This window comes from Bufo gargarizans, chromosome 4 (genome assembly GCF_014858855.1).
Source record: "Bufo gargarizans isolate SCDJY-AF-19 chromosome 4, ASM1485885v1, whole genome shotgun sequence".
Classification (NCBI taxonomy): domain Eukaryota; kingdom Metazoa; phylum Chordata; class Amphibia; order Anura; family Bufonidae; genus Bufo; species Bufo gargarizans.
This window is the reverse complement of record NC_058083.1, coordinates 462,429,326-462,573,504: the sequence shown is the minus strand read 5'-3', so window position 1 is coordinate 462,573,504 and position 144,179 is coordinate 462,429,326. Positions and strand designations below refer to the sequence as shown.

Genomic DNA, 144,179 nt, shown 5'->3' with positions numbered 1-144,179 from the left:
CTAGTTCGCGCGGTACCACAGGCGCCAATCCGTTCTAGAAACAAATGCCTAAATTTTGTGGAGCCGGTCAAAAGCAGGGTGGCCCCTGGGACGGGAGGCGGTGTTGTCACTAAAGTGCAGGAACCGCAGGATGGCCTCAAAACGTGCCCTGGACATGGCAGCAGAGAACATGGGCATGTGATGAATCGGGTTCGTGGACCAATATGACCGCAATTCATGCTTTTTTGTCAGGCCCATGTTGAGGAGGAGGCCCAGAAAAGTTTTAAGTTCGGAAACTTGGACTGGTTTCCACCGGAAAGGCTGGGCATAAAAGCTTCCCGGGTTAGCGGTGATAAATTGTGTGGCATACCTGTTTGTTTCGGCCACAACTATGTCTAAAAGCTCCGCAGTCAAGAACGGCTCAAAAAATCCCAGGGCCGAACCGATCTGAGCTGTCTCAACCCGAACTCCAGACTGGGCGGTGAAAGGGAAAACTACAGGTGCGGCGGAAGTTGGGGACTGCCAATCAGGGTTTGCCAGCACCTCTGGGATTCTAGGGGCTCTACGGGCACGTCTTTGCGGTGGCTGCGACGGGGTCACTACTGCACGTACCAGCTTCAACTGCCCTTCTGGTGCTCGCTACTTCACCAGGTTGTACGGCAGTGCTGGTACTAGGTCCAGGGAGGGCTGGGCTGCTGGTGTATGCCTCACCACGTAATCCGACAGCACCAGCCCCACTCTGCTGCTCTTGAAGCGGATCCTGCGCAACCTGCGGTCTAGCGACACGGGGCCGGGTACGCTTGGTGGTATCAGGGACCTCAGCCTCCTCGTCCGAACTTTGGGTCAGAGAGCCACTGCTTTCTACAGGTTCGTATTCTGACCCGCTGGATTCATCAGATGAGGGTTCCCACTCCTCATCCGACTGGGTCTCTTCAGAAGAATACCCCCTGTTAGACATGTGGGCAACTAAATTTAGGGGTATTCCCTGAGACTACCCAAGAAAAAAAAAGCAAGCCTGTCTTACAAAGGGGAGCCTAGCGAAGTACCAGAGGCCGCTGCGGTTGATAAAAAATATCAAAACTGATTTTTTTATCGCCGCAGTGCGTGTAAAGTGAATGTGCAGTGATCAAAAAAAAATTTTTTTTTTGTCACTGCGGTGGGGCGGGTGTGGGCGAACGCACGTGTGGGCGACCGATCAGGCCTGATCGGGCAAACACTGCGTTTTGGGTGGAGGGCGAACTAAAGTGACACTAGTACTATTATAGATCTGACCGTGATCAGTTTTGATCACTTCCAGATACTATAAAAGTACAAATGCTGATTAGCGATACGCTAATCAGCGAATAACGGACTGCGGTGCGGTGCGGTGGGCTGGGCGCTAACTGATCGCTAACTACCTAACCAAGGGACCTAAACTATACCTAAAACCTAACGGTCAATAACAGTGAAAAAAAAAAGTGACAGTTTGCACTGATCACTTTTTTCTTTTCACTTGTGATTGACAGGGGTGATCAAAGGGTTAATTGGGGTTCAGGGGGGTGATCAGGGGCTAAAGTGTAGTGTTTGGTGTACTCACTGTGAAGCCTGCTCCTCTGCTGGATCCAACCGACGAAAAGAACCAGCAGAGGAGCAGGCAGCCATATATCAGATCATATTTACTAATATGATCTGATATCTGGCACTTTGATTGGCTTTTTTAAAAATCAGCAACCTGCCAGCCACGATCATTGGCTGGCAGGTTGCTGACGAAATACTTCTCGACAAAATGCCGGCGCGAACTGCGCACGCGCGGGCGCATACTCGCGTCATCTCGCGTCTCGCGAGATGACGCGTATATGCGTGACTGTGCGCAGCGCTACCACCTCCGGACCGCACATCTGCGTTAGGCGGTCCGGAGGTGGTTAAAGGGAGTCTGTCACCAAAATATGACATTGAACACCACTTACATGGGTCTCTAGCACACCTATTTATGATTCAAATGGTACCTTTATAATTTTCTTCTGAGTTTCACCAGTAGGAAAAACATACTTTAATTCATATGCAAATGAGCACTCGCAAGTGCCCAGGGGCGGCGTTCAGTGTGTAGGTGCCCAGGCTGCTCTGCCTTCTTTTTACGTTACTCCTCCCCAGCCTCTTCCATGGCGCGCCCTGCAAGTCCCTTACGTCATCCACAGGACCGGCTGATATCCCGCACGTGCACAGTGCACCGCCGGCGCATGTGCCGGCCTCCAGTCCTCCTGTTTGCTTCTGGTCCACCCTCTAGTCACTGGTTTCATGCCTGTGCTGGCGCATGCGCACTACATGTAGCGATGCCGTGCCCACAATTGGCATCACAGTGCGCATGCCTGTGACGGCGGTGCACTGCGCATGCATGGTATATCGGCCGGTCCTGTGGATGACGTAAGGGACTTGCAGGGCACGCCAAGGAAGAGGCGGGGGAGGAGTAATGTAAAAAAAGGCAGAGCAGCCTGGGCACCTACACACCGAACGCCGCCCCTGGGCACTTGAGAGCCCTTTGCGTTTTTCCTGCTGGTGAAACTCAGAAGAAAATTACAAAGGTACCATTTGATAGGTGTGCTAGAGACCCATGTAAGTGGTGTACAATGTCATATTTTGGTGACAGACTCCCTTTAAGGTTTCATAGCAAAGGGGGTGAATACAGAGGGCATTCACAACTATTCATTTTCTATTTATTTATTTATTTATTTATTTTTAAACAGGATATTTTGTTTCACTGTAACAGTTTGGACTACCTTATTGTCCCCTTCAGTTTAGGACTACCCCCATACAACTGCTAGCTTGGACTGTGTGAAGCAGCACTAAGTGTCCCACTGGTCTGTCCATACACCTGGCCATAGCTAATCAAGCCTCACACAGAAGTTCATATTTAGGGCTCATGCACACAGCCGTTGTTGTTTTGCGGTCCGTTTTTCACGGATCCGTTGCTCAGTATCTGAGGTTTTTTTAAGTCCTCTTCCGTTCCATTATTGCACAAAACATATCCGTATGGTTTCCGTATTTGATCCGTTTTTTGCGGATCGTATACAGAAACAGTAACTTATTAATCACCAAACACATGAGCAATATGGGCTGGGCATAGCATTTCTACAGTATGGATCTGCAAAATACAGATAAAATACTGATGACATACGGATGTGTTCCGCGTGCCTTCCGTATTTTTTGCGGACCTGTTCACTTGAATGGGGCCTCGGACCATGATTTGCTGACAATAATAGGGCATGCACTACTTTTTTGCAGAACGGCCATGCGGACAAACGAAAACAGAATGCACACGGAGTAACTTCTGTATTTTCTACAGCCCCATTGAAGTGAATGGTTCTGCATACGGTCCGCAAAAAAAACTGAACGGAAGCGGAAACAAAATAAGTTTGTGTGCATGAGCCCTTACTTGGAGGACTACCCTCATTGACTGATGAAATAAATGGGTATTTAGTTTGCTGGAAAAATAAGTACTTACAGTAGTGTCGTCAGTCACAGCAGCAGATTGGGGGGGGGGGGGTCCACCTAAAGCAGAAGCCTTTCAGGGGTGGACACAGACCACGGATGGCTCCTGTGTAATACCATAGTCTTTAAACTTCTCTTCAGCTGACAGCCGCACAGGCAATATTTCCACCGTTCCTACTTTTTGATAAATTTGTTTCCAGAGGAGATACCATTTGTAATGCAGCTGACCATCACTTCTGTATAGCCAATGTAGGAGAGGTTTCCTTCTAGTTAGTAAAGATATGTGCTGCACCCAGTATAATGGAAGACCGGAGGGTGCGCAGTGCACACTCAGATTACCGTAGAGCACATCACGCTGGGATTCACTTGGAGCAGGCTATAGGTAAAGGAACATTAATACTATGGTTCTCCTGGGAACCAATCTTACAATCAGAGATTGATAACCCTTTCATATCAGTATTGCATTTAATTAATCAATGGCTGCACACTCTCCCCAGTCAACAAAGCCTGCTGCCTTGGAGTGACCTTAGATTCTGCCTGTAACGGACCGTTTCAGCAGACAAGGGGTTAAAAACCGTTTAGGCGATATGCCCCTTTCTGAGAGACAGGCACAGCTACTGCAGAACACCAACCTCCCGAACTGGATACAAAATAGCACTCCAAACTGGAACCTCGCAAATAGCTGCCGGCAGACGAACAGGAAAAGCATACAATCGGCTTACACTCCTGGCAATCAGTCTCCAACAGCATACATGGAATCCCCCCAATAACGAGACAAAGCTCCGTGTTGAGGGTCAAGCAGTGCTCTGATGTGCTGGCACACCCAGCCTGGTTTTTATTACAGTTTTGCAAATACAGAACAGATACAACACATCCCCACAATGCATCATGGTTTCCTCCTCTCTGTCCCAGAGACAACCGAAGGCAATCCAATTATCTCTCAGGACAAAGGGAGATCACCAATACACATGTGGAGACAACAGGACAGACATCACCAAACACACAATGGCACACCCCCACAGCAAACACAGACATTTAACATATCCCCAGATAGCTCAAGTCTGAGTGCATATCATTAGGTGAATGGCACTCAGAATACACGAATACAATAATATTAGCTGTCTGGGTGCCCTCCCATAACATACAATTTAACCGAACGCATAATAACATAAAATACAATTCTACAGACAGATTTAAGCTGTGCGGCCGGTCTGTCTTCTCCTTTAAAGTTACTATGGGCCATAATCCTGAGGCAAGAGGCCTTCAAACAGCCCCCTCCAAAACTCAGTGGCAAGGTTGGTTTCGCCACACATCCAAGCCCTTTCCACCACTTGCCGCCTCCAACTCAAAAACATCTCCCGCATCCGTGCTTTCCTTAACTTTGAATCTGCGAAAATGCTTGTACATGCCCTCATTATCTCCCGCCTAGACTACTGTAACATTCTCCTCTGTGGCCTTCCATCTAACACTCTCGCACCCCTCCAATCTATCCTCAACTCTGCTGCCCGACTAATCCACCTCTCACCCTATTATTCCTCTGCCTCTCCCCTCTGCCAATCCCTTCACTGGCTCCCCATTGCCCAACAAATTCACTTCAAAGTACTTACAAATACATACAAGGCCGTCCATAACCTGTCCCCTCCCTACATCTCTGAGCTACTTTCCTGATACATCCCCACACACACTCTCCGATCCTCACAAGACCTCCTTCTCTCCTCTTATCACCTCTTTCCACAATCGCCTCCAAGATTTCTCCTGTGCATCCCCCACACTCTGGAACTCGCTACCCCAACATATCAGACTCTAACCTACAATGGAATCCTTCAAAAGAAACCTGAAAACCCACCTCTTCAGACAAGCCTACAACCAGTGACCCTGCTGCCTCTATACCGCCATGACCAGCTTCACCCGCACCTTCTCCCATACCATGTAGATTGTAAGCCCTCACGGGCAGGGCCCTCTCTCCTTCTGTACCAGTTTGTAACTCATCTTGTTTATGATTAGTGCAATTGTCTGTATTATGTATGTGCACCCCTTATCATATGTACAGCGCTATGGAATGAATGGCGATTTAATAATAAATAATAATAATTAAACAGCTCTCAGCCATGTTATTGATTTCAGTGGCAGACCATATAAAAGACTGAATATTCCTCTAATGGCTATTTTCTTGACATTTCATTTCACCCTTTGTTTTCTTTATAAAATTAAAGGGGATGTCCAGGACTAGCAAAACAGGACTACTGTCTTCCACAAACGGCACCGCAGCTGTCCATTAGTGTTGATTTTTTAGTTTTTATCGCGAATATTGGCACTTCGAGAATTTCGCAAATATCTAGAATATAGTGCTATATCTTTGTAATCGCAAATATTCTAGATTTTCTTTCATCAGTACCCATGATCCCTCACTGCTTCTTGCTTGTGGGCCAATGAGAAGGCTGCAATATCTTTGACTTTAGGAGTAGTGTTGATCGCCAATTTTCGTATTGCGATTTTCGCAATCAAGAAAATAATGACTGGAGATCACGAATTCGCAAACATATGACGAATATTCAACCAAATATTTGCGAAATATTGCAAATTTGAATACTGCCCCTGCCGCTCATCACTGCTGTCCATGGGATGTGTATGATACTACAAGGGGATTCCATTGAAGAGAATGAGGCTGAGCTGCAGTACCACACACAATCTGTGGACTGGTATAGCGCTGTTTCTGGAAGAAAGCAACCATATTTTTCATTTAAAAGAGTTTTCTAAGTGTTTTTTACTGATGACCTTACCTCATGATAGGTCATCATTATTTGCTCAGTGGGGACGCACGCCAACCAGCTATTTGAGGAGTCTGCGGCCCCCTAGCAGCTTGCCAAGCACACCACCACCCATGTATAGTGGCTGTGCTCGGTATTACAACTCAGCCCCATTTACTTGAATGGGTATGAGCTGTGCCTAGGTCACATGACCGATAAACGTGTCGTCAGTGGCCTAGGTTAAACTGTGAGGGAGCCGCTGCCTCCTCAATCGACTGTTCGTGGGGGTGTCAGGAGTCAGAACCCCACCAATCAGATTCTGATGACCTATCCTTACCCATCCATATAATGGCACAAGTAATAAGATCGAGCAGATAAATATGTGTCGGTCTGATCATGTAATATACATAATACAATGCCCATGCCGTTTGATATACATGCAGGAGACAACAATGGAGATTAAGGAAAGGATTAATAAACTCAAAAGTATGATCAGGAAAGGGGTTATGGATTTACTGGTCCCGAATTTTAAGGAAATTGAAGAGTATTATTCTATAGATGAGGGCCGCGAATAGAGGCGAATAAGCTAATTAGCATTGTGGTAACTAGCCATGTCATGTCCTATGGAAACCGATGTGTCAGAGAACACGGAGGAGGGACTGCGAGATGATGGCACTTCTGACATTGTGCCGGCCTGTGGGAGGTAAGTTGTCATGTGGTAACATGATGCTCCCCTTCCTATCTGCTATCAGGAGGAGCTATGGGGTCAGGAGAAGGCCACGAGATGTAAAGTTGCAGTCTGATGACCACTTAGAATAAAACTGAATAAAGCTGACATGTTGGAGCACGCGTGTTGAGAAGTAAAGAATGCCGCTAGAACGCGGGTGTGGCCATCATACAGCCCGCTCATCCATCTGTTGATCTCACATTAAAGGGGTTCTACACCTTTTTGTTACTGGTGATCTATCCTCGGTATAGATGATCGTCATCAGATCGGCGGGGTCCGACACCCTTGAGAAGGCAGCAGCACCCGCAGTAGCACCGTGGCCTTCTCGCTGTATCCTGCAGACCTAGTTACGTCACAACTATGATCAGTGGCCTGGACGTGGCTCAGCCCCATTCACTTCAATAGCGCTGAACCGCCCCCAGGCCAGTGATAATAGTCGTGACGTCACTGGGCCTGCGGCAAAAAGCGAGAAGACTGCAGCGCTACTGCGAACGCTGCTGCCTTCACTCAAACAGCTGATAACAAACACCGGGGACCCTCTCTGATCAGACACTGATGTTCTATCCAAATGATAGATCATCAGTAATGAAATGTATAGAATGGGAATGTGTCATCTGAAAATGAAAAAAATATATATCCTAAAATCCTGCAGTTTTCGCACTGGCCACTAAGCCTAATAATAGGCAGCACGTCTTGGTCTGTACAGATCACTTTACTGCAGTTACCGGCTTATCTGTCCTTCTAATCCTGCCTGTAATGATAGCACCTCTGTGTATAGATAAGACAGGATCCACCATTCACAATAGGTGATTGTCACAGCTTATCTATGCTTTCCTTGTATAATGACAGAGCATGCCCAGAAAACTCTCCTATAGAAGTCAGTGACGTCTCCTCCAAACCATTGTAACAGACAGAAACAGATTGGTGGGTGTGGACCAATGGACAGTCAGCTGCGGTGCCCTTAATAGGACAGGTTCAAAGTCCTTAATACAAAATAGAAGAAGGTTTAACGGGTACCGCGCTAATTTGTAAAGCAGTATACAGGATCAAGAACCAGAAAGCAACGTGCCAAATTCGTATGATGCACAAACGAAAAATTCCAAATCCATAAACAATAATATACAGGCGGATCTCACACTTCCATATAAACCATGCGATGATTTTCAGCAACCTGATACTCAGCTGCGCATATATGAAGACGACTGTCTTACGTCTCCCAGTTCACATGTGAAAGAATGGATGTCCGCCTGCAATATACGGTGAAATCTCCCCTTGTGATAACAGTCACACGAAAAGCCTGATCCGAAAACAGTCCGGAATACCCTAATGAAGGACAGAAAAAGATTGCGCAATACCCTCGGGGTTTAAAAGTAGGAATACTTTAATCTACTTACAAAAGGCAAGTTTTCACAAGCATATAAAATACCCGACCCGGGTTTCGCACTTAGCTTCGTCAGGGGCTGCAATCCAAATGCCGCCAAAGGTCAACACATATATAGCAGTCATTGACCCCGGAACAAGTACGGACTTCCGTTTGTCCGGCAAAATATTTAAACTGATCTTTTTTAAAAATAAATACTAAAATTGCCAACATAAGTTCTAATGACACATACATTTAGCAAGATACAATAAAATACAATAAGTTACACAAAACTAAAATAGTATTAAACATAGTAGAAAAACTTGCGTTATATAATAAAACATCTAAAAAAATTTTTTGATTAAACCATACAGACAGATTTTATATCCCACTCAATATTATGTCCGTTAGGCTGCAATGTGTTCATATCATAAATCCATTGCGCCTCCCTTTTATTAATCTGTGTGGCAGGATTACCTCCACGCCAGTGACGTTTCACCAATTCTACACCACAAAACTTTAGACCCGTAGGGTCTTTCTGATGGAACCTCTTATAATGTGCAGAGACACTATGAGTCTCGAGTCCTTTTTTAATATTTTTAATATGTTCGCCAACTCGAACTTTTAACTTTCTCAGTGTTCTTCCAATATACTGGAGACCACACGGGCACTCCAGTACATAAATAACTCCCATTGATTCACATGAGATACTACCACTGATTTTTTTTAGAGATAGATTTGGAGGTAGACACAATATCATCTTTTCTGATTATTTTTTTATCTTCTCTTGTGCGATTTCTGCAGCATAAACAGAAGCCGCACCAAGTGAAGCCGTTGCGCAATTTCGGTGCACCAGAAGACTCTCTCACATAACTGTGCACGATACGGTTTCTGACAGTGGGGGCTCTTTTAAAAATAAAGGGCGGTTTTTGGGGAATAAATTCACCTATAACTGGATCATTTCGCAAAACCTTCCAGTTATTTTGAATTATTCTTTTAATATGGGGGCAATTAATAGAATAGGTGGTTGAAAAAGCAAACTTATATTTTTCTTGAATCTGTATTTTATCTTCCGCAGACACTTTCTTTTTAATAGTACCCAAATTTTCCAACTTAATTTCTTCCTTTTGATTCAACAGAACTTCCTTTTTATATCCCTTTTCTACAAATCTATTTACTATGATGTCACTTTGTGTCTCATAATCTTCTATACTGGTACAATTTCTTTTGATACGTTTCAATTGTCCCTTCGGCACATTACAGATCCATGGTTCATGATGGCAACTATTTCTTTCAATATAACCATTGCGGTCAGTAGGTTTAAAATAAGTGACAGTTTTTATCTTTTTTTCATCTACCCTGATCTCCAGATCTAAAAAATGTATAGTGTTTTTACTAACATCATGGGTGAAATGAATGTTCCACTTATTTGCATTAATTTGAGAAATAAACCTCATTAACCCTATCTCCGTTCCATACCAAATGCCGATGCAGTCATCTATATATCTCCTCCAGAGTTGGAGGCTACCACCCTCCATCTCAACTTTAATAATCGGGTCTATATTAGACTGTTCCCAGTAAGACATGAACAGATTGGCGAAGCTGGGTGCGAATTTCGCACCCATCGCCACTCCCGACACCTGGAGAAAATAACCAGCATACCAGAAATAATTATGTCCGAGGCAGTACTGTATACAATCCATAATAAAGATTTTTTGCTCATTAGACATTTGAACATCTCTATTCAAATAAAATCTTATCGCCTCCATGCCTATCTCATTTAGTATGATTGTGTAAAGTGAAGTGACATCTAATGTCATCAAAATAGCATTTTCGGGTAAATCATTTATTTCTCTCAAAGCCTCAAGGATATGTCCAGTATCCCGTAGGTATGATGGTGTGATAGTCACATATTTTTGTAAGAAAATGTCTATATACTCGGATACACGGCTGGTTATTGAATCAATCCCTGAGACAATGGGTCGCCCTGGGGGGCGTTCTGCATTCTTATGAATCTTAGGTAAATAATATATAGTCGGAGTTTTTGGGTACAAGTTATTTAAATACTGGTGTTCTTTCTCATTCAGCACTTTTTGCATTAGACCCCTATCTAACAAAACTTTAAGTGTTTTTTTATATTCGAATATGGGATCCCTTTTCAATTTTCTGTATGTAGTAGTGTCGCTAAGAATTCTCTGCATTTCCGTGTTGTAGTCCTCATGATTTAAAACAACTACACCTCCACCTTTATCTGCTGGTTTTATAATTATTTTATCATTTTTTTCCAGAGTTTTTAACGCCTCCTTTTCATTTTTAGTTAAATTATTATTTTTTGAACCTCCTATATCTAATTGATCTAGCCCTTTAAGAACCCCACGTTTAAAAGCTTCTATACATTCATTTTCCTTATTATCTGGGAAAAAAGTAGATTTATTTCGCAGATGCGTGTATATTTTAGTATCTTGCGCATTGGAAGTTTTTATTGGATTCTTTTTCAAATATTTACATATATATTTAATTTCCTTATGAATCTATGCACATCCAAATATGTTTCAAATTTATTTCCTCTATATATTGGGGCAAATTTAAGACCCTTATTAAGCACAGAAAGTTCATCTGGAGTCAAACTATGTGTGCTTAAGTTATATATGCCTATGGAATCCCTCTGCCTTTCTTCGCTTCTGGGCTTATTGTGTCTTTTTCCTCCCCTTCTTCCCCTTCCTCTCTTTTTTTCTTTCTTGGTGTCCCTTCCATCTTTTGTGGTGATTGTGGTGTTTTCCCTTTTATCATCTTGTGGGGAAAATTTTCCTCATGAGTATTAATTCCCCTCATTTCTTTAACATATACTATATCTTCAATGTCATTTGTTTTTTTAAAAGGGCTATGGTTATAAGCCTGTCTATATTCTGAAGGGAGATTTCTACCCCCTTCTCTATTATCTGTTCCTCTAGTACGGTTATAATCATTATACTCTTGTATATAAGGTTCTCCCCCTCTATTATTATAATAGGGGCGGTATTGTTGTCTGTTTCTGTCTGAATTATGGTAATCCCGGGAACCATATTGATATTGATTATAATGCCCACGATGGTTTTGCGCATTATAATAATGGTTCTCGTTATGTCTATAATAGCCTTGATTTCTACGATGGCCATTCCACCTAGGTCTATAATCACGAGGTTGCTCCCGGCCCCATCTGGGGTTGGAATTTACCTGGTGATTATAGGTGGTGGTTCTCCCTATATCAGGTGCGGTGCGCTCATTGTTTTTAGGCTCACTCACATATACTGCTGTATCTTCCTTTTTCTGTTTCCATTTGTACACTGTATTATTTTTATATTCCTCTATAACCTTTAAATACTTTTTTTGTTTTTTCTTTTTTACTTCTTGTTCAGCTTTCATGACTTCTTTTTGGCATTTTTGTGATAATTCAGAATATTCAGATAATTCTTTAAAAGGCGCTAGTTTGACCTTTATCTCCTCTATTTTATTACATATGGAGGAAAGTTTCTTTTTCCTTCTCTCTATAATAAATCTCATAGCACCAAAACCGCATGAATTAACAAAACTCTCCCATTCATATAATTCTGTTTCAATGTCTGAATTCAATGGGAGTTGCCACCTGAGGCCCTCTGGGATCTTTTCTTCCACAAGGAACCGCTCCAGTGAAATAACATCCCAAACCATTGTGTCTATGGACCATGGGGCTCCCGTAAAGCAATTTTCTTAATGTTGTTAAAAACAGATCAGGCAAGATGTCGCCTGCATAATCATGTTCAGGAAATAGAATTAAAAAAAATCTGAAATAAAAATATTAAATCAGATGAAAAAAAAAAAAAAGATTTGGAGAAGAAGCTGTCTCTACATTTTTTATTTACTACCCTGAGGATAGGTCATCAGCAGTTATGGCCAGTTCGTCGTGTTCGCCTGCGAACAAATGCGGGCTGTCATCTTAACTCCCAAGTCCGGCGATGCACAGGTAAGCCCTTACCTGTGCCTGTGCCTGGATCCGGTCTGAAACAAATGCAGTCACCGGGAGCAGGCAGTTCCGGGAACAGCCCGATGAAGGCCCCCGGCGGCTGTTCTCGGAACTGCCTGCTCCCGCTGACCGCATTTGTTTCAGACCAGCTCGTGGCAAAGGCACAGGTAAGAACTTACCTGTGCATCGCCGGACTTGGGAGTTAAGATGGCAGCCCGCATGTGTTCGCGGGTGAACATGGCGAACTGGCCATCACTGGTCATCAGAATAAAACACTCGGAAAACCCCTTTAATCAAAAGTTCATCAGCTTTGCAGATCCTTATATGAAAGTGCGACGTGTTAGCAGGCTGGCCCAGCAAATCACTTGCCCAGCATGTTCTGGTACACATGGATGTAGTTATTTCTCTTATATATAATATTATTACTTATTCCTTTTATGTTTTGTTATCTGTACCCATTACCGAGTAAAGTAGCACTTAGTCATAAAGCATGTTAATTAAAAAGGAAATGTTTCGGTAGTTGCAGACTGTAAAGCCTCTAAATCTGAGGCTAGAAATAGGAACTGATCTGTACTGCAATGAAACTGTAACCTACAGAGCAGAGGATTTAACGAATCACTGCCGTGTGGCAGAATCGATTCATTGCAGCATTCACTTGGCACAGTAAGTGGCATTTTTTTCCTCTGCTGCAGTGTTCAGCCTGAAGAGCTTGACTCACCGTTTTACATCATTTCTGTTTATCGGCGTGAGGTCAGAAAGCTGCGATCACGGTTAATGTCACATTTTGTCAAAATCCTCAAAATCATTTTGACAAAATCACATTTTGTCAAAATGTCACATTTTGAGCAAAATCCTCATGTTCTTTAGTGAATAAAGTTGTTTGAAAAAAATGGTGGGATCTAAGGGAAACAAAGGAAACGGATAGCGAAAAAGAAAAATGGAAAGAATGGAAATGTGATTTCAGAGCCGATGAAATAAAATGTGATTTTCGTTATAATGGCTTTTATCTCCTATAGTACAAGTGGTGGAAGGAATACATTAGCCAGGAAAGGTTCTGATGGGTTGCCAGGAGCCTGCTCTCCCTCGCATTTACGACCCTGAAGATTATTCAGCATTGTCCAATCCTTTGTGCTGTGCTGTTCACATAATGTGATGCTCAGTCATGTAAGCAGAGAAGAGTAGGGCTGCTTTGAAATAAATCAGTATGAAAAAGATGATAATAGAGCCTGAATACATTACAGTGTTACTGCAGTGACCCAGTGGATCACCAAAGGGTTAAATGTTGTGATTTCTTTTTAAAGCACTTACTTCCTTTTGTACTGTGTATCCCAAATGGTTATGTACTGGCAACACATAGTTAACACTGACGGCTTTGGCCCAGTTTTCCAGGGTGATGGGCTTGTCCCGGCCTCTGGTTAGTGAGCCTTAGGTGAGCAGAGCTAGAGGTAACACGTGCATGTGCGAGCTCCTGAGGAGTAGGCCCGAAGATGAGTTTTAGCCAGAAGAACACTATTCCTGAGATTGAAAGCTGCCTGAAAGCAAATAAACTGAGAACTACCCCTGAGGGAAAGAGATCAGGCATCTATGGAAGGTTTGAACCATCAAGGTCAGGCAGCTATTTTCCTATACTTAAGTTATTTTTTCAAGATTTTTTTCCCCTCTGGATAAGCCATCAGTACCTGATCGGTGGGGGTCTGACACCCGGGACCCTTGCCGCTCATCTGTTTAAGATGGCAGTGAAGCTCCTGTGAGCACCATGGTCTTCTCTCAGCTTTTCCTAGGCCAGTGACTACACATTTATGTGTCACGTGGCCTAGGAGCAGCTCAGCCCTATCCAAGTGAATGGGGGTGAGTGCAGTACCAAGCACAGTCATTATACTATGTACGGCACTGTGCTCGGTAAGCTGCAAGGGTGCCGCTGTCTTCTCAAAAGAGCTGATCGGCAGGGGTTCCGGATGTCGGACCCCCACTGATCAGATATTGATGACCTAGGTCATCAGTATAAAAAAATCTTGGTAAACCCTTTTAAACATGTACTGTACTGTACTGTGCTGCTACCTACCTATGCTACATATACTATTTGGCTTCCCACTTGTACTACATGCGCTGTACTGCTTCCTACCTGCATACCATGTACTATACTGCTGCCTACCTGTAATTTTAATGTACTACTTCCTACCTGTACTTCATGTACTGTACTGCTTCCTACCTGTACTTCATGTACTGTACTGCTTCCTACCTGTACTACATGTACTGTACTGCTTCCTACCTATACTACATGTACTATACTGCTTCCTACCTATATTATCTGTACTGTACTACTTCCTTCCTGTACTACATGTGCTGTACTGCTTCCTACCTGTACTACATGTACTATACTGCTTCCTACCTATATTATCTGTACTGTACTACTTCCTTCCTGTACTACACTGCTTCCTACCTATATTATCTGTACTGTACTACTTCCTTCCTGTACTACATGTGCTGTACTGCTTCCTTCCTGTACTATATGTACTATACTGCTTCCTACCTATATTATCTGTACTGTACTGCTTCCTATCTGTACTACATGTACTGTACTGCTTCCTATCTGTACTACATGTACTGTACTGCTTCCTTCCTGTACTACATGTACTGTACTGCTTCCTACCTGTACTACATGTACTATACTGCTTCCTACCTGTACTACATGTACTGTACTGCTTCCTTCCTGCACTACATGTGCTGTACTGCTTCCTTCCTGTACTACATGTGCTGTACTGCTTCCTACCTGTACTACATGTACTATACTGCTTCCTACCTGTACTTCATGTACTATACTGCTTCCTACCTGTACTACATGTACTATACTGCTTCCTACCTGTACTTCATGTACTATACTGCTTCCTACCTGTACTACATGTACTATACTGCTTCCTACCTGTACTACATGTACTATACTGCTTCCTACCTGTACTTCATGTACTATACTGCTTCCTACCTGTACTACATGTACTATACTGCTTCCTACCTGTACTTCATGTACTATACTGCTTCCTACCTGTACTACATGTACTATACTGCTTCCTACCTGTACTACATGTACTATACTGCTTCCTACCTGTACTTCATGTACTATACTGCTTCCTACCTGTACTACATGTACTATACTGCTTCCTACCTGTACTACATGTACTATACTGCTTCCTACCTGTACTACATGTACTATACTGCTTCCTACCTGTACTACATGTACTATACTGCTTCCTACCTGTACTACATGTAGGGTTCTCACCTTTTTTTCAAGCCAAACCCGAACACTTTAGCATCTCACGGCAATTTTTGGGCAAAGTAAACACTATGCACATAAAAAAATACAATATTTGTGCTTTGACGGACTCTTTATATAGGAAATGTTATTACCTATATAAAAGGCATGTTTTATGTGCAATACTAACAAGTGCCGTCCCCGCCCCCCTTCAAATTAATATTTTTATTAAACACTTCAAATGATTTAAATATCTTTTTTTAGAAGTTCAGAGGTCCAGGTGTGTGGAGAAGGACGGCAGTCACGGCGTTGGTTGCAGAGGTCGACTCCCAGACGAAAAGAAGAAGAAAATGCTCTACGCGCAGGCTGCCGGAGAATGATTTCTCCCACGCTCCCTCTCTCTCTCTGATGTCACTTCCTCTCACTAGCAGAGAGAAGGAGGTAGGGAGTGTCTGAAGACAGCGTCACCCTGCACTAGCATCACTCACAGCTGATTGCCGCACCGGCAGTGACAGCTGATCGTCCGCTGCTGACACCTCAGCACCCGCCGCCGACACCTCATCGCCGACCGCTGCTGACTGACACCTCATTGCTGTCCGCTCATGGTCACCACTCACCACCGCTCACCGCCAGCTGTCAGGTGAGCAAGTCTGCAGTTTGAAATTAATCCTGTGCCCAGGTCTGAGAAAGGCTAGTACCTGGGCACAGGATTACAAACCCGGACTGTCCGGGTCATTCCCGTACGGGTGGCAACCCTAACTACATGTACTGCACTTCTTGCTAACTATACTACATGTACTGTACTGCTTCCTACCTGTACTACATGTACTTTACTGCTTCCAACCTATACTAACTGTACTGTACTGCTTCCTTCCTGTACTACATGTACTGTACTGCTTCCAACCTATACTAACTGTACTGTACTGCTTCCTCCCTGTACTACATGTACTGTACTGCTTCCAACCTATACTAACTGTACTGTACTGCTTCCTTCCTGTACTACATGTACTGTACTGCTTCAACCGATATTAACTGTATTGTACTGCTTCCTACCTGTACTAAATGTACTGTCAGGCTCGGACTGTCCCACAGGGGTGCAGGGGAATCCCCCAGTGGGCCCCTGAGCAAGGTGGGCCCCTAGTCTCCCACCCCTCTGCACAAGTGGCACATGACACAGTTGACTTACTCCACTTTATACATATATTTAATGTACAGCACCTCCACCAGCCTATGTTCATATAAAAAACCTGATAGATTATTAAAAAAAACTCCCCAGTTTATTATTATAGACACGATCAGAGCTGAGATGACTTCTAGGTATAGAGGAAAGCCACCAGTGTCCTCATCTCCCCAGGACCTACCTTCTCAAGGTTGCTGCAGGGACCCCCATATTTAATCATCTGGTAGCATCTTACTTCTGTGTGAGCAGGTAATATTTGAATGTATCTGTACGGTGGGCCCTCAAAATAAATTTTACTGGTGGGCCCTAGGCACCCCAGTCCGACACTGTGTACTGTACTGCTTCCTTCCTGTGCTACGTGTGCTGTACTGATTTCTACCTGCACTTTATGTACCATACTATAGTATATACATGTACTGTACTGCTTCCTACCTGTACTACATGTACTGTACTGCTTCCTTCCTGTACTACATGTACTGTACTGCTTCCTACCTGTACTACATGCACTGTACTGCTTCCTACCTATATTATCTGTACTGTATTACTTCCTTCCTGTACTACGTGTGCTGTACTGCTTCCTACCTGTACTACATGTACTGTACTGCTTCCTACCTATATTATCTGTACTGTATTACTTCCTTCCTGTACTACGTGTGCTGTACTGCTTCCTACCTGTACTACATGTACTGTACTGCTTCCTACCTGTACTACATGTACTGTGCTGCTTCCTACCTGTACTACATGTACTATACTGCTTCCTACCTGTACTACATGTACTATACTGCTTCCTACCTGCAATTATAATGTACTGCACACTATCTGTACTACATATACTGTACTAGTTCCTACCTATACTACATGTACTATACTGCTTCCTACCTGTACTACATGCGCTGTACTATTTCCTACCTGTACTACATGTACTATACTGCTTCCTACCTGTACTACATGCGCTGTACTATTTCCTACCTGTACTGCTTCCTACCTGTACTGTAAATATTGTACTGCTTCCTACCTGTTCTCAATGCAGAAAGTGATTCCAGAAGCTTTTCTTTTATGCATAAGGAGTCACTGAATCTAGTTTTCAGCTTATTTTTCATTAATCAGCTTTTTTAGATGATAATTTGAAGGCTTTGAAACCACATACGTGTTACTTATTACCTCAGTTATTTCTCAAGTTTCAATAATTTTAAGCCAAAGTGGTTATTCTGATACTAAGTAATATTGTAAAATGAAAAAATGATGAAAAGGTCCAGCTTCTCTAAAAAGTGACAATCTTTATTAAATATCACATGGTGCAGATAAATCCATAATCCAAAAAACAACGTCTAAGCGTTTTGGACCTCTCTGGTTAGGTCCTTATCCATGACTAGGTTATATTGTAGCCTAGTGGACAATGCTTGCTCCCTGGAGTCCAATGGTTTTTTCTCTGTTCCACATTCCCATACCCTGAGAAAACTGCTGGGCTCTGTTTACACTGGCATGGTGCCTTCAGTTTTTGCAGTATTCATGCTGGATATAGTAAATATCTTATGATCCATTATTATCCATTTGATGGATCCATTAAGTTATATAAAATACTACAGCATGCTGCGCTATTCTGACTGTCAAAGGCTACAGAAGAAATAACACAAGTGTGAACAGTTATGTGCCTAGTGGTTCATGATTTTGGTGATAATTTGTATCTGGATGACTGCAAAACAAACACGAAAAGATGAAGCAGATCTTTATAGATGTTCTGTCCTGCTCCTTTCCAAACAAATCAGCTCGCAGATCAGCACTGGCAGCCATCCAAGACTGCGTGTAACATACAACTCCCATCACTCCTCTCTGCTAGATATAATGAATCAAATAAGTCTTTGGAGCTTTCATTCTTTTTAGGAATTCATATTGTATCTTGATAGCCTCATTCTGGCGCTTAATTAAAATTTGTTATATTTTAATAATCTTCTCCAAGGATTAGAGAAAGAAAATGTAGCAGATACCGTATGCTTTTTGCAAGGCTTTAGCCCAAATATTTCAATGATCTTCTACATGCCTTACAAGACATCTTGAGTAACATCCTGAAGTATGTTACCAAACTCTGTCACCCCGCTACAACATGTTAGGTGTAGGTAAATTGTCATATTGTGTAATTATATTGTCATTAATGTCATTTTATGTATTGCTAGGCCTGTTTTATATATTTTGCTGTAATTTCCATGTACACCAGCAGGTGGCAGCAATGTGTTCAGCAGGAACTTAGCCAGTTTAGTATTGCTAGACTGGAATAGTTCATTCCAGTTTTAGCCCCACCCCTCTGTGAGCAGAAGTGGGCTGGTCCCGTGTCCTGTCTCATGGGGAGGAGAAGGAAGTTCTAGTTTTAGTGTACCAGCCACCCTGGCTAGGGGAAGGCTTTGTGTTAGTAGGAGCTCCCAGAAACAGGGATCCCAACCCAGGATCAAGCCTCGGCTGAGGCCAAAGATCACTCTTCCCAGTCCGAGCCCTACAGCCTCGACTGTGGACAAGCAAGCAGCACCTCCAAAACTATAGAACTCCAGGAAGAACCATTCCCTGCGAGCAGTACTGTGAGTACATATCCAGAGTCCAGGAGAAGCCAAATACCTCCTCAGCTAGTCAGGCCCGTATCAAGCAGAAGATAGATAGAGCAGAAGATAAATAACTGCCACATATTGCCAATACCTGCTGGGACCCAAGACTACTGCTGTAACTCGTATGGATTTATGCTGCCATTAAGTAAAGACAAGTTGGATTATATCACCAGTCTGGATCTCATTTACTATTACCAAAATTCCTCAATTACTCCTACTAACAGCACTCATTTTATTGCAAGTGAGCCAGGATCCAGGAGTCCAGCCGTACCTAGGTAGGAGACACCGTTGACACTACCATATCTGCTATACAGAGACATTATCCCCCTCTGGCATTCCTCACCTGGTATGTGAGTTATTACATCTTAAAGGGCCCTGTAACAGTACCCTGCGCACATTGCAATTGGCGTCACAAACAACTCATAGACTTATACACATCTATCCTGACCCACTGCATATTTGGCCACCGTACTAGTGTCCTTGCTCTATTGCACTTGCACAACAGGGGTACATTCCCATGTTGCAGAATTGTGGAACTGCATGCTGAAAATCTGCTGTTTTTTACAATACCAGCAAAGTGAATCAGTTTTTAGCAATTCTCATCCACATGCTGCGGAAAAAAATCCATATTGTAAACGAATCTATAGGGCAGATTTTACACCGTACTGGAGTTTTCAAAAAAAAGTTAGCAAAATGGCTGTGGTTCTTTGTACAATTATAATTGTGAAGGAACAATTATGTTTGGGCTTCCCTCATGTTTTTTTAGCCATATTATTCCCTGTTTCAGACGCATAGTTAGATGCATTTCACTCAGAAACAGGGGTCGTCTCCCTTCTGCTGCACTGCTGTGACATCCTATACCTTACTTCCTACTATGTTTGTTTTCAGCTCCAGAACTCACAGGACAGATAAGGAGGCATAAATCACACTAACAGACACACAGGAGGCTCCATAAGCTATGTACAAGCAGTTCAGCTAGATGTGACACGACCCCACTTCCTCACAGCTGTCTTGTGAATCTCTGTTACCAGGGATAGATCTTGCCTGACAACAGGCAGTGGACTGCAACTTAGGTGGCAGTGAGACCCCTAGTAGCCATAACTTTACAGCTATTTTCAGGTGGATGCAGTCAGACTTTTAAAATGAAGTTATTTTGAAATTTGCTACTTACACCATTATTAAATTAAATTGTGTGAAAGTATTGTGACTCTTTAAATTTGTAGCATGTCAGTTTTGCTGCAGATTTTCATTGCAGATTTTACCCTTTGGGATACAGAGAAAAATTTGGATTAAGTCAGCATTTCTGCAATAAAATCCAGGCCAAAAACTGGAGTTCCAGTCCTGACTCACCCTCATATAACCCTAAACATCCCAATGCGTTTCCCCTAGTAAAGGTTCATCAGGGGAGAGATAATGGGTAAAAAACAAAAATAACACAAAATTACTATAAATCCTAGATGTACAAGATGATAGCCAATATATACTACAAAAACAATGATTCTCTGAATGCACCGAATAAGCCCGATGATAGGTACAGATAATTTAACAAGCCAGGAGCCACATCATTCAAGAGTGGCCTTAATTCTGCAACCAACTCGTTCACCAGTGACCTAGTCTGTGTATAGGTTGGACATAATTTATACGGTGTGTCCAGTTATCGCTGACATATAATAATGCGCTTAGATAATATAGGATGCTCAACTTAGTACGTTTCCACTAAATTCACACATATAGGATTACCAATGCCACCAAAACTATTATCTCAAAGGTGTTATATCTAGATATTACTGATATATTCGGATCATGTAAGATACTCAATACACCGGATCGCCAAGACTATTGGCTCAAAGGCGGTCCATCAATAATGTGCCAAGATCCCCTTATATAGAGATATCAGAATAGCATTTCACACAAAGAACTTGATTGTGATCAAAAGACCTCTTACATATCCTATGGTTGCATCGGTGGCAGGAAGGGCTGATGCCTAAATGGATGGTTACATCAATGACCGAAGGGGCTGGTGCATGCGTGGATGTCCTGTCAAAAATCATTTATCTTTATCTCTCCATTCATTAAAGGGGTATTCCAGTTGTGACAAGTTATCCTTTATCCACAAAATAGGGGACAGCCATTAGATCGGTGGGGGTCCTAGGCTGATCACAAGAACAGAGACTCCGTACCCCTTGGCGCTCCATTCATCACTAGGGGAGTTTAGAACAACACTTGGATGTTTCTTGAACTCCCACAGGGAAGAATGGCGATGCAGTGTGTATGCCTGAACCTGTCACTCCATTAATTTAGGGGGCCTGAGGGGTACAGGATGTCCATTATCATGATCGATGGGGGTCCCAGCTGTAGGACCCCGACTGATATAATAGATATAGAGGATACCTTGTAATAATCAGGATCCCCTTTAATCCCTACTAATGCTCCCCAACCACTAGCTAGGGGACCTTATGTGGCTTTGAGGATACTTGCACCTGGTTGCAAGTCGAGGCATTACTGGCAATGGGTTAGAAGCATGTCACTCTTCAGGATGTTGGGAATATACAAACCGGATTCCAAAAAAGTTGGGACACTATACAAATCGTGAATAAAAACTGAATGCAATGATGTGGAGGTGCCAACTTCTAATATTTTATTCAGAATAGAACATAAATCACGGAACTAAAGTTTAAACTGAGAGAATGTACCATTTTAAGGGAAAAATATGTTGAATCAGAATTTCATGGTGTCAACAAATCCCCAAAAAGTTAGGACAAGGCCATTTTCACCACTGTGTGGCATCTCCCCTTCTTCTTACAACACTCAACAGACGTCTGGGGACCGAGGAGACCAGTTTCTCAAGTTTAGAAATAGGAATGCTCTTGTCATGGTCTTACCTTCTTGCTGTTCTCCTTCGTTTGACATGTGCTGGCGGCCATCTTGGTTTCTGGGTTTCTTGTAGCCTCCCACCCTGCGGCTTCTCCTTCCCACTGGGAGGAGCTGGATGCCTAGCTCATATATATAGGAGGTCTGTGGCTTCAGTTCCTTGCTTGGTCCTCCTGTGTTCACATGCTTCTAAGACTGCTGCTGCTTCTGGTTCCTGATCCTGGCCTCGTCTGACTACCCCGCTGGTTCCTGATCCTGGCTTCGTCTGACTACCCTGCTGGTTCCTGATCCAGGCTTCGTCTGACTACCCTTCTGGTTCCTGACCCCTTAGCCATCCGTTTGGACTTTTGCTTACAGCTGATTTTCAATAAAGCCTTCTTATTTCCACTTATCTCTTGTTGTACGTCTGGTTCATGGTTCCATGACAGCTCTCCCATTCTTGTCTAATACAGGCCTCTAACTGTTCAATCGTCTTGGGCCTTCTTTGTTGCAGCTTCCTCTTTATGATGCGCCAAATGTTCTCTATAGGTGAAAGATCTGGACTGCAGACTGGCCATTTCAGTACCCGGATCCTTCTCCTACGCAGCCATGATGTTGTGATTGATGCAGAATGTGTTCTGGCATTATCTTGTTGAAAAATGCAGGGTCTTCCCTGAAAGAGATGACGTCTGGATAGGAGCATATGTTGTTCTAGAACCTGAATATATTTTTCTGCATTGATGGTGCCTTTCCAGACATGCAAGCTGCCCATGCCACACGCACTCATGCCACCCCATACCATCAGAGATACAGGCTTCTGAACTGAGCGTTGATAACAACTTGGGTTGTCCTTGTCCTCTTTGGTCCGGATGACATGGTGTCCCAGATTTCCAAAAAGAACTTCGAATCATGACTCGTCTGACCACAGAACAGTCTTCCATTTTGCCACACTCCATTTTAAATGATCCCTGGCCCAGTGAAAATGCCTGAGCTTGTGGATCTTGCTTAGAAATGGCTTCTTCTTTGCACTGTAGAGTTTCAGCTGGCAACAGCAGATGGCACGGTGGATTGTGTTCACTGACAATGGTTTCTGGAAGTATTCCTGAGCCCATTCTGTGATTTCCTTTACAGTAGCATTCCTGTTTGTGGTGCAGTGTCGTTTAAGGGCCCGGAGATCACGGGCATCCAGTATGGTTTTACAGCCTTGACCCTTAGGCACAGAGATTGTTCCAGATTCTCTGAATCTTCGGATGATGTTATGCACAGTTGATGATGATAGATGCAAAGTCTTTGCAATTTTTCGCTGGGTAACACCTTTCTGATATTGCTCCACTATCTTTCTGCGCAACATTGTGGGAATTGGTGATCCTCTACCCATCTTGGCTTCTGAGAGACACTGCCACTCTGAGAAGCTCTTTTTATACCCAATCATGTTACCAATTTACCTAATTAGTGTTAATTGGTCTTCCAGCTCTTCGTTATGCTCAAATTTACTTTTTCCAGCCTCTTATTGCCACTTGTCCAAACTTTTTTGGTATTTGTTGACACTGTGAAAATTTGAATCAACGTATTTTTCCTTTAAAATGATACATTTACTCGGATTAAACATTTGATCTGTCATCTACGTTCTATTACAAATAAAATATTGACATTTGCCATCTCCACATCATTGCATTCAGTTTTTATTCACAATTTGTTTAGTGTCTCAACTTTTTGGGAATCCGGTTTGTAATATCTCTGTCACTTTGGGTTTCCACTCTGAAATGTTCTGTTTGGCTCTTTTTTGGTCAGAATCTTGTTCCTGGTTGTAAATGAGAAAATAAATATACAGGTATTTATATTTGATTACAAGTTTCATAAAGTAGCAAGACTTTTCCCTGCTTGAGCTAAAAAATAAAGTTTGAGGCTTCTCATATACGGTATCTTCTTCTGTCATGCTCTAACTTTTACAGAGTACAGGCCAATCCATTTGTACTGTATGTTATCTGCAAATAGGTGGGTCGATAAAACATGGTGCAATGTTCCCAATGCTTTATGTCAATGCTGGAGGTGACGTTCAGTACATGCTTTCTTAAAATTTTTCAATGTAGTTAAACCAGTTACTACGCAATATGCAGATCCTTCTTCTTTGTCTGCATCAGCCCTGTATGTGAGGTCTATTGAATCTATTCCATAGGACGGATTATAGTCTTCTGTTATTGCTGCTAACTCTTACTGTACCTTCCTGCCTTCTCTCCATTTTGCCTTGAAGCGTGAGGACACTGCATTGAATATTAAGGCATACTAATTATTATAGCGTGGGATGAGAACCATAAAATGATGGACACAGAAAAAAATGTCTAAAATTCATAAGTGAATCATATATAATGTCTTTAGTTTTAACTACGTGAAAGTCTAATCTCTCTCACTGTAATTTAGATGCACTGGCCATTTATAAATATTGTATCTGTATGGTATAATAGGATGCATCACTGGGTTAGTAGCAGATTTGACATTTTTCCTAATAGACCTCTTATACGTTGTAGCTCAATATACTGCACACTATAAATAACGTAAAGCATAATAACGGTCAGCACTCAGGTGATGCACAAGGTAAGGCCAATGTCAGTACAGTAAAGCTGCCTCTTCTGCTTTCCAAAGAAACATTAAAGGGGTTGTCTCACCTCATCAACTCATATTTATTATGTGTATAAAGTTAATACAAGTTACTAATGTACAATACTGATTAGATACCTTAAAACGTAACTTTTATTAAAATATCCATTAAAATCCCTAAATGTATAGGATACCAGGAGCTAGGGATGTGGGGAGACTAATACTGGGTCTCTCACAACCAGTCTCTCCCTACGTTATAAGCTAACTTACTAATGTACTTTCATTGGCAATAATGGCTCTGGTCCCCGCTATCTTCTATTTTCTTTTTATAGAATGCTCATCTCTAGGGGTTTCGGTCACCGCTATCATGGGAGCGAGCGCACATAGGACCTCGCGCAGGTACATTATCTCCTGGCCACCTCTGACATTCTCTCCTGTCCCCAGCATCTTGTTTCTCATATTTTGGTATAGAACAGCTCCAGGGCAAGTACCGCAACATTGGCTCTGTTCTTTACATCTATGGCAGCTGCTGGGAAGACAGAAAAGTAGCAAACAGACTGCGGTAACCACTTACTACTGGTTGTCACGATCTGTACAGTGTCTGCTCCGCCGAGGCTGCTAGTTATTCTTATTCACTGGAAGCCTTGGGGGCGCGCAGGTACCCACAGCAAGAGGCACCATCCACACTACAACTCAGCAAGTGCACCGGGAGCCATGGTTTGAGGACTAAAATTAGGAGGTGAAAGGCCCACATGCACATTAAACTATTTTTGGCCAAACCGAACGTTTTCAGTGGCACCGGCTGACAATCTAATAATGTGTATTAGACTCTCCCCCAGCAGAAGATGTTGGGGTGATAAGGATCAGGTGTGTTGAATTTCAATGCCTGATCCTTTAGTTCTCCAGTGATATCTGACAACGGCTTTCTTCTCTCTCCCCATTGGAAACACAAACATGCCTGGCTGGACCGAGAGTGTATGTGTCTGGGGGAGCCAAGAGAGAGATTTCGTCTGGACGAGTGTTTGGCCCACAGCTATTGAAGATGTATGGGCAGATGTAAATCCTATGCTGCGAAATGATTTAGATAAACTACATGACAAGTGACAAGCCCATTAGATATTTTTACCGCTTATAGTTGTCCATAAATCCAATGGCATTCTAATGACCACAGAGCTGCAAGGTGGTCCTCTGCTGTTTGGATTAGGCAGAATCGTAGCCATTTCTCTGGAAATAGATAGTACCAGAGATGTTTGCTTGGACAGGTTGTGCATGATTATGCATGGTTTTACATGGTCAGGGTTCACCAATGTCATACCTCGTAAGTTCACATGGTCAAGGCTTTGTTCTCCAACACTTTTAGGCTAAATTATTTTTGATGTGCTCATTCTTCAATCTTTTTAATTGCTTGTATTGCCTGTATAGCTCTTAAACATCCATTATCCATTGTGACAAGTCTTGATTCTGGGATTAGGTGCCCTTCCTTGTCCCACCAAGTTACAATGGTTACCATATGTGGAGGACTGCAAGACAGTAATCTCTCATTTGTCTTACAGGATACAGTAAAAATGCTGAAAAAGCTATCAGTGTATATTTTTTGATGCTCCAAGCCTTAAAGGGGTTGTATCACTTCAGCAATTAGCATTTATCATCTAGAGAAAGTTAATACAAGGATCTTACTAATGCATTGTAATTGTCCATATTGCCTACTTTGCTGCCTGGATTCATTTTTCCATCACATTATACACTGCCTATTTCCATGGTTACAACCACCCTGCAGTCCAGCTGTGGTGGCCATGCTTGCATGGAAACGAGCAGTGTATAATGTGATGGAAAATGAATCCAGCCAGCAAAGGAGGCAATATGGACAATCACAATACATTAGTAAGTGCCTGGTATTAACTTTTATAACATGATAAATGCCATTTGCTGAAGTGAGACAACCCCTTTAAGTGTGATCCAGTGACAAATATGACAAAATGATATCGAATACAGCAATTCTTATATTGGGGTTGCTTCAAGCTCAAGCTTAGTACTCTTTGCCCAGTGATTTCCATGTGTCTCAAACCAAAGTTGAAGTCAAGACAATCCTGCTTCTTAGAAGGGCAGCTTGAAAATATGCCTCTCAAAGTGCCTCTCTAACGAAACCCCCAGTTATCAGTTGGGGATACCTGCAGCTCCATTTGAGGGGACTTAAAGTATTACACAATGGCCATTCAAATTAATTAAGTGTCTGTGTAAAGCAAGGCAGGACAGATCTACATAAGAAAAGATGGTCTTTGCACTAAACATGGGACCTCCCTGTGTTAATTCCCTAGTGAGGTATATGAATATGGAATGTCTAAACCAGACAACAAATGTTATGGCAGTGGTCCATAACCGCCACCTCTCCTCTCCTCTGGTGGTGCTCCACTCACTTGCTCTCCTCGCTCGGACCTACCATGTCTCTCTCCTTTGTTCTGGTGAGCCTGGTGGCTGGAATAGCTCTGCTAGTTCCCTGCAAGCAGGCTCCGGCCTGCTACTTGACAGGCCATAGGGCCTGCGTGCACTCACTCCGTTTCTTAAAGAGCCAGAGTTTGTGCCCCCTTATGTTCTGCAGCCAAAGTTTTGGCTACTCTGGAGTACTATGGCAGTGCCTGAGCTTTAGGTTCCTGCAAAGGTGTGCTGATCACATCTGCCTGTGTATCAACTTCCATCTGTTTCCTGAAATTGACTCTACACCTCCCAACATGACCTCTGCCTGATCTCCGTTTTGACCCTGAGCTGCCAGCCGTAACCTTTGACTGCTTATCAGATCACAAAAACTCTGCCTGCCCTGACCTTGGCTTGCCTCTTATTTGCCTGATCCATTGGTCCATATCCCTGTACAGGGGTTAAAATGTAAAGATCAGGGGGGCCACTTAGATAACGCCCTTAGGAGTAGCCTTAAGTCAAATCTGTGTAAGTGACACTGCAGATCCATATCCTCTTCATAACAATAAATAAGTTTAAGTACCAAAGCATTTTCATATTAGAGAACAATGATGGCATCACAGCATTTACCAGAACTTCCCAACACACATTGTTTCTGTTACTGTGATTCCTCTTTAAATACATCATGGATAACTCTGTTTCCTTGGTAGGCATAATAGGTGCAATATTCCAATGATTTAATAACAGGTGGTCATGGCGGTATAGAGGCAGCAGGGTCACTGGTTGTAGGCTTGTCTTAAGAGGTGGGATTTTAGGTTTCTTTTGAAGGATTCCACTGTAGGTGAGAGTCTGATATGTTGGGGTAGCGAGTTCCAGAGAATGGGGGATGCACAGGAGAAATCTTGGAGGCGATTGTGGGAAGAGGGGATAAAAGGAGAGGAGAGAAGGAGGTCTTGTGAGGATCGAAGATTGCATGTGGGGGTGTATCGGGAAAGTAGCTCAGAGATATAGGGAGGGGAAAGGTTGTGGACAGCCTTGTATGTATTTGTTAGTATTTTGAACTGAATTCGTTGGGCAATGGGGAGCCAGTGAAGGGATTGGCAGAGGGGAGAGGCAGAGGAGTAACAGGGTGAGAGGTGGATCAGTCGTGCAGCAGAGTTGAGGATAGATTGGAGGGGTGCGAGAGTGTTAGATGGAAGGCCACAGAGGAGAATGTTGCAGTAGTCTAGGTGGGAGATGATGAGGGCATGTACAATTAGTTTTGTAGACTCAAAGTTGAAGAAAGCTTGGAGGCGGGAGATGTTTTTGAGTTGGAGGCGGCAGGTGGTGGAAAGGGCTTGGATGTGTGGTCGGAAGGAGAGGGCAGTTTGAAGTATGTGGCAAAGTCCTCAGCTTAGATGAGAGGAGAGGTTTGGGGCGCTCGGGGACGGAGAAGGGAGTTAAAAGTGTTAAAAAGTTGTTTAGGGCTGTGGGACAGGGAAGATGAGAGATGAGAAGTAGGCCTGTTTTGCATCAGCAAATGTGAATTTTAAAATGAGGAGGGATTGCTTGTATGCGGTGAAGTGATCCTTAGAATGGGATCCATTCGCCGTTCTGCAGCCCTGGAAGCTTGTCTGAGTTTTTTGGTCAGGTTGGTGTGCCAGGGTTGTCTGTTGATTTTTCGGGTTTTATTGTGTGTGAGGGGGGCAACAATGTCCAGAGCTGTACTTATTGTGGTGTTATACAGGGTGGTGGCAGTACCTGGGTCTTGGAGGGAACAAATGGCAGAGAGTGGGAGAAGAGAGTCAGAAAGCAAGCAAAAGTCGAGATGTTTAAGGTGGGGGTGGGTTAGTGTTTCTTGCAAGCACTTTCCATGCAGGCCCCGTGAGGGACCAAATACGTAATTGTGTACAGAGCATATGTTAGTGGAATATAACGTAATAAAAGATATATAAAAATAATGGGTCTCTCTCTCCCCCCCATGCCATGTAAGTCTTCCTATCATTGCTACTGCTTGTAATTCAAATACTGTATCTATCATCCTCCGTTTTTAAGCAGTGAAAGTCTAGTAAAAGAAAAATCACTTTTCTTACAAATGCTCTACCTCAATGTCTCAGCAGAATCCAGACATTTATGTTGCTTTTATTCTTTGAATGGAGAGTGGAGTTTGTGGGCTATCGTGTGTAATGCTATAAAGTGATGTTGTAGGCCACAGTAGTAGTATAGTCTTGTGTATTCATTAAATTGAATACTTAGGGAAAATACAGAAACAAAGGAGAGGGATTTAGATATAACAGTGCGCAAGATTTATCATCCCATGTTCCAGTTTTCTGCCATAAAAAGTTACAATCCCCCCTGATTTTTTAAATTGTTGCACAAGTTCCCTTTCTACAGTACCCGCGCCACTTTCTGAAAAGGTGAGTGGATGCTGCAGAGTATCTTAGTTCCGTCATATTGCTGTTCTGATGGCTGGATGCATAGCCCTTATCTCTGGACTCCTGAAAGCCTATAAACACTCATTATAGCTAAATTCTTCTCAAACTGATACCCATATGGCTTAAAGGGGTTATTCAATGATTAATGTAAAAAATACCACATATCGTACATGACAATCTCTTTCTAACAAAGCTAGAACCAGCCCTGTATCTCACATGGATCCAGAGATCTCCCCGTTCATTCCTCTGCTAGATTTATATCAAGCTGACAGCTCAAGGGGTGTCTCCTTTCTGCTGCAGCTAAGGGGGCGTGTCTATGCTCTCCCTATCACAACTCAGGAGGCAATTGAAGGATGAAACTAAGCATGTGCGGCCTTCTCAGTGAGCAGGTCAAAGAAATAAGAAAAAGAACAAACAGCAGGTGGCGCTATACAGATGCATTTTATTGAATAACTCAGTGGCTATACAACATTTTTAATTACATGCATTACAAAAGAATTCAAATCCCGGTGCTGGTTTGAAACTGTAGAATATGTTTCATGGGACAACCCTTTTAAATGAGTGTTTATGAGCTCTCAGGAATTCAGAGATACAGGGTTACACATCCAGGCGTCAGAGCAGCAATATGACGGAACTCAATTTAAGTGCCTCCGGACCGCCTAATGCAGGATCGCGTTCCGGAGGCAGCTGTCTCAGGCAGAGTCACGCATCTATGTGTCATCTCGTGAGACGCGAGATTTACTGTGAACACGCGCACACAGGCACGCGCGTTCACAGGATCGGAAGGTAAGCAAGTGGATCTACAGCCTGCCAGCGGTGATCGTTCGCTGGCAGGCTGTAGATGCGATTTTTTTAACCCCTAACAGGTATATTAGACGCTGTTTTGATAAAAGCGTCTAATATACCTGTTACCTGGTCCTCTGGTGGTCCCTTTTGCTTGGATCGACCACCAGAGAACACAGGCAGCTCTGTAATAAGTAGCACCAAGCACCACACTACACTACACCCCCCTGTCACTTATTAACCCCTTATGAACCCCTGATCACCCCATATAGACTCCGTGATCACCCCCCTGTCATTGATAACCCCCCTGTCATTGATCACCCCCCTGTAAGGCTCCATTCAGACGTCCGTATGTGTTTTACGGATCCACGGATCCATGGATCGGATCCGCAAAACACATACGGACATCTGAATGGAGCCTTACAGGAGGGTGATCAATGACAGGGGGGAGATCAGGGAGTCTATATGGGGTGATAACCCCCCTGTCATTGATCACCCCCCTGTAAGGCTCTATTCAGACGTCCGTATGTGTTTTGCAGATCCGTGGATCCGCAAAACACGGACACCGCGGATCCGCAAAACACATACGGGCGTCTGAATGGAGCCTTACAGGGGGGTGATCAATGACAGAGTGGTGATCACCCCATATAGACTCCCTGATCACCCCCCTGTCATTGATCACCCCCCTGTAAGGCTCCATTCAGACTTTTTTTGGCACTAGTTAGCGGAAATTGATATTTTTTTATTTTTTTCTTACAAAGTCTCATATTCCACTAACTTGTGTAAAAAAATAAAATCTCACATGAACTCACCATACCCCTCACGGAATCCAAATGCGTAATTTTTTTTAGACATTTATATTCCAGACTTCTCACGCTTTAGGGCCCCTAAAATACCCCACATGTGACCCCATTTCGGAAAGAAGACACCCCAAGGTATTCCGTGAGGGGCATATTGAGTCCATGAAAGATTGAGATTTTTGTCCCAAATTAGCGGAAAGGGAGACTTTGTGAGAAAAAAACAAAAAAAAATCAATTTCCGCTAACTTGTGCCAAAAAAAAAAATTCAAGGAACTCGCCATGCCCCTCATTGAATACCTTGGGGTGTCTTCTTTCCAAAATGGGGTCACATGTGGGATATTTATACTGCCCTGGCATTTTAGGGGCCCTAAAGCGTGAGAAGAAGTCTGGGATCCAAATGTCTAAAAATGCCTTCCTAAAAGGAATTTGGGCCCCTTTGCGCATCTAGGCTGCAAATGAGTGTCACACATGTGGTATCGCCGTACTCAGGAGAAGTTGGGCAATGTGTTCTTGGGTGTCATTTTACATATACCCATGGTTGTTGAGATAAATATCTTGGTCAAATGCCAACTTTGTATAAAAAAATGGGAAAAGCTGTCTTTTGCCGAGATATTTCTCTCACCCAGCATGGGTATATTTAAAATGACACCCCAAAACACATTGCCCAACTTCTCCTGAGTACGGCGATACCACACGTGTGACACTTTTTTTGCAGCCTAGGTGGGCAAAAGGGGCCCACATTCCAAAGAGCACCTTTAGGATTTCACAGGGCATTTTTTACACATTTTGATTTCAAACTACTTCTCACGCAATAGGGCCCCTAAAATGCCAGGGCAGTATAACTACCCCACAAGTGACCCCATTTTGGAAAGAAGACATCCCAAGGTATTCCGTGAGGGGCATGGCGAGTTCCTAGAATTTTTTTTTTGTCACAAGTTAGCGGAAAATTATGATTTTTTTTTTTTTCTTACAAAGTCTCATATTCCACTAACTTGTGACAAAAAAAAAAAAAAAACTTCCATGAACTCACTATGCCCATCACAAAATACCTTGGGGTGTCTTCTTTCCAAAATGGGGTCACTTGTGGGGTAGTTATACTGCCCTGGCATTTTAGGGGCCCAAATGCGTGCGAAGTAGTTTGAAATCAAAATCTGTAAAGAAAATGGCCTGTGAAATCCGAAAGGTGCTCTTTGGAATGTGGGCCCCTTTGCCCACCTAGGCTGCAAAAAAGTGTCACACATGTGGTATCGCCACACTCAGAAGAAGTTGGGGAATGTGTTTTGGGGTGTCATTTTACATATACCCATGCTGGGAGAGATAAATATCTCGGCAAAAGACAACTTTTCCCATTTTTTTTATACAAAGTTGGCATTTGATCAAGATATTTATCTCACCCAGCATGGGTATATGTAAAATGACACCAACTTCTCCCGAGTACGGCGTTACCACATGCGTGACACTTTTTAGCAGCCTAGGTGGGCAAAGGGGCCCACATTCCAAAGAGCACCTTTCGGATTTCACAGGCCATTTTTTACAGATTTTGATTTCAAACTACTTTGCACGCATTTGGGCCCCTAAAATGCCAGGGCAGTATAGCTACCCCACAAGTGACCCCATTTTGGAAAGAAGACACCCCAAGGTATTTTGTGATGGGCATAGTGAGTTCATGGAAGTTTTTATTTTTTGTCACAAGTTAGTGGAATATGAGACTTTGTAAGGAAAAAATAAATAAAAAAATTCATCATTTTCCGCTAACTTGTGACAAAAAATAAAAAGTTCTAGGAACTCACTATGCCCATCAGCGAATACCTTAGGGTGTCTACTTTCCGAAATGAGGTTATTTGTGGGGGTTTTCTACTGTCTGGGCATTGTAGAACCTCAGGAAACATGACAGGTGCTCAGAAAGTCAGAGCTGCTTCAAAAAGCGGAAATTCAAATTTTTGTACCATAGTTTGTAAACGCTATAACTTTTACCCAAACCATTTTTTTCTTACCCAAACATTTTTTTTTATCAAAGACATGTAGAACAATAAAATTTAGAGAAAAATTTATATATATATGTCGTTTTTTTAGAAAAATTTACAACTAAAAGTGAAAAATGTTTTTTTTTTTCAAAGATTTCGTTAAATTTAGATTAATAACAAAAAAAGTAAAAATGTCAGCAGCAATGAAATACCACCAAATGAAAGCTCTATTAGTGAGAAGAAAAGGAGGTAAAATTCATTTGGGTGGTAAGTTGCATGACCGAGCAATACACGGTGAAGGTAGTGTATTGCAGAATTGTAAAAAGTGGTCTGGTCATTAAGGGTGTTTAAGCTAGGGGAGCTGAGGTGGTTAAAGGGAACCTGTCACCCGGATTTTGTGCATAGAGCTGAGGACATGGGTTGCTAGATGGCCGCTAGGACATCCGCAATTCCCAGTCCCCATAGCTGTGTGTGCTTTTATTGTGTAAAAAAAATAACGATTTGATACATATGCAAATTAATCTGAGATGAGTCCTGTATGTGAGATAAGTCAGGGACAGGACTCATCTCAGGTTAATTTGCATATGTATCAGATCGGATTTTTTACACAATAAAAGCACACAGAGCTATGGGGACTGGGTATTGAGGATGTGCTAGCGGCCATCTAGCAACCCATGTCCTCAGCTCTATACACAAAATCCCGGTGACAGTTTCCCTTTAAATCAGAAAGTGACAGTCTGCAGATAGGCTGAAAATTAGTTCTGTAGGACAAAAACCGCTGAAAATTTTTAATAAAGACCAAGTGAAAAAATATATATAAGATTTTTAGCCCAAAAAGTGCAACCATTAAAACATTTTCCCCCAGGAGGTAGTTCATAACCTTTATACTTTGGAGTCTCCCAGAGGTTCAAATGGCAAAACTAAAGTAGGATTTAAAAAACTCAAACTGTATCTTATAACATTGGTTTTATGAGCTATAACTAATAGGGGATAGCATGGAGATCATTTTTATCTTGTGAAATGATGATGACCTCTTGTCTGCAGTGGTGTCTGAATCAGTGTGTATATATACTCAAAAGCACTTCCTACTTTGCTCTTGCTATAGACACTCACCTAAAGAATTATTAGGAACACCTGTTCTATTTCTCATTAATGCGATTATCTAGTCAACCAATCACATGGCAGTTGCTTCAATGTATGTAGGGTTGTGGTCCTGGTCAAGACAATCTCCTGAACTCCAAACTGAATATCAGAATGGGAAAGAAAGGTGGGCTACAACAGCAGAAGACCCCACCGGGTACCACTCATCTCCACTACAAATAGGAAGAAGAGGCTACAATTTGCACAAGCTCACCAAAATTGGACTGTTGAAGACTGGAAAAATGTTTCCTGGTCTGATGAGTCTCGATTTCTGTTGAGACATTCAAATGGTAGAGTCCGAATTTGGCGTAAACAGAATGAGAACATGTATCCATCATGCCTTGTTACCACTGTGCAGGCTGGTGGTGGTGGTGTAATGGTGTGGGGGATGTTTTCTGGGCACACTTTAGGCCCCTTAGTGCCAATTGGCCATCGTTTAAATGCCAGGGGCTACCTGAGCATTGTTTCTGACCATGTCCATCCCTTCATGACCATCATGTACCCATCCTCTGATGGCTACTTCCAGCAGGTTAATGCACCATGTCACAAAGCTCGAATCATTTCAAATTGGTTTCTTGAACATGACAATGAGTTCACTGTACTAAAATGGCCCCCACAGTCACCAGATCTCAACCCAATAGAGCATCTTTGGGATGTGGTGGAACGGGAGCTTCGTGCCCTGGATGTGCATCCCTCAAATCTCCATCAACTGCAAGATGCTATCCTATCAATATGGGCCAACATCTCTAAAGAATGCTATCAGCACCTTGTTGAATCAATGTCACGTAGAAGTAAGTCAGTTCTGAAGGCAAAAGGGGGTCCAACACCGTATTAGTATGGTGTTTCTAATAATTATTTAGGTGAGTGTATATGCTGTGAACTGTGAATAGTAATGCCTTCTAGTGCAATGTTTTGTTTTATTCTAGTGTAATGCTTTAGTTTAAATGTCAGTTCTTGTTCCCCTGTCCATGGCATCTAGGATTGCTCCAAACAACATTTCATTGTATTGTACATTGTATTACGTTGTATTGTACAGTGACAATAAAGGCATCTTATATTATCTTATCTTAAATTGTCCCAAAGCCCTAGCATAGTCATGATGTATTCATGTCAGCTTTTGCGGCTGCTGCTTGGCATTGAGTGTTGCTGCTTAGCATGAGTCAAAACTGGCCTTGTGAGTCAGAAGAGGGAAAGGGGAACATTGGTGAAACCTACTTGAAGTTGAGCTATGGCAATTGGGGAGTTAAACAGCGGTTGTGAGTCTCTTCTGCTTTTGTTTTTGAAGAATACTAGGTGATAATTGGAGTGAGACAACTCTGTGTGGGAAGTACAATGATCAAAGCGACAGCGCAATTTATATTCTTTTGTCATCAGCGACAAAGCTCCAGCTTAGATAATTTTCGTTTTTACTTAAAAAAGCTTCCCTTGAACCGCTCCGCCGCCTCTGAATGCACAAGTGACAAATAACAGGGCTCATGTGCCGTCCTCATGGTCACAGCGTTGCTGTTTTCCTTCCTTAGGTGAAAGGCATTCAGCCGTTTTCTGACACCTGTGCTAAACGCAAGAGAAAGATGGAAGCGTTTTTAATATCGGGGAAAATAATGAGACCTGAGATAAGCAGGTGAGTCAATACAGCCAAGAACGGAGAAGGGAACGACCGCGGCGCTTGTGTGACAACTGTCTTTTGTTCCACCTTTGACAAATAGAAATTAGTTCTATTTTTTTACTCGGATGCAGTAATCTTTAAATACGGGGCATGGATTTAAGTTAAAGCATCTGTACATAAATGTGTATTAGTACCTAAAGGGGTTATCCCATGATTAATGTAATAAATGAATATCAGACCTCATATAGGACTTGACAATCTCTATCTAACAAAGCCAGAACCAGCCCTGTACCTCACAAGGATCCAGAGATCTCCTCATTCATTGCTCTGCTAGATTTATATCAAGCTGGCAGATCAGGGGGCATGTGCTTTTTTCAAGGGGTGTGTCCTTTCTGCTGCATCTGGTGGCAGTTGAAGGACTGAACTGAGCATGTGCTTCCATCTCAGTGAGCTGGACAAAGGATTTTGAAAAGGTGCAAACAGCAGGTGGCGCTATACAGATAGATTTCACAGAATAACTAAATGCCACAGCTCCTAACAGAACATATGGCTGGTGACAGTTGAACGTGTAACTGAGCGCGTTCGACCAGCTCAGTGAGATGGACAAAAATAAGGAAACGAACAAACAGCAGGTGGCGCTATACAGATCCATTTTATTGAATAACTCAGTGGCTAAACAACATTTTTAATTATATGCAATTACAAATGTATTCAGATCCAAGTGCTGGTTTAAAAAATGTAGATTTTTTTTTGTGATACAACCCCTTTAGGAGACATGCCAGTAATTGCATATAACCCTGTGTATACATGCAGAATAAAACTGTAAAGTAAACAGATGGAGGAGAGATCAACTTCTTCCCTATGCTACAAGACTATTAAGAAGTTGCATCACGAAACATTTTGCATTTTTTAAACCAGCATCTGGATCTGAATACTTTTGTAATTGCTTGTAATTAAACATTTTGTATAGCCACTGAGTTATTCAATAAAATGTATCTGTATAGCGCCACCTGCTGTTTGTTCTTTTCCATTTTTTTTTGTCCATCTCACTGAGCTGGTTGAACGTGCCAGCCATCACCGGCCATACGTTATGTTAGAAGCAGTGTCAGTTACAGGGAGAGAGCTGCAGCAGAGGGGACATGCCCACTGAGCTGCCAGGCTGAAGAGAATGTAGCAGAGCAATTGTAGCAGTGAATGTGGAGATCTCTGGATCCGTGTCAGGTACAGGGCTGGTTCTAGCTTTGCTAGAAAGCGATTGTCATGTACTATATGATTCACTTTTTACATCAGTCATGGCATAAGCCATTTAACCGTAGTCAGCATTTCCGGGAGCAGATGCAGCTCTCATTTTTTATTTGAATCAGTTTTTTTTCTGAAAGCTATTGCGAGAAGAGAAGTGGAAGAGGGATTTACTCCTTGCTGGATGGGTACATATAAGGGTCCATTAACATGTCCGCAATTTCGTTCCGCATTTTGCAGAACGGAATTGCGGACCCATTCATTTCTATGGGGCCGCACTTACGGGTCAGCAATTCCGTTCCCGGAAAAAATAGGAATGTCCTATTCTTAGGCATATTCTATTAGTGCTTTAGGCCGTATCCTTAGGTCGAATGCACACGGCCGTGTTCCGCGGCCGAGAGCGGTCCGTGGTATGCCGGGCTGGATTCCTGTTCAGAGCAGGAGCGCACGGCGTCATAGCAACCAATGAGTAAGAAGCATTCCTGGTTACAAATCAAACATCAAGTGGGATTAGACTGAGACAGAGCCTTAACCACTTCATTACCGGGTGATTTTTCATTTTCGTTTTTTATTTTTCCCTTTACATACCGTCGTGGCAAAAAGTTTTGAGAATGACACAAATATTAGTTTTCACAAAGTTTGCTGCTAAACTGCTTTTAGAACTTTGTTTCAGTTGTTTCTGTGATGTAGTGAAATATAATTACACGCACTTTATACCAGGGTCTGACTGGCAACACAGGAAAACAAAATAAACTAGGGATGCTCCGATATATCGTCCACCGAAACACATCAGCCGAAAATTGAATTTTTGGTATAATGCCGAAAGTGTCATTTTCTGGCTGCTACAGTGTTGCATCAGTGTATTCTCTACTCCCCACTGGGCGCTGCTCTGTGTCCCCCCCCATGACACTTGATGACTTTTGCAGAAGAAACTGTATATTGTGGGGCACAGTATATGCTATATGTGTATAACATAAACATATTTCATATGAAAACTTACAATTACTTGGCTTGGCCCTTGGGGATCTCGGATGCCACTTCCACACTTTGGCCGGGGGCTCGGTGGAGCTGATGTTGTGTTTTATCCTAATGAGAAAGATTTCATTATAAGGATTTGGAGAAGGGGCAGAGGGATAGCAGAGCAGGGAGAGGCTGGTGCTGCTACTAGGGGGCTCAGACCATGGGGTAGTAATAAAGCCCACCATAATGTCCTCTTCCCAGTATTAATAATTCTCCTTATAATAGACAGTGCAAAGAATACCCCCTTGTAATGTCCCCAGTTGAGCTAATGTCCCCATAGTGCCCCCTATAATGTGCCAGTAGCCAATAAGCCCCCTATAATGTGCCAGTAGCCATAGGCCCCCCTATAATGTGCCAGTAACCATAACCCCCCCTATAATGTGCCAGTAGCCATAGGCCCCCCTATAATGTGCCAGTAGCCATAGGCCCCCCTATAATGTGCCAGTAGCCATAGGCTCCCCTATAATGTGCCAGTAGCCATAGGCCCCCCTATAATGTGCAAGTATCCATAGCCCCCCTATAATGTGCCAGTAGCCATTGGCCCCCCTATAATGTGCCAGTAGCCATAGGCCACCCTATAATGTGCCAGTAGCCATAGGCCCCCCTATAATGTGCCAGTAGCCAGATAGGCCCCCCTATAATGTGCCAGTAGCCAGATAGGGCACCCCTATAATGTGCCAGTAGCCAGATAGGGCCCCCCTATAATGTGCAAATAGCCAGATAGGGCCCCCCTATAATGTGCCAGTAGCCAGATAGGGCCCCCCTATAATGTGCCAGTAGCCAGATAGGGCCCCCCTATAATGTGCCAGTAGCCAGATAGGGCCCCCCTATAATGTGCCAGTAGCCAGATAGGGCCCCCCTATAATGTGCCAGTAGCCAGAAAGGGCCCCCCTATAATGTGCCAGTAGCCAGGGAGGGCCCCTCTATAATGTGCTAGTAGCCATAGGCCCCCCTATAATGTGCAAGTAGCCATAGCCCCCCCTATATTATGCCAGTAGCCATACCCCCCCTATAATGTGCCAGTAGCCAGATAGGGTCCCCCTATAATATGCCAATAGCCATAGGCCCCCCTATAATGTGCCAGTAGCCATAGGCCCCCTTATAATGTTCCAGTAGCCAGATAGGGCCCCCTATAATGTGCCAGTAGCCAGATTGGGCCCCCCCTATAATGTGCCAGTAGCCAGATAGGGCCCCCCCATAAAGTGCCAGTAGCCAGACAGGGCCCCCTATCAGTGACAGAAATGAAAAAAAAAAATAGTTAGTCAGACTTATACTTACCTCCGACCTCCAGCACCTTCACTGAAATACCCCCGTCCCGCCTCCAGCGCTGCTGTCGATGTCCTTACTTTATGGCCGCACAGCGGCTCAGTCAGGCGGCGCGCCTCCCCAGCTCCCCGTCTCCCTCCGCAGGCCGCAGTGCTGAGCCTGACAGACTCAGTCACAGATCATTCCGGCCCGGCCAGCCGGGACAGTAAACTAACAGAGAGGCCTGGGGGGCAATTGCCCCCCTGCCCCCCGGCCCAGTCCGCCCCTGCTTCATACGTTTCAAAGGCTTTTATCGACAATTACATGACATTTATGCAAAGAGTCAGTATTTGCAGTGTTGGCCCTTCTTTTTCAGGACCTCTGCAATTCGACTGGGCATGCTCTCAATCAACTTCTGGGCCAATTCCTGACTGATAGCAACCCATTCTTTCATAATCACTTCTTGGAGTTTGTCAGAATTAGTGGGTTTTTGTTCACCCGCCTCTTGAGGATTGACCTCAAGTTCTCAATGGGATTAAGATCTGGGGAGTTTCCAGGCCATGGACTTAAAATTTCAACGTTTTGGTCCCCGAGCCACTTAGTTATCACTTTTGCCTTATGGCACGGTTCTACAATGGCGTAGGAATATTCGCATCCTGTTCGTGACGCCAAAATATGCAGTGCGCAGCCCTGCAGGGTGAGGCAAATGGTGAGGTCACAGGGGTAGTTACTAACAGAGGGTGGTTATAGTACTTACAGTCTTTTATATACCCTGGGCAGATGTACAGCAGTGATGGAGAGACTGGCACAGGGGTCCTCTCGGGCACTCTCTGTGTATAGGGACCAGGCCAGGTGGTAGGTGAGGTGCCCTGGATGTCGCAGGTTTTAATGTGCCGGTGGCAAGATCCCTTTAAGTTTGTAACGCCAGTACACCGATTTATTGTAGGAATAATTGAGGAACACAATGTTGTAGTGAACCAGAACTTTTTTTTACTGAAAACAGTTAACTATATACAGTCTTTGGTCAAAGTTCCATATGTAAGAGGTAGTAACATGCAGGCTTTACATCAATTAGCAGGCACAATGTTATTTGCAAGATACTCAGAGGGTTAAACACTTACAGATCAGGTTGCACTTTCCTCAGAATCCTGTCTGTCTTTATCCCAAGGCCCATATGCCCTATTGCTGGCTTTATCCTTGGTTAAGGAAAACTTCCTCAGGTATATGTCTCCTTGCTGTAGAATATCCTTCTGCCCTTCAGCTCTCTGTTTAGCTAAGAATACACTTTGGCTCTGCACTGTACTTTGTAAGAACTTGGTTTTCTCAGGAGGTAAACCCTTCTCCTGGTTGGCAGCTTCTGAGCTTCTTTACTCAGGACCCTCAGGCAGGCTAGACTGCACTGACTAGCCTCCTGGACTATACTCAGGGGCTGACTGGCAACTTTTGGCCCAGGGGGCAAGTAACACCCAGAGGCCCACTGAGCCCCCCTCCTGCTTTCCCATTTCCCCTGCCTCCTCCTGACCCCCCCCCCCCCCTTGCCACTTTCGTCAGCCATGTAAATTACAACACAGTAAAACAAAATAAACTAGGCATGCTCCGATATATCGGCCGCCGAAACATATCAGCCGAAAATTGCATTTTTGGTATAATGCCGAAAGTGTCATTTTCTGGCTGATACAGTGTTGCATCCGTGTATTCTCTCCTCCCCGCTGGGCGCTGCTCTGTGTCCCCCCCATGACACTTGATGACTTTTGCAGGGGAAACTGTATATTGTGTGGCACAGTGTAGGCTATATGTGTATAACATAAACATATTTCATTTGAAAACTTACAGTTACTTGGCTTGGCCCTTGGGGATCTCGGACGCCACTTCCACACTTTGGCCGGGGGCTCGGCGGAGCTAATGTTGTGTTTTATCCTAATGAGAAAGATTTCATAATAAGGATTTGGAGAAGGGGCAGAGGGACAGCAGAGCAGGGAGAGGCTGGTGCTGCTACTAGGGGGTCATACCATGGGGGATTAATAAAGCCCACCATAATGCCCCCCCCCCCCAGTAGAAATAATTTTCCTTATAATAGACAGTGCACAAAATACTCCCTTGTAATATCCCCAGTTGAGCTAATGTCCCCATAGTGCCCCCTATAATGTGCTAGTAGCCAGATAGGGCCCCCTCTAATGTGCCAGTAGCCAGATAGGGCCCCCCTATAATGTGCCAGTAGCCATAGGCCCCCTCCACTGTAATGTGCCAGTACCCAGAGAGGGCCCCCCTATAATGTGCCAGTAGCCATAGGCCCCCCTATAATGTGCCAGTAGCCATAGCCCCCCACTAATGTGCCAGTAGCCATAGCCCCCCCCACTAATGTGCCAGTAGCCATAGCCCCCCCACTAATGTGCCAGTAGCCATAGCCCCCCACTAATGTGCCAGTAGCCATAGCCCCCCTATAATGTGCCAGTAGCCACATAGGGCCCCCCTATAATGTGCCAGTAGCCACATAGGGCCCCCCTATAATGTGCCAGTGGCCACATAGGGCCCCCCTATAATGTGCCAGTAGCCACATAGGGCCCCCCTATAATGTGCCAGTAGCCACATAGGGCCCCCCTATAATGTGCCAGTAGCCACATAGGGCCCCCCTATAATGTGCCAGTAGCCATAGGCCCCCCATAATGTGCCATCAGCCCATAGTCCCCCTATAATCTGCCATCAGCCCATAGTCCCCCTATAATCTGCCAGTAGCCATAGGCCCCCCTATTATCTGCGAGTAGCCATAGGCCCCCCTATAATCTGCCAGTAGCCATAGGCCCCCCTATAATCTGCCAGTAGCCATAGGCCCCCCCCCATAATCTGCCAGTAGCCATAGGCCTCCCATAATGTGCCAGTAGCCATAGGTCCCTCATAATGTGCCAGTAGCCATAGCCCCCCCATATAATGTGCAAGTAGCCATAGCCCCCCCATATAATGTGCAAGTAGCCATAGCCCCCCCATATAACGTGCCAGTAGCCATAGGCCCCCCTATAATCTGCCAGTAGCCATAGCCCCCCCTATAATCTGCCAGTAGCCATAGGCCCCCCATAATGTGCCAGTACCCATAGCCCCCCCATAATGTGCCAGTACCCATAGCCCCCCCATAATGTGCCAGTACCCATAGGCCCCCTATAATCTGCCAGTAGCCATAGGCCCCCCACTAATGTGCCAGTAGCCAGATAGGGCCCCCCCACTAATGTGCCAGGAGTAGCCAGATAGGGGCCCCCTATAATGTGCCAGGAGTAGCCAGATTGTGCCCCCCTGCCCCCCACCCCCCTCATAAAGTGCCAGCCCAGTAGCCAGATAGGGGGGGCCCCCTATAATGTGCCAGGAGTAGCCACTAGCCAGATTGTGCCCCCCTGCCCCCCCACCCCCCTCATAAAGTGCCAGCCCAGGGCCAGTAGCCAGATAGGGACAGAAATAAAGAAGAAAAAAAAAAAAATGTCAGTCAGACTTATACTTACCTCCCTGCTTCTCTGGAATACTCCGGTCCCGCCTCCAGCCAGCACAGATGTAATCACTTTACGGCAGCGCAGCCAGGCCGCAGGACCGCCCCTGACTATACTGCACTCACCCTTTCCTGTCTGGGCCTAACTATATATACAAGGGGTTCCCTAGCTCCCTCTACTGTCTAGGAGGAGGAACTACCCCTAACAGGCCTGATACAGGAGCTAACAGGGAAAACACATACAAACATCATATAAAATACAATGACCAATAAGATGGCCATATTGACCCTTGTGTAGTGCCCACATTTACCTAGTGGGACACTACAATATTATCTGCTCATATTCAGCCAAATGCTTCAGAACTCATTGGAAGACGCTTCACAGTGCAGATGGACAATGACCCAAGCATACTGCAAAAGCAACTAAAGAGTTTTTTAAGTGAAAGAAGTGGAATGTTATACAATGGCCAAGTCAATCACCTGGCCTGAATCCGATTGAGCATGCATTTCACTTGCTGAAGACAAAACTGAAGGGAAAATGCCCCAAGATCAAGCAGGAACTGAAGACAGTTGCAGTAGAGGCCTGGCAGAGCATCACCAGGGATGAAACCCAGCGTCTGGTGATGTCTATGCGTTCCAGACTTCAGGCTGTAATTGACTGCAAAGGATTTGCAACCAAGTATTAAAAAGTAAAAGTTTGATTTATGATTATTATTCTGTCCCATTACTTTTGGTCTCGTATCGCACATATGCAAACTGTTGCAATTCCTACACCGTTCACCTGATTTGGATGTAAATACCCCCAAATTAAAGCTGACAGTCTGCAGTTAAAGCACATCTTGTTCGTTTAATTTCAAATCCATTGTGGTGGTGTATAGAGCCAAAAATGTTAGAATTGTGTCAATGTCCTAATATTTATGGACCTGACTAGCACTGTATATGACTAGCACCAAGGGTGCTCATAGTTTCTGAAGGTATCTTGCGGCATCATGAGCTCTGGTGGAGGAAGGGTGGGATGATACAATTGATCGTAGTGATTGTTGATGTCAAGAGACCCGGACTGCTAGAAGGCACATAGCTGTACTGGTGCCTGGAGGGACTCAAAGACGTCTCTACAATGTTAAAGGACACCAATATTATAAATGGTCAATAGTAAGTGAAGGGGGAACATTACTGATTTTCCAGTGGGGCCAAGGAACTTTGAAATATACCTCTGGGTTCCAACCCAGGTAATATGCCCTTGTCACCAGGCACTAGCAGTACCATGTAACCACTTGTTTGAATCTGTACAAGTCCTATATTCAAGGTTCAATAACTTGGGATGACCAGAGGTATGTATGTCCATAAGAGTCAGAGGAAGGTACTTCTGTTCAGTATTATATCATGTGTAGAAGAAAAATGCCAGCGCTGATGCCAAGGAAACAAGCCATTCCAGCTGTAAAAAAAACATAGGCTCATACTGACCTACCAGAGTGTTGTCCAGCGGGCCCCAGCTCTGACATAATAATATAATACATAATAATGGGTTCTTTATAAAATAGGGCCCCTTATAAAGCAGGCGTCATCCCGATGCCACATAAAGTTAAGTTCATGGAGGGCTGATAACTGGCAGAAAGCAACCCTCTGAGTGGTGCCCAGGTCTCTCCTTTTCTATTGGAAGTTGGCAAGTACGATAAAGTTAGCATTATATCATATGGAGACCTGGTTCTTACCCTGAACGCCCTGAATCAGGGATCAGCAACTTATGGTCCGTGGAAGTGGAATCCATAACGGAATTCTTAATTAACCTGAACCCGAACCTCGTACGCCAATCTTAAAAACAGGAGTTCACTCATCCCTAGTACAGACCCCTCTTGGAGCTAGAGCACACAGTCCACCGGTCCACCGGAAAGAGAACCCCTAGTTTTAAACATTCAACACAACCATGTATTGCACAGGTGCATTGGTGCCATGTGGCATTACATTTCCATGCAATCACCATTTTCAGCTGCTAGACCCAATGAACCTGATGACCACAGGGTCTGCAGGTAGAAAAATGGATTTCCCTGAGAGGATAACCTCCATATTCTGTATGTGTTGTATAAGGTTAGAAAAAAAGGATCCTCTGATAGCGCCATTTGAATAGTTGCAATACTAGACATGGCCTATGGACAAGGGGGGGCGCTATATCTTAGAGAAAACTTTTTTTCTAATATCATATTACCCCTTTAAGTGCTCTCCTAACCACTACAGCCTCGAGCACACTTCACGACAACTACACAGCCTGTCTTGCTACCTAAGGGCTCATTCACACGACCGTTATTTTTGTCCATATCTGATCTGCATTCTTTGTGGCTCAAATTCGGACCCATTCACATCAATGGAGCGGCAAAAGATGCTGACAGCACTCCATGTACTCCATTTTGTGGCCCCACAAAAAAAAATATAGAACGTGTCTTATTCTTGTCCTTTTTACAGACAAGAATAGGCATTTCTACACACGGAGCAGTCGTATGAATGAGCCCTTAAGGGGGATTTTTCAGACGGCCCTGTTTTTTCTTCATGTACTATATACTGTATGTGTGCAAAGGACAGCACATGGACCCACTGAAGTCAACTGTGAAATTCATGCATTGACACTGGTCTCACAGACCACTGATCTAGAGACCAATGGAGATCACTCTGCATTGGACTGTTCCTCTGTTATTCCTCCTACAAATGTACAAATAAATTGACAGCTGGGTGTTATCATTCCCACTATCAAGGAGTTTGTCCTTAGATAATATAATACTGTCAATATTGAAAAAGACAAGCCTGCATTGAAACACATACCCACAACTGGAAACACCCTGTTGTAAATTTATTCATACATTTCTACAAGGAATAACATTGGAACGGCATCTGAAAAGATGCTCCAGAATTGAAATGTCAGGAGAGAAGACGGACCCTAAGGTGCAGATTGCACATGGTATAACTTTACAACATAGTAAAGTTACCAGCAGCAAAGTGTATGAGATTAACCCTTTCAGGACCAAAAATTTGGAAAAATTTGCAAATTTCCACATTTCAATTTCTCTACTCTTATAATAGATAGTAATAACTCCAAAAATAGTTATTACTTTACATTCCCCACATGTCTACTTCATGTTTGGATCATTTTGTGAATGCCATTTTATTTTTTGGGGACATTAGAAGGCTAGAACTTTAGAAGCAAATCTTGAAATTTTTCATAAAATTTCCAAAAGCAACTTTTTAAATACCAGTTCAGGTCTGAAGTCACTTTGTGAGGCTTACATAATAGAAACCACCCAAAAACATTTTCTTCGCCAAACAATGCAGCCTCTCTTCCCATTAATACAATTTTCTATTACAATTAGATGATAAGGGTGTCTCCAGACTTTTGCATCACCCTATATACAGTATATAACAATATTGTATGCTAAAAGGGTTCATAACTGTAACAAATAAGATACATTTTATAATTTCTCCTAATCTGGCCTCTTTTTGTAAAATTTACTTATGCACGTCATGTACTCTATTGTTTTTGCGTATTATACTTAAGGATATGATTACTCAAGGGTTAATGATGATGTCACAATTCTGCAGAAGTTCTATTACTCAGGAGTGATGATGTCACAATGCCGTGCCGGCTGTATACCGGATGATCGATCAATAGAGTCTTTGATATAGAGTAAAGGAGAAGAAGCAACATGGATGCTGGTAAGTCCTGGAATTCACAGCTTTATCTCTCCACATCTGTTCTTCAGAGATTGTGAGTTGCGGTGTCTTCTGCTCATTAGTCCACACCATGGAATTGTCCTTCCTTTTTGGGTGCAGAGACTCATTGGGTGCATCATACATATAACTGAAGGTTCCACATCCAGAAGAAATTTTGCACAAGAACAGTCTCATTTCTGGCCAAAAAATGTTTGTAGTTAGTTCCCATGATGCACTATTTTCCATTACCATAATAGATCTATCTCCTCCTGAGAGGATGTCAGCTGCCTCCATGTTGTCAACCAATGTAGAGATCTGTAACTTACCTAGACATGATGGACGATGTTGACTTTCTGCTATAATATAGTTATATAGAGAATACTTCTCATTTATACAGATTATGTCTTCTTCTGTAGATTTGATACTTGCTGTGGTGCTGACAATCCTGGACTTTGTTTGCTTTTGCATCTTCGTTGGTGCCATCTCTTTTTTCCTGAGGTAAGTGAATTATGTCCTCTACACAATATACAATGTTGTACTAGAAATCCTTTCCTCTCTCCATCTCTTTCACTGTCATACATTATGTAGAAAATGGAATTGTGTATCCCCTTCGATGACACCGGGTTGTCTACCTTGTCCAGGAGAGTAGAAGCAGCTGAGGGTCTATATGAGAGCTCTCCACTGTCTCACCTCCCCCACATTGCCGCATTGTCTTCTATATTGATTTATTACTGATCTTTTATTATTTTCTTATTTTTAGAAGGAAAAAGGAAAAATACGAGGATGATGATGAGCTGAATGAAGTTCTGATCCATCAGCCAGGTAACAGTTTCACAACACCCATAGTACATAGTGACCACAGAGTCTGGTATAGAGGAGATGTAAGAAAATCCCACCCCATAGCAGTGGAGGATCTGATGATACACAGGGTATGGGGGGGATACACTATCTATTACCTGACATGTATTTATTACTAATAGAAATCTTCTAATTTACAGAGGAGGCTGATGACAAGAAGTGGAAGATCTGGAGTGAAAGTGAAGATGAGGAGGATGACGGAGCGGAGGAAAGCTAGAAAGGAAGAGGATGGAGGAGGAGAAGGAATAGGAATACACCTTGTTAGAAGATAGCTAATAAATTCAACTTTCCCATTTTCCCCACAACCCATAATTTGGCTTTATAACATCAAATTTCCCTATAATTATGTTTTCTTTCACCGTAAAATAATTTTCTTCATTCCCTAATAATTCCATTAAATAAAACTATTAAAAAATCAAATCAATTTTTATTATTGTTGTTAGAGTTTTGCCACATGTCCATATTAAAGGGAGCAATTTATTAAAATCTTTTTTTCAAGAATGACAATGTGACATATCTGCATTGTGTGACCCCTCACCTCTAGCTACTCTTCATACTGTTACCCTATCCTTTGTGTTGATAGTTGGTTTTAGGACTTAGCTGGGTGTGGACTTTGCATTGGTGGCATTCCCCTAGTGGTTTGTAATAGTAAATGCTGATGGGCCCCACCCCCAGGGCCCTATTTTCAATGCATTGGTGGTGGGGTACCCAGGTGTAAGAATGGCCATGTGGTATAGGGTGGCCTACAATGTCACTTTAAGTAATGTTGTGTCACGTTGCTCCTATCTGGATATGCTGGACCCCAGGCGTTAGCTCCAAAGCAGAAAAACAGAAAAAGTTAACTTGGGGATAAGGAATAAATTGAGTCCAGACCTTGTGATGAAGTTGAAAAGCAGCTTTACTTTGCATAAACGTTTCTCCAAACGGTTTACAGACTTTATCTTGGTTCCACAGGCTTTGGCATTAAAACTCTGGCAGGCAAACTCGTCTCTGCTACATCGGTTGCTCTCTGACTCTACCATACTGACAGGCTTAAATACAAACCGGATTCCAAAAAAGTTGGGACACTATACAAATCGTGAATAAAAACTGAATGCAATGATGTGGAGGTGCCAACTTCTAATATTTTATTCAGAATAGAACATAAATCACGGAACAAAAGTTTAAACTGAGAAAATGTACCATTTTAAGGGAAAAATATGTTGAATCAGAATTTCATGGTGTCAACAAATCCCCCAAAAGTTGGGACAAGGCCATTTTCACCACTGTGTGGCATCTCCCCTTCTTCTTACAACACTCAACAGACGTCTGGGGACCGAGGAGACCAGTTTCTCAAGTTTAGAAATAGGAATGCTCTCCCATTCTTGTCTAATACAGGCCTCTAACTGTTCAATCGTCTTGGGCCTTCTTTGTTGCACCTTCCTCTTTATGATGCACCAAATGTTCTCTATAGGTGAAAGATCTGGACTGCAGACTGGCCATTTCAGTACCCGGATCCTTCTCCTACGCAGCCATGATGTTGTGATTGATGCAGAATGTGGTCTGGCATTATCTTGTTGAAAAATGCAGGGTCTTCCCTGAAAGAGATGACGTCTGGATGGGAGCATATGTTGTTCTAGAACCTGAATATATTTTTCTGCATTGATGGTGTCTTTCCAGACATGCAAGCTGCCCAATGCCACACGCACTCATGCAACCCCATACCATCAGAGATGCAGGCTTCTGAACTGAGCGTTGATAACAACTTGGGTTGTCCTTGTCCTCTTTGGTCCGGATGACATGGCGTCCCAGATTTCCAAAACTAACTTTGAATCGTGACTCGTCTGACCACAGAACAGTCTTCCATTTTGCCACACTCCATTTTAAATGATCCCTGGCCCAGTGAAAACGCCTGAGCTTGTGGATCTTGCTTAGAAATGGCTTCTTCTTTGCACTGTAGAGTTTCAGCTGGCAACGGCGGATGGCACGGTGGATTGTGTTCACTGGCAATGGTTTCTGGAAGTATTCCTGAGCCCATTCTGTGATTTCCTTTACAGTAGCATTCCTGTTTGTGGTGCAGTGTCGTTTAAGGGCCCGGAGATCACGGGCATCCAGTATGGTTTTACAGCCTTGACCCTTACGCACAGAGATTGTTCCAGATTCTCTGAATCTTCGGATGATGTTATGCACAGTTGATGATGATAGATGCAAAGTCTTTGCAATTTTTCGCTGGGTAACACCTTTCTGATATTGCTCCACTATCTTTCTGCGCAACATTGTGGGAATTGGTGATCCTCTACCCATCTTGGCTTCTGAGAGACACTGCCACTCTGAGAAGCGCTTTTTATACCCAATCATGTTGCCAATTGACCTAATTAGTGTTAATTGGTCTTCCAGCTCTTCGTTATGCTCAAATTTACTTTTTCCAGCCTCTTATTGCTACTTGTCCCAACTTTTTGGGGATTTGTTGACACCGTGAAAATTTGAATCAACGTATTTTTCCTTTAAAATGATACATTTACTTGGATTAAACGTTTGATCTGTCATCTACGTTCTATTACAAATAAAATATTGACATTTGCCATCTCCACATCATTGCATTCAGTTTTTATTCACAATTTGTTTAGTGTCCCAACTTTTTTGGAATCCGGTTTGTACAATCTTTGCTTCTTCTCTATGCTGGAACTTCTCTCTGTAGTTTGACACTAGATTATACCAGGGAACATTTCCTCCTGGCTCCTGAGGCTCCAAGCTGTGGCCTCCATATCCAGCAGAGCTGAAGGTGCTCTAGCTGGCTTGGCTTGGGCATGGACACGTCTAACAGCGACTTGCCCAGCACTTGCTTCCTTCCCCTAGCAGGGGGTAAGCTAGACTGCTCACTAAACTTGGAATGGAATGGAAAGCTCCATTCTCTGTAACTGTAGCTCTGCCATTTACGCTGCCACCTCACCTGCTAGTGAACCAGGCAAATTACATTTTAACAGTTGAGGTTAACCAATAAAGACAGTAGCAGGGTGCAAAGGTGGTAATGCCACTCTGGGGCGTTACAGTAGTACATAGCTGAGGTCAGGGATGACGGAGTTCATGTAATATGATTAAAGACAGTATCAGAAAACATAAATAACCTACAAAAACCTCTCTCTATGCATTAATACTAACCCATAGACAAGATAATAAAACTAAACCTAACCCAAAAAAGGCACTATGGTATACCAATATATATAAGTATATAAAAGTAGTCTTTATTAAATGAATTACAAGTATACATGATAAGACAATTTGGCAGAGAGATACATGATGTGAAAATTGATACAGACAAAGACATGGCTAAGACTAGCAAGGTAAGTCACCTCAAGAGGAAATGGAGGAATATACCGTATCCTGCCACAACCTCCCCAAATATGCTACTGTCATCTATAGTGAAACACCAATAAGAGAACAACAACGCAGTGCTGCATAAATCTGAAATATATATAAAATCTTTATTTATTCACACAAATATATAAAATCTGTAGGTGGTGATGACAAACATACACAAATACATAAAATACACCGTCAGTAGTAATAATATGAAATCTCTGGTAGCTCAGTTTAACAACAATAAGATCCCACATCTCTAAACTGCTCTATCATACGGGAACATTACATAATAAAGTGCGTAGTGCAACACATATATAAGCGGTAGGGAGTCACATTGGTAAAGTCTAAACTTACAAGCAGCAAAGATAAATAAGTAAACATTTTACCGACCAGTGATCAAACACCCCGACGCATGTTTCGCATCACACTTCTTCAAGAGGAAGATATAACAAAGGTTTTTTATGTTTTTCATTTTTTTTATTTTATATAATGAGCAGTATAGGTATTCATAAATTGGTGTATTCACATTATATAAATATGGGTCTATATTATTAGTGAGTATGGTCCATATATAATCAGTCCATGCTTTTTGTGAATATAGTAGTTTTATTAATGAGTATATGAGCAGTATATCTCTTCGAGCCTTATATACTGCATCGCGGGCTAATATCTATAAGCTAACGGCACCTGTTGCCCTTATGTCCATATTGCATCCTTTCCCTTTTAAGATCCCCGGGATGTGCCTCTTTACACGTCATTGCACTGCGTATCCTTGCGTGCAGTGGAGACGCCAAACGAGGAGGCCGCACATCATGGCAGATTTGCGGCAATATCAGCACACACCAGGTGATTTAACTTGCTCTCTCTCTCTATATATATATATATATATATATATATATATATATACTTCCATTTTATTACTGACATTACCTCCTGACGAAGTTTTGAGGAGCGAAACGCGCGTCGAGGTGTCAGACGATTGAGGCGTCGTCCTAGCAGTGACTTATCATGTCCTTAGGTATGTTAGAGACCATTTATGTGATTACGGCTGAGTAGATACTCTTAACCCTATGCTGCTGTGTCTATGTGGGGTTAATTGTTTGTGGAATTGCACGTTTGGCATCATTGTTTAGTTACAATTGTGCACTAGAGATTGTGATGGATTAATTAAGTTGCAAAACAGTATTTTGGTGTCATCTGGATTCTGTACACTGGATTAGGGTTTGTGACCTCCTACAGATGACTCATCACTAATTATCAAGGCAGTTTATTTGATTCATACTAGTTGTGCAATTTTGCCACTACAGATAACAGTAGCATATATGGGGAGGTTGTGGCAGGATATACTCCTAGATTTCCTCTTAAGGTGACTTACCTTGCTAGGGGCATCTTAGCCATGTCTTTGTCTGTATCAATTTTTACATCATGTCTATTTCTGCCAAATTGTCTTATCATGCATACTTGTAATTCATTTAATAAAGTCTACAGTCGTGGCCAAAAGTTTTGAGAATGACACAAATATTAGTTTTCACAAAGTTTGCTGCTAAACTGCTTTTAGATCTTTGTTTCAGTTGTTTCTGTGATGTAGTGAAATATAATTACACGCACTTCATACGTTTCAAAGGCTTTTATCGACAATTACATGACATTTATGCAAAGAGTCAGTATTTGCAGTGTTGGCCCTTCTTTTTCAGGACCTCTGCTATTCGACTGGGCATGCTCTCAATCAACTTCTGGGCCAATTCCTGACTGATAGCAACCCATTCTTTCATAATCACTTCTTGGAGTTTGTCAGAATTAGTGGGTTTTTGTTTGTCCACCCGCCTCTTGAGGATTGACCACAAGTTCTCAATGGGATTAAGATCTGGGGAGTTTCCAGGCCATGGACCCAAAATGTCAACGTTTTGGTCCCCAAGCCAATTAGTTATCACTTTTGCCTTATGGCACGGTGCTCCATCGTGCTGGAAAATGCATTGTTCTTCACCAAACTGTTGTTGGATTGTTGGAAGAAGTTGCTGTTGGAGGGTGTTTTGGTACCATTCTTTATTCATGGCTGTGTTTTGGGGCAAAATTGTGAGTGAGCCCACTCCCTTGGATGAGAAGCAACCCCACACATGAATGGTCTCAGGATGCTTTACTGTTGGCATGACACAGGACTGATGGTAGCGCTCACCTTTTCTTCTCCAGACAAGCCTTTTTCCTGATGCCCCAAACAATAGGAAAGAGGCTTCATCGGAGAATATGACTTTGCCCCAGTCCTCAGCAGTCCATTCACCATATTTTCTGCAGAAGATCAATCTGTCCCTGATGTTTTTTTTGGAGAGAAGTGGCTTCTTTGCTGCCCTCCTTGACACCAGGCCATCTTCCAAAAGTCTTCGCCTCACTGTGCGTGCAGATGCGCTCACACCTGGCTGCTGCCATTCCTGAGCAAGCTCTACACTGGTGGCACTCCGATCCCGCAGCTGAATCCTCTTTTGGAGACGATCCTGGCGCTTGCTGGACTTTTTTTGGACGCCCTGAAGCCTTCTTAACAAGAATTGAACCCCTTTCCTTGAAGTTCTTGATGATCCTATAAATTGTTGATTGAGGTGCAATCTTAGTAGCCACAATATCCTTGCCTGTGAAGCCATTTTTATGCAACGCAATGATGGCTGCACACGTTTCTTTGCAGGTCACCATGGTTAACAATGGAAGAACAATGATTTCAAGCATCACCCTTTTTTAACAGGTCAAGTCTGCCATTTTAACCCAATCAGCCTGACATAATGATCTCCAGCCTTGTGCTCGTCAACATTCTCACCTGAGTTAACAAGACGATTACTGAAATGATCTCAGCAGGTCCTTTAAAGAGGACCTTTCACTCGTATACAAACTAAAAACTAACTCTATCAGTGGGCAGAGCGGCGCCCAGGGGTCCCCCTGCACTTACTAGTATGCCTGGGCGCCGCTCCGTTCGCCCCCGGTATAGGCTCCGGTGTCTCAGCTCCGTCTGTTGTATTGGACTGATTTTTTGTAGGAGGCGTGTTCCTTGCTGCAGCACTGGCCAATCGCAGCACACAGCTCATAGCCAGGCTGATGAGTGACTTTTTGATTACTTTTTATGAAATTTTATTAGGGAGGTGAAGCAACAAAAAAAAGGGTGAATCTGCCATTGTGATTTTATATTTTAATAGTACCAGCGTTTTCAGATGCAACAATGCTTATGATGTTAAAAAAATGTTATTGTTTATTTTCAATTTGGAGAAAAGGTGGTGATTTGAATTTTGATATTCTTTTCCTTCCTTTTTTTTAACCTTTTTATTGCCTTTATTGCCGAGCACACACATAAACCCTGACCATCGTCGTACAGCAGTAGAGAAATAGTTAAACCAACCTCTGAGGAAACAAATGAGAATTATTCTGATATGTTTAGCAGCTATTAAGGAAAAGGTGTGGGATACTGTCTGTCTAAGGCCCCTTTCACATGAGCGAGTTTTCCGCGCGGGTGCAATGCGTGACGTGAACGCATAGCACCTGCACTGAATCCTGACCCATTCATTTCAATGGGTCTGTGTACATCAGTTCTGCGTTGCGTTAAAAAGGCAGCATGTTCTATATTCTGCGTTTTTCACGCAGCCCTGGCCCCATAGAAGTGAATGGGTCTTCAGTGAAAAACGCAAGGCATCCGGAAGCAAGTGTGGATGCAGTGCGCCTTTCACTGATGGTTGCTAGGAGATGTTGTTTGTAAACCTTCAGTTTTTTATCACGCGCGTGAAAAACACATCAAAACGCATTGCAAATGCGCGGAAAAAACTGAACGCAATCGCAGACAAAACTGACTGAACTTGCTTGCAAAATGGTGCGAGTTTCACTGAACGCACCCTGAACGCATCCGGACCTAATCTGTATCGTTCATGTTAAAGAGGCCTTGGACTTTGGACTTCACAGCACATTTGTCTGGGAGTAGGAGAGCTTCAGGAACCCAGGCATGCATTGGGGCAGATTGGCTATCTACACCACCACAATACCACACTTCATTATTCAAACAACATCTTTATTTTAATTACATATATATTATTAAAAATCACGATACATAATACAATTAATGGATAAAAATGGATACCGATGTAACAGTAGGCGGGACAAATACACTCCGGTCATGTACTCAAGTACAGGGGAAATAATTCCTTATATAATTCTTAAGTGTGCAAATACGCAATAATTGCAAAATCCACTTAAAGACACCTCACGCCCCCATATAGATAGACTGCATACAACAATGGCAATAATAGCGGGATAATGAGATTACATGGAGAGGAAAAAATCAACACATAAATGCATGTATACAGGCGCAAAAATCCAAAATTCCCTACTTGTGTTGTCTTCCGTATCATTCGCCTACCCCACTGTGTGAGCAATCGAAAGACACAAAGCGAATCCAGTAAGAGGTGTTAAGAAATAAAAATAATCCCTCTCATTTGTGCCTGATGAATAGAAAAAGGGATCAAGGTCCCAACCATGCAGAGCTCCACAGTAAGGTAGGTGAATGGTAAGTATAAACACATCACATGCTAGTCATGTTCGAGGAGCTGCAGAAGTCCAACAAAAGAAAAATGCACAACACAGACCGCAGTAGTGATGTCACCGCCGCTTCCCCAACACGCGTTTCGCTACTCAGCTTCTTCCAGGGGGTGTGTGGCTATCTGTTACAGGAACTACACCCCTCTGCTGGGCATTGTAGTGCTACGTTGTGAAGAGAGACTGAGACAGATAGCGCAAGGGTGCACCACTGTGGCTAAATAGAGAGAAAAAGTACAGATACTGGAAGACTGAGAGAGAACATCTGGCCTGTGAACTCCGTCTTTGCAGCCTCTAGAACTGTGGAAATTGTAAATGTAAGATCTGCCAGTCCAAGTGCAATATCGCACTGTGAGGGGTTAATGCCACTGTACTTTGTGCACTGTCAGTCGCACAGGCTGTGTGAAAAGGAAGAGAATTCCCAAGTAACAGTCACTAGGTGAGGGCGGGCACTGCCCTTTTTTCTCTAATGGGAAGTAAGACAGGCATGTGTAGACTGTGAGAAAGCAAGGAGCTGAGTTGTGAGTTCTGAGCCAGCAAATAACAGCATATGTGCCTGCCTCTTAGGGAAAGAACTACTGGAGACAACAGAAAGGTTAGTGGCCATACAAGAAGGGGTGCTGAGCATCGGAGAAGGCAAACGCCTACACCTTGACTGTTGACTTTGCTGCATCTTGGTTGGGACAATATACCTCAGGGACCCTACCATAATAAAATCCCATCACTTCACGGACCTAGGGAGTGCCAGAGTGAGGACCACCACTGTGAGTAACTACTAACACCATTATTTCTACAATCATATTGTTCTTCTCTCCTCTTCCTTCCTGGGCCTGTTGCACAAGCATAATTTGAACTGGGACAACTGCTGTGACTACATGTATGCATGCATTGCATGCACCAACACTTGCATTGCCATGGTATTGCCCTGCCTTGCACTCTCAAACACCAAGGGCAACCAGAACAAAACACCAGGCAGGAGACTCTCCCTTCACTGCGCATTACCGGGGAGGACCACAGCCATCACCTCTACCACATCGGCCTCTACTTAGGCTACTTTCACACTTGCGGCAGTGTGATCCGGCAAGCAGTTCCGTCGTTGGAGACGCATCTGGATGCGGATCCGTCTCACAAATGCATTGCAAGAACGGATCCGTCTCTCCGCTTGTATTTTAAATGCCGGATCCGGCACTAAAACATTCCTATGGGGAAAAATGCGGGATCCGGCATTCAGGCATGTCTTCAGTTTTTTTCGCCGGAGATAAAACCGTAGCATGCTACGGTTTTCTCTTTTGCCTGATCAGTCAAAATGACTGAATGGAAGACATCCTGATGCATCCTGAACGGATTTCTCTCTATTCAGAATGCATGGGGATATGCCTGATCAGTTCTTTTTCGGTATAGAGCCCCTGTGACGTAACTCTATGCCGGAAAAGAAAAACGATCCCCTATTGACAGGATAGGAGACAACTATCACAAGAATCACAAGAATGGGGGCCCTGCACCCCCTGCAGTTCCCCTGAAATGAACGGAGTGGCCGGTCAGGCATGTGTGTGGCAGCTCCATTAATTTCTATGGGAGTTCCGGAGATAGCCGAGTACAGCGCTTGGCTATCTCCAGAACTCCCATAGAAATGAACTGCCCAACCAGCCGCTCCATTCATTTTAGGGGGTACAGTGCTCCCATTCTAGTGATCAGTGGGGGTCCCAGAAGTAGGACCCCCACAGATCTAATAGTTGTCTCCTATCCTGAGCATAGGGAATAACTTAATGTAACCGGAATAGTCCTTTACAGGGATTTTCTTGCACCTACAAAAACCAAACTACAGGGTATGTCAAGTATCTATAGAACAGATGAAAGGAAGCAATGACACTTCTCAATAGAACTTATTAGGTACTTTTTCTTTATTAGGAAAGTATCTGTATAAATACATTTTCTGTATCAGTCATTGAGGTTTGTCGAGTTAGGCCTCATGCACACAACAGTATTTTTTCACGGTCCGCAAAACGGGGTTCCGTTGTTCCGTGATCCGTGTCCGTTTTTTCTTCCGTGTTTCTTCCTTGATTTTTGGAGGATCACCAGACCACAAAAGTGAAAAAAAAATCTAAGTCAAGTTTGCCTTGAAAATGATAGGAAAAAAACGGACACGGATCACGGACGCGGATGACAATCTTGTGTGCCGCTGTGTTTTTTTTTACGGACCCATTGACTTGAATGGGTCCGCGAACCGTTGTACGTCAAAAAAATAGGACAGGTCTTATTTTTTTGACGGACAGGAAACACAGATCACGGACGCGGATGACAAACGGTGCATTTTCCGAGTTTTCAACGGACCCATTGAAAGTCAATAGGTCCGCAGAAAATCACGGAAAATGGAACAACGGACATGGATGCACAGAACGGTCGTGTGCATGAGGCCTTAGTCTGATCGAGACAATTATTACCAGCCATGTGCTTATTAGTTGTAGCTGAGGATATCGTGTGTAGGGAATGATCACAAATAAAGATAAAATGTATACATCATTTACTGTATATCATTATAATAAATTGTAGAAAATTATAAAACGCTAATACATTATATTAAACACGATGCAAGTTACAAACGATAACAGATGATCTACATCCTTTTCAAATAAAAGATGTCCAAGGGCCTCCTGACTAGTCACCACAGCTAGACAGTGTCCAAAGGTTGAGAAAGCCATATCCATCCATCGGCTTTGCAGCTCACATTAAAGGGCATCTGTCAGCAGATTTGTACCTATGACACTGGCTGACCTGTTCGCTTGGCAGCTGAAGGCATCTGTGTTGGTCCCATGTTCAAATGTGCCCGCACTGCTGAGAAAAATGAAGTTTTGATATATGCAAATGAGCCTCTAGGAGCAACAGGGGCGTTACCATTACACCTATAGGCTCAGCTCACTCTGCAACTGCTGCACCCTCCGAACTTTGATTGACAGGGCCAGGCATGATGAGATTTTCACTGCCTGGCCCTATGAATCAAAATGGAAAGGGTGCAGCAGTTGCAGAGAGAGCAGAGCCTCTAGGTGTAATGGTAACGCCCCTGTTGCTCCTAGATTAATTTGCATATTTTTAAACATCATTATTCTCAGCAGTGCAGGCACATATGAACATGGGACCAACACAGATGTCTTCAGCTGTCAAGCGCACATGGAACAAGTCAGCCAGTGTCATAGGTACAGATCTGCTGACAGATGCCCTTTATGCAGGACCTGTCACCACAAAATGCAGTGCAATCTATAGAGCAGTAGGAGCTGAGCAGATTGAGATATAGTTTTATGGGAAAGGATTCAGTAGAATTTATACAATTAAAGGGGCTGGCCCATCTTGCACTTTGGTGGCGTATTACTACTACGTATTATTATGCCACCAACATCCTACAGAAGCAGGTCCCAGAGGTAGGACTCGCACCTATCTCTAGAACACGGCTTCCAAAGTGAAGGAGAGCACTCTACGCAAGCGCTGCCACCTCTCCATTCACCTCTATGTTCCGGAAATAGCCGAGCCGTGGCTTGGGTTTTTTCTGCACTCTCATAGAAGTGAATGAAGGGTGGGCGTGGTGAACTCTTGTTCACTTTGGGGGCCCCGTTCTACAGATAGATGCGGGTCCACAGCGGACATTGTTGGCATATCCTAGCGAGTGTGAGATGGGCCAACCCCTTTAAATCTCAGCTTTTTCTGATTTCGGTTGTACAAGGGGGAGGTGTAATCAGTGATGGATAGCGCTCTCTATATAGGTGTGTATACAGAGAAAGCTGTAACCTTGTAATTTATACATTTAAACCTCTGCACTTTTTGAACTTTAGATCCCCATGCACAACTGTGACATCTCACAGCTATCTCATACACAGAATGCTATCCTTCACTGAGAACACCTCCCCTTGTACAACTGAAGTGAGAAAAAGCAGAGATTTAATCTATAAATGATACTGAATCTTTTCCCATAAAACCATACATCAATCTGCTCAGCTCCTCCTGCTCTATAACATGCGGATTAGGCCTCATGCACACGACCGTTGTGTGCATCCGTGGCCGTTGTGCCGTTTTCCGTTTTTTTTCACGGACCCATTGACTTTCAATGGGTCCGTGGAAAAATCGGAAAATGCACCGTTTGGCAGCCGCATCCGTGAGCCGTGTTTCCTGGCCGTGAAAAAAATATGACCTGTCCTATTTTTTTCACGGCCAACGGTTCACGGGCCCATTCAAGTCAATGGGTCCGTGAAAGAACACGGATGCACACAAGATTGGCATCCGTGTCCGTGATCCGTGGCCGTAGGTTTTAGTTTCATACAGACGGATCCGAAGATCCGTCTGCATAAAAGCTTTTTCAGAGCTGAGTTTTCACTTCGTGAAAACTCAGATCCGACAGTATATTCTAACACAGAGGCGTTCCCATGGTGATGGGACGCTTCTAGTTAGAATACACTACAAACTGTGTACAAGACTGCCCCCTGCTGCCTGGCAGCACCCGATCTCTTACAGGGGGATATGATAGTACAATTAACCCCATCAGGTGCGGCACCTGAAGGGGTTAATTGTACTATCATATCCCCCTGTAAGAGATCAGGGCTGCCAGGCAGCAGGGGGCAGACCCCCCCCCTCCCCAGTTTGAATATCATTGTGCGGACCCCCCCTCCCCTGTTGTTAACTCGTTGGTGGCCAGTGTGCGCACCCCCCTCCCTCCCTCCCTCTATTGTTTTAATACATTGGGGCCAGTGTGCGCGCGCCCCCCCAACCCCCCCTCCCTCTATTGTTTTAATACATTGGGGCCAGTGTGCGCAGTCTTGTACACAGTTTGTAGTGTATTCTAACTAGAAGCGTCCCATCACCATGGGAACGCCTCTGTGTTAGAATATACTGTCGGATCTGAGTTTTCACGAAGTGAAAACTCAGCTCTGAAAAAGCTTTTATGCAGACGGATCTTCGGATCCGTCTGTATGAAACTAAAACCTACGGCCACGGATCACGGACACGGATGCCAATCTTGTGTGCATCCGTGTTCTTTCACGGACCCATTGACTTGAATGGGCCCGTGAACCGTTGGCCGTGAAAAAAATAGGACAGGTCATATTTTTTTCACGGCCAGGAAACACGGCTCACGGATGCGGCTGCCAAACGGTGCATTTTCCGATTTTTCCACGGACCCATTGAAAGTCAATGGGTCCGTGAAAAAAAACGGAAAACGGCACAACGGCCACGGATGCACACAACGGTCGTGTGCATGAGGCCTTACACTGCGTTCATTAAAGAGGACCCGTCACTTTTCCTGACATGACTGTTTTAGAAAATCTTTGTATTTCCATGAAATAACAGTTTTGGGGCATCTTTTCTTAAGTGTCGGGACGTTTCTCGTTATTCCTACTAGAAATGTATGAATACTGGGTGTTACCATGGGGGGGGGGGGGGTCACTGCACTCTCACGCTGACCAATCAATGTTAGCAGAATCATACTGTGCAGGGACACAGCTCTTTGACAACTGAAATGGTAACACCCAGTTGTCAATTTCTTCATAAGTTTCTAAGAGGAATCACAGACTTAGGCTACATGCACACGACCGCATGTATTTTGCGGTCCGCAACCGCAAAAAAAACGTATGACATCCGTATGCCATCCGTTTTTTTTTTTGCGGATCCATTGTAACAATGCCTAAAACGGACAAGAATAGGACATGTTCTATTTTTTTTGCGGGGCTACGGAATGGACATACTGATGCGGACAGCACACTGTCCGCATTTTTTGCAGACCCATTGAAATGAATGGGTCCGCATCCTATCCGCCAAAGAAATGGAACGGACACGGAAACAAACAACGTTCGTGTGCATGTAGCCTTATGAGAAAAGACTTGTCATAAAGTCAGGGTCGGCATCAGAACTTGACAAACCTGGTTAGATGCCAGAGCCCACTGCATACGGGGTCATGTCTATTTGGGTACATATACCCTACACTTGCGTAGCCTACAGTGAGATAGTCCAGGAGGCCAAGGGCCTATATAAGCCCTGGAGTTGGCCCTGAATATGGTCCCTCTTAGTCACGTAAACTTGTTAAGTTTCATAAAAATAATAAAACTTGCAGAATTTTTATTTGATAGCACTAACAGTTCAGAGACATGTCATCGGCAAAAATGTGCGATAAAATGGTATCTGCACATGATAGGATTATGTTATTATGTCTCTTAATTATTTGAAATATAAAGTCTCCGGATATTTGAAATTTTGTATTTTTCAATTAAAGGGGTATCCCGATTGTGTAAAGTTACCCTCTAACCCTTGTCGGGTGTGCGCACAGCAGCTCCATTCATTTCTATGGGAGTTCCAAAGATAGGCAAGTACTTGGTTATCTCCAGAACTCCCCCAGAAATAACTGGTGCAGCTGTTCCCATGCCCGGCCAGTCGCTCATGTTCATTTGGTGGGGCTCCATGGGGTACAGGGTCCTCATTCTCATGATCGGTTGGTAGGACCCAAACAGATCTAATAGTTACTTATTAGCTTTACACAACTGGAATACCCCTTTAAGGAAACACTTAGCTCACAGTAGGGTTAGGTCTTCCGTTCACACTAGTGCCATCACTGGTGTCTTCCCACCCAATATACTGGTATCACTGGGTGAAAACCTGAAAATGCTAATGTGAACAAAGCCTTGAATGAATTATTATGACATATGGAGTTAATAACTTTAATATTTTATATTACTTCTATGTGACACACATGGGGGGGTCATTCATGACCAGATATATGCAACTTTAGTGGCGTAAATCTGGCGCAGATTCTGTCGCACGCCATGGTGCGGCAGAATCTGCGACTTCTTTGCCGGTCGTGCCAGGTTTGTGGGTGCGGTTGGGCGGAGATGGGTCGGCAGGCCCATCTCGTTTACCATTTTCTACGCCTGGTTTAGTCATAGAAATCGGTCTAAGGCCTCCTGCACACGAACGTGTGCACCCCGTGGGCGTATTGCGGACCGCATTTGCGGATCCGCAATACAAGGGCACTGTTCCCTGTGCATTCCGCATCACAGATGCGGACCCATTCACTTCAATGGGTCCGCAAATCCGGAGATGCGGAATGGTGTGGGATGCAAGCACGGAACGGAACCCTACGGGAGCACTACAGAGTGCTTCCGTGGGGTTTTGCCCCGTACTTCAGTTCCGTAAAGAGATAGAACATGTCCTATCTTTTTGCGGAACGGCCGAATCACGGACCTATTACAGTGAATGGGTCCGCAATCCGCTGCGGCTGCCCCACAGCATAACCACGGGACGCACACGTTTGTGTGCAGGAGGCCTAAATGTAAGACAGCTAGGGAGCTGTCTTACATTTAGAATCCAGTGCCGAAGTTATGTAATGGAATAGTACTAGAACAGGGGTGGCCAACCTGTGGCTCTTTGCTTCTTCAAGTGAGGCTCTAGCTGTGAAGCCAGGCAAGCTCACTCTCCACCCCATGCTCAGATCTCTTTTCCTCATAGGGCACTGTTACTACTTTGCAGCTCCAGCTTACTCTTCACTATGTCCTAAAGCACACAGTGTGAGAACGTAGTATGTGGAGACATGCACTATGACCTGACATTGTGCTCATCAGGTCACAGTGGAGAGCGTGTCAGACCTGCAGAGTAGCAGGAGCCTAGTGCCTGATCAGGAGAGGGAAGACATTTTTTTTAATTTATAGAACTGAGCATGGGGGTCTGATCTGAGCATGGGGGGGGGGGGGGGGGGGCCTGATCTGGACAATTGTGGTCTGATCTGAGCATGAGTGGGAAGATCGGAGCATGAAGGTTCAGATTTGAGCATGGGCAGATCTGATCATGGGGGTCTTGTTTGAGCATGGGTTGGTCAGGTCTGATCATGGGGGGGTCAGATCTGAGAAGGGGGAGATCTGAGCATGGGGGGGGGGGGTCTGACACCGAGAGTCTGATTTCTGTTGCCTGATCCGAGCATTGAGGGTCTTATTCTGGAGGTCTGATTTGGAGGTCTGATGAGGTTTGGGGATCTTATTGTAGGTCAGATTAGGATTGGGGATCTGATTTTATATTTTTTTTCTCTGCTAATGAAAAATAAGAAAAAAAATATTTTTAGCAGACCTCAGATCGGATGAAAAACATTTATTTTATCTTATTTTTCTTTGTTAAAACCTAGGTGCCTCTTGTAGCGCGAAAAATACAGTGACTCGTGTGTAATTGTATAGCTTGTGGCTCCTGGTAGTCATATGTTGTTTTTTTTGGGCTCTTTGTGTATGTAAGGTTGGCCACCCCTGTACTAGAAATACTATTAACATGGTTAGGCCTCATGCACACGACCGTTGTGTGCATCCGTGGCCGTTGTGCCGTTTTCCGTTTTTTTTCGCGGACCCATTGACTTTCAATGGGTCCGTGGAAAAATCAGAAAATGCACCGTGTATCCTGTCCGTCAAAAAAATATGACCTGTCCTATTTTTTTGACGGACAACGGTTCACGGACCCATTCAAGTCAATGGGTCCGTGAAAGAACACGGATGCACACAAGATTGGCATCCGTGTCCGTGATCCGTGGCCGTAGGTTGCTTTCATACAGACGGATCCGAAGATCCGTCTGCATAAAAGCTTTTTCTGATCTAAGTTTTCACTTCGTGAAAACTCATTTCCGACAGTATATTCTAACACAGAAGCGTTCCCATGGTGATGGGGACGCTTCTAGTTAGAATACACTGCAAACTTTGTACAAGACTGCCCCCTGCTGCCTGGCAGCACCCGATCTCTTACAGGGGGATATGATAGCACAATTAACCCCTTCAGGTGCGGCACCTAAAGGGGTTAATTGTACTATCATATTCCCCTGTAAGAGATCAGGGCTGCCAGGCAGCAGGGGGCAGACCCCCCCCCCCCCCCAGTTTGAATATCGTTGGTGGCACAGTGTGCCCCCACCATCGCCCCCCCTCCCTCCCTCTATTGTATTAAATCGTTGGTGGCACAGTGTGCCAACCACCATCGGCCCCCCTCCCTCCCTCTATTGTATTAAATCGTTGGTGGCACAGTGTGCCAACCACCATCGGCCCCCCTCCCTCCCTCTATTGTATTAAATCGTTGGTGGCACAGTGTGCCAACCACCATCGGCCCCCCTCCCTCTATTGTATTAAATCGTTGGTGGCACAGTGTGCCAACCACCATCGCCCCCCCTCCCTCTATAGCAGTAACATTGGTGGCAGTGTGCGGTCTCAACAGTAGAAGATTCATACTTACCTGCTTGCTGCTGCGATGTCTGTGAACGGCCGGGAGCTCCTCCTACTGGTAAGTGACAGTTCTTTAGCAATGCGCCGCACAGACCTTTCACTTACCAGTAGGAGGAGCTCCCGGCCGGACACAGACATCGCAGCAGCAAGCAGGTAAGTATGAATCTTCTACTGTTGAGACCGCACACTGCCACCAATGTTACTGCTATAGAGGGGGGGGGGGGGGGCGATGGTGGTTGGCACACTGTGCCACCAACGATTTAATACAATAGAGGGAGGGAGGGGGGCCGATGGTGGTTGGCACACTGTGCCACCAACGATTTAATACAATAGAGGGAGGGAGGGGGGGCCGATGGTGGTTGGCACACTGTGCCACCAACGATTTAATACAATAGAGGGAGGGAGGGGGGCCGATGGTGGTTGGCACACTGTGCCACCAACGATTTAATACAATAGAGGGAGGGAAAGGGGGGGCGATGGTGGGCGCACACTGTGCCACCAACGATATTCAAACTGGGGAGGGGGGGGCTGCCCCCTGCTGCCTGGCAGCCCTGATCTCTTACAGGGGAATATGATAGTACAATTAACCCCTTTAGGTGCCGCACCTAAAGGGGTTAATTGTGCTATCATATCCCCCAGTAAGAGATCGGGTGCTGCCAGGCAGCAGGGGGCAGTCTTGTACAAAGTTTGTAGTGTATTCTAACCTGAAGCGTCCCCATCATCATGGGAACGCCTCTGTGTTAGAATATACTGTCGGATCTGAGGTTCACGAAGTAGCTCATATCCGACAGTATATTCTAACATATAGGCGTTCCCATGGTGATGGGGACGTTTCAAGTTAAAATATACCATCGGATTGGAGAAAACTCCAATCCGATGGTATAAAAGAACTCCAGACTTTACATTGAAAGTCAATGGGGACGGATCCGTTTGAAATGGCACCATATTGTGTCAACATCAAACGGATCCGTCCCCATTGACTTGCATTGTAATTCAGGACGGATCCGTTTGGCTCCGCACGGCCAGGCGGACACCAAAACGACTTTTTTTTCATGTCCGTGGATCCTCCAAAAATCAAGGAAGACCCACGGACGAAAAAACGGTCACGGATCACGGACCCACGGACCCCGTTTTTGCGGACCGTGAAAAAAAACTGTCGTGTGCATGAGGCCTTAGTTTTACTCTTTTCTTTATACGTTTTTATGCCGTAGTTTGCTATTTTTTTTTTTTTTTGCTTTTTGTCAAATGACTTGCCCCCAGTAAGGTCAAAATAGACTTTTGGGATGCCCTTCTATACAGTCCATTCTTCCCTAAGGAGGCTGAAGGAGAAAATGTAAAAAAAAATTCAAATCTGAGTCATCTTCGCCCCGCTGACCCTTGTAACTGATCACATGACCATTTATCCTGATGTATTATATCACAGTGATCACAGGGCAGACTACATTGTACGGTATCAAAGAACAATCGTTTAAAGGGGGTTTCCAGTATTTAGATACTGATGGCTCAGTGTAGGCATCAATATCATTTCGGTGGGAGTCACGATCGGTGATCAGCTATTCAGGCCTAGCCCCAGCGCCGGAATGATACAGTTCCATCCCTTGTGTAGTGGATCGAACTGGTTACTGTGGTGCTACTCCTGTTTACCTGAATGGGAGCAGTGCTGCAGAGCTGTGTCGTTCTGATGCCAGAGCTATTCCTTGAGCTGATCTTGGGGGTGCGGGGTGCTGGACCTCCTCCGAACAGAGCACAGAAATACTGGAAAACCCCTTTAAGAAATGTATTCACTGTAAAGTCGCACCTTAGATATTGGCAATGTAAGTACATTCCGATGATAGAACTGACAGTGAAGGCTATGTTCTTTGTATCTCACATTTATTCCTTGTAAACTGACATGTAAACTTGACCATCACAGGTTTTCAAGCGCGCATCGATGGATCCCTATTCCACTAGCAGCGCCAAAGATTTCTCCACTAAATTCTTGCTGAACGGCATCTTGAAGTTTTCAAAATCAACTTCATATGTAAATCGCTCCCTCTGAGTTTCTCTCTTCCGGATACCATCTGATGTTGACGGCTCAGTAATCCAAACCTTGGAAAATAAGAAAACGTTATTAATGATTGATATACAGAGGAGATTACAGGGGTTGTGCCACCAATACCAGTTACCCCCTATCCTCAGGTTAAGGCCTCCTGCGCACAAACGTTTTTTTTCCGTTTTCAGTTTTTTGCGTTCCGTATACAGACCGTATACGGAACCATTCATTTCAATAGATCCGCAAAACAAAAAAACAGGTAGTCCGTATGCCTTCCATTTCCGTATTTCCGTTCAAAGATAGAACATGTCCTATTATTGTCCGCATAACGGACAAGGGTAATACTGTTCTATTAGGGGCCAGCTGTTCCGTTCCGCAAAAAACGGAATGCACAGGGATGTCATCCGTTTTTTTTGAGGATCTGTTTTTTGCAGACCGCAAAATACTAAAAAAGCCATACGGTCGTGTACAGGAGGCCTAAGTGTTTGATTGCTGGGGGTCCAACCGCTGGAGACCCTACTGATCACAAGTGCGGAGTACAGTGCTTGCATTAATCCCATAGAAGTGAATGGAGCAGTGGACACACAGGCATGGGGCAGTTCAGCAGCACTTGAGGACCCCTGCTCTCCTGATCACTGGTGATCCCATCGGTTGGACCCCCAGCGATCAAACACTTATTTTCTGTCTAGTGGATAGGGAATAAATGATATTAGTGGCACGACCCCTTTAAAAGACTGTCCTAAAAGGGACAAATAACAATCCAGATACACAAATTGTCTACTGTCAACTCTGTGAAGAAAGTTATGGATCCAAGCGATATTCATGAACATATAGCTGTTCACAGTCACAGTACATTACTGGTATGTTTCAAGCCCGAGCTACTTGAGAAACCTTGGCGCGGTGCTCGGGCTCAGACATGTTCTCCATAGTAGGATATGTTGGCTAATCTCTCAATTTTATCATCAGTTTGAGGGTTTAGTAAGACCGCAGAGTGTACCTGTCTTTGTTATTATTATATTGTTATATTGATTATTACATCCACATATTTGCTATCTTGTGTAGGATGTCTATTATGGTACTTGTGGTTCGCTGCGGGCATCCTCCACTGTATGCATTTTTGCTGGGGATCGCCATTAGCAACGGACCACAACTTCAGGATTTGCTCCCCTGCATATATGCACGACTGCATGTGGGTTTGAGCACTTCCTGCCTGTTTAACACCACACCATTCTTTTCATTTATTCTAATATGTTGTCCCGTTGTGTAGAAATTTGAAGCTAATTAGCCCCTGGGTGCAACAAGGGCAGCGCCGTTGCACCTCAGGTTCTTCTCCTTTGCATTCCCTGACGCTCCCCCAGGCAGTGAAGAAGTATTCACAACTGGCCCTGAAGTCTAGCGACAGAGCGTTTGGGGCAAACCCTGTACAGGGATGGAGACCGCCAAGCGCTCCAACCCACATTAAGGGCCAGGTGAGAGAACATCTCTGTTGGTGAAAGGGAGGAGTCTCGGGTTCAACGAGGTGCAACAGCACTGCCCTCGTTGCACCCAGGAGCTAAGCAGCATAAAACAAAAAACGGATTTCTACACAATGGGGCCACATATTTAAATAGGACCAAGACCATTACAATGTACTGACTAGTGCGCATTACGCATGTATGTTGGATTCCTAATGATGTATCTGGTGACATAAGTCATCTTGCAGTTCCAAGACACCACACATTGAATAAGGAATTTACAAAAAAAAAAAAAAGATTCTTACTGTTTTTGGTACAAACGTTATATCAACTTTCTTTGCTTCTTCCAGCGTGATAAGATTATTGAGCTGAACCATGGCGCTCTTCTCCTTTCTTGGAAGCAGAACCTCTGAAGGCTTTGATAACTGTCATAGACAAACAGGATCATTAGAACCACGTACAACTTGGGCAACTAAGCCAGTTCTACTAGTTGGATAAATCTCCTCCGGTATTACAGTCCTTGGAAATCGAAATGATGCTGAGGCCCCATTCAGACGACCGTATGGCCGCTGTGCCCATGTTGTGGACTGCAAACAGCAGGCCCGCAAAACACCACGGGCACCATGCTGCAGTGTGGACCCATTGGCTTGAATGGGTGCGCGGTCTGGAACATACAGCAAAAGATGGAACATGTCCTATCGTTTGCGGTGCGGAAACACTCAGAAGGCCTTCTGGTCCGCAACATGGGCACGGCAGCCATAAGGTCATCTGAATGGGGCCTATGGGTGCATTCACATCACTGTATGTATTTTGCGGTCTGCAAAACGTGGATCCCCAAAAAAGTCAGGTGACGTACGTGTTGCATCCGTTTTTTTGGTGGACCCATTGAAACAATGCCTATTCTTGTCTGCATACCGGACAAGAATAGGACATGCTCTATCTTTTTTGCGGGACAGCGGAACAGACATATGGATGCCGACAACACACGGTCTTTGAAAACAATTGGTCCACATCCAATAAGCCAAAAATGCGGATCGGACGTGGACCAGAAATATGGTTGTGTGACTGGGGCCTTTTTTTCGGGTCCGCATCTGAGCTGCAGTTTTTGCGGCTTGGGTGCAGACCCATTCACTTCAATGGGGCTGCAAAAGATGCGGACAGCACTCCGTGTTTTGTCCGCATGCTTTGCTCCGCATGGTTTGGCGGACAAGAATAGGCATTTCAACAATGGGCCGTTCCGCAAATTGAAGAAGGCACACGGACGGCTTCCGTTTTTTTTGCGGATCCGCGGTTTGTGGACCGCAAAAAACGGAACGGTAGTGTGCATGAGGCCATAGACAGCAAAAAAATAATATATGGACACACAGACCCAACACGGCTCCATGACGGAAATCATCACGGAGGCATCACCGACCACCTTTTCACGGATTTTAGCACAGACACGCACGTGTGAATGAGGTTTTACTCTGCATCACGAAATCAAGTTGTAGAAAACAGATACAAGAACAATTCAAAAGTCTACCTCTCGCTTCGCAGACATGACCTCTGGGACTGCAGGGGTTTGTGGCTTAGACAATGCTTTCGATTTGCCTTCCATTCTACCTCTCCTCTTGCCCCCTTTCTTTTCTTTTGGTTTTGGCAAGCTGTCCAGTTTGGCCTGAATCAAGTCAATCAGTCTATAATCGGCATATGCTTTTGCCACATCAAGAACATTTTGTCCTATGAAGATAAAAGAGGATCACAGGTAGGGGATGACGTCTCATGATCTGATAGGGAACACGTTTCCGTCACTCAGCGGACTGACATAATACATGGATGACATGACACTTACATTTTAAGACTTAAAGGGGTTGTGCAGCCTGTTTATATTGATGACCTACCGTCAGGATAGGTGATCAATATCTGATCTGCGGGGACACAACACCCGACGCCCCTCCCGGGCAGTTATTTGAAGAGGAGATGGTGCTCCATGCGAGAGTTTTGTTGTGCTAGAACTCTTTTCAAATCAACAGTAAAGTGATCAGTTTTGCAAAAATTGGAATAATGCCTATACTTTTGGAGGTAAAACAAGATGATTTTGTCTGCTGCTCTAACTTCAGATTTTCTAATATGTGGCCAACATTAAGGGGTTTGTCTCACTTCAGCAAATAGCATTTATTATGAAGAGGAAGTTAATACAAGGCACTTACTAATGTATCATGATTGTCCATATTGCCTTCTGTGCTGGCTGGATTCATTTTTCCATCACATTATACACTGCTCGTTACCATGGTTATGACCACCTTGTAATCCAGCAGCAGTGGTCGTGCTTGCACACTACTGGAAAAAGCACCAGTCTGTGTGTGCTCCCACAGTCCCGGCCACCAGAGAGGTCGGCGCTTTTTCCTATTTTCCTATAGTGTGCAAGCACAACCACCACTGAAGGATTGCAGGGTGGTTGTAACCATGGGAACGAGCAGTGTATAATGTAATGGAAAAATGAATCCAGCCAGTAAAGGAAGCAATATGGACAATTACAATACATTAGTAAGTGCCTTGTGTCGACTTCCTCTACATAATAAATGCCATTTGCTGAAGTTTTAGGTGAAAGACCCCTTTCTGACGGCTGTAGATGTAGAATAAAAGACTGATGTATTGTTGCTGATAATCATAAACAACAATTAAACCCGACTCCATAAAGAAACATTTTATCTGCACTGATACATTGTAAGGCTACTTTCAAACTAGCGTTTTTTTGCGGATCCGTCATGGATCTCCAAAAAAGCTTCCATTACAATAATACAACCGCATGCATCCGTCATGAACAGATCCGGTTGTATTATGTTTTCTATGGCCAGGACGGTTCTGTCATCAACTCCATTGAAAGTCAATGGGGGATGGATCCGTTTTCTATTGTGTCAGAGAAAACGGATCTGTCCCTATTGACTTACATTGTGTGTCAGGACGGATCCGTCTTGCTCCGCACCACATCACGGACAGAAAAACGCTGCTTGGCGATGGGGATGCAACCAAACAGAACGGAATGCATTCTGGAGCACTCCGTTTTATTCAGTTCAGTTTTGTCCCCATTGACAATAAATGGGGACAAAACTGAAGCGTTTTCTTTCGCTATTGAGATCCTATGACGGATTTTAATAGCGGAATTGAAAATGCTAATGTAAAAGTAGTCTACCAAGAAACTGTATCAGGACAGCAGAGAGATTTGTGCTCTAAAGAGCATCTGTCAGCAGATCTGTCCCTATGACACTTGCTGACCTGTTACATGTGCACTTAGCAGCTGAAGGCATCTGTGTCGGTCCCATGTTCATATGTGAAAATGAAAAAAATTATGTTTAAATATATGCAAATGAACCTCTAGGAGCAATGGGGGCGTTACCGTGACACCTAGAGGCTCTGCTTTCTTTGCCGCACTTTCCACTTTGATTGACGCCATCGTGATGAGGTTTTCACCGCCTGGCCCTGTCAATCAAACAGCAGAGTGAGCGGCAGTTGCAGAGAGAGCAGAGCCTCTAGGTGTAATGGTAACGCCCCCGTTTCTCCTAGAGGCTCATTTGCATATATAAAAACAGAGTCCATATTTACTCTTATGTACTGACACCAAAATAATCCATAAAGAAGTGTGTGAAATCATTAATGTTCATAGGGGTTTTACAGGATTAGAAAAACATGGCTGCTTTCCTCCAGAAACGTGCCACTCCTGTCCACAGGTTTGTGCAATCCATTCACTTCAATAGAGCTAGAGCAATCGCAGATTTAACATGGACATGGACAGGTGTAAGCAGGGGCGTTGCAAGGTTAAAACATTCGGGGTCTGGGCCCCTGATGTTTTGTCCCAGGCCTCGAATGTCCTGCCTGCCAGCTAGAGACAACCAGGCTCGGACTGGCACACAGGTGAATCCCCCGGTGGGCCTCTGAGCAGGGTGGGCCCCTAGTCTCCCACCCCCTGCACAAGTGGCACATAACACAGTAGACTTACTGCACTACATACATATATACAATGTACACTACGTGCAGAATTATTAGGCAAATGAGTATTTTGACCACATCATCCTCTTTATGCATGTTGTCTTACTCCAAGCTGTATAGGCTCGAAAGCCTACTACCAATTAAGCATATTAGGTGATGTGCATCTCTGTAATGAGAAGGGGTGTGGTCTAATGACATCAACACCCTATATCAGGTGTGCATAATTATTAGGCAACTTCCTTTCCTTTGGCAAAATGGGTCAAAAGAAGGACTTGACAGGCTCAGAAAAGTCAAAAATAGTGAGATATCTTGCAGAGGGATGCAGCACTCTTAAAATTGCAAAGCTTCTGAAGCGTGATCATCGAACAATCAAGCGTTTCATTCAAAATAGTCAACAGGGTCGCAAGAAGCGTGTGGAAAAACCAAGGCGCAAAATAACTGCCCATGAACTGAGAAAAGTCAAGCGTGCAGCTGCCAAGATGCCACTTGCCACCAGTTTGGCCATATTTCAGAGCTGCAACATCACTGGAGTGCCCAAAAGCACAAGGTGTGCAATACTCAGAGACATGGCCAAGGTAAGAAAGGCTGAAAGACGACCACCACTGAACAAGACACACAAGCTGAAACGTCAAGACTGGGCCAAGAAATATCTCAAGACTGATTTTTCTAAGGTTTTATTGACTGATGAAATGAGAGTGAGTCTTGATGGGCCAGATGGCTGGATTGGTAAAGGGCAGAGAGCTCCAGTCCGACTCAGACGCCAGCAAGGTGGAGGTGGAGTACTGGTTTGGGCTGGTATCATCAAAGATGAGCTTGTGGGGCCTTTTTGGGTTGAGGATGGAGTCAAGCTCAACTCCCAGTCCTACTGCCAGTTTCTGGAAGACACCTTCTTCAAGCAGTGGTACAGGAAGAAGTCTGCAAGGTAAGAAAAACATGATTTTCATGCAGGACAATGCTCCATCACACGCGTCCAAGTACTCCACAACGTGGCTGGCAAGAAAGGGTATAAAAGAAGAAAATCTAATGACATGGCCTCCTTGTTCACCTCATCTGAACCCCATTGAGAACCTGTGGTCCATCATCAAATGTGAGATTTACAAGGAGGGAAAACAGTACACCTCTCTGAACAGTGTCTGGGAGGCTGTGGTTGCTGCTGCACGCAATGTTGATGGTGAACAGATCAAAACACTGACAGAATCCATGGATGGCAGGCTTTTGAGTGTCCTTGCAAAGAAAGGTGGCTATATTGGTCACTGATTTGTTTTTGTTTTGTTTTTGAATGTCAGAAATGTATATTTGTGAATGTTGAGATGTTATATTGGTTTCACTGGTAAAAATAAATAATTGAAATGGGTATATATTTGTTTTTTGTTAAGTTGCCTAATAATTATGTACAGTAATAGTCACCTGCACACACAGATATCCCCCTAAAATAGCTAAAACTAAAAACAAACTAAAAACTACTTCCAAAAATATTCAGCTTTGATATTAATGAGTTTTTTGGGTTCATTGAGAACATGGTTGTTGTTCAATAATAAAATTAATCCTCAAAAATACAACTTGCCTAATAATTCTGCACTCCCTGTACAGCACCTCATCCAGCCTATGTTCATGTAGAGGAAAGCCACCAGTGTCCTCTTCTCCCCAGGACCTACCTTCTCAAGGTTGCTGCTGCAAGGACCACCATATTTAATCATCTGGTAGCATCTTACTGCTGTGTGAGCAGGTAATATTTGAATGTATCTGTATAGTGGGCCCCCAAAATAAATTTTAATGGTAGGCCCTAGGCACCCCAGTCCGACACTGGATACAACGGTATTGCCGTTCTCAGGACCACAATACAATTTAATCTAATGCAGTGGAAGATCTGAAGGACCTGTGGTGACATCACAGGTCATGTGACCAGTAAAATAGGCAGCGGTTGAGTAGGACCTGCGATGATGTCACCATCATGTGACCAGTGCATGAGAGGACTGCAGTGTAGAGGAGAAGAAGCTGTGGTAAACTCTGCTACATGAGGAGAGGTGAGTGAAGGGAGAGGCAGAGCAATGCTGGGAGTTGTGGTTATTTAACTGGGACTGTATGTTAGGGCTGAAGGTAGGGATGTTATCATGGGACTAAATGTTCAGGAGTGGTGTTGTTTACATGGAGATGTGTGTTGGAGGTGGCTGGGGAGTGGGCCATGTTATTTACATGGGACTGTATGTTGGAGGGGGCTGTGGGAGGGAGTGATGTTACTTACATGGGACTGTATGTTGGAGGAGGCTGTGGGAGGGAGCGATGTTATTTACATGGGACTGTTTGCTGGAGGGGGCTGGGGGAGGCAGTGATGTTATTTACATGGGGATGTATGTTGATGGCGGCTGTGGGAGGGAGTGATGTTATTTACATGGGACTGTATGTTGAAGGTGGCTGGTGGAGGGAGTGATGTTATTTACATGGGACTGAATGTTGAGGGGTGATATTTACATGGGACTGTATGTTAAAGGCGGCTGGGGAGGAGGTGATGTTATTTACATGAGACTGTATTTTGGAGGGGGCTGAAGATAGAGAGGGATGTTATTTACATGGGACTGTATATTGGAGGGGGCTGGAGACATGGTTTGATGTTAGGCTACTTTCACATTAGCCTTATTTACATGGAACTGTATGGAGGAATGAGGAAAATAGTGTTATTTACATGGGACTTTATGTTGGAGGGGCTGAAGGGAGGGGAGTGATGTTATTTACATAAGACTGTATTTTGGAGGGGGTAGGAAAGATGGTGTGATGTTATTTACATGGAATTGTATGGTGGAGGGAGGAATATAACTACAGGGGGCACTGCAAATCCAGGGGACACTATAGGCATTCTTATTACTACTGGGGGCTCTATAGTAGTGACTTATAGATCCGCCTTATTTCTACTAAGAGCACTGTGGGGGCCTTCTTACTACTGAGGGGTCTGTAGAGAGCGTTATTACTACTTGGAGAACAATAGGGGGCCTTATTTCTACTGGGTGGCTCTGTGAGGGTATTATTTATACTGGAGGGCCCTTCTACTAATAGGGCATCTTGGGGAGCGTTATCATGGTTGGGGGCACTGTAGGGGGCAGTATTACTAATGGGGGCATTCTTGTGAAGCATTATCACTATTATGGGGCACTGTAGGGGGCAGTATTACTAATGAGGGCACTCTAGAAGGGAATTACTATTGGTTGGACTATGAGGAGCACTATTACAATGGGGCAATCATTTTTCTTCAGGGTAGTATTTGGGGGTATTGGGGAGCACAGTGAGCTCCAGGTTGGGGGATGATGTGAGGAAGCTAAGATGTCTGTGTGTTACACTCTGCAGAGACGAGGCAGCTGAAAGAAGATGATGACAGAGAAGATCTACATCGGCGGAGACGTCACCTGGGAGGCCCTGGATGTAAGAGGTACGTACTGCTGTACAGCAAGCACAGCAAAATGCGCTGTGTGAGGGGAGGGGGGTAGAAACTTAGAGAACTAGGCCATATTCATTGGGGCTTGGGCCCTGGATCTTTTGAGACACTAGCAACGCCCCTGGGTCTAAGGTAGTTTCTGAAAAAAGCAGTCATGTTTTTATAATCTTGCACAGTTCCTTTAAAGGGCATCTGTCAGCAGATTTGTACCTATGACACTGGCTGACCTGTTACATGTGCACTTGTCAGCTGAAGGCATCTGTGTTCGTCCCATGTTCATATGTGCCTGCATTGCTGAGAAAAATGATGTTTTAATATATGCAAAAGAGCCCCTATGAGCAACGGGGGTGTTGTCGTTACACTTAGAGGCTCTTCTCTCTCTGCAACTGCTGCGTCCTCTCCACTTTAACCCCTTAGTGACCACCCATATGTGTTTTTACGGTGGTCACTAAGGGGCCCAGTCTAAGCACTGCACGGGTCCCCCGTGCAGCGGGGAGCGGGTACCCGGCTCTCACATGAGAGCCGCAGCCCTGCTCTAACAGCCCGGAACGGCAGGAGTGCAGATCCGGGCTGTTTAACACTTTACATGCCGCAGGCAATTGCGCTCGCCACATGTATTGTGCTGACGGAGGGAGCGGACTTCCTCTGTCTCCCATCAGCACCCTGCAAATGTGATGGCGGTGTGCCGATGTGTGTGAAAGCTGCCTTGGGGCCTGATGTAGGCCCCAGACCAGCCTTCAGTAATTTCCAGCAAGCTGCGCCTCTCTGGCACAGCCTGCTGGTCAATGTTAGAATAGCATTGCCATTGAAATGCAATGCACCACAGGGCTAGTGCATTGCATTTTAAAAGCAATCAAAAAGGGGCGTGGCCTGACTGCCGATGTAGTGAGACGCATGGCGCAGAGCTCCTGGACAGAATCCTGTTATTAATGGTTTACCCACCTCCTGCCTAACCTCCGAGACAGCCGACAGCCTACAATAGCCTCCCTGGACGCCGTGGTGAGCCCCGATATCATCATGACCCGGCAGAAACAGAGGGAGAAGGAATGCAGAGACGGCGGCACGGACACTCCGTCTAAACAAGATGGCGCCGCACAAGCCGCTAAGCTGTCTGATGTGGCGGTAAAGCTGGGAAGATTCGCCCGCACCTCGGCCGCTGCGGCTAATGATCCGGAGCCTGAAGCTGAGGTGTCTGAAGAGGTGAGGGGAGCGGAGCCCCAGGAAACGGCCACTTATGCCTCCATTGTAAAGCAAAAGGGGGGTCCAGTATTGCCAGCAGAAATGGAGCCCGTCCCTGAACCTACTATTGCAGATGTCTACAAGATGGTTGCGCAGTGTAGCGTAGCTCTCACGTCCCTGAATGCTAATGTGGGAGGCCTCAAGGAGGAAGTTCTGTTAATCCGCCAAGATATGCGGCAATTTAAGGAGAGAGTGGGGGAATTGGAGGGTCGCGTCAGCGATATGCAAGATCAATTGCCACCTGTTAAGAGGGACTTACAGCGAGTTATTCACAACGTGTCGTTGCTAATAGCTAAGTCTGATGATCTGGAAAATCGTCTGAGGCGCAATAATGTGCGCTTTATTGGGATACCGGAACGCACTGAGGGTTCGGATCCAGTCTCGTATATGGAAAAATGGCTGGTGGACACTATTGGCAAAGAAAAGTTATCCCCACTTTTTGCAATAGAACGGGCACACAGGGTGCCGTTTCGGCCTCCACCTCCAGGAGCGCCTCCAAGACCCCTCCTGATCAAAGTTCTACACTACAGGGACCGAGATGCCATTCTTAAAGCTGCCAGAGATATCCCTGACGTTCAGATTGATGGTAGCAGAGTCCTGATGTTCCCGGATTTTTCTGCAGAAATTCAGAAAAGGAGGGCGAAATTTCTGGACGTAAAGAAGCGTCTGAGGCTATTGCAGTGGCCTTATTCCATGCTATACCCGGCTAAACTCCGGATTGTGGCAAATGGGTCCACACATATGTTTGAGGATCCGGTTGAAGCATGCCAGTGGCTGGACACTCACGAGAAGGATCAACGTGGCAACAATACCTGAGGACTTGGTGATATTACTGATAGAACTTTTTCTATTATAATGCTTACTTACTGATATTTTATACTGCCAGTTATGAATGTATGGTACCTTGTTGTTTCCATATGTGAAAGGGCGGCTATATATCCTGACTTATAGTCGGTTGTTTCCTATTCTGTTTGGGTAATTATAGGGCAGGGTGGGAGGATGAGTAATTTGTTCTTATATTCATCCAGGTTGATGCGTCATTAGGATATAGGAAACTACCCTTTTGTTCTCCGGTGCTTATACCACTAACCGTGGCGGTTAGGTTCACTTTGTGTATGTATGGTATACCCCTATACATCAAGTTTATAACTTACAAAATGTTTAAGAACGTTGGGGGGGGGGGGGGGGGGGATTCTGGGAGCGGGCTCTATCTTTATAATTATCTCTGAGAGGAGGTTTCTATGGATCTATCGGCACTGGCTTCTGTTTAAGATTTTATATGCTCATGATGTCTTCTGTTAACATAGTTGCCTGGAATGTACGGGGCATGTCACAAGCAACTAAACGCGCAGCAATATTTCATGCCCTGAAAGATATACAACCAGCTATTGTTTGTTTGTCTGAAACCCATTTGACTGTTGACAGGACACACTTGGCGCATAGAGCATGGGTGGGTTATGAATATCACTCTACGCACTCCACACATGCTAGGGGGGTCAGCATCCTGGTTCATAGATCTATACCATTTAATGTGCATGAATCATATATTGATGATGGTGGAAGGTTCGTATGTCTGAGTTGTCACATTTTCCAATTCAGGATTGTTCTAGCGGCGGTGTATGTTCCCCCCCCATATTCAGCTGAAGTTATGAAGCTGATTATCTCCTTCACGTCTAAGTTCCCATCAATTCCACTGCTGGTAATAGGGGATTTCAATATGTATCTTAATGGTTCCTTGGATAAATTCCATAATGGGCTGGGAACATGCTCCGCTGCTCCTACTTCTCTGGCACGACTGTTATCAGAGGTGGATTTATGTGATATATGGAGAACTTTATATCCTACACAGTGTCAATACTCCTGTCATTCAACAACGCATGGTTCCTTGTCCAGAATAGACTTGGCTATTGGATCCTTATCTTTAGTGACTTTGACTAAGAGAATTTCGTATCTACCTCGTAGCATATCTGACCATTCTCCGTTATTGATAACTTTGGAAGTAGGTCCCCAGACACGTGTTGCAAGACCTATCTGGCGCCTGAACCCATTCTGGTTGTCAATAGTGGATACTGGTACTGTGATTTCCGGGGCTATGGCTGATTTTTTGACTATTAATATAGGCTCGACGTCACTGGATGTGGTATGGGATGCTATGAAGGCATATGTGAGGGGGCTATATATTAAACAAATCAGCGTTAAGAAATCTAAAAGTCGGGCTCTGGACAAGGAACTTTCAGATCGGGTTACGCATTTAGAGGCCAAATATGTAGAACAACCCACAATGGCTGGTGAGCTGCAATGGAAGGAAGCCCAACAACTTCTGAAGGAACATATACAGGCTAGAGCAGAAGATAAAAGATTATTTACGACCCAGAGATATTTTGCTGAAGGAGAGAGTGCAGGTCATTTGTTAGCTACGATAACTAGGGCTCAGCAGGGTCCTTCCTCTATAACTTCACTTAGGAGAGGGAGTGGAGAAATGGTGGTGGGAGATGAGAACATTCTGGAAGAATTCTATGTACACTTTAAAGAGGTTTATAGATCCAGACTGGTCGCCACTGATTCCTGTAGATCTAGATATTTGGAAGGGATTGATATACCCGTCCTGTCTGAGGAAAATAGGGTACTCCTGGAGGAGGACATAACATTGGAGGAATTGGAAGAGGCGCTGAAGTCTCTGCCTAATGAGAAGGCACCGGGTGGGGACGGTCTCCCTGGGGAATTCTATAAAAAACATGGGGAACTGCTACTTCCGCACCTACTTGAAGTATTTAAGAATGCTTTTAGTGGTGGTATTTTACCTTCCTCCATGAGAGAAGCTATAGTTTTAGTAATACCCAAACCAGGTAAAGACCCAGCTTTGGTGGATTTATATAGGCCCATTTCCCTCCTGACAGTTGATGTAAAACTCCTGGCAAAAATTCTAGCTAATCGGCTAAACAGAGTTATTCACACCACTATTCATGACGACCAATCGGGCTTCATGCCTGGTAAATCCACAGCTTTAAATCTTAGGAGGCTATTCCTGAATCTCCAGCTAGAGGGTAGGGATACATTGGATAACAGGGCTGCGGTGGTCTCTCTTGATGCTGCCAAGGCTTTTGACAGCGTTGAATGGGACTACTTGTGGGCAGTCATGACTAAGATGGGCTTTGGATTCGGTTTTATGAAGTGGGTTAAACTTTTATACTGTGAACCTAGAGTTAGAATAAGAGTCAATGGACATTTATCGTCATCTATTGCTCTAGAGAGAGGGACAAGACAGGGCTGTCCGCTGTCCCCGTTATTATTTGCGATAGCCATCGAACCTTTGGCTTGTCTTCTGCGTTCTACTTCCTCGGTGGGAGGGTTATTGAGGGGCTCTACTGAGGAGCGAGTATCGTTATATGCGGATGATACGTTGATATATGTGAATGATCTGGAGAAGTATATGGATTCTATAATATCTGTGATATCTCAGTTGGGCGACCAGTCTGGATTACTTATAAATTGGGATAAGTCGGTGATTCTCCCAGTATCCTCTCAGATACCGTCACGCACTACTGCCCTCTCCGAACTCAAGGTGGTGCAATCCTTTAAGTATCTTGGGGTAACAGTGTCAATGAACCCTGCAGAATATATTACTAATAACCTCTTACCCTTGTTGGAGAAGTTTAAAAATAAGATCACAGTATGGCATAAATTGCCTTTATCAGTGATAGGAAGGGGAAACTTGTTAAAAATGATCCTTATGCCGCAATTACTCTATGTCCTGCACAATTCTCCTATCTGGATTCCCGTGCACTATTTTCACAAAAATTTTGCGATTGTTTCGCTTTTTTCTGTGGAAAAGTAATAGGGGGAGGATAAAATATGAAACACTACAGAGGAACAAAGATGCAGGGGGACTTGCTCTCCCCAATCCTCTGCTTTATTTCTTATCGGCCCAATTGCAGCATTTCAAAGGGTGGGGAGTGTTGGGTAGCCCAGGCGTGAAGAGTGGACAATTGATGGAATGGGCGTCAAATAGGTCTCCCCCGTTGACGGCCATTGAAGGTAGGGTGGAGGAGGATGTAGGACGTATCCCAATATTAGTGCTCATGAGAAAAGTTTGGAATAAAGCCAGGCATATCTTAGGACTAGAGGGATATATTAATATCTCGCCTATTTGGAGGAACCCAGCACTACAAGAGTTGGAAGGTCTGACTGGATTTTCTAGATGGAGTGATAAGGGAATATGGAATTTGAGCCATATCTTCTCGGGTGGGGTATTAAAACAATATCAACAGCTATGCTCGGAGTTTGGGCTTCCTTCCTCGCAGTTCTATAGATACTTACAGCTCAGACACGCATTGGATGCTCAAGCTAAAGTGGCTCCAATTGTGTTTGCATCTAATCATGCACTGAACACAGTGGTGGCTGCTGGATCGGTGAAAGGGGCAATCTCTGTGATGTATCAGGCCCTACTGGAAGATTTTCTCAAAGGACATCCGTTAAAAAGCAGGCAGCAATGGGAAAGAGATTTGGGTGAGCTTACAGATGAACAATGGTCAGAGGTAGTAGCGCTTACTCCCACTTTATCTCTTAGCGAGGCTGCATGTCTCTCTCAGCTGTACCTAGTGCATAGAGTATATAGGACTCCGGTATTCCTACATAAAATAGGGTGCAGGGACAGTCCCGGCTGCCCGAAATGTGGTAGCGCTGAAGCTGATCTCCTACATATGATGTGGTCATGCCCTTCATTAACCTCCTACTGGAAAGCAATACTACATCTTGTTAATAAGGTATATAATACTAAGCTTAAGATGGATCCGAAAATTTGTGTTCTAGGAATACTACCAGAGGATAATTTGCAATCTACAGTAGTTACTGGAATAGAAAGGATGTTGTATCAGGCAAGGAAGACTATTGCAGCAAAATGGATACAGGAGATACCCCCAGAGGTCTCGGAATATGTTGCTAGATTGAATATGGTAGTTCGCCTTGAGAGGGGCGTGTATCAGAAAAGGAAATGCCTGACCAAATTTGAGGCTATTTGGGGTAGTTGGATAGATAGCTCGGGATGCTGTAGTCCTTGGTTAGCATTAACGAGTAGTATACTGGGTACCCGGTAAAGCTGATCAGTGAGAATAACTGTGTGTAATTCAGCAGTGCCTTCTTGAATGTGATCGCGGGGAGAAACAGTCTTTGGCTGGTGGAATATATGGTATATGTTTGCTGGTGACAGTTGGTGGTATGAGACCGTGGGCTGAGTGTCATAACTATATAGAAGTATGGTTACTTTGAATTTATTGTTTTTAATAAGTATTAAAATCATTGGAACGGTGCCGATAAGAAGGGGAGAAAAAGAATTATGAGGTAGTAATGCTCCTATTGAAATGATGTCCTGCTCTTGGAAGGTTTGGGAGGGAAGGGGGGGGGGGGGAGTTTATAGGGATGTTTGTTGATAAAAAAAAAAAAAGGAATGGTATGGGACTAGGTTTATTGTACAATTCCTAGTTACTCTTGGAAACTGTTGATTGTGATGTCTTACAATCATAAGATATGCACTGTATACACTATGCATGAGTGATATTTTATACATTTATCCTTTGTAACTGTTTGTGATGCTTGGATATTTGTTCTGAAAGTCAATTGATGATGAAAATAATAATAAAAAATTTATCTGATTAAAAAAAAAGCAATCAAAAAGCTCTCTATTATTGTCCCCTTGTGGGACTATTAGGCCCCTTGCAGAGGAGCGAGTATTCTACGCGGGTGCATTGCGTGATTTGAACGCATTGCACCCGCACGGAATCCAGACCCATTCATTTCAATGGGTCTGTGTACATGAGCGTTGGTTTTCACGCATCACTTGTGCGTTGCGTGAAAAACGCAGCATGTTCTATATTCTACGATTTTCACGCAACGCTGGCCCCACAGAAGTGAATAAGGCTGCGTGAAAATCGCATCACATCCGCAAGCAAGTGTTGATGTGATGCGTTTTTCACTGATGGTTGCTAAGAGATGTTGTTTGTAAACATTCAGTTTTTTATCACGCACGTGCAAAACGTATTAAATCGCATTTCACCCGCGCGATAAAAACTGAACAACTGAACGCGATCACAGACAAAACTGAATGAACTTGCTTGCGAAATCGCGCATTTTTCACTGAACGCATACGCAATGCATCCGCACCTATTCCGCTCATGCTCGTCTGCAAGAGGCCTTAAGTAGTAAAAAAAAATAAAAAAATGTATTCAATACATTTTTTTGTTTTTTTTCCATTGAAAATACGCTTTTCAATGAAAAAAAATTGCAAAAAAACCCTACCCCATATGTTTGGTATTGCCGCGTCCGTAACGACCCGGACTACATAAATATCATGTAAATTATCCCCTACGCCGTAAAAAAAATAAAAATACAGAATTGCTAATTTATTCCTAGTTGCCACCGAAAAAACGTAATAAAAAGCGATCAAAAAGCGCCATTGACTCCACAATGATACCAATGAAAAATACAAGTCGTTCCGCAAAAATCAAGTCCTCACACAACTCCATAGAAAGAAAAATAAAAAAGTTATGGGTCTTGGGAAGCGGCAATGCAAAAACATTTTTTCTTTTCAAAAAAGGAGTTTTATTGCAAAAAAGTAGTAAAATGTAAAAAATACTATACGCGTTTGGTATCACTGTAATCGTACTGACCCAGAGAATAAAGATATTTCATTATTTATACAGAAAAATGAACGCCGTAAAATTTAGAACGTAAAAACGCAGTGGCAGTATTGCTGTTTTTCCCATTTACCTCCCAGAAAGAGTTAATAAAAGTTAATCAGAAAGTTATGTGTACCGAACATGGCACCATTAAAAACTACAACTTGTCCCACAAAAAACAAGCCCCCATAAAGCTATAGACGGAAAAAAATAAAAAAATTATAGCTCTTGGAACGTGACGATGAAAAAAGAAAGAAAAACGCTTAGTCAGTAAGGCCCAAAACAGGCTGGTCACTAAGGGGTTAATTGACAGGGCCAGGCAGGGAGAGCTGAGTCTCTAGGTGTAACGACAACGCCCCCGTTGCTCCTAGAGGCTCATTTACATATAATAAAACATCATTATTCTCAGTAATACAGGCACATGTGGACATGGGACCAACACATATGCCTTCAGCTGACAAGCGCACATGTAACAGGTCAGCCGGTGTCATAGGTACAAAACTGCTGACAGATGCCCTTTAAAAAATATGGTGCATCTTTCCCTCTGGTGCATTTACACGGCCATACGTATTTTATAGTCCAAAAACTGCAGATCTGCAAAGGGCAGATGCTGTCCATATCCATATGTTGCACAAAAGATAGAAAATGTCCTATACTTTGTCACAAAATGTGGACATATTGAAGTCAATGAGTCCGCAACAAAATGCGGAAGCCACATGGAACCGTATCCGTATGTTGCAGATTCATGATTTGCGGACCACAAAACAGACACAGTCGTGTGAACGTACCATAAGACTGGTGTAAGAAACGCTCGCCTTTATTAACCATGTCCAAATATATGAGAAAGTTGTAAAACTGGAAAACTTAACCCCTTAAAAACAGTTTGGGCCTTAAAGGGGTTGTCCGAGCTTGGCCTTTCATAGCTGAGATGGGAATGACCCACAGTGAGCATGTGCTACGCTTTGTGCATCTCTCCCCTTTACTGCTCATGGACTTACGGAAACAGGAGCTGCTCGGCCGTATCCAGAACTCCGGCCCCCCCCGGGCTGGTGCTTACTGGGGGTTAGTCTCATCTCGCCTTAAAGGCTTTAAAATGCTGTCCAAGTTACCTCCCTTCCTCCTTGGTTTCCATATGAAGTTTGTAATGTTCTTGCGTTACTGAATCCCTGCCCGTTCTGGCGGCATTTATTTATTTTACTTTATGCACTTATATAGCGCTGACATATTCAGCAGCGCTTTACAGATATTACATCACACTGTCCCCAGTGGGGCTCACAATCTAAGGTCCCTATCAGTAGGTCTTTGGAGTGTGGGAGGAAACCGGAGAACCTGGAGGAAACCCACGCAAACACGGGGAGAACATACAAACTCCATGTAGATGGCATGTCATGTGTCCTGTGATGTTACTACCTCCTTTGGCCCCCGTGACATCCCGTGTACAGATCACATGGGCTAGGTGCACACAGGACTTCTCGTTTTGCCTGTGATCTATACAAGAAAGCCGTCCAGGAGACAGTGAGAAGCTTTGCGTACTACTGACAGCATGGAAGCTTCATGTGAAATGTAGTCCATTATTGCAACTTAAACCCCCCAAAAAACAGTGGCGAGCCTGTATATGTGTCAGAGGATCGGGACAGTTAGGCTAGTTTCACACTAGCATTAAAGGGGTTATTCGAGACCAACAAATGCCCCCCCATACCCCAGGCCCCTCACACTGATTCTATTCACCTGGCTCCCCGCTCCCTCCGCTGATCCAGGTCCCCGCAGTGCCACAGCTGCTTCTCCCCGTTTTCATCCGCGCACGGGGAGAAGCAGCTGCAGTGGTGCGGGGACCAGGAGCGGCGCAGGGAGCCAAGTAAGTAGAATCAGTGTGAGGGGCCAGGCATATAGGGGGGGCATTTGTTAGTCTCGGAAAACCCATTTGAAGAGATCCAGCAGGCTGTTCCCTGACAGAGCTCTCTGGATCCTGTCTGAATGCACGCCGACCCCATTAACTATAATAGGGACCGGCGAAGATCTGGCCGCAACCCGACAAATATGCAGAGAATCGCAGTGGTATTTGTCCGGCATATTTTCCCAGTTGCGGCCAGATCTGCGCTGGTCCCCATTATAGTTAACGGGGCTGGTGGGCATCAGGTAGCGTCTGGCAATGCCAGATCCAGAGAGCTCTGGCAGGCTCTTCTCTTTAACGCTAGTGTGATACTAGCCATAGCTGTCGGCCAAGAGTCATCTCATGTGTGTGGGCAGCCTCAGGCCATCCTGGAACACGTCTACCTATGGACTTCTGTCTTCCACCATTTACCTTTCTTGTTCTCAATCTGCACCTTTGCTCCGGATTTCATTAACGACTGAACGCAGTCCAGACTTCCACTTTCCACGGCTCTCATAAGTGGTGTGGATCCATTCAGGGCGACGGCATCTATCCTGGCTCCATGTTGTAGCAGCAGTTCAGCAATGTCACTCTGGCCGGCGTGACAAGCATGATGAAGCGGGGTCCACATGAAGTTATCGCTTGTATTGACGTCAGCACTATGAAAGAAAAGAAAGATCAAGCTCCAGACAGCGAAATCCCCCCAAAGATTGTACTTGGTCAGTTGTTTCCAAGATCTCTGCTTGTAGTCATTGAATAGGAAGCTTCGTTCACTGCTTACATCCAGAAGAAAAGCTATCCCGGATACACAGCTGCAGCACTGATTACTGTTAGGCCCCATTCACATGATTGCATTTTTGGTCCACATTCGATCCGCATTTTTTTGCGGATTGCACATGGACCCTTTCATTTCTATGGGTCTGCCCATAAAACTGGACAGGACACGGCGTCCGTATTTCCGTTCCGCAGTGCTGCAAAAAAGATAGAACATGTCCTTTTCTTGTCCATTTTGCGGATAAGGATAGGCATTGTTACAATGATTCCCCAAAAACAAAAAAATGGATGCAACACGTACATCACACGGATGAAATCCGTGTTTTTTGTGGATCTGTGTTTTGCAGACCGCAAAATACATACCGTCGTGTGAATGCACCTTTAGGGTACACCGTGCGGTTGCAATGTGGCTGAGCTGCGTTTAAGTACTGCGCGACTGCACGGGCTGCAGCTGACTCTTCTTAAACTAATGAGACTGCGCTGTTTAGTCAGTCTGCATTGTTAATGGCTGTACGGCACCTTCAATACCATGCGGCCATTAGCAATGGAGCAGAAATAAAGTTATCTAAACATGAGCTCACAGGCTGAATGTATTTATGTAAGTCATAGACAACAGCTGCAGAACCCCTTAATTGAGGGACATGAAACCTCCTAACTCTGATGTTTTTGGCAGGAACTGGGAAGTTACTGGATTCCACAAAGAGTGTAACAGTTCTACAAAGTGAGAGTGAAAAGCATTCTGTCCAAAAAAGGTAAAGGCCTGCATCCTGGCTACAGACTTCCTTGCATGTGGCGGGATCCAATGAGCTTCACGTTCCCCATCATACCAAAAGAGTAGCCTGATCACCTGTTTAGAGGCTGTGCTATATTGAGGAGATCGCAATATAGTAAGAGTGAGAGGAATAAGTTGCACCCCTTTGGTGAGCTGAGGAAGACTGAGTAGATTATAAGAAGGAGACGTAACCCACTGTCTCCTATACAGTCTTAAGAAGATGCATAAGGTACCTGAGAAGATTGTGCTTGACATGTTCAGTGTCTGTGTGAACCATCTAATGAATCACTTCAGTAAAGTACAGTGGATTTGTTGCCAACAAACCAAGGTTTCTCATTTTATGCTTCATGATATCACTGCTTGGTCTTAGGGATTGTGGGGAGAGCAGTGTCAGTGACTACTACAACTTCCATCTGCACTATTACTACTTCTACCCTCTCCACCTCCGCATTTGGTCGTTGCATGTACATCAACTGAAAAAGTGATGTGTAATTTACAGCTTCTGCAGGAAAAGATAAGCAGCACCTATGTAGCATGACCAGTCTCTGGGCTGTGCCTTGATACTGTGCAGCGGCCAATACTTGGATCATGTGCCGTATTTTGGGCACTTGATCCCGGCCTGGGGTTAGAAACCGCAGCGCATTCATGAGTCTACCGCCACAACGCTAGGGAGAGATTCTGATCTAACACAACTCTAGGATCACATGCCCAATGTACAGCACATGATCCTGGAAGTGGAGGCTGCACAGCATTGTGGCGCAACCGAGATAACCCCTTTAAAGGAGTTGTCCCACAAACAATAGTCTACATTTACAATTCAACACCTGTACATGAATTATTTTGTAATTGCTTGTAATTAAAAATTTTGCATAGCCACTGAGTTATTCAATAAAAATATATCTATATAGCGCCACCTCATGTTTGTTTTTCTTCTTGTTTCTTTGTCCTGCACACTGAGAAGGCCGCACATGCTCAGTTTCATCCTTCAGCTGCCTCCTGAGCTGTGATAGGTAGAACATGGACACGCCCCCTGAGCTGCAGCAGAAAAGACACTCCCCTTGATCTGTCAGCTTGATATAAATCTAGCAGCACAACAAACGGGGAGATCTCTGGATCCATGTGAGGTACAGGGCTGGTTCTAGCTTTTTTAGAAAGAGATTGTCATATACTACATGATGTCTGATTTTTATTTTTTACATAACCCCTTTAATCATCAGGTTCTGACATTAATATGTCATGTGAAATTGCTATTGATGTATATGACAAGTACAGGAGGTACACAGGATTTAGTAAGAAAATGTATAAAATTGTTTTTGCATTACATATAGATTTATATATATTATATTAGGGCAAAGCATATGCATACTGTGCTGTCTGTCTAGGATCTGCTCTTTTAGACACAATGACCATCACCTTTGCATATAGGGACAGGGCAGCGGACTGCGGAGGTGTCCGGGATTCTCCAGGAACCGTGGTAAGAATCATTGCTAAGCAGTCTGTCCACACTGCAGCTATAGAGGAGGTGTGGTCCTGCAGATGAACCATGCTTCTTCTGGTCCTGCTCTCGCAGACTAACACATCCTGCACCCTCTGCTGGTATTATAGGTAATGTGCAACATGTATGCCATTGCTTTGCTATATATTCCTTATATGTTTATCTGGAGCTCAAATTAGTCGATGTCAGGATACGTCTGGTGCACATAACCAGCTGCAGCAGTGCACATAACCACGTCCATGTCGAAGCTGACAGATAAGGACCAGAAGACCAGCGAACAGAGCCCAGGAGCAGGGACAGAGTGGCAGCCAGCAGGTGAGTATGGGTTTTATCACAGGTATACCTGGTTGGGACTGGGCGGCAAATAAAATAAAATGCTAGACGACCCCTTTAAGACTTTCAGCTGGATCTCCAGGATCTCTGTGGCTGTGGCTGTTATCTGAACGGGGTTTGCAGAAATCCATGTGCGTGCCACCAAAAACCCCCTTTGAGGTGTACGGAACAACCTATTATTAGCAAAACTTTTTTATAACAAATCAGCTGCATCTGAATTCACTCTAAATCACGGATTAGTCCAGAATTACCACGAGGCGGGATTCACATGCATCTTAACACATATGTCTTGGCATAGTGTTGATGCTTCTCGATGCTAAACTGTATGGCAAAATAGTGAAAATTCTACACGTATCACTTTTGTTTTTAGTAGGTTTTTGTGTTTTTTTTTTAAATTTTTCTAAGGGACTAAAACTAATGTACAAAATGCTTCAAAGGAAGCTTTTTAAAAAGCTTGAAATGTGAGATCCTTTTTGAACGCATTACTAAAAAAAAGTATTTGTGAAAGAAACCCTAACAGGGGTTCGCAAGACTTTAGAACTGATGATAGGTCTGGATAGGTCATCGGTAACTGATTGGTGGGGGTCCGCGACACACGAGACCCCGACTGATCAGCTGTTCTCACCAAGCACAGAGCCGTAGATTTTATAGCGGCTATGCTTGGTGTTGCGCTCAGCCCCAATGACTTCAATAGAGTTGAGCTGTGCCTAGGCCATGTGACTGATGTACGTGTCGTCAATGGCCTAGGAACAGCTGAGAGAAGGCTGCAACGCTACTGCGAGCGCTGCTGCCTTCTCAAACAGCTGATCATCAGGGGTCCTGGGCATCGGACCCCCACTAATCAGATACTGATGACCTGTCCAGAGGATAAGTCATCAGTTCTAAAGTCTCTGAAAACCTCTTTAATCATACACCCAACCAGAATCTTCAATCTAAAATATTTTAATAAACCTTTCATTTGGTCTTAAGTCTCTGGGATTGTAGTGTCTCTGCAGATTACATTGCACCTTGTATTTTGATATTCCAATAAGAAACAGTTAACACAGTCTTTTCATTTTCTCCAGAGAGCACCACTCTTGCGTCTGGTTACTGTGACTAATCCATATTCAAATGGATGGGAAGAGCTGCAATACCAGGCACAACCTGTTGGTAAGAGTGGTGCTGTTTCTGAAAAAAAAATAAAAAACATTTTTTTTTTAAATAACCCTTAAAAAAAAAAGTAAACTAGGTAATCCATTAAATTTATTCAGATTACCATTATGTAGATGAGACATATGTCGCATGTATCAAAATGCTTTTCATGAGCAAATCAACAGATATGATCTATGAACAAAACTTGTAATCCTACGTATAACTCTCTTCTGGACTGCAACACTTATTTAATTTTCAGTCGATTAAAATAATAAAAATCCTACCCTTTCTCCAGAAGGAATCGGACAGCCTCCATATTCCCATAAGCACAGGCAGATATTAGGGGTGTTTTATAAAAGATATCTTTCACATCCACTGATACACCCTCTTCAAAGGCCCTCTTCAAGGACTCAAGGTCTCCAGCTTTGGAGGCAAGGTTTATGTGAGTATACACTTTTTCCTGGTCATCCACATACCAGGCAGTATCATCTGTCAGTGGGTTCTGGGGTGGGTGGTCACCATCAAATCGGTTGACATCAGTAACATTATGGCAAGCTTCAATCATAAAGTCGGGTGGTCCACCATCTTCCCTACGTGAGATTAGGTGACCTGGCATTGTACATATTGGCATCGGTAGTGTAAGCTTTCCTTTTTTTCCTTTCTTCCCTTTCTTTCCTTTCTTTTTCTTTTTTGGTCCATAGGAGGATAGTATAAAAGCTTTTTGTAGGTACTTTGACCCTTTCAAAAAATCCTCAGGACTGATGCTTCCACCTCTACCTTTTTCATGAAGATGAACAATACTCTCCATTTGTTCGGTGGTCACTGGAGCTCCTTTCTCTGTTAGGACTTCCATAAAATCCTCCCTTGAGAGTACAGTACCTTCTCCTTTATCCAACGCAGCAAAAGATTCTCGAAGGGCCAACTGGTGCTCAAATGACCAATCATGCAATGTAAGAGCCCATGGTGGGTTGGGATTTTTTACATTTGGCTTGGAGTATTTTTTAAATTGACGCATTGCTTTTCCTATTTCTTTCATTGCCGCTTTGAATCCACCTTCTTTGGCAATGGCTTTAGGTGTCAGGGTTTTTATATTTTTCCAGGTAGGATCACAACCTGTAGAAAAATAAAATTACTGTGCAAAATTTCAATAAGACATATCACCTAAGAAGACATTTGGAAATCAACATCTAATGCTAGAGTCATAAACTATGCTACAGTATGCCTGAATAAATAAAAGTGCCATGCAACCACTTATCACAGATGGTAACACCTACGGTTTAGGAGCACAAATGGGGAACATGCCCTTGGGCCGTCACCACTTTGGGGACCTAGGGAGCCTCATTTCACCCATCATCCCTGATGCACATTTGTTGATCCTATCTAGCTCTGTAGAGAAGGGAGGGCGATGTGATTCTGCCTTTTGAATGTGTTTCAGCTTTCTCCAATACTCATAGACAAGTTTTTTCTGGGAATTCAACATTACAATGTTGTAGGCAGGTCTAAATTCACAGAAAGCAGGGCAACACAAGGAGGTTGGGACAACACAAGGTGGGGGGGGGGGGGGCAACAATGCTTTAATGCTGCACAAAATACTCTCCTAGCAGAAGCACATACTACAGTGCAGTGCCTAATACTGCCGCACCTGCTGCAGCATTCAACTGTATCACTGTCCTGAGGACACTGATACAGTTGAGCTCAGGAAGGCACTTGCGGCTGCTGGCCACGTACATAAGTACCTGATGCTCCTAGCATTAAATAATGTTGAGAGCATCAGATCGTTAGGTACCCGGCTGATGGCCATGAGGAGGGCTCGGTTGGCCCCCTGGGCATTGGCACACTGGGAAATTTCCCTGTAGGATCTACGGCCAGTCCACTCCTGTTGGTTAGTGCAGGAACACAGGTTTCTACCAGCGAGTACATGGATACATTTATTATCCAGCGTAAAATGACCAGCATCAGCATTTAGAGGTCCTATAGTAATTATGACTAACATACACTAAGATATTACTGATGCATAAATAATATATGTAAAATGTTTTAGTTTATGCTTCTCCACATTACACTAATAAAATCATTATGTATGTATAGGATGCTCCCCTATGTATGGAATGCATTAGCCAAGAAAGTTTTCCAGTATTTTGCATATATCTTTAAAGGGGTTTTCCAAGACTTTTATACTGATGACCTATCCACCCTCCTGCTGGAGTAATATTGGGACTTTAAAAAAAGTCTCAGTGATAAATCTTCAGTGAAACTTATTAACGGAGTGAATGGTGTAAAAAGCGCAACACTATTTCACAATTCTAAAAAGTTACAAAGGCTCAATTTTGGGCCTTTTTGAAGCCAGAATTCTGGAGTGAATTAGTGATGAATCAGGGCCAACTTGTTCATTTTTTATCAATACGTATAAAATGAAAAGTGAAACAACTTTTCTGTAGGTGTTGATCAAAAACGTCCTGCCGTTTTGCTTCTGCAGCTCTTCTGAAAACTATACATCTCCATGGTAACAGCAAACAGACTATATATAGTCTGATCCTGCAGTTATATTCCCTTCTATCTGTCCTCTACTTCTGGCTAACCTATTAAATGTTCATTAGGACACATAGAAGAAAGTATGAGACTGCAGGATTACACTATATAGAGCATGGGTGCACAAGATTTTCTGGGTGGGGGCCATATTGTCAGACTGAACCAACGTCAAGCGCCAAAAATAAAATTTAAAGAGGTATTAACAACTGAAATCCTGTATTTATGGCATATTGAACATGCAGTATATACCATTAATATCTAGTTACAGTTCCAGGACTCCCATCTAATGGAAGAATTCATGAAAAACACATTTGAGCAGCCACAAAACATAGACATACAGTCATGTGAAAAAATTAGGACACCCTTTGAAAGCATGTGGTTTTTTGTAACATTTTTAATAAAAGGTTATTTCATCTCCGTTTCAACAATACAGAGAGATTAAAGTAATCCGACTAAACAAAGAAAACTGAAGAAAAGTCTTTTCAAGATCTTCTGTAAATGTCATTCTACAAAAATGCCTATTCTAACTGAGGAAAAAGATAGGACACCCTTGCCCCTAATAGCGAGTGTTACCTCCTTTGGCTGAAATAACTGCAGTGAGACGGTTCTTGTAGCCATCTACCAGTCTTCGACATCGGTCTGAGGAAATTTTACCCCACTCCTCAATGCAGAACTTTTTCAGCTGTGAGATGTTTGAGGGGTTTCTTGCACGTACAGCCCTTTTCAAGTCACCCCACAGCATCTCAATGGGATTCAAATCTGGACTTTGACTTGGCCATTCCAGGACTCTCCATTTCTTCTTTTTCAGCCAATCTTTGGTTGATTTACTAGTATGTTTTGGGTCATTGTCATGTTGCATGGTCCAGTTCCGCTTCAGCTTTAATTTTCTAACTGATGGTCTCACATGTTCTTCAAGCACCTTCTGATACACAGTAGAATTCATCGTGGATTCTATGATGGTGAGCTGACCAGGTCCTGCTGCAGCAAAGCAGCCCCAAACCATGACACTTCCACCTCCATGCTTCACAGTTGGTATGAGGTTCTTTTCTTGGAATGCTGTGTTTGGTTTACGCCAAACATGTCCTCTGCTGTTGTGTCCAAATAATTCAATTTTGGACTCATCTGTCCAAAGAACATTATTCCAGAAGTCCTGGTCTTTGTCAACTTTATCTCTGGCAAATGTCAGTCTGGCCTCGATGTTTCTCTTGGAAAGCAAAGGTTTCCTCCTTGCACACCTCCCATGCAAGTTAAACTTGTACAGTCTCTTTCTGATTGTAGAGGCATGTACTTCTACATCAACAGTAGCCAGAGCCTGCTGTAGTTCTCGAGATGACACTTTAGGGTTTTTGGAGACCTCTTTTAGCATCTTGCGGTCTGCTCTTGGGGTGAACTTGCTGGGGCGACCAGTCCTGGGCATGTTGGCAGTTGTTTTGAAAGCCCTCCACTTGTAGACTATCTTCCGGACAGTGGAATGGCTGATTTCAAAATCTTTTGAGATCTTTTTAAATCCCTTCCCAGACTCATAGGCTGCTACAATCTTTTTTCTGAAGTCCTCTGACAGCTCTTTTGCTCTCACCATGGTGCTCACTCTCACTTCAACAGTCAGGAGCACACCAAACTAAATGTCTGAGGTTTAAATAGGGCAAGCCTCATTCAACATGCAGAGTAACGATCTACTAATTATGTGCACCTGGTGTGATATACCTGTGTGAGATCTGAGCCAATTTAAGAGGGAATACATGTGAGGGTGTCCTATCTTTTTCCTCAGTTAGAATAGGCATTTTTGTAGAATGACATTTACAGAAGATCTTGAAAAGACTTTTCTTCAGTTTTCTTTGTTTAGTTGGATTACTTTAATCTCTCTGTATTGTTGAAACGGAGATGAAATAACCTTTTATTAAAAATGTTACAAAAAACCACATGCTTTCAAAGGGTGTCCTAATTTTTTCACATGACTGTACATGTCTGTTACCAGACGGTTAGAGGCCGCACAGAATGGTATCAAGGGCCGCATGTGGCCCCCAGGCCACAGGTTGTGTACCCCTAATATAGAGTTTGTTTGCTGTCTGTTACCATGGAGATACATAGTGTGACACAGTGAGGGGTTATGTCTGGCAAAACAGGTATTTTCCTCCCAGAATGTGCGGCTGGGCTGATTTCCAGCCAGGTGAGATCAAATACCGGACCAGAGTTTTGGTAGCACCTGGCGGTCCTTAACCATCTCAGCCCCCCTAGCTTAAACTCCCTTAATGACCAGACCACTTTTTACACTTCTGCACTACACTACTTTCACGGTTTATTGCTCGGTCATACAACTTACCACCCAAATGAATTTTACCTCCTTTTCTTCTCACTAATAGAGCTTTCATTTGGTGCTATTTCATTGCTGCTGATTTCTTAACTTTTTTTGATATTAATCGAATTTGACCGAAATTTTTGCAAAAAAACGTAATTTTTCACTTTCGGTTGTAAAATTTTTCAATTAAAACTACATTTCTATATAAATTTATCTCTAAATTTATTGTTCTACATGTCTTTGATAAAAAAAAAATGCAATAAGTGTATATTTATTGGTTTGGGTAAAAGTTATAGCGTTTACAAACTATGGTGCAAAAATGTGAATTTCCGCATTTTGAAACAGCTCTGACTTTCTGAGCACCTGTCATGTTTCCCGAGGTTCTACAATGGCAGAAGTAGAAACACCCCACAAATGACCCCATTTCGGAAAGTAGACACCCTAAAGGTATTTGCTGATGGGCATAGTGAGTTAACGGAAGTTTTTATTTTTTGTCACAAGGTAGCGGAAAATGACAATTTTTTTATTATTATTTTTTTTTTTACAAAGTCTCATATTCCACTAACTTGTGACAAAAAATAAAATTTTACATGAACTAACCATACCTCTCACAGAATACCTTGGGGTGTCTTCTTTCCAAAATTGGGGTATTTATACTTCCCTGGCATTTAAGGGGCCCTAAAGCGTGAGAAGTAGTTTGGAATCCAAATTCGTAAAAATGCCCTGTGAAATCCTGAAAGTACTCATTGGAAATTGGGTCCCTTTGCGCATCTTGGCTGCAAAAAAGTGTCACACATGTGGTATCGCTGTACTCAGGAGAAGTAGGGCAATGTGTTTTGGGGTGTATTTTTACATATACCCATGCTGGGCGAGAGAAATATCTCTCTAAAAGACAACTTTTCCAATTTTTTTATACAAAGTTGTCATTTGAAAGAGATATTTCTCACACAAAGTTGGGTTATATGTAAAAATACATTGCCTTACTTCTCCTGAGTACGGCGATACCACATGTGTGACACTTTTTTGCAGCCAAGATGCGCAAAGGGGCCCAAATTTCAATGAGTACCTTTTAGGAGGGCATTTTTTGGCATTTGGATTCCAGACTTCTTCTCACGCTTTAGGGCCCCTAAAATACCAGGGTAGTATAAATACCCCACAAGTGACCCCATTTTGGAAAGAAGACACCCCAAGGTATTCTGTGAGGGGCATGGCGAGTTCCTAGAATATATTTTTTTTTTGGCACAAGTTAGCGGAAAATGATTTTGTAAGAGAAAAAAAATAAAATAAATAATTTTCCCCTAACTTGTGCCCAAAAAAAAATATTCTAGGAGCTCGCCATGCCCCTCACGGAATACCTTGGGGTGTCTTCTTTCCAAAATGGGGTCACTTGTGGGGGATTTATACTGCCCTGGCATTTTAGGGGCCCTAAAGCGTGAGAAGAAGTCTGGAATATAAATGTCTACAAATTTTTACGCATTTGGATTCCGTGAGGGGTATGGTGAGTTCATGTGAGATTTTATTTTTTGGCACAAGTTAGTGGAATATGAGACTTTGTAAGAAAAAAATAAAATAAAATAAAAATTTCCACAAACTAACTTGTGCCCAAAAAATAAAAATTCTTCTATGAACTCGCCATGCCCCTCAAAAGTGATCTTTTTATAGCGCCGCAGCGATTTTACTGTGTTTTTGCAGTGATCAGAAAAAATAATTCTGTCACTGCGGTGTGGCGGACTGAACGCAAGTGTGCGCACAAGATCAGGCCTGAACACTGCGTTTTTTGTAGAGCCTATAGAACATGTCCTATTCTTGTCCGCAATTGCGGACAAGAAAAAGCATTTTCTATATAGTTCTGGCAATGTGCGGATCCGCAAAATGCGGAAAGCACATTGCCGGTGTCTGTGTTTTGCAGATCTGCGGTGTCCGTGTTTTGCTAGTATTGATACCCAAGCCAGAAGGAACATTGTGGTTTTGTAACGACTTTCGAAAATTTAACGAGGTTTCAAAATTCGATGAGTATCCCATGCCCCGGGTGGATGAGCTCATCGAGAGGTTAGGAAAAGCCCGGTATTTTTCTGTTTTGGATCTCACGAAAGGGTACTGGCAGGTGCCCTTAATGGAGTCTACAAAAGAGAAAACTGCCTTCATCACTCCAGAGGGGCTGTAGAAATATAAGGTCTTACCCTTTGGTCTGCAAGGCGCCCCCGCCACTTTTCAGCGACTAATGGACATTGTGCTACTTCAACATCGTCTGTACGCCTCGGCTTACCTGGACGATATTGTCATCTACAGTACCGACTGGGAAAGTCACCTACCCAAAGTGCAGGCTGTAGTTGACTCCCTTCGGAAAGCTGGCCTACCTGCTAACCCCAAAAATTGTGCGATAGGGTTAGAAGAGACTAAGTACCTGGGGTATGTCATTGGGCGCGGAGTCATCAAACCCCAAGTGAACAAAATAGAGGCAATACGGAATTGGCCCCGACCTGTCACCACTAGGCAAATAAAGTAATTTCTGGGAAAGGTGGGCTATTACATGAGGTTTGTTCCCTACTTTTCTACTCTAGCCGCGCCCTTGACAGGGCTCTTGAAGGGATGAAAATCAGTCATGGTTCGCTGAGATGATCAAGCGGAAGAGGCTTCTCTGTGTTTACTGATACAGAAGGATACTATTTTTATGTAATTTTCAAAAATACAGAACTGTTAAAATGAAGAAGAAAACAAAAAATTCTAAAAATTATTTTCTAAGAATATTGAGTTGAGAAAAATCCTCCTAGCTTCCCATGGGGTGGGGAATAGGATTATTTTGGGGAATACATACTGCTGGATTGTACATGTTGTTTCAAATAAAAAAAAATTTGTGGTCATTTAATTCCATTTTCCGAGCTTGCATTGGCTATTAAATATTATCTGTGTAGAATTTATGAGGTTATTCTGTAGATAATCTCCTGAGGTAAACAAAACAATTTAGCATCTATCACAAGCTCATGCACAGCTGGGATACTTTTAAGACAGGATTTTTAACCCATTTTTATACAAAATCGTGGACAAGGTTATTAATATTTGCATACACTTGGACACAAATGGGTATGCCTTTTAGACTCTGTTCACATTTGTGTTGAAAGATTCAGTTCATGTGAGTGATTGTGAGAGTAAGTGTATGAGAGAGGGAGGGAGAGAGAGAGAGAGCCCTAGTATGCTGAGTTTTAAGTGTGCAGAGTATTGTAGGCTAGGCAATACTCCTCTGGGTTTCTGGGAAAGATATTCACATTAGCTTTCCAAAACCTATCTGATGCTGGCAGATGTTAGACATGATGTTTGCATATATTTTCTCCAGAAATTAAGAGTAGAGTTGTCCAGCCTACAAAAGTCATCACATATATCAACTGGTCTCCATAATAGAAATAGTACCCACCCAGAGGTTCCCCCTAAGGACTTGCAACTAGAAAAAGTGTTCTCATTTGCCTAAGGCCTCATGCACACAAACCTATTTTCTTTCTGTGTCTGTTCCGTTTTTTTTTTTTTGCGGAAGTTACTCCGTGTGCATTCCGTTTCCGTTTGTCCGTTCCGCCCAAAAAATTGGAACATTTCATATTATTGTCCGCATTACGGACAAGGATAGGACTGTTCTATTAGGGGCCAGCTGTTTCGTTTCACAAAATACAGAATGCACACGGATGTCATCCGTATTTTTTGCGGATCCGTTTTTTGCGGACAGCAAAATACATACGGTCGTGTGCACGAGGCCTAACTCTGATAAAGGGGTTTTTATCTGAAAGAACTAGCTGCAGATGTGAGGCTGACTAAGGCTAGTTTCACACTAGCGTTCGGCTGTCCGCTCATGAGCTCCGTTTGAAGGGGCTCAGGAGCGGACCCGAACGCTTCCGTCCAGCCCTGATGCAGTCTGAATGGATGCGGATCCGCTCAGACTGCATCAGTCTGGCGGCGTTCAGCCTCCGCTCCGCTCAGCAGGCGGACACCTGAGCGCTGCTTGCAGCGTTCCGGCGTCCGCCTGGCCGTGCGGAGGCGTGCGGATCCGTCCAGACTTACAATGTAAGTCAATGGGGACGGATCCGCTTGAAGATGCCACAATATGGCTCAATCTTCAAACGGATCCGTCCCCCTTTGACTTTCGATGTAAAAGTCTGGACGGATCCGCTCAGGCTAATTTCACACTTAGCTTTTTTTTGCCAATATAATGCAGACGGATCCGTTCTGAACGGAGCCACCGTCTGCATTAATATGATCGGATCCGTTCAGAACGGATCCGATCGAACGCTAGTGTGAAAGTAGCCTTAGCTATTTTTCTAGCTTTGCTACATACACATGTTTAGAAGGCATTTCTGCCAATCCGCTGTTTGCTCTGGTGAGATCAATATCACATATTCCACTGTATTGCATCTTAATAGTGTGGTGTTTTTTTTCCGTACCAGGGACTTCCTAGAACTTATGGCTCATGCACACGACCGTATGTATTTTGGGGTCTTCAAAAACGGATCCGCAATAAATACGGATGACGTCCGTGTGCATTCCGTATTTTGCAGAATGGAACAGCTGGCCCCTAATAGAACAGTACTATTCTTGTCCATAATGCGGACAATAATAGAACAAGTTCTATTTTTTTTCGGAACGGAAATATGGACATAGAAACGGAATGCACACAGAGTAACTTCCGTTTTTTTTGCGGATCCATTAAAGTGAATGGTTCCACATACGGTTCACAGAAAAAACGGAATGGACATGGAAAGAAAATACGTTCGTGTGCATGAGCCCTTAGTAGGTAGGTTCCTGATCGCTCTTATCGGGTGCCTATTAGTTTTATTGGTAGGGCTGCTATAGAGTAAGGAATAGGATAAGCTTGTCCCATTACCACCCCTCCTTACCTATATTCTGTTTTGGGTTTTCTCTCATCCACCTTATTTTGAAGATAAAAAAAAGGTTATGTTTTAATGGAGGACTGTCTGTGACAGCTCGACGTGTAGCCCTTATCTCGGAACTCCTGACAGCTCACAAACACTCATTTAAGGCTACATTCACACGAACGTATTTTGTTTGAGTGTCCATTCCGTTTTTTTTTGCAGATAGGATGTAGACCCATTCATTTCAATGGGTCCGCAAAAATGCAGACATCACACCGTGTGCTCTCCGCATATGTATGGCTGTTCCGTAGCCCCGCAAAAAAAATAGAACATGTCCTATTCTTGTCCGTTTTGCGGACAAGGATAAGCATTGCTACAATGGATCCATGCCATACGGAACGTCATCAGTTGTTTTTTTCGGATCCACAGTTTGCAGATCGCAAAACACATACGGTCGTGTGAATGTAGCCTAAGCCATATTCTTATCAGTTTGACAAGACTTTAGCTATAATGAGTTTGTGAGTTTTCAGAAGCTTAGAGATAAGGTATCACGATCGGCGTGACTATCACATACGTGACACAGAGGGAGGGAAAGAGGAAGGCCCTGCCCAAGTGAGAGGGAAGGTGGTGACCCCTGACTCACCTTGCGGCTGGCACCTGGCTGCCCTGACGTCCCTAGACGGGTTCCTCACCCGTACGCCGATCACGTGCCTAAAACCCTGGCTTTCCCTAAGATGAGCCCTAGATAGTGAACAGGGCGGTGGGAACACTAGTCCGCACCACTAGCTCTAAAGGAAAACACCAAGGGGAGGACAGACAATACAGACTAAACATATAATCCCAGGTGGGCGACAACAGGAGACAACAAAAAAAAGCCCAACAGGGATCCGGAGGGAAGCACTCTGGAACAACAACCAGGATTCACAGCTCCAGTGGGTCAGTATAGATGTCCAGGCAGGAAGCTCTATAACTGGCAACTAGAGAAGTGTGAGAGGAGAATATAAGGAGGTTGGGAGTGGCAGACAAGAAACAGCTGAGGAGGAGAAGCTACGGATCCCTGAGTGAGACAAAAAGGATGCAAGGCAAACACAGAAAACAATCACTAAGAAACAACGTGATCTTTAGACATAGAGCGCGCAGCCACCCGCTGCGACTTCCTGACCCCGGGTATAACGGAGTCAGACGTGGCTCTTGACACCCTCGTGACATAAGGGCTGCAGATCAAGCTATAATGGCTGCTCTCTGATGGATTCAGTGTGAGGCAGACAATGATAGTCTGTAGATCACTAAAACTAAAAGCTGGAGAGGAAAACCTGTGGTTGACATTTTTCAACTGACAAAAAAAAAAGATTTTTACACCAAAATGGGTAAAATGCAATGATGAAAAATTGTCCCCAAAGGTCTTCACAGCCTTCGAACACTTCAGGACCGTTGACTACGGCCTCATGCACACGACCGTTCCGTTTTTTGCGGTCTGCAAACCGCGGATCCGCAAAAAACAGAAGCCTTCCGCAATTTGCAGAACGGAACGGGCGGCCCATTGTAGAAATGCCTATTCTTGTCCGCAAAACGGACAAGAATAGGACAGGTTATATTTTTTTTGTGGGGCCACGGAACGGAGCACCGGATGCGGACAGCACACGGAGTGCTGTCCGCATCTTTTGCAGCTCCATTGAAGTGAATGGCTCCGCATCCGAGCCGCAAAAACTGTGGCTCGGATGCGGACCAATACAACGGCCGTGTGCATGAGGCCTAACTTTAAGGGTCAGAGTGGTCCTATCTTCAGCATCATTTTCAAATGGCTGCTGAAGTTTTAGTGTGCTGGCTCTGGGTGCGCTGCAGCAGAATGCATTGTGAAGTGCCCTGAAAAAGTTAGTTCCCTAATGGGACTAAAAAAATTGTAAGAATTTTTAAAAAATAATTATTATGAGAAAAAAAATGTGTAACATTTAAACTGTGTGGTAAATGACGTAAAAAAGCATCCCCGCAAAAAAATTAATTAAAGTAATAAAAGTTAACAATGTACGGTACTGTAAAATGCTCTGTCCCTCTACATTCTTTAAATTTGGTAGGCAAGCCACTGGGAAAGACTGAGAAACATTTCCTCCACATCACGCTGAGGTAAGTATGATAAGTACTAAACGCATACATGTGCATGTAAGGCATTTATGCGTCCATATGGATTTACCTACACCACTCACAAAAAGTTTGGGATATTTGGCTTGTGGGTGAAATTTTTGAAAGAACCTAAAATGAACTCTAACCTTTACAGGTGAACTTAATGTGACCTTCTCACTTTTGAATGCACAGGTCCAACTGTTCAGTGTTTCAGTACTTTTTGCACAACTTGCTGTTCTCTAACAAGGAGCTTCACGGCAAAATTCACAACAGGTGTTTGATCCATGAATCGCCCAATACATTTCCTGGTTCAATTAGAATTGGTATTATTATGCTGTTCACATTTTGACATCATGAGACCAAGACGACACCTAACAATTGATCAACGGGACCTCGCCATTCCGAGGATTCAAGCAGGATGTTCTTAGATGGAAGGGGCCATTGAGCTTAGAGTGTCACAGAGTGTCATCAGCAGGTTGCAACAGAGATACAGAGAGACTGGAAGAGTCACAGAAAGGCATAGAAGTGGAAGTCCTTTGGCCACATCCCACACTGATGACCACCTCATTGTGAACAATGCCCTGCGGAACCGGACGATGAATGCACACAACCCCAGGCACACTTAAGAGAGGTGAGAGGCACCCAAGTGTCACGTCAGACCATTCAAAACTGTTTACATCAGCATGGTCTGCGTGCTAGACAACCTGCAAGGGTTCCTGACCACACCACCAGGCACAGGTGTCATTGTCTTGCATGGGCCAAGGAGCATCTATGCTGGACAAGGGACCAGTGTGCCTCAGTGCTGTTCACTGATGAAAGTCGATTCACGCTAAGTAAAAATGATGGCGGCCAACAATATTGGAGACGTCAAGGAGAGCGCTATGCATCAGACACTGTTGTCACCAGACTAGCCTTTGGTGGTGGTGGTGTTACAGTGTGGGCAGGTGTGTCTAGTCAATACAGAACTGCCCTAATCTTTGTGAATGGTACAGTGACAAGCCCGTACTACTTGAATAACATCATTAATCCGGTCATTGTGCCTCTGCATGAACAACACAGGCCTAATGTCATCTTCATGGACGACAATGCGCCAGTTCATCGAGGTCGCATCATTAGGGAATGGCTGCTGCAGACTGAGTACCTCAAATGGAGTGGTCTGAACTTTCTCTAGACCTGAATCCCATTGAAAATCTATGGGATCAGCTGAGTCGCCGTGTAGTGGCTCGTAACTCTGTACCCCAGAACCTCAATGACCTGAGGGGCCCCTTCAAGAAGAGTGGGATGCCATGCCTCAGCAGACAATAAGTCGACTTGTGAACAGCAGGAGACGTCGTTGTCAAGCTGTAATTGATGCTCCAGGCCACATGACAAGTTATTGAGACATTGACATTTTTGTGGGGGTATACTACCCACCACTGGTATTGGCTTTTGTTTCAATAAATTGTTTGAGATGAAATCACCATTGCATGCTTCTACTTAAATCCCCTTCTTTCATGATATAATATCACTGTAGAGTGAACTTTTCATGTTTTCCATAAATTTCACCCGAAAGCCCGAGTAGTGCATCTCTGCGTATGGCTGCATGTATTCATGGTTGTATATATATATATATATATATATATATAAATACGAAAAATGGCGGCACTGACTGCAAGCAGAGAAAATGGGTGCACGTTCCAGGGGAATCGACCTCTTACCCCAATTAATGGATCCAGAAAAAGGACGGCACTCCGGTCTTGAAAAAAGTGAAATTATTCTTTAATCAACCTTGCGGTATATATATGTGGTGCATATATCATTGGTGTGTACTTTCTATGATGGCCCTCTTTGTCGCTAGCTCTATTAGTTATGTGAACAGTATACAGACGTGGACAAAATTGTTGGTACCCTTTGGTCAATGAAAGAAAAAGTCACAATGGTCACAGAAATAACTTTAATCTGACAAAAGTAATAATAAATTAAAATTCTATAAATGTTAACCAATGAAAGTCAGACATTGTTTTTCAACCATGCTTCAACAGAATTATGTAAAAAAATAAACTCATGAAACAGGCATGGACAAAAATGATGGTACCCCTAGAAAACACAGAACATAATGTGACCAAAGGGACATGTTAATTCAAGGTGTGTCCACTAATTAGCATCACAGGTGTCTACAACCTTGTAATCAGCCATTGGGCCTATATATATGGCTCCAGGTAATCACTGTGTTGTTTGGTGATATGGTGTGTACCACACTCGACATGGACCAGAGGAAGCAAAGGAAAGAGCTGTCTCAAGAGATCAGAAAGAAAATTATAGACAAGCATGTTAAAGGTAAAGGCTATAAGACCATCTCCAAGCAACTAGATGTTCCTGTGAGTACAGTTGCACATATTATTCATAAGTTTAAGATCCATGGGACTGTAGCCAACCTCCCTGGACGTGGCCGCAGGAGGAAAATTGATGACAAATCTAAGAGACGGATAATCCGAATGGTAACAAAAGAGCCTAGAAAGACTTCTAAAGAGATTCAAGGTGAACTTCATGCTCAAGGAACATCAGTGTCAGATCGCACCATCCGTCGTTGTTTGAGCCAAAGTGGACTACATGGGAGACGACCAAGGAGGACACCATTGTTGAAAACGAATCATAAAAAAGCAAGACTGGAATATGCCAAACTACATGTTGACAAGCCACAAAGCTTCTGGGAGAATGTCCTGTGGACAGATGAGACAAAAATCGAAGTTTTTGCCAAGGCACATCAGCTGTATGTTCACAGACGAAAAAATGAAGCATATCAAGAAAAGAACACTGTCCCTACTGTGAAACATGGAGGAGGCTCTGTTATGTTCTGGGGCTGCTTTGCTGCGTCTGGCACAGGGTGTCTTGAATCTGTGCAGGGTACAATGAAATCTCAAGACTATCAAGGAATTCTAGAGAGAAATGTACTAGCCAGTGTCAGAAAGCTTGGTCTCAGTCGCAGGTCATGGGTCTTGCAACAGGACAATGACCCAAAACACACCGCTAAAAACACCCAAGAATGGCTAAGAGGAAAAAATTGGACTATTCTAAAGTGGCCTTCTATGAGCCCTGACCTCAATCCTATTGAGCATCTTTGGAAGGAGCTGAAACATGCAGTCTGGAAAAGGCACCCTTCAAACCGGACACAACTGGAGCAGTTTGCTCATGAGGAGTGGGCCAAAATACCTGCTGAGAGGTGCAGATGTCTCATTGACAGTTACAGGAAGCGTTTGATTGCAGTGATTGCCTCAAAAGGTTGCGCAACAAAATATTAAGTTAGGGGTACCATCATTTTTGTCCATGCCTGTTTCATGAGTTTATTTTTTTACATAATTCTGTTGAAGCATGGTTGAAAAACAATGTCTGACTTTCATTGGTTAACATTTATAGAATTTTAATTTATTATTACTTTTGTCAGATTAAAGTTATTTCTGTGACCATTGTGACTTTTTCTTTCATTGACCAAAGGGTACCAACAATTTTGTCCACGTCTGTATGTAGGCATTATAGTCTGTTCACACTGACCTCAGTGGCATCCGTCAGCTGTGACAGATTTAATGGATACGTTGCATGACTGATATGAATTGATCCTGACGGGATGTAGGATGGGGAGGAAGTTACTTTATGTGCATTATTTATAATATAGGTTTGGATTATATGTAGTTCCAGTACAACAATACTGGTATTAAAATGTAGGCCTTTTGAATAGCATAAAATAAGCAATGCAGCGGACATAACATATACAAAACCCAAAAGCAACAATAAATGAGAATTCGTGCTACAGAATTTCATGTATTGTAGAATATATTTGACAATACACGTCCAGTAGCACATCAGGCATCCTCTTCTCTGTGAGAAACGAGAAAGGCTAGGTTATTGCAAGGAAATCCTCCAACATGAGAATCTGTGTGATATCTATCAAAAAGTGGTTCCCTTTGGGCACTGTAAAAAACATGCAGAAAAACACTTGTATAGATGGTAATGGCTCATTCTTGTACCAATTTATATATATATATATATATATATACAGTACAGACCAAAAGTTTGGACACACCTTCTCATTCAAAGAGTTTTCTTTATTTTCATGACTATGAAAATTGTAGATTCACACTGAAGGCATCAAAACTATGAATTAACACATGTGGAATTATATACATAACAAAAAAGTGTGAAACAACTGAAAATATGTCATATTCTAGGTTCTTCAAAGTAGCCACCTTTTGCTTTGATTACTGCTTTGCACACTCTTGGCATTCTCTTGATAAGCTTCAAGAGGTAGTCACCTGAGATGGTCTTCCAACAGTCTTGAAGGAGTTCCCAGAGATGCTTAGCACTTGTTGGCCCTTTTGCCTTCAATCTGCGGTCCAGCTCACCCCAAACCATCTCGACTGGGTTTAGGTCCGGTGACTGTGGAGGCCAGGTCATCTGGCGCAGCACCCCATCACTCTCCTCCATGGTCAAATAGCCCTTACACAGCCTGGAGGAGTGTTTGGGGTCATTGTCCTGTTGAAAAATAAATGATGGTCCAACTAAACGCAAACCGGATGGAATAGCATGCCGCTGCAAGATGCTGTGGTAGCCATGCTGGTTCAGTATGCCTTCAATTTTGAATAAATCCCCAACAGTGTCACCAGCAAAGCACCCCCACACCATCACACCTCCTCCTCCATGCTTCACGGTGGGAACCAGCCATGTAGAGTCCATCCGTTCACCTTTTCTGCGTCGCACAAAGACACGGTGGTTGAAACCAAAGATCTCAAATTTGGACTCATCAGACCAAAGCACAGATTTCCACTGGTCTAATGTCCATTCCTTGTGTTCTTTAGCCCAAACAAGTCTCTTCTGCTTGTTGCCTGTCCATAGCAGTGGTTTCCTAGCAGATATTCTACCATGAAGGCCTGATTCACACAGTCTCCTCTTAACAGTTGTTCTAGAGATGTGTCTGCTGCTAGAACTCTGTGTGGCATTGACCTGGTCTCTAATCTGAGCTGCTGTTAACCTGCGATTTCTGAGGCTGGTGACTCGGATGAACTTATCCTCCGCAGCAGAGGTGACTCTTGGTCTTCCTTTCCTGGGGCAGGTCCGCATGTGAGCCAGTTTCTTTGTAGCACTTGATGGTTTTTGTGACTGCACTTGGGGACACTTTCAAAGTTTTCCCAATTTTTCAGACTGACTGGCCTTCATTTCTTAAAGTAATGATGGCCACTCGTTTTTCTTTACTTAGCTGCTTTTCTCTTGCCATAATACAAATTCTAACAGTCTATTCAGTAGGACTATCAGCTGTGTATCCACCTGACTTCTCCACAACTCAACTGATGGCCCCAACCCCATTTATAAGGCAAGAAATCCCACTAATTAAACCTGACAGGGCACACCTGTGAAATGAAAACCATTTCAGGTGACTACCTCTTGAAGCTCATTAAGAGAATGCCAAGAGTGTGCAAAGCAGTAATCAAAGAAAAAGGTGGCTACTTTGAAAAACCTAGAATATGACATATTTTCAGTTGTTTCACACTTTTTTGTTATGTATATAATTCCACATGTGTTAATTCATAGTTTTGATGCCTTCAGTGTGAATCTACAATTTTCATAGTCATGAAAATAAAGAAAACTCTTTGAATGATAAGGTGTGTCCAAACTTTTGGTCTGTACTGTATATATATATATATAGCACAGCTCGGACCTGTACAAGGTATATGAATAGGTTGTCCACACATACATCAAGGAGTCATTAACAGTATTCACATCCTATGTCTTTATGGCACTCTTGTTTAGCCACAGTATTCAACAGTGCATAACCTAAGCTGAAGGCTCCACCAGCACTTTAAGGTCTCTTTTACACGGGCGTCATGGATTTGGGCCGGATAAGATGCGAGTGCGTCCCGGGAAAATGCGCAAACATTTTAATGCGGTGGGATTTTCACGCGATGGAGACCCGAAAAATCGGCATGTTTGGTACCCGAATCCGGACTTCTTCACAGAAGTTCGGGTTTGGGTTAGGTGTTGTGTAGATTTTATTATTTTCCCTTATAACATGGTTATAAGGGAAAATAATAGCATTCTTAATACAGAATGCTTAGTAAAATAGGGCTGGAGGGGTTAAATTTTTTTTTTTAACTCACCTTAATCCACTTGTTCGCGCAGCCCGGCTTCTCTTCTGTCTTCTTCCTTGCTGTGCAGGAGGAAAAGGACCTGTGGTGACGTCACTGCGCTCATCACATGGTCCGTCACATGATCCATCACCATGGTGATGGATCATGTGATGGACCATGTGATGAGCGCAGATGTCATCAAAGGTCCTATTCCTCAAAGAAGAAGACAGAAGAGATGCCGGCTGCGCGAGCAATTGGATTAGGGTGAGTTAAATTATTATTATTATTTTTTTAACCCCTCCAGCCCTATTGTACTATGCATTCTGTATTAAGAATGCTATTAGTTTCCCTTATAACCATGTTATAAGGGAAAATAATAATGATCGGGTCTCCATCCTTATCGTCTCCTAGCAACCATGCGTGAAAATCCCACCGCATCCGCACTTGCTTGCGGATGCTTGCGATTTTCATGCAGCCCTAATTCACTTCTATGGGACCTGCGTTGTGTGAAAAACGCACAAAATAGAGCATGCTGCGATTTTCACGCAATGCACAAGTGATGCGTGAAAATCACCGCTAATGTGAATAGCCCCATAGAAATGAATGGGTCCGGATTCAGTGCGGGTGCAATGCGTTCACCTCATGCATTGCACCTGCGCGGAAATCTCACCCGTGTGAAAGAGGCCTTACTGCTCAACTTGCAGCAAGTTATGTGGATTGTGCTGCTCAAGTTACGAAATGGTTTCCAGCTTCAAGAGAAATAAATAGAGTAGGACTGGCCTTAGTTTGGTATCAGCTGGGACAGTCCTGATTGTCAGAATGAGGCACTGGCTTATAGAATGTGAGTAAAGCCTCATTCACACAGTCAGTGTTCGGTCAGTGATTGTGAGCCAAAACCAGGATTGGAGCCTCCACAGACATAAGGTATAAGGGAAAGATCTGCACCTGTTCTGTGTTTAGAGCTGCACCTGGTTAGGGACTCATTTACACGAACGTGTGAAGCCAGTGCCCGTGATGTGGACTGCAAATTGCGGTCCGCAATGCATGGGTACCGTCCGTGGCACAGGCGCATGAGGATCGCAGACCCATTGAATGGGTCAGTGATCGTTCCGTTCCGCAAAAGGACAGAGCAAGTTCTATCTGTTTGCGGTGCAAAAGCACGGAACGGAACCCCAGAAAGCACTCCGTAGTGTTCCATTCTTCTGTTCCGCATCTCTGGATTTGCGGACTCATTGATATGGCCACAGAACGGTGCCCGTGTATTGCGGATCCGCAAATGCAGTATGCAATACGGCAATGGGCAGCACACGTTCGTGTGAACGAGCCCTATGGCCTCATGCACACGACCGTTGTGTGCATCTGTGGCCGTTGTGCCGTTTTCCGTTTTTTTTCGCGGACCCATTGACTTTCAATGGGTCCATGGAAAAATCGGAAAATGCACAGTTTTGCAGCCGAGACCGTGATCCCTGTATCCTGTCCGTCAAAAAAATAGGACCTGTCCTATTTTTTTGACGGACAACGGTTCACGGACCCATTCAAGTCAATGGGTCCGTGGAAGAACACGGATGCACAAAAGATTGGCATCCGTGTCCGTGATCCGTGGCCGTAGGTTACTTTCATACAGACGGATCCGAAGATCCGTCTGCATAAAAGCTTTTTCAGAGCAGAGTTTTCACTTCGTGAAAACTCAGATCCGACAGTATATTCTAACTCAGAGGCGTTCCCATGGTGATGGGGACACTTCTAGTTAGAATATACAACGAACTGTGTACATGACTGCCCCCTGCTGCCTGGCAGCACCCGATCTCTTACAGGGGGCCGTGATCCGTACAATTAACCCCTCAGGTACTGCACCTGAAGGGGTTAATTGTGCGTATCATAGCCCCCTGTAAGAGATCCGGGGCTGCCAGGCAGCAGGGGGCAGACCCCCCTCCCTCCCCAGTTAAAATTTCATTGGTGGCCTAGTGCGGCCCCCCTCCCTCCCTCTATTGTAATAATAGCATTGGTGGCACAGTGTGCGGCCCCCCCTCCCTCCCTCTATTGCATTAACATTGGTGGCAGTGTGCGCCCCCGCCCCCCCTTCCTCCCTCTATTCTTTTAATACATTGGTGGCAGTGTGCCCCCCCCCACCCCCCCTTCCTCCCTCTATTCTTTTAATACATTGGTGGCAGTGTGCGGCCCCCCCCCCCCCGATCATTGGTGGCAGCGGAGTTCCGATCGGAGTCCCAGTTTAATTGCTGGGGCTCCGATCGGTAACCATGGCAACGAGGACGCTACTGCTTCTACTCCGCTGCCACCAATGATCGGGGGGGGGGGGGGGGGAGAGGGGAGGCCGCACACTGCCACCAATGTATTAAAACAATAGAGGGAGGAAGGGGGGGGGGGGGGGCGGGGGGGCGCACACTGCCACCAATGTATTAAAACAATAGAGGGAGGAAGGGGGGGGGGGCGGGGGGCGCACACTGCCACCAATGTTAATGCAATAGAGGAAGGGGGGGGCGCACACTGTGTCACCAATGCTATTATTACAATAGAGGGAGGGAGGGGGGCGGCATGGCGCACACTGGCCACCAATGCTATTATTACAATAGAGGGAGGGAGGGGGGGGGGCGGGCCGCACTGGCCACCAATGATATTCAAACTGGGGAGGGGGGGGTCTGCCCCCTGCTGCCTGGCAGCCCTGATCTCTTACAGGGGGCTATGATACGCACAATTAACCCCTTCAGGTGCGGCACCTGAGGGGTTATTATGCTGATCACGGCCCCCTGTAAGAGATCGGGTGCTGCCAGGCAGCAGGGGGCAGTCATGTACACAGTTTGTAGTATATTCTAACTAGAAGCGTCCCCATCACCATGGGAACGCCTCTGTGTTAGAATATACTGTCGGATATGAGTTTTCACGATGTAACTCATATCAGACAGTATATTCTAACATAGAGGCGTTCCCATGGTGATGGGGACGCTTCAAAATAAAATATACCATCGGATTGGAGAAAACTCCGATCAGATGGTATAAAGGGAGTCCAGACTTTACATTGAAAGTCAATGGGGGACGGATCCGTTTGCAATTGCACCATATTGTGTCAACGTCAAACGGATCTGTCCCCATTGACTTGCATTGTAATTCAGGACGGATCCGTTTGGCTCCGCACGGCCAGGCGGACACCAAAACGACTTTTTTCATGTCCGTGGATCCTCCAAAAATCAAGGAAGACCCACGGACGAAAAAACGGTCACGGATCACGGACCAACGGAACCCCATTTTGCGGACAGTGAAAAAATACTGTTGTGTGCATGAGGCCTATGGCTGATGGAAATCACTGATCGAACACTGAAGTGTGAATGAGGCATAAGGAGTAGGAGAGGCAAACCAGGACTGGCCAATTCATGCTAGTACTTATGTTGTCCTAATTTGAATTCTTTGGGTGGAAGTTGTAACCTGGAAGAAACCATCATTGATACCTCTTTGTCCAAGGAACTTGCAGCAATCGGCGAAGCCACCACTGGCTGCATGGTGAAGAGCTGTGTTCCCATCCATTGCTATAATTCCCATGTCACCTTTGTATGCAGACAGAACCTTCAAGATCTACAAGGTAGAAGAAGCCACTTTAGATGTATGAGGAGACTTGCGGACCAGTCACAAAAACATATTTATCAGATGTTTCTTATTGTGTGTCGGGAATTCTGCTGGCCAGGTTTCCGATTCTGTTGGTCAGGTGTCGTAGGGCCCTTTCCATGGTCAGGAGTGAACATTTATTGCCTTGTTCCATGTAAACTTGCCACTGATCAGCCAACAAAGGCAGCATTAAAAAAAAAATCACTGCTTGTTGACTGCACATCACCCTGTGTACATGGAGCACGTGCTGCTGGCAAATGAGAACTGTATGGGGGGTTGAACGATCGTATTAATGATCGCTCATCCCCATACTAACCATAACTGTCCAATGTAAACAGCACTTGACCAATCAGTATGCTTTGCCGTTGATCAATGCTCATTACAGGGCAGAAAATCTGGCAGTGTAATAAGACCAGTTATGGGCAGTTCGCAGTGTTCGCTAGCGAACACATGCGGGCTGCCATCTTGACTCACAAGTCCGGCGATGCACAGGTAAGCCCTTATCTGTGCCTGTGCCTGGAGCCGGTCTGAAACAAATGCGGTCAGCGGGAGCAGGCAGTTCCGAGAACAGCCGCCGGGGGCCTTCATCGGGCTGTTCTCGGAACTGATTCAAGATGGCAGCCCGCATGTGTTCGCTGGCGAACACTGCGATCTGGCCATCACTGAATAAGCCCCTTACCCTAAAAAACATCTCATGCGTCCACACTATGTCACATTCCACAAAGAGAGAATACCACACCCTTAGGGCTCATGCAGACGAACGTTTTTTGCGTTCCGTGTACGGGCCGTATTTTGATTCCGTATACAGAACCATTCATTTCAATGGGTCCGCAAAAGATGCGGACAGCATCCGTTGCTCCGTTCCGTGGCCCTGCAAAAATTATGAGGCATGTCTATTCTTGTCCGTTTTGCGGACAAGAATAGGCATTTCTATAATAGGCCTCCTGTTACGTTCCGCAAATTGCGGAAGGCACACGGGCGGAATCCATTTTTTGCGGATCCGCAATTAGGGCTCGTGCACACGACCGTGTGCCGCCCAGGCCCATGCCACCGACTGCAATGCATGAGCGCTGACCATGGGGCCGCTGCATGCGGATCGCAGACCCATGCACTTGAATGGGGTCTGCAATCCGCATCCGACAGTCCACACCGTAAAAAAGTAGTGCATGCACTACTTTTTTGCGGTGCAGAGGCACAGACAGAAACCCCATGGTAGCACTCCGTAGTGCCTCAGTGGGGTTCCGTGCCTCTGTTCCGCACCGATCTTCCTGATTGTGGACCCAATCAAGTATTTTGCGGCCGTGTGCACAAGCCCTTCCAAACTGCTCAACTGGAAATAATCCGATTTCTAACGGCACTTGAAGGGGATATAACCATGAGAGACAAAGCAGTGGAAGCCATACCTCAAAAAATCCACCCTTAGCAGCAAAATGGACGGCATGATATCGCTGGTTATCAATAGCATTCACATCTCCGCCTTTCTCTAATACACTGCGGACAACTTCCACGGCTCCTTCTCTTGCTGCTTCCATCAAAGCCGTGCGACCTGTTTTCTGAGCAAAGATAGAACTTATTGATTTTATGTCATATTAAAGGGATGCTATCACCATCTAAGTCTAATTTAGAGGATAAAAGGATCACTAAATGTGTGAATTTTTCCTATTTTCTTTATATTTTATGTCGCAGTGGATGAGGAACAGCGTTTCGTTAGCTGCCATCCCCCACTTTATCTATGCACAGAAGGATTGGACTATCACCACTAATCTCCATACTACCACCCCCCTAATGTCTCCATTTAGTGTCAACACAAAAAATTGTTGTTCTTAAAGGGGTTTTCTGGTACTTGGGGCATATCCCTAGGGTATGCCCCCAATGTCTAATAGGACGGGACCCGCGCCTATCACTAGAACAGAGCCCTTAAAGTCAAGGAGAGGAGCGGTGGCCACTCTTGCGTGGTCCGCTTCCCTATTATTCCTATGGGAGTGCCGAAAATAGCCGAGTGCGCCACTCGGTTATTTTCCGCACTCAGACAGGAATGAATGGAGAGCAGCTGCACACACACGGTCTGCTCTCCTTCACTTTGCAGGCTGCGTTCTAGAGATAGGAGCGGGTCCCAGAGGTGGGACCTGCACCTATCAGACATTGGGGGCAAATCCTAGCGATATGCCCCCAATGTATGAGATGGGCCAACCCCTTTAAAGAGAATTTTCCATTGACAGGGCCAGATTCCTGCAGAGTCATCTTGCCTGGCTCTGTCAATGAAGAAAGAGAGGGCGGAGCTGGAAGAGGAAGTGGGAGGAGCAAGGGTGCACAGACAGGCTTGGGCCAACCCTCAGTGCACTTAACTGCTCATTTGCATAAGGATTACAACTGCTATTTCTTCAGCATGGCACTGAACTGCAGTAGTCACAGAAGTATTTACAGATGCAGTATTCTATGGCCTCTTGCACACGACCGTATGGCTTTTTCAGTATTTTGCGGTACGTTTTAAACGGATCAGTTTTTCAGTTTTTTTGTTTCAGTAGTGTTTAAGCTTCCGTTCCGTTTTTCCGTTTGGTTTCCGTTTTTTGCGGATCGCAAACGGAAGCATGGCATATACAGTATACAGTAATTACATAGAAAAATTGGGCTGGGCATAACATTTTCAATAGATGGTTCCACAAAAACTGAACGGACACGGAAGCAATGCAGATGCATTCCGTATCATTATATTTTTTTTTTACAGCACCATTGACTTGAATGGAGCCACGGAATGTGATTTGCGGGCAATAATAGGACATGTTCTATATTTAAACAGAACAGAAAAACAGAAATACGGAAACTGAAAAAAACGTTTGTGTGCAAGATGCCTAAGGGTGGGTTCACATCACGTTTTATGCCTCCATTTGACGTATATGTTAAAGAAAGGATACATAACTGCAGCACACCACGTTCTTGTATCCTGTATAGTTCGGTATAAAAAAAAGTATACATTTTTTGTATATGTAAAACGGATGGGAAAAAACGTGATGTGAACCCAGCCTAACTGGAACACGAGACCGTACTGCACCAAGATCTATGACCACCTCGATCTGCTGGTCTGTTTCAGTCACTGATCAAGGCTGAAAGGTGTAAGGCTAGGCAATCAATGGATATTCCTAGAAAACACCTTTAGGCCTCATGCACACAAATGTATTTTCTTTCTGTATCCGTTCAGTTTTTTTTATTTGCGATTTAAATGGGTCCGCACAAAAAAACGGACTTACTCAGTGTGCATTCCATTTCCGGATGTCCGTATTTCCGCTCTGCAAAAAAATAGAACATGTCCTATTATTGTCTGCATTACGGACAAGGATAGGACTGTTCTATTAGGGGCCCGCTGTTCCGTTCCGCAAAATACGGAATGCACACGGATGTCATCCGTATATCTTGCGGATCTGTTTTTTGCGGACCGCTAAATACATACGGTCTTGTGCATGAGGCCTTAACCTCTGTTACATATAAAGATACTGCAGGTTTGAGAAGCTTTGATATATTTATATAGTACCGTTTATACGCTATAATAGGTGTGCTGTGTATGAATGACGCCATTAACATCATGGATATTCTTACCGGATTACATGCATTGGGATCCGCACCCTTCTCCAATAATCTTAGACACATTTCTTTACAATCTTGCGCCTGTTCACACGCGGCCAGCAGCACCGGTATTCCTTCCGCCGATGTGTTATTGACATCAGCTCCAGAGGCCAATGCTAGCAGAAAGCAACGTAGATGTCTCTTAGTCGGAGAAATGCAGTAAAATAAAACCCCTGTTGGAAGGAAATAAAGTGATGAAGCTCGGACTTTGGTAACAGGAAAGTAAAAGAATTACTTGCACAGCTTTGTCCAGGAATAAAACCCCTGAATAACCTGGAAAGACTTACTCAATCCAGAAAACTGGGGCATAAATGATTGCACCTCCACATCTGGTATAAAATAGGTCCACTGCCAGATTGGCCTGAAACCTCTGAGTGGTGAAGCATTTTCATGGTAGAATAATGCTCTAGTCAATACTTTAAAGGGGTTGTTCGGGAACTGATGCCCGCGCCCTTTCTCCGCTATGGAAAGATTCATAGCTCTGCTCTTCTGCACCCACTGCCCGGTTCTTCGCACTGGCTCACTAGTCAGGCTATAGTATGCTGGACCACCTACTGCCTGCCGCGTGGGCCCTCTATGAACATAATGAATGAACTAACACATATTTGGCCCCAGTTAACTGTCTGTGTACTGCACTTAACTGTCTGTGTGGCAGTGGAGATCGTGATCCTCTCTACTGCCCATCTCCCCGGCATCAGCCTTGTCCGCTGGCCATGAACTCTAAGATGGGAAGAGCTGAAGATCATCTTCTCCTCCCTCCTCTGACTCCCTTCACTGTCCTATTATCTGGCCCCAGAGTGACCCAGCATGCCTGTAAGTAACTCTGTGTGTATACTGTATATACTATATGTAATGTATATACTATATACAGTATGCGTGCCCTGTATTTTATGTATCATATATAGTGTATGCAGTATACATTTATAGTATATATAATACACACACATATATAGTACATGCAGAACACACATATATATATTATATACAGGACACACACATATACTGTATAATATATGTGTGTACTATATATACTATATATGTGTGTGCTGTGTGTACTATATATGTGTGTGTATTATATATACTATAAATGTATACTGCATACACTATATATACTATATATGTGTGTACTATATATGGGGGTTTGTCCTGTATATACTATATAATCCCATGTGCCTCAAAGGAGTAGCCCCACAAAAAATACATTTTTCAAACCAGCACCTGGATCTGGACACTTTTGTAATTGCAAGTCATTAAAATTTGTATATAGCCACTGAGCTATTCAATAAAATGTATCTGTATAGCGCCACCTGTTCTTTATTTTTTTTCTTATTTCTTTGACCTGCTCACTGAGAAGGCCGCACATGCTCAGTTTCATCCTTCAACTGCCTCCTGAGCTGTGATAGGGAGAGCTGAGACACGCCCCCTGAGCTGCAGCAGAAAAGACACGCCCCCTGAGCTCTCACCTTGATATAAATCTAGCAGAGCAACGAACGGGGAGAGCTCTGGATCCATGTGAGGTACAGGGCTGGTTCTGGCTTTAAAAGACTGTCAGGTACTAGATTTCGTTTGATTTTAGTTTTTTTAATTAATCAGGGGATAACTCATTTAAGGACCTTCTCATGTAACAGGGTCATGTGCATTCTGAATGCAAATGACTCTGAAGTGGACGCATGGCAGGAAGGTCTTTTCACGCAGTTACCAGGAGTTTTGGCTTGGGATACTTTGAAGCATATATGGGTGCTACCCATGGAAGCTCTGAACCATAGAAGGATGGACTCCACATGGCCTCTGAAGGTGTTCAGCATTAACCTTTTCAGCAATTTGTGCTACAGTGGGATCGGACAGACAGGCTAGTCTTTGCTTCCCACACACATTAATGACCCTTGTGCTCCTATGACCCTTTTGCTGGTTCAACAGTTGTCCTTCCTTTTTATAGATACTAAACACTGCATAGCTGTTACAGAAGTGGGTGTGGAACCGCTGGCTTTGGGCGTTAACCTGGCAGCACCTTAATACTCACCCATTAGCCCCTATACAGGGATTTGAACTTTTCTGCAGGTGAGCCACCAGGCCTCTACCTTCTGGAGTAGTCTTTATGTGGTTGACAGCTGACCCACAGGGGCCAGAGACACTAATGCGAAGCAAAACTATAGTCAAGGATAGGCAGAGGTCAGGACAGTCAGTGTAAGAGAGATCTGATAGACAGTCCAAAGTCTGCCCTGACTTTGGAATGTCTATCAGATCTCTCTTACACTGACTGTCCTGACCTATCCTTGACTATAGTTTTGCTTTGCATCAGTGTCTCTGGCCCCTGTGGGTCAGCTGTCAACCACATAAAGACTACTCCAGAAGGTAGAGGCCTGGTGGCTCACCTGCAGAAGGGAAGGGTCGGTACGGAGGTCAGGCACAGGTTAGGTCAGGCAGTGGAAAATCATAATCTGGAAATCAGGCAGAAGTCGGTACAGGGCCAGACAAACAGATACAGCACATGTTTGCAGGAACTAGCAAGCTAGATGACCTATTGCTCAGCCACATTCCCATAGGGGAAGATGCCTCAAGTACCCAAAAATGAAAAGCCATTGGCTAGTGTGTGAATTAGGGTGCCATAGGGAGTGTGCGCAAAGGGCAGAGACCTATCAGCAGGAAGCAGTCTGCAAACTGAAGGAGAGAGGGGCCGCTGGGAAGGGAGAAGGGTGAGTGAAGTGTCACTACTGCCCTCCTGGGAGAGCGGGCCAGTGGGAGACACAGATCGCTGATATAACAATACCGGGGTCACCCCACAAGACTTACCATTTTGGAGTCATTAAGCTATCACAATTTGGCCCTTCCAACACATCAACTTCAAGAACTGACTGTTCAATCGCTGCCAAATATATTCCAAACCTTGACAGGTGCCATTATCATCGTATAATCAGTATGTTTATGGTGGTGTAAATCAATACACTTCACCAGCTCCTTCCTAAGGCTACATGCACACGACTGTTGTGTGTTTTGCGGTCTGCAAATCACGCATCCGCAAAACACAGATGGCGTCCAAGTGCGTTCCGCAGTTTGCGGAACGGCATGGACAGCCTTTAATATAACTGCCTATTCTTGCCCGCAATGCGCGGACAAGAATAGGACAGGTTATTTATTTTTTTGCGGACCACGGAACGGCGCAACGGATGCAGACAGCACACGGAGTGCTGTCCACATCTTTTGCGGCCCTATTGAAGTGAATGAGTCCGCATCCAAGCCGCTAAAACTGCGGCTCGGATGCGGACCAAAACATGAGGCCTAATACACAGAGAAACACAAGTGTATGGAGAATCAGCATTGTCATCTGCTGCTGAGCAACACATAAATCCATCACCACGATAACGTATTCATTGCAGAGCCTGAAGTACTACCTAATCAATAATTACAATTAACTAGAACTTCATTTTCAAAATAATAAATTATAAAATAAACGATTTACAGAGCAAATTTTAGGTACAATACAACAGGATGCTTTGTAAAAAGAAGAAAAAAATATTTCTGGAAAACAAATTACCTTTTCCTTCATTATTCGCAATGGTCATATCAGCTTGAGCCTCCAGTAGAACCTCCAGGACTAAGTCATGACCTAACTCTGTAGCCTTCATAGCTGGTGTACATCCCTTTAAGTCCTGCATATTAGGATGGGCTCCGAGGTTAAGCAAGAAATGACACATGTCCACGTTATTAGCCACAGCAACCAGGTGTAGAACGCCATCTCCATTGTTGGGTTCAGTGAGGTTTATCAGGTTCGGGACACCACATTTGGTGAGTTTTTCGATCTGTTCTTTGTCTTGCTCTCGGACGCACTGAAGAAGTTTGTAGATCTGTAGAGTTTCCAGTCTTCCTTGTGCTACGGATGACTCTAATGCCATTTGTTGTACTATTTGTGCTGTTTCTGCAGATGTAATTGACAGGAACAATCATTTTTTTCAGGGATACTTTGACAAAAACCAACTGTTCTTCATTTGTATTCACCAGTACTGTTACAACTACCCAAACTTTGCAGAAGACGGTGCACCCCCGCTTGAAGGGATAGGAGTTGATTTGCATTGGATGCATTGAGTGGTACTGTTCTATTGTAACCAAACTCAGGGCCCCAAGATCAGCATCTCAGAACATCTTCATACAATATAGTTGTAATTTCAGTTGTTAGAAGCTACAACTCCTAACATGCTTCAGAACGCATACACTGTGCTTACTCAACGTCTGGAGAGAAACAGCTTGGGGGTCAATGTTTTAAGGCAAGGATTAAACATGTTTTCTATGTAACACTCTATGAGTGAAGAGCCTGTTGCAGTATCTAAGTGCTGAGTACCTGCAACGTCCAGCAGAGGGGGGTGGAACTAAAGTTTAGGAGACTGTTGGGGAAGCTGGATCAGAGGAGACAAGACAAGGTGTTATGCAGGATCTCTATGGGTGTCCGCGGCTGGACAGTCTGTAGGCAGCAAGAGGGTCTGCAGAGTAAGATGGCCACCAAGTGAGTCCTCCTCAATCCAATGAATAAGAACAGTTCAGATAGGATCACAGAAGCCCACTGCAAAACAAAGGCGCTTTACAGTCAGAATATGACCTATGTACCAGACCCAGGAGGACTTGGCTGCAGAGGGGAGCACCATGATAGGAGTACAAGCACTGGATTGAAAACCAGAATCCAAGCTAGCTACAAAAGGGCACCTGGTATAAGAGCTGCTTAAAGGGAACCTGTCATCACCTTTATGCTACCCATACTAACGGCAGATTAAAGTAGAGGCAGGTGAGTTGATTTCAGCGGTCTGTTATTTATAAGTTATAAGTAAGTGGTTGCCGAGAACCAACATCACAATCATTGCAGACTGGGCCTGGAAAAGAGTCACGGCCACCTGAGAAGATTCCTGCTATCCTGCTGATGACTGACAGTCTTCTACCTAGTTGTCTCCCTTTCTCTCTAGGAGAGAACTGCCAATCATCAGCAGATGGGTGAGAGAGCAGGAGATTATGGATAACCAGGACTCTTCTCAGGTAGATCTGACTCTTTTCAAGGCCTGGTCTGCAATGATTATGATGCTGGTTGTCACCAACCACTTACCTTTAGCTCATGAGTGACACAGCGCTGAAATCAGCATTTCTGTCACTAATTTATGATGCCCTCAGTGAGGTCAGCATAACGTTGATGACAAGTTCCCTTTATCCTAGAACCCAGGAGTTCAGTCTATGGACTGTTGTACTTTGCTGTGGCTGTCTCTGGTAACTGAATATCTTTTCAGGTAGCACCTGTCACCCTCCTTGTTGCATTATCCTCAGTAAAGAACTGTCCATTGCACACCTGTCGCAGTGTCATTGTCCCCATCCACCTGTGACATCTGTCAGCCTCGTATTCACTTTCTGTTTCTGTAAAGCTGTCTATAGACATTAGAGGTTTTTCAGAAGAAGAGTCTGGATGCTGAACTATCCTGTCGGCAGTCCAGACCTTTTACCAATAGAAAACATAAAAACGAAAAATCTGGCAAATAAGACCGAGGACTGTTGAGCAGCTAGAATCCTACATCAGGCAAGAATGGGACAACATTCCTTTACCGGAATTCCAGCAACTGGTCTCCTCACTTCCCTGATATTTACAGCTGTTAAAAGTAGAGGGAATGCTACTCAATGATAGACGTGGCCCGGTCCCAACTTTTTTTTACATGCGTTACTGCCATAAAGTTCTAAATGAATACATTTTTTTCATAAAATGATAAAATGTCTCACTTTTAACATCTGATATGTGTTCTATGATCTACGGTGAAAAGTCATACTGTATATAGTGTCTATTACCTTGGTCTACGTCTCTCCTGACTATGGGGGTGTAGGCTACAGACTGCAGGGAAGCTGTAGAGGACAATCATAGGTGATGCTAATTATAATGCCCCTGATGAGAACATAGTCCTATCACTAGTCAGACCACACATGGAGTACTGTGTACAGTTCTGGGCTCCTGTGAACAAGGCAGACATAGCAGAGCTGGAGAGGGTCCAGAGGAGGGCATCTAAAGTAATAACTGGAATGGGGCAACTACAGTACCCTGAAAGGTTATCAACATTAGGGTTATTCACTTTAGAAAAAAGACGACTGAGGGGAGATCTAATAACTATGTATAAATATATCAGGGGTCAGTACAGAGATCTCTCCCATCATCTATTCATTCCCAGGACTGTGACTGTGATGAGGGGACGTCCTCTGCACCTGGAGGAAAGAAGGTTTGTACACAAACATAGAAGAGGATTCTTTACGGTAAGAGCAGTGAGACTATGGAACTCTCTGCCTGAGGAGGTGGTGATGGTGGGTACAATAAAGGAATTCAAGAGGGGCCTGGATGTATTTCTGGAGTGTAATAATATTACAGGCTATAGTTACTAGAGAGGGGTCGTTGATCCAGGGAGTTATTCCGATTGCCTAAATGGAGTCAGGAAGTAATTTTTTTCCACTTAAAGGATAACTGTCATATTATTTTATTTGCTGGTTTATTAGAGCTAGGCATGTATACCTGAGTTAGTCTGTCAATGATTGTCATAAGATCTGTAATTACCTTATAATAACAGTTTTCATTGATGTCCTCTGTCCCTTTCCAGTGCTGCCTTAAAAGACCGTTGCTAGGACTTGTCTGTTTCCGGCTAATTGTAAACAGAAGACAGAGGGGCGGTCCTCCACACTGCATGTCTGCATTAGGAGTGAGGAGGCGTGTCTCTCGGTAATCCAAACTAATTGGCTGGCAGGGAGCTGCTGGCTACAGCAAATGTGTATGGGAAGTGAGGGAAAGCAGTTTTGGCCTCAGAGAACTGGCAGAGGAGCGATCTTGAGAAGGTCCTCATATTGTAAATGTTTAAACAGCCATAAATAAGGGAAAAACTCAAGGAAGGCTACTTTTACACTAGCATTTTGGCTTTCCGTTTGTGAGATCCGTTCAGGGATCAGTTTTGCCTCCGTTCAGTCACCATTTCGCTCTTGAGGCGGACACCAAAACACTGTCCGCCTGACGAAGCGGAGCCAAACAGATCTGTCCTTGTCATGGAACCATGAACCAGACGTACAACAAGAGATAAGTGGAAAATAAGAAGGTTTTATTGAAGAGCAAGCCGTAAGCAAAGTCCGAACGGATGGCTAAACCGAAGCAGGGTCTTGCGGAGACAGAGGTCAGGAACCAGAAGGGTAGTCAGACGAAGCCAGGAACAGGAACCAACGGGGTAGTCAGACGAAGCCGGAATCAGGAACCAACGGGGTAGTCAGACGAAGCCGGAATCAGGAACCAACGGGGTAGTCAGACGAGGCCAGGATCAGGAACCAGAAGCAGCAGCAGTCTTGGAAGCATGTGAACACAGGAGGACCAAGCAAGGAACTGAAGCCACAGACCTCCTATATATATGAGCTGGGCATCCAGCTCCTCCCAGTGGGAAGGAGGAGCCGCAGGGTGGGAGGCTACAAGAAAACCCAGAAACCAAGATGGCCGCCAGCACATGTCAAACGAAGGGAACAGCAAGGAGGTAAGACCATGACAGTACCTCCCCCTCAAGGGCCCCTCCTCCGCGGAGTAAGGAACGGTTTCTGAGGGAAGCGTGCGTGGAAGGCTCGGAGCAAGACAGGAGCATGGACATCTGCGGAGGGAACCCAGGAACGCTCCTCTGGACCATAACCACGCCAATGGACCAAAAACTGCACCCGACCGCGGACCAGGCGTGAGTCCAGGATATTGCTCACCTCATACTCCTCACGATTGCCCACTTGGACCGGACGAGGCCGAGGAATCGAGGAAGTGAAACGATTACACACCAGTGGCTTCAACAGGGAGACATGAAACACGTTGGAGATCCGCATGCCAGGAGGAAGCGCAAGGGCATAGGCTACCGGGTTTACCCTGCGAAGCACTCGGAAGGGACCAACAAAGCGAGGCGCCAGCTTGGGAGTGGGCACTCGAAGGTTGAGGTTGCGGGTGGACAACCATACGCGGTCTCCGACCTGGTAGGAAGGAGCGGGCGCTCGTCTGCGATCAGCCTGGAGTTTCTGGCGCTGCGCAGAGACCTCAAGGGACCTCTGGATCTGTACCCAAGAAGCACGTAGGACGGAAAGGTGATCCTCCACAGCCGGAATATCCTGGGGAGAGAATACCTCCGGTAACACAGCAGGTTGGAACCCATAATTGGCCATGAAGGGAGACGTCCCAGAGGAAGAGTTCACCGCCGTGTTCCTGGCAAACTCAGCCCAAGGCAGGAGGTCAACCCAATTGTCTTGGTGATCGGAGACATAGCAACGAAGGAATTGCTCCAAGGCCTGATTGGATCGTTCTGCGGCCCCATTGGACTGAGGGTGGTAGGCCGAGGAGAAAGAGAGATGAATCCCCAACTGGGAGCAAAAGGCGCGCCAGAACCTGGACACAAACTGACTCCCCCGATCCGACACAATCTCCTTGGGCAAACCGTGCAACCGGAAGACCTCCCTGGCAAAAATCGAGGCCAACTCTTGTGCAGAGGGTAACTTCTTGAGAGGAACACAGTGGCACATTTTGGAAAACCGATCCACAATCATGAGAATGACCGTATGGCCTCGGGATGCAGGGAGGTCCACAATGAAATCCATCCCCAGGTGTGACCATGGACGCTCCCCGGTGGCTATGGGTTGCAAAAGGCCCAACGGAAGGTGCCGAGGGGACTTACTCTGGGCACAAACGGAGCATGCCGCTACATATGCGGCGATGTCGGAACGTAGAGAAGGCCACCAGAACAGACGTGAGACCGCCCAGGACAGCTGATTCTTTCCTGGTCAGATCCGTGAGAGGCTTGGCTAGCATGGAAAAGTCCCTGATGAACTTCCGATAATAATTGGCGAAGCCCAAAAAGCGCTGCAGGGCACGAAGCCCACTGGGCTGGGGCCACTGTAAGACAGCCGAAACCTTCTCAGGATCCATGGAGAACCCCTCAGCGGAAATGATGTAACCTAAGAAGGTTACCTGGGATCGGTGAAATTCGCATTTCTCAAGCTTACCGAACAGCTTGTTCTCTCGTAAGCGCTTGCAACACTCGTCTGACATCCAGAATGTGGGCCTCCATGGATGCAGAATATACCAAGATGTCATCCAAATAGACCACCACACACTGCTGCAACAGGTCACGGAAAACATCGTTGATGAATTCCTGGAAGACTGCGGGCGCATTGCACAACCCAAAGGGCATAACCAAGGATTCATAATGACCGGTCCTGGTGTTAAACGCGGTCTTCCACTCATCGCCCGCCTTGATCCTTACCAGGTTATATGCCGCCCTCAGGTCGAGTTTGGTAAAGACCGTGGCCCCTTTGAGGCGATCGAACAGCTCGGAAATCAAGGGTATCGGGTAAGCGTTCTTGATCGTGATGCGATTGAGACCCCTGTAATCGATGCAAGGCCTCAACTCGCCGCCCTTCTTTTTCACAAAGAAAAATCCAGCCCCTGCCGGGGACGAGGATTTGCGAATGTGTCCGCGTGAAAGCGCCTCCCTCACGTACTCCTCCATGGCCTCATTCTCCGCTACCGACAGTGGATAGACTTTGCCACGAGGAGGAACGGCACCGGATTGTAACTCTATGGCACAATCGTATGGGCGGTGCGGAGGTAGGGCAACCGCGCGCACCTTATCGAATACATCCCGGTACTCTTCGTATTCAGGAGGCAACAGAGAGTCCGAGGAAGTACACAGCAACTTGACAGGCCCATGGATGCAACTAGCCCCACACTGCGGTGACCACGAGAGGATCTCGACCGATCTCCAATCGAAAGTCGGATTATGCTTCTGGAGCCAGGGGTACCCCAAGACCACCGAGTAGTGTGGAGACGAAATAACCTGGAGACAGACCGACTCTCTGTGAACGGCACCAATGGCTATCCCCACTGGAAGGGTCTCATGAGTCACGTGTGGCGGCAGAAGGGGTCTGCCGTCTATCGCCTCAAGAGCCAGTGGGGAACCTCGAGGCTGCAGAGGAATGGAATTGGCGGCAACGAACACTCTATCAATGAACAAACCACCAGCACCAGAGTCCACCAACGCCTGGGTCGTCACCGAGCCCCCGACCCAGGAGAGGACAACCGTGATCAGTGGTTTGTCAACACGGGAAACCGGGGACGAGGAGACTCCACCCAAGATCTGCCCCCGACAGGACCTCAGGTGCGAGCGTTCTCCCGGACGGTTCGGACATGCCAACCGAAAATGCCCACCGAGACCACAGTACATGCATCGGCCCTCGCGTCTCCGGAGTACCCTCTCCCCCTCAGACAGGCGAGCAAACCCCCGCTGCATGGGTTCACCCCCAGACAAGTCATCCCCAGGAGGCGTGGGAGGAGAGGGAGGCACGGGTGGGACAGCAAACGTAGGCGCCAATCTGTTAGGAGACCTCCGCAGGCTCTCCTTAAAGGAAGGTCTCTCCCTGAGTCTGGTGTCAATCAAAATCAGGAAAGAAATAAGAGACTCGAGCTCCACTGGTAGGTCCTTAGCTGCAACCTCATCCTTCAAGGCATCCGAGAGACCATGAGAGAAAGCAGCGACCAGAGCCTCATTATTCCAGCCCACCTCTGCTGCCAGGGTACGAAACTCAATGGCGTATTCAGCTACGGATCGTGAACCCTGTCTGATGGACATAAGGAGCTTCGCAGCAGAGGCAGCACGAGCCGGCACATCGAATACCTTCCGAAGAGAAGCAACAAAACCGGAAAACTCGGCAACCACCGGATTGTTGTTCTCCCATAAAGGGCTGGCCCAGGCCAAGGCCTTGTCCGAGAGCAGCGAGATCAAGAAGCCCACCCTTGATCTCTCAGTAGGAAAGGCATGTGGCAGCAACTCGAAGTAAATGCCCACCTGGTTAAGGAAACCTCGGCACTGAGTTAGCTCTCCCCCAAAGCGCTGTGGAAGGGGGGCAGAACCGGTCATACCCTGAAACACCACAGGCGCAGCAACAGGTGTCAGGGTAGACTCTGGCGCAACAACCGGAGCGGCAGTAGGAGCGGGCCCAGGAGCGACAACCGACCCATCGGCAACGGAAGCTAAATGAGCCGTGCGTTCAAGCAGGGTTTGCAACGCCACAGCAAACCGACCCAACAGGTGATCCTGCTGATCAAGTCTGGCAACCAGCGTAGGTAGCGAGGGTGGCCCTGTACCGTCAGAATTCATGGCTTGGTCCTAATGTCATGGAACCATGAACCAGACGTACAACAAGAGATAAGTGGAAAATAAGAAGGTTTTATTGAAGAGCAAGCCGTAAGCAAAGTCCGAACGGATGGCTAAACCGAAGCAGGGTCTTGCGGAGACAGAGGTCAGGAACCAGAAGGGTAGTCAGACGAAGCCAGGAACAGGAACCAACGGGGTAGTCAGACGAAGCCGGAATCAGGAACCAACGGGGTAGTCAGACGAAGCCGGAATCAGGAACCAACGGGGTAGTCAGACGAGGCCAGGATCAGGAACCAGAAGCAGCAGCAGTCTTGGAAGCATGTGAACACAGGAGGACCAAGCAAGGAACTGAAGCCACAGACCTCCTATATATATGAGCTGGGCATCCAGCTCCTCCCAGTGGGAAGGAGGAGCCGCAGGGTGGGAGGCTACAAGAAAACCCAGAAACCAAGATGGCCGCCAGCACATGTCAAACGAAGGGAACAGCAAGGAGGTAAGACCATGACAGTCCTGACACACAATGTAAGTCAATGGGGATGAATCAGTTTTCTCTGACACTGATCGGTCCCCCATTGACTTTCAATGGTGTTCAAGACGGATCTGACATGGCTATAGAAGACATAATACAACCGGATCCGTTCATGACGGATGCATGCGGTTGTAAAAATGCTAGTGTGCAAGTAGCCGAAAACAGTGGTATGTGAAGAAACTGAAGATTGCTTTATGCATAATGCTGCTGCAGCAGTAACGTATGCTAAAATAGATTTTTTTGATGAAAACATGACAGTTACACTTTAAAATTAGGAAAATTGGCTGCTAACTCATGAGGGATTTTGCCTTCCTCTGGATCAGCTTGCAGGATAACAGGCTGAACTGGATGGACGGATGTCTGTTTTCAGCCTTATGAACTATATTACCTTTGTCTACGTCTCTCCTGACTATGGGGCGCAGGCTACAGACTGCAGGGAAGCTGTAGAGGACAATCATAGGTGACTCTAATTATAACTTTAGGCTGATTTACAATTGTTCTGCTGGGATTACAAGAGTAATGTGAGAGCTGCCCCTTCTTACAATGTCCAGTAAGTATAATATCTCTGACGACCAACCAGGAATACTGATATCTGAACATACCGTACCTGAGCGGGGGGGTGCTAGCGGAGTCATTGTCAGGAGCCAAGAGACTACCTGGCGACACAAGGAAGTATTTCTCATTCCTGTTCAGTCTTGAAGGCGGAAGATAAGTTACAGGGAAACCGAGTCCGTTTGTAGAGTCCAGAACATTCCCAGAAATCTCATCTTTCGCACTGTTAGGGCTCATGCACACGACCGTAAGCCCTCCGAGACATACAGTTCATGAGCGTGCCTTATGTCCCGGAGCGGCATACATCGTGCGCACAGGAGCGCACAGCATCATAGGTTACTATGACGCTGTAACTTATGATGCTGTGCGCTCCCGTGCGCACGATGTATGCCGCTCCGGGACATATGGCACGCTCACAGACCGTAAGTCTTGGAGGGAATACGATTGTTTGCATGAGCCCTTAGTAGGGTTTTGTATGGGGGCTGAATTCTTCATAGGGTCCATGCCAGTTCAAAATTTAGAGGGTTTGTCCAGTCTTTAGTAAGTGATGTGCTCAGGATAGGCGGGGATGAGGTGTGACTCAGCTAATGGCAGTCAACGCCGGATCTACTCAACACCATCAGCGCTCGCCACTACAGCACTGCTCCCATTGAAGTCACATCCATTGTTGGTTCTGGAGCCTCCATAGTTTGGACTGACTGTGCTTGGAAGCACATGATGGGGGCAGATATACTAAAACTGGTGCTACCAATGCCATCGGGGCAGAATGTACCAAATGTATGAAAAGGCACAGGCCTCTCACTAGATCTCCAGGCGGTCTGTGCTCCAGAAATGAGCTGGAACCAGTTTCTAAAGCAAATGATAAATGTCGGCCCATCGGAGGCCACGCCCCCTGCTAAGTCCCACCCACTTTCACCAGCACTTTAGAAAAATAGCAAAAGAAGTGAAAAGTGTGCCGTAATTTGCTGCTTTTTTTGTGCCACAATAATGAAGAAAAACACTTGATAAATGTCCCTCGATGGGTCACAGATCAATGAGACTTTCCAGCTGCTTTCAAGGAACTGAACTAATGTTCCTTGAATGGAGCGGCGCTTTATATGTTTATTATGGAGCAGATATCATAAATGTACGCCAGGCGTGGAGAAGTTGCAAACTGCATGTTTGCGACCTTTTTCAACACCCCTTGCACAAAAAATGTTTGCGCAAGGGGTGTTTTGCCACCGCCTTCACCACTTTCCTGAAAAGGGGTGCGACAAAGGTGGGGCCACGCATTTAGAATCTTTTATGCCAGTTTTCTGACGTAAAAGAACACAGAAATCTGTGCCAGCCTGGGCCTGGCTCAGATATCAGTATGCAGTAGGCGCACGGACTGCCGGATGCGGCACCTAATCATGATGAGAAATGTCTATCTGATGTAAGCCAGATTTATCAACTAAAACTTTTTAACAAGTTGCAAAAATTGTTGCAGTCTTGCACCAGTATAGGGATGGAGTGGAAAGTGGAGTAAGATCTTAAGACGGAAGTGTCAGACTTAAAGGGGTTGTCTCGTGAAAAATATTCTACAGTTTTTAAAACCAGCACATGGATCTGAATTCCTCTGTAATGGCATGTAATTAAAAATGTAGCATAGCCACAGCGTTATTCAATAAAATGTATCTGTATAGCGCCACCTGCTGTTTATTTATAACTTATTTATTTGTCCTGATCACTGAGAAGGCCGCACATGCTCAGTTTCATCCTTCAGCTGCCTCCTGAGCTGTGATAGGAAGAGCTGAGACACGCCTCCTGAGCTGCAGCAGAAAAGACACTCCCCTTGAGCTGTGATAGGAAGAGCTGAGACACGCCTCCTGAGCTGCAGCAGAGAAGACACTCCCCTTGAGCTGTGATAGGAAGAGCTGAGACACGCCCCCTTAGCTACAGCAGAAAAGACACTCCCCTTGAGCGGTCAGCTTGATATAAATCTAGCAGAGCAATGAGGAGATCTCTGGATCCATGTGAGGTACAGGGCTGGTTCTGGCTTTGTTAGAGAGAGATTGGCATGTACTATATGATGTCTGATTTTCATTTTTTACATGATTCATGGTATAACCCCCTTCAAAGGGTTATTCAAGTTTTATGATACTGATGACCTATCCTCAGGATAGGTCACAATATCAGATCAATTGGAGTCCGAATCCCAGCACCCCAGCTGTTTAAAGAGGCCACTGCACTCACGGCTCTGCGTCCTCATCACTGGAGGTGCAGTGTAATGGCAGACGTCCCATTCAGTTACAGTAAACGGGAGAGGAAGGTGTAATTACACTGCACCGCCACTACAAGGTATATAGCATGCAGGTAAACTATAAAGAGGATGCAGCGCGCACATGAGGCTTTCAAAACAGCTGATCAGCGGGGGCGCTGGGAGTCAGATTCTGATAGGTCATCAATATCATGAAACTGGAATATTTAAAGTTGCACGAAATTTATCAAAGATCTTATGATATTTGATACACTTGATGCAAACTACAGCAACTGCCTTTAAAGGGATTCTGTCATGACATTTTAGCCCTATAACCTAAACATATGGCCAGGTCCGTACAAATAACATGAATCCGAAACTGTACTTATAAAATCTGCCTGTGGCTCTATTAGCACATAAAACAGGTTTTTATAACCGGTCAATCGCCTACCTAAGGTGCCCAAGGGGACGTCAGTTAATACAGGGTGTCCGGACGTCTGGTGCCCAGCGCCTCCTTCCCAGTCTTAATCACCGCCTTCGCCTTCCTCACCTCAGCGCCGCCGGGCGCATGCGCACTCCACTCAACGAAGCCGCTGCCAGGAGTCCGCGGCGCATCAGGCAGAGCATAGTGCGCAGGCGCCGGATCTAGCAGAGGGCCGGCCGGATCTGGCGGAGGCGGCGCTGAGGTGAGGAAGGCGGCGATTATGACTGGGAAGGACGCGCTGGGCACCAGACGGCCGGGCACCCTGTATTAACTGACGTCCCCTTGGGCACCTTAGGTAGGCGATTGACCGGTTATAAAAACCTGTTTTATGTGCTAATAGAGCCACAGGCAGATTTAATAAGGACAGTTTCGGATTCATGTTATTTGTACGGGCCTGGCCATATGTTTAGGTTATAGGGCTAAAATGTCATGACAGAATCCCTTCAAAAATCCCCTCATGATGAGTCTCTCCTTATGTCTTCAATAGTATAGTTCCATAACTTTGGTCTCTAAAATAAAAAAAAAGAAAGAACCGTTGATTTTCTTCATTTGTATTCTTTCTCATGACCAGCAGGTGGCAGCACTTAAATAGATTTCTGAGGCCATAGACCAGGACACGTCCATGCAGAAGAAATCCTTTAATGATGAATAGTGTTGAGCGAACTTCTGTTTTAAGTTCGGCGTCTAAAGTTCGGCTTCCGGTTAGCGGAGAATCCCGATATGGATTCCAAATACCGTTGTGGTCCGTGGTAGCGGAATCAATAATGGCCGATTATTGATTCCGCTACCACGGACCACAACGGTATTTGGAATCCATATCGGGATTCTCCGCTAACCGGAAGCCGAACTTTAGACGCCGAACTTAAAACAGAAGTTCGCTCAACACTAATGATGAACCTTGCGACTGATAATCTAGTAGTCAGTTCATGCGCGCTGAGCTTCATTTACACGGAGCCATCGTTGTACTATGAGTCCAAACAGCCATTAGTGCGATCCATCGGGCACATACAGTTTCATTACTGTCAGCAGCACGTCCCTGATCACACAAGGTGATACGCCGCCGACCACCTATGATTGCCCACGTAAAAGGTGCGATTGATGACAAATGAGCACAGGGCAGTGATCGGTCTGTGTAAATGACGTAACGGTAAGATGCGACATCACTTGCTACTAAGTAGGGTCCGATTGCTGGGACTCTCACATTTAATAGCCCTTTGGGATATTTCTTGCACAGAACCGCTCACGACCTGGCCTTGGGTCGAGTACTGAAACTTAGGCCGCATTCACATGACCGTATTTTTGTTCCGCATTTTTTACGGATCGGATGCAGACCCATTCAATTCATGTCCGCATCCATATGTCCATTCCGCCACCCTGCAAAAATAAAAATAAAGAAATAGAACATGTCCTATTCTTGTCCGTTTTGCAGACAAGAATATACACATTGCTACAATGGGTCTGCAAGAAAAAAACGGATGCAACACGGACATAATCTGTATTTTTTTGTGGATCTGCATTTTGTGGACCGTAAAATACATAGACGGTTGTGTGAATGCACCCTTACCCGAATATACTGACGGACGTTCTGTATACACTGCTTGATAGGTGGGGGGGGGGTTTAAGAGGAAATACCAAATGGTCCTAATCCCCATTCTCATGGTCTGTGGGGAACAGAGCAGTCAGAGCTCACTGATCAGTAATTCATGGCATATCCATCTTTAAAGGGTTTCTCCAGGAATTAAGAAAATGAAAATACTTAAAGGGGTCGTCTCACTTCAGCGAATGGCATTTATCATGTAGAGAAACTAATGTATTGTGATTGTCCATATTGCCTCCTTTGCTGGCTAAACTCATTTTTCCAGCACATTATACACTGCTCGTTTCCATGGTTACGACCACCCTGTAATCCAGTAGCGGTGGCTGTGCTTGCAGGATATAGGAAAAAGCAGAGGTATCTCTGGTGGCTGGGGCTGCGGGAGTGCACATAGTCCAGCACGGCCATTGTGCCGGATTGCAGGGTGGTTGTAACCATGGAAACGAGCAGTGTATAATGTGATGGAAAAATTTATTTAGCCAGCAAAGGAAGCAATATGGAGAATCAGAATACATTAGTAAGTGGCTTGTAGTAACTTTCTCTACATGATAAATGCCATTTGCTGAAGTGAGACAAACCCTTTAAAGATTACTTTATTATAAATACCTTTCATTAGTCATAATGTCCCGTTTTGTTTGGGGAGCAATTATCAGAGGAAATAAAATGTCCGCTGTCTTATTAGTGCACACAAAACCTGTCCTGATCACACATGAGGACAAGTCACTTCACATCACTGAGGTAAAGAGCTGCCTCATCCTTCTCTCTGCTCTGCTTGTCAGGGACTATGATCCTGAAGACAGATGATGAGATCTTCAGCTGAATCTCTATAGAAATGGAGTTCATGAGGAGACATGAAGTACAGAGACAGGACAGGACAGGACAGGACAGACTGTGGTAATGGAGACTGCATACTAGTGCTGCTGCTCATTATCCACATTCCCACCCTCCTCTCTGTACTTCATTTGTCCTCAGAGGAGGATGAGGCAGCTCTTTAGCTCAGTGTTCTGAAGTAACTTGTCCTTCTGTGTAATTAGGACAGGTTTTGTGTGCACTAATAGGACGGCGGCCATTTTATTCCCCCTGATGATTGCTCTGTAGACAAAACAAGCCATTACAATAATAAAAGGTATTTGGGAATATATGTACAATAATTTAATATTTAAGTATTTTCAGTAATTGTATTTAATTCCCGAAGACCCCCTTTAATGACTAGGGGAGCCCTATAGCCAATCAAACTGGGTCCCCCTGCTGTTTCTGGTTCTGCATCCCGGGGTCTTACTGTCTTCCGCCACCCTCTTCACATCACTTAAAGGAAATAAAGCAGAATACGCTTCGTACTGTAGACTCCCCTCTTGTCTGATAGGATTCCTGCAATAGCTACTGTATCCGGAACTAAGCCCCTTCTTCCTATGGGGGGTCTCCATCAAATATTCCATCAAAATGGCTGGACATAACATCTCAGCATGCTGCGCTATAATGCTGAAACCTGATGGACCCCATTATAGTCAATAGTTTTCTGTTGGACGCCGTTTATGTCCTTCATGCGACGGACCTGGTGCTTCCATGATTTATCCGGGAATGGAGGAGAACAACGGAACCAGATGCACTGATGGGAACGAGTCCTAATTGGAGCAATTTTTTATGACCAATAAAATATAAGCAACCAGCATCCCCATGGTGGAGATAACACCTACAATCAATGGGATGGGTTAGGTGCAGATGAATGGCCACCTGGCGGCCGGTCAACAGCGTGGACTACTGCCCCTCCCGCTCTGATCGGCACCACGAGGCGCTGTAATTAGTACACGGTACACGTCTGACACACGGTGAAGGAGAGTGCACCGCGTGTGTGCAGAGTGCGCTCCATTCATCGCCATGCAAGTTCCGAGAATAGGTGAGAGAGCACCGTCGTGGAAGTCCCACAGCGGTGAACGGACAGCGCCCAGTGCGGGTCCAGCCGTGGCTCCACTCACTGCCATGGAGCGGAGGCGGCGTTCGACTATTTTCACAACCCCTATAGTGGTGAACGCAGGGTTGTGGCACATGCGCAGCTGCACATTTCTGGAGATAGGAGCAGGTCCCAGAGGTGAGGCCCGCACCGATCCGATACTGGTATCCTAGCGATACGCCATCAATGCTTCAACAGGCGCAGCTGTGCCAGTCCACCGGCCAAAATGGTGGTGTTTTCCAGCGTAATATTATAACAAACATGGTGGGACGGCGCCAAATCCCCAAAAAGTCACATTCTGTAAAATCCTGGCATGTGCCAGACTTTGTGATTGTTTTGCCGCCAGATTGCAGGTGTAGAGGGCACAGTCAATGCTCCCCACAGGTCACTGGCCAAATGTGCTCAAAAATAACAGCACGTGAACTGATGGAAGTGTCCAGAAGTGCCGCCATTTTTCAGACCTCCAAGGATCGTATCTAAAAGTGACATCCTTCACATTCATCTTTCCCCCTCTCCTCGGTGGTGTCCGGCTGCTTCTTACCTGGTGCTGCGGTGTTAGTCCGCGATCTCCTGCAGCTATCCCCCTCCTCCACTTACAGCAAGATGCCGGGACAGAGCCGCATTCCTACAGCCGGAGCGGAGTGTTAGGGAGGACGCGGAGTTCCGTCTCCATGGTAACCGAGACACAACGCAGCGGGCCTGTCTGCTGATAGTCTGAGCATGCGTGGACAGAGAACACACATCGGCGCATGCGTAGAACTGATACTGCGTGTAGTACAGTAGTAGTAGTAGTAGTAGTAGTAAAATCGCTGTCGTGTCCTGAAATCTTTATTTCCCAGGGTTTCGGGGTCGCAGGCGCAGGTTGTGGCTCTAGCAGCCTGGAATCTAGCTCATTTATATGGGGCTTATGTATTATAGGAACAGCGTAGGTAGGGTTAATATACAGTGTGCACCTGGCAACTGCTCAAATAGCAATTGCTTACTGGAAGATTAAAACAATGATCATCCAAAGGCAGTGTAATAGTAAACCTGCAGATCTGCAAGGGGTTAACACCCCTCCCATCACTGCAGACAGGGCCGGTTTTAGACAAAATGTGGCCCATGGCAAAATCAAAAGAGGGGGCCCACATCTTGTAATAAGACGACCGACACCCCCGGCGATCAGCTGTTTGAAGAGAAGGCGCGTGCTGTTCACTGCTGCTGTCTGATAGACATAGAGCAGCTGAGCAGGAAGAGAGGAGGGCACGTGCGCAAGCTGTCTCCTCAAACAGCTGATCGGCGGGAGTGCCACAGACCCCCGCAGATCTAATATTGATGATATGATTTATTCCAATATTAGTTATTGTAGGACACAATCACTAATATTGGAATAAATCATATCTTCAAAGACACAGCTGCTGGGATTTCGTTTATGCTGAAATTGGAGTTCGCTCCCTTTCCGCGCAGTGTGCATCCAGTGAGTGCCGACCGTCTTTCATCAATATGAAAAAAAAACGGAGAACCTCTTAAAGTTACCTCCAATACTGTATACATCCAGACTGCCCTCATTAGTAATGGTGCCCCCCAGGGCCGATCCTACACGGGGTGCAGTGGGTGCCCCGCACCCCAGCGCTGTCACCCGAAAGGCGCCGAGCGAGCCGCCGGGACTTTTTTTTTTTAGACTTTTTTTTTTTTTTAACCACCTCCGGACCGCCCGGTGGGCCGGGCCGCCTCAGCCTCAGGGTTCGAGTGGGGCCGGGGGTGTGCCGCCGGCCGGCCGGGTATGGCCTAATCAATTCACATCACACCCCTGTCACTGTCTGTGACTGCTCCGCTCCGCCTCCTGCCAGCCCACTGTGACACAAAGAACAGACACAGACACACGACACATATACTGACGTGACTCAGGTGTGAGACTGAGACCGCCTCCTGTAGTCCGCCTCCTGTGCTCTGCCTCCTGTGCTCTGCCTCCTGTGCTCCGCCTCCGTGCTCCGCCTCCTGTGCTCCGCCTCCGTGCTCTGCCTGACTGCCTCCCATCTTCCGGCGGCCGGCAGCGTAACGTCGCTCACTGCGACGTAACGTAGTGAGTGACGTCACGTCACGTTACAGTTACGCTGCCGCCGGCCGCCAATTTTGAATATTGAAGAGCGGGACTGGAGCACTGCTGCCAGTGCCACGCCAGTCACGCCACCAGCTTCTGCCTGCCAGTGCCCGCCCCTGCGCCCTAGTAGTGCCAACTGGCTTGTACTAAGTTGTGATGAGAATACATTTGGAGTCCTCCTGACTGAGTCCTGACTCCTGACTGTCCCAGGCAGTAAGTTAGTGAATACTGAATAGTGATGATTAGTGATAGATTATATTAGATAAGATAGTAACTTATGTAAGGCCTCTTTCACACTTGCGTTGTCCGGATCCGTCGTGTACTCCACTTGCCGGAATTACACGCCGGATCCGGAAAAACGCAAGTGTACTGAAAGCATTTGAAGACGGATCCGTCTTCAAAATGCTTTCAGTGTTACTATGGCACCCAGGACGCTATTAAAGTCCTGGTTGCCATAGTAGTAGTGGGGAGCGGGGGAGCGGCATACTTACCATCCGCGCGGCTCCCGGGGCGCTCCAGAATGACGTCAGAGCGCCCCAGGCGCACGGATGACGTGTACATGCGATCACGTGATCCATGCGCTTGGGGCGCCCTGACGTCACTCTGGAGCGCCCCGGGAGCCGCACGGACGGTAAGTATGCTGCTCCCCGCTCCCCACTACACTTTACCATGGCTGCCAGGACTTTAGCGTCCCGGCAGCCATGGTAACCATTGAGAAAAAGCTAAACGTCGCATCCGGCAATGCGCCGAAACGACGTTTAGCTTAAGGCCGGATCCGGATCAATGCCTTTCAATGGGCATTCATTCCGGATCCGGCCTTGCGGCAAGTGTTCCGGATTTTTGGCCGGAGCAAAAAGCGCAGCATGCTGCGCTATTTGCTGCAGCCAAAAAACGTTCCGTTCCGGAACGGAAGACATGCTGATGCATCCTGAAGGACGGACTGTCCATTCAGAATGCATTAGGAAAATCCTGATCAGTATTCTTCCGGCATAGAGCCCCGACGACGGAACTCTATGCCGGAAGACTATAACGCAGGTGTGAAAGAGCCCTAAGTGAGCTATTGAGCTTGTAAATAAACTTGTGCAAACTGCAAACTATATGAGTAGTTACTAACTACTCATATACTTTGCACAAGTTTATTTACAAGCTCAATAGCTCACTTACATAAAGGAACGGACGTCTTACAATAGGGTGGGACACTGTTATGGGGGGGGGGGGGGGGAGGAGAAGTGATATGTGGATGATGACACATTTATATAGCACAAGATGCTTGCGCTGCCTGCCATATATGTGTGTCATCCACAGATCCCCCCGGCCACCTATAACAGTGTCATCCACAGATGCCCCATAACAGTGTGTCACCCACAGATGTCCCCATAAGTTCCATAACAGTGTCATCCACAGATGCCCCCATAACCGTGTGTAATCCACTGATGCCCATAACAGTGTGTCATCCACAGATCCCCCATAACAGTGCGTCATCCACAGATGCCCCCTAACAGTGCGTCATACACAGATCCCCCATAACAGTGCGTCATCCACTGATGCCCATAACAGTGCGTCATCCACAGATCCCCCATAACAGTGCGTCATCCACAGATGCCCCCTAACAGTGCGTCATCCACAGATCCCTCATAACAGTGCGTCATACTGTCATCCACAGATCCCCCATAACAGTGTGTCATACTGTCATCCACAGATCCCCCATAACAGTGTGTCATACTGTCATCCACAGATCCCCCATAACAGTGTGTCATCCACAGATCCCCCATAACAGTGCGTCATACTGTCATCCACAGATCCCCCATAACAGTGCGTCATACTGTCATCCACAGATCCCCCATAACAGTGCGCCTGCGCACTGAGGAGAGACAGAAAGGAGGGCACATAATCAGTGGAAGCAAGCAGAGGACGGTACAGCAGACGACTGAATCGCTTCTTTTGTAAGTAAATTGTTTTATTATAAATGTAGTTTAATGTTTTTGTCTTTTATTATATTCTGGCTTTTGCTTGGTTATGTATGATGCTTTTTGATAATAAGTAAATGTAGTGGTGCTATAATGTGGCCCCCAGGCCTCTCTGATGTCCTGCAGGCTGGCGCTGTGGCAGCATACGGTTGGTCAGGCAGCAGAGAGGCTCTGGGGCTGTCATTGTGCTCTGGTACTTTTCCCTTCACAGCCACTGCTATCTCTCTCTCGTACAGTGCAGACTCCGCAAGAGGCTTTCCGTTTGCTCTCCGTCCTCTTAAAAGTCTATGGGAATCAAAACTGATCCATCTGGTTCCTGTTATGCAAGACGGAAAACAAAGTCCGTCTTGCATAAGGGGACCCAGACTGATCCCTTATGCTTTCTCATAAACTTCTATTAGGACAGAGCAAAACGGAATGCCTCTTAGGGTCCATTCACACGTCCGTTGTTTCTTTCCTGATCTGTTACGTTTTTTGCGGAACAGATCTGGACCCATTCATTTTCAATGGGTCCTGAAAAAAATCGGACAGCTCAATTTCAGATTTTTTTTCAGGACCCATTGAAAATGAATGGGTACAGAACTGGTCCAGATCTGTTCCGCAAAAAACGGAACAGATCAGGAAAGAAACAACGGACGTGTGAATGGACCCTTAAAGGTTTCCGTTTTGCATTCCATCTGGCCATTCCGTTATATTCCGTTTGAAACGGAACCTATAACGGAATGGCATAACGCAGATGTAAACCCACCCTGTACGGAATAGGTGGTATTTGCCAGAGTTGCTGGAGAACTGTGAGTGCAATTTCGGGGGCACTGACCTGTACAGGGTGTGGAGGATTGGGAGGTTGAGATCCACTGAGGATATTATAAGACTTTTCTGTAGCTTCCTATATTGTTGCAAAGCTTGTGTGTTGGCTGAAGCCTTCCTATCTTACTGGTGGCTGGCCCTGCCCCTCAATTGTGCTTCCGGGTTTGGCTCCGCCCCTAGACTGCAAGGGGGTGGGGCTGAAGTTGGGGGCTGAAGTTGTTGCCATAGAAACATTGTAAAGGGGAGGAGTTAGTAAGATAACCACGCCCATGTGGGGGCGCCAGAAATATTTCTGCACCCAGGCGCCTGTGACCCTAGGATCGGCCCTGGTGCCCCCAATAGTGATAATACTTCCCAAGATAGGCCCCATTAGTAGCAATGCCCTCCATATTGCATCAAATAATAATAACACCCCTACAGTACTCTAGTAGTAATAATATCACCATAATGCTCCCAGTGCCTCTAATGTCCCCAAGGTCCACCACCAACAGAGGCTGAGCTGCCCAAGTGCGCCCCCCCCCCCCCCCAACTTGTGGAGTCTTTACTAAATACTTACTGTTGTAATCACACATAAATATGCACAGTTTAATGTACCAATTAACTATAGCTGTAAACAAATGCACAACCTCTTTAGATCCATATAAAGATAGAAATAAAGTGCAAAAACAAGTCATATAAGACAATAACCACATAATCTTAATATAAATAAACATAATCCTGTCAACAAGACAGAATAAAAACAAGCAAGTTTTGCAGGGGTATATCATCTAACCCTCCATCCCCCCATCAGCCCTCGACCCCCCCCCCCCCAATCTACCCCACCAGACATTTAGATGTTATTTATTCCTGCAGCTCTAATGCTCTGATGATCACTGATCAGTAGATGACTCAAGTCAAGCCCCCCCACCTGCCATTTAGATATGTATGTTTGTTATTAATCATCATCCACCCTAACCCACCCACCCTAACCCACCCAAGCCCCCCCCCGTTCCTTGTAATTTTACCCCATCCAGAACCCCATCAGACCTCAGATCAGATGGAAAAGAAAATTATCTTCATTTAAAAACTATCTTACTTCACTTCAGGGCAGACTCTCACGCTCTATCCCTGCTGGGGCCTGGGCTGGGTCGTGACACAGTGCTGTGCTGCTGCCCGCGCTGCTCCTGGTGTCCAGAGGGCGCACATGTGACCTGACTACGTACAGCGCGTCAGGTCAAAGTGTGCGCTGTACGCAGCCAGTCAGGCAAGCGACTGAGCAGAGACCAGAGCAGCGGAGAGGCCGAGCCAGGAGGCGGGGAGGGAGCACGTAAGTCAGTGCCAAGCGCTCACTACTCCCTCCGTCCTCCAGCGCGGCCGGCAGCCCGGCAGCAGCAACGACGTGGTCAGTGGCCTGCCTGCCGTCTAGAGGCTGGGGAGCTGGCCTGCGCCCTGAGGCTGGAGCCTTCCCAGCCTCTGTGTCGGCCCAGCCCTGTCCTGTAGAGGCCCCCTCTAGTTCCAATATATAATGCTTCCCCCCCAAAGTGCCGCTGCCTGCAATGCAGACCACAGTTTTATCTGTGGCTTGTGTTGCTGCCTCCTGATGCATGCGGTCCCAATGGCATCACCAGTCCTGCTCCGGGTCTCACATGATGACGTCATCATGCGAGACCCAGAGCAGGAGTTTGCGGTGATGTCATTTCAGCTTCTTGCTCTGTTCTAACGCCTCACAGGCTTGAGGCCTGAGACTTGTGAAGTTGGACGACCATGAGAGTGCCCCCTTTATGGGTAGCGAAGTGGCACCCTAGGCAGATGACTACCCTCCCCCATCCATCGTCCCGGCCCTAATTCAGAACACATTACTGCAGGAGGTATAACAGTAGAGGACTATAACTCCCAGAATATCTAATATTTAATATCAGAGCATATTACAGGAGTATAAGAGGACGGGACTACAACTCCCAGCATGTCCAAGCCATTATTATGTAATATCAGAGTACATTACAAGAGGAGATATAAGAGAAGACTGCAACTCCCAGCATGTCCAAGCCGTTACAGGGTGTTGTAATGTACCCTGATATTATATAATAATGGCCTGGACATGCTAAGAGTTGTAGTCCTCGCCTCTTATACCTCCTCTTGTAATGTACTCTGATATTACATAACAAGCTGGGCATGCTGGGAGTTATAGTCCTGTCCTCATACCTCCGCTTGTAATGTACTCTGATATTACATAACAGGAGGTATAAGAGGAGAGGACTACAACTCCCAGCATTTCCCTGGCACTTACATTGAATCCATACTTCTTCACATGCATCGCTGGTCTTTTTCTTCATTACTTTACTGCACTGCTGAGCTCCGCCTCCTGTTCTGGTCACATGATGGGGGCAGCATTGTTGAACCCAGGAGCCTTCCACCACAGAACCCAATCACACCTTCTCTCTCTTGATTTGCCCATATTCTAAATCCATCCTCTTTAGGTAGAGTACCCTTTGAAGGAAGAGTTTCTTACCAACCCTCCAGAGTCCATTCTCAATCATCACTTCTACCTTTATCCTTTGATGTTTCCTTTCAGCCTCTGTAGCCTGTATCTGAAAAAGACAAACTTTTTGGAAGTCTACTAGCCCTAAGCCATCTCGCATCACACAGACTTCCACTTAGTATAGACTTCAGGTAATAATTTAGCCTTTACAGCATCAAGCAGCACCAGGGCATCAAACCTCTTTCATACACTCAGCATTCATTATTGAAAAATAAAATGTAACATTTCTGCAGACTTTGCCTACGCGCCGAGTCTCAGTGATGTAAAAGATATATATGCCAAATTTCAAGAAGATTGGATAATATTTAGAGGTTGCATAGTTTGATCAGTTTTGTAAAAGTAGGCAAAAAATAAGATTTTTCAATGTTAATTACTTTTATTGGGATAACTAGAAATCACAAACTTAAATTAATATTAAAACTAGACACTAAGATTAATAGGTAGTATGATAGGCAAAACATGTGTTATAGTAATCAACTTTGAACGATGCAATCCCTTCTTTTGTTAGCTTGGTGACGACTTTTCAGTAATGCTCGACTACCCTCAACAAGAATTGTTTTTGTTGTTCATCCCTGACCGATTCGTTAAACTTTTTTATCAGAGCAATTCCTCTTTCTGCGGTATCATTGACCACCTTAAGAGCGTTCACATGGCTTCTTAGAGAATGACTGCAGTATTCTGTCACATCGTGGATCCCGAACAATTCAAAGAACGTCTTTGTTTTATTAGTATCGAAATAGCTCAGGTCTTTTCCTTCAAAAACTAGGTTTTTACCCTCTAATCGTTAAATATCCTTTTTCTTTGCAGGTTTGGTTTCTAAATTTCTAGTCATATTTTCCTTAACAGCCTGAATAATACGTTCGTCCAAAAAAGCCAATCCTACGTTTGTTTCTGACAGATACCAAAGGTGTCTCTTAGCGACTGTGAGAGCACTTTTATGACGTCTGCATCTGGGTAAGTGCTCAGAAGCTGTAGCATATGCAAAACATTCTTTGGAGCCCATCGACTTACAATTGCCTTGTGCAAAAAGTGAACATATATGAGGCGATAAAATGTGCAACCCGCTTCATTCCTTTCAACTCTCGTTGAGGAATATTCAACTTTTTAGTGAAGAGGACAATTTTAAGTGCATATATTGCCTTTGCCATCCACCTTGCTTGATGCAGAGCCCCTGGGATCCTGAAACTGAAGACTAATCTCCTAGGTACAGAAGTGAGAGTAGTAATAAAAGTGATCAATGTGTGTGACCCCTAAATGTTATCCAATCTTCTTGAAATTTGGCATATACAGTACAGACCAAAAGTTTGGACACACCTTCTCATTCAAAGAGTTTTCTTTATTTTTATGACTATGAAAATTGTAGATTCACACTGAAGGCACCAAAACTATGAATTTACACAGGTGGAATTATATACATAACAAAAAAGTGTGAAACAACTGAAAATATGTCATATTCTAGGTTCTTCAAAGTAGCCACCTTTTGCTTTGATTACTGCTTTGCACACTCTTGGCATTCTCTTGATGAGCTTCAAGAGGTAGTCACCTGAAATGGTTTTCACTTCACATGTGTGCCCTGTCAGGTTTAATAATGCCTTATAAATGGGGTTGGGACCATCAGTTGCGTTGTGGAGAAGTCAGGTGGATACACAGCTGATAGTCCTACTGAATAGACTGTTAGAATTTGTATTATGGCAAGAAAAAAGCAGCTAAGTAAAGAAAAACGAGTGGCCATCATTACTTTAAGAAATGAAGGCCAGTCAGTCCGAAAAATTGGGAAAACTTTGAAAGTGTCCCCAAGTGAAGTCATAAAAACCATCAAGCGCTACAAATAAACTGGCTCACATGCGGACTGCCCCAGGAAAGGAAGACCAAGAGTCACCTCTGCTGCGGAGGATAAGTTCATCCGAGTCACCAGCCTCAGAAATCGCAGGTTAACAGCAGCTCACATTAGAGACCAGGTCAATGCCACACAGAGTTCTAGCAGCAGACATAGCTCTAGAACAACTGTTAAGAGGAGACTGTGTGAATCAGGCCTTCATGGTAGAATATCTGCTAGGAAACCACTGCTAAGGACAGAAATCTGTGCTTTGGTCTGATGAGTCCAAATTTGAGATCTTTGGTTCCAACCACCGTGTCTTTGTGCGACGCAGAAAAGGTGAATGTATGGACTCTACATGCCTGGTTCCCACCGTGAAGCATGGAGGAGGAGGTGTGATGGTGTGGGGGTGCTTTGCTGGTGACACTGTTGGGGATTTATTCAAAATGTAAGGCATACTTAACCAGCATGGCTACCACAGCATCTTGCAGCGGCATGCTATTCTATCCGCTTTGCGTTTAGTTGGACCATCATTTATTTTTCAACAGGACAATGACCCCAAACACACCTCCAGGCTCTGTAAGGGCTATTTGACCATGAAGGAGAGTGATGGGGTGCTGCGCCAGATGACCTGGCCTCCACAGTCACCGGACCTGAACCCAATCGAGATGGTTTGGGGTGAGCTGGACCGCAGAGTGAAGGCAAAAGGGCCAATAAGTGCTAAGCATCTCTGGGAACTCCTTCAAGACTGTTGGAAGACCATTTCAGGTGACTATCTCTTGAAGCTCATCAAGAGAATGCCAAGAGTGTGCAAAGCAGTAATCAAAGCAAAAGGTGGCTACTTTGAAGAACCTAGAATATGACATATTTTCAGTTGTTTCACACTTATTTGCTATGTATATAATTCCACATGTGTTAATTCATAGTTTTGATGCCTTCAGTGTGAATCTACAATTTTCATAGTCATGAAAATAACGAAAACTCTTTGAATGAGAAGGTGTGTCCAAACTTTTGGTCTGTACTGTATATCTTTTACACCACTGAGACTCTGTGCATAAGCAAAGTCATGTAAAAATCACATCTTTGGAAAAATGAAACACCCTAGGGGATGGGATGCCACATGGCAACTTCTTTGTTCTCTATAGGATTCATCTTGCAATAGAAATGCTGATCATTTCTCCAACTTACTTCAACTTCCAACAATCACTTTCATATACAATTTTCACCATACCTCAACTTGCACCAGCCTATCACCCTTTAATAAACTTTCCTTTTCCTTCAATACACTTATCCACAAACTTTCATTTAATCTATCTCCTACTGTACTTTCCTTCTTATGCAGTTCCGATATGCAGCCTCTAGGGAAGTGATGGCTAACCTTGGCACTCCAGCTGTGGTAAAACTACAACTCCCAAGATGCCCCCCTTGCTTAGCTGCTCTCAGAACTCTGTACACAATACTATGTATTTCCGGATAATACCGGATATCTCTGCTACACAATATCACAAAATGCTTTCAACTTTCTAACTGGAACAATTTCCTCTCTTTCTTGCATTAGCTAAGGCTCTGTTAACATCTCATTATAGCCTGTAACATTAGAATTGCCCTGTTTTCTTTATTAATATTTTACTAATATTCTTCCTAGTAGGGACACACAGTCTTAAAGATATGCAGCCGTTATCAATCCAAGCGATACTTATCCTACAGAACACACAGTTTTAAAGATTTTTTGCTGCTATCTAACCTGATTAGGG

General features: G+C 44.7%; 1 protein-coding gene across 1 annotated transcript; it reads right to left on the bottom strand.

Moving 5' to 3' along the window:
- Positions 1-66,409: 66,409 nt before the first annotated feature.
- On the bottom strand, positions 66,410-133,863 carry ANKEF1 (ankyrin repeat and EF-hand domain containing 1). The gene is made up of 10 exons (XM_044291258.1): positions 133,779-133,863; positions 118,289-118,669; positions 114,730-114,929; positions 112,542-112,691; positions 110,985-111,108; positions 89,917-90,745; positions 85,560-85,786; positions 69,480-69,676; positions 68,263-68,382; positions 66,410-66,559 (listed from the first exon to the last, which is right to left on the bottom strand). Exons 2-10 carry the CDS (start codon positions 118,644-118,646, stop codon positions 66,410-66,412), a joined length of 2,355 nt encoding a protein of 784 aa, XP_044147193.1. The 5' UTR covers positions 118,647-118,669; positions 133,779-133,863.
- Positions 133,864-144,179: the final 10,316 nt, after the last annotated feature.

What these genes read in the sequence shown, in the direction of transcription:
- ANKEF1 (XM_044291258.1), bottom strand. Translation starts at nt 118,646, where the DNA reads ATGGCATTAGAGTCATCCGTAGCACAAGGAAGACTGGAAACTCTACAG. An exon ending in ATCCCAATGCATGTAATCCG is followed by an intron (nt 112,692 to 114,729) that starts GTAAGAATATCC and finishes ATCTTTGCTCAG; the next exon opens with AAAACAGGTCGCACGGCTTT. An exon ending in GCAGATTGAGAACAAGAAAG is followed by an intron (nt 69,677 to 85,559) that starts GTAAATGGTGGA and finishes TTATCTTCATAG; the next exon opens with GACAAAATGTTCTTGATGTG.